The 144,179-nt window shown below is 41.2% G+C and overlaps 1 protein-coding gene, 1 long non-coding RNA gene and 1 pseudogene across 3 annotated transcripts; 2 read left to right on the top strand and 1 right to left on the bottom strand.

The window, feature by feature from the left end:
• Positions 1-46,765: 46,765 nt before the first annotated feature.
• WNT7B (Wnt family member 7B) lies at positions 46,766-142,330 on the top strand. 2 transcript variants are annotated; one of them, XM_068658090.1, is made up of 4 exons: positions 46,766-47,860; positions 102,083-102,309; positions 129,434-129,705; positions 141,591-142,330. In XM_068658090.1, the coding sequence occupies exons 1-4, from the start codon at positions 47,790-47,792 to the stop codon at positions 142,068-142,070; spliced, it is 1,050 nt and encodes a 349-aa protein (XP_068514191.1). In that variant the 5' UTR covers positions 46,766-47,789; the 3' UTR covers positions 142,071-142,330. The 2 variants fall into 2 exon arrangements, with proteins under 2 accessions (XP_068514191.1, XP_068514181.1); XM_068658080.1 differs by lacking the exon at positions 46,766-47,860 and adding an exon at positions 52,990-54,057.
• LOC137850244 (uncharacterized) lies at positions 57,485-64,433 on the bottom strand. Its single transcript, XR_011092398.1, has 4 exons — positions 63,935-64,433; positions 63,664-63,744; positions 63,433-63,581; positions 57,485-57,959 (listed from the first exon to the last, which is right to left on the bottom strand). It is a non-coding gene; the product is annotated as an uncharacterized lncRNA (long non-coding RNA).
• On the top strand, positions 78,756-78,902 carry LOC137850364 (U1 spliceosomal RNA; annotated as a pseudogene).
• Positions 142,331-144,179: the final 1,849 nt, after the last annotated feature.

Below are 144,179 nucleotides of genomic sequence, written 5' to 3'. Positions count from 1 at the left end.
AACCAAGGAACCATGGAAATCAGCAGCTATATGCAGACTAATAATTCACTGCTCGAGCTGTTCGTGGGTCCTGGAACAGGAACGACTGCACTGTTAGCATGTTCACTGGCACTAGCTGGCCTGTGCCAATAAAAACTCTTTGAAAGAATTTCTGGCCATAATTTGGCATCTGAAACATGCCATGGGCTGTTCCCAATAGGCTATTTGTATGCAAACACCCTGCTTTAGGGACCAGGAGTTTACTAAGGTAAATGTGGTCTGTTCCATGCCAACTGGCCCCAGAACCCAGAATGTTCCCAGGTGCACTTTGTCAGCTGTTACATATTGAGCCACTGCAAGCCTTTCCTCTGGTTCAACTCATTCAGATGTGACTGTCCTCTTCAACGCGTGACTCTTTCACTTATGAAGATTTCATAACTGAGAATCACTTGCATAATATGCAACTTTTCTGGGGGAATACTCATGCTAACCCAACCAAACCACATCAGTTAATACCTGTGTGTATTTGTGAACGTGAACATTATTCCACATTAATTTTCAAAGCAAGCATGTACAGAAGCTGGCTTGAATCTATTTTATCTCAAGCATGAATAAGCACCATCTCACAGCATTTCCTCCCTTATCTGAACAGTATCACTAAACTTATGATACCCAGGTCCATACAGAAAGTTAAATTCATCCCTCATCCATGAACATGCTGCCCTCATTGATGTTCCCACAGTGCTGAAAAGCATGAAATAACATGATGAGAGAACTGCTACTCTCTAATACAGAGAGAACAGGGACTTTCTCCAGTCAGGTCAGGGTGATATTTCAGAGTCACAAGAAACACCCAGGCCCCATTAAAGATCAATGAGGTCCACCTGACCCGATGTGGTGTCTTGCAGGCTTTAGAAAGTGGGATAGTGAGTCCATGCTAGTATGAAACATGGAGTGCAACACAGGGCTTAGAAGGTTGCCCATCCATTTACCTATTCACTAATTCCTGCAGGAACTAGTTCCTCCAGGACATGATCATACACAGACACCCCAGGTGTCTTCAGAAGACCAGTGCTCCTTTGCAGAAGATACACAAACAGGGAACAGCTTGGACCTGGATCCTGCCTTAAGGAATAATTGAAGCATACTAACCAAGATGGTGAAAGAAAGCCCTAATAAGATCAGACTTTTTGTATTGCATTAGATTTTTCAATAGCTAAACAGTCCCACAGATGTGCTGAACCATGAAACACAAGAGGAAAGACATATTTTGTCAGTAATCTTTATATAAATGTAACACTAATACAAAAACATCAGTAATGGGATATGGCTTAAGTGAAAACACGGTCAGTTTTCTGTGAACAAAACAGCTTGTTTGCTGAAATACTAGACTTTTTATTGAATGAGTAGTACTATTTATAACAATGAAACTTCTCTTTTGACAAACCTGGTGAAATATTTTCTTTATCAAGAAAAGAGGAAGAGGAAAAAATTACCAGCTTTCAGTCATAATCTGGTGTGCCACCAGGAGATGTGCAGTGAAATCATGCAGAGATCCTCCAGCTACCCCTGTCCAAGCGAGGAGCAGCATGGGACGCAGCCGAACCCAGCTGTGCCCACTGAATCACTACGTCTGTTCTTGCTCCACATAAATGTGCCAGTTGGTCATGCTTGATTTGCTTCTCATATATGCTCATATATATGAGCATATATATGCTGGCTTACCCTACAAAAACAATCAGGATCACAATAAAAAAAATAAAAGTGACAGCACTTTAGTGTAGATATGCCTTAAGCCTATGAATTGGACGAGGCTGTTATCAATCAAACACAGATCTCTTACGTACACAACCCATACTTCTTCCTGTATTCAAGAACTCCTCCAAATCTATCTGCCTGTCTCTTCAGCTTACAGTGATGACTCACTGATTACATTAATGAAAAATGAGAGGGCTCCATCCGTTTGTGAACAACTAAGAAACAACAACAGACTACATTTTCCACACCCCCACCCCCACCTTTTTTTTTTTTTGAACAGAGCAGTCAGGTTTGCATTATAGTACCTGTTTCCACAACAGAAAGCTCAGACTGGAAAGTGTCTGTCTTCCAGGTTTTCAATCAGTCTCCTTGTGATTCCATATATTTCTGGCTGTTCAAAGCAAACAAAACACACTTTGCATCAGCAAAGTCTAGGCAAATATATATATATACACACATATGCTTACTTGCAAATGTGTATAGAAAAATATGAGACAGAAGTGCCTTTGTCCTTCCATCAACTACAAAGGGAGATTAGATAGTGAGATCATCTGTCAACATCTATCCCATAAATGTTTAAATATGGACAGATGAGAGTGTCATTGATTTTCTGGTTCCTTTTTTCTGTAGATTCAAGACTAGATGAATAACCGTTTACCAGGAGGAGCATGAACCCAGCCACTGGAGAGACAGAAAACTGTCTTCATGCTTAGTCAGCAAGTAGCAGGGAAATTAGGGGTTGGTTTTCTTGGATTCAGCATCCTTCACATTTTATCCTGAACTATTGTATTGCACTGTCATCCTTGTATAGGCTTCCTAAATTCTTTGTGTGCTTTGAGTTCTCTGAACTTTTAAAACTATTGTATAAATAACAACTAAAATAATAAGTTTTTAAAAAAGTGCTCGGAAGCTCATAGAAGTCAATGTACAGATACCAGTGGCTGCAGAGGGCTTTACACCATGCCTCTTTACACAATTTTCTCTTCCCTGAATTCTGTTTGAAGAGAGAACAAAACCGAAATGTCTTACAAAAGAAATAACTTCTTATGCCAATGTAAGAAAACTCTTAACATGTGCCTGTTCAGGAAATTCAGCTCTTTGTGGAATCAAATTAAGAACTTTTATGCCTGAAAGATAAAATTGAACAGAAGCTCTTTGTGGAAGGCTTTCCAACTATTTATTAAAAGAGTGCAGGGCTGATATAATATTATCCTGCCTCAATTCTTTGTTTTCCAGACTACTGTGCTGTTTTATTGTGCCAATACATTTTCCAGGACTGGTCTTTCCACTGCGCTTTTCTCATGATAGCACCACCTGGAGGTCTGTTTCCTTCATGCTAAGCACTACACAGCTGCCCTCAGGAACATCAGATCTTGAAAATGCCATTCTAAACTCCATAGTAAGTGACACCTTCATGGACGTTAAGTTATCTGAAGACAGCATGAGCAAAGTGCTGGGCAATTCTGTGAAGGAAAATGAGGCTAGATGTCAGACTCATACCATGTTAATATAAAGTCAGTGATTGCTGGCTTTAGGTGATTTCTGAGTAACAGGACTACAAACGAATTGGCAGTATAACTGTGATCTCTCGGAGTTCTACAGTGGCATCATCCATGCATAAACCTACAGACTCAGGTGTACAAGTAAAAGTATTCAGGCTGCATCTGTGAAGGAAACAAGACTTTTCAAGTACAGAACTCCTAACCATAAAATAAGTTTTCCCTTTGTAAAAATATTTTTTCATATGTCCTCTGCCTTCTTGAACTCCCTCTATATAATAGTTTTTACCACATCAGAAAATATTTTTTTAAGGTTGACTTAAAAAAAAAATTAAAAATTGGTTTCAGTTCTTTTTGCCATCATAGAAAGAGCTATTTTTCTGTTAGTATTTCCCCTGCAACCCGCCTCCACCTCCAAAACCCACAGTGGGTTTAAATGTGGTCTAGCCTATAAAGCACAGACACAGAACAAGCAAGGACAAAGGAAAAGAGGGAGCAAGGACCTGTCTGAAGAAAGGGAGATCATAAAATCACTGGCACTGTAGCTTAAAAATGTAGCAAGAGAGCATCCCAAAACTCCAAGGAACATGGAGTACCTGAAGATATGTGGGGACTGATGATAGCAGAGTTTACCAGCAATTTTCTTGTTCCTGAAATGGATACAGCGCAGGAGTTACGTGCAACTACAAAGCTGAAGTTGTTGAAGAAGGTATCATGATGTGGTATAAATGTGTTGAATAAGCTTCCGTTTTAAACACTTACAAAGTCACAGGTTTTTCTAGAATGGAAAAATTATAAAAGAAGTTTTGAGGTTATTAAAAAATAAATAATAATAATAATAATAAAAAAAAATCAATAGAGAGAGCTGTAGGGTCTTCTTTGCTGTCTTTTTTCAGGTGTTAGATTGCACATACCCAACTTTCCTCAATTTGATTACAGAGGAATAATAATCAAAATATAAAAATATCATATAATAGTAAATATTTAATATAATAAAATATAACCAAGAAGGCTAGAATGGTTAAGTGATGAAAGCTGTGATTCTGCTTTCAGAACAAGGTTTCATAGGAGAAATGAGCAAATAAACCATGTAAGACCATCAAGGTGAGCAACACTGTGAGTGTTTTTGATTGCGTTTGTGTTGATTGTAGAGTTTTAATACTTTTTGTACTAGGTAACCTTGAAATGCAGGGGACAGTTGACCTGTACAGGGAAGTATGCAAGAATTACATAATTATGTACAGGGACCATGAGAGGGGAAAAGCAAACAAATCTTCTTCTCTGCAGTCATAATTTTGTTGAAAGTCAACCAAAGGAAAAATTCCAAATTCCAAATTACCATCTAATTTTGTCACTGCCTCTGAATTAGAATTAGATCAAGTACGTCTTGATGGGGAGAATATGAGGGAACAACTGTTCCCGCATGATATCCTAGTCTTTATATTGGAGAGACATGTACTGGATGGATGGACTACTCAGTGGGTAAAAAATTGGCTGGATAGCTGCACCCAAAGAAATATGGTCAACAGCTCAATGTCCAGGTGGAGATCAGTGACAAGTGGTGTTACTCAGTGGTCAGTATTGGTACCAACACTGTTTTACACCTTTGTCAGTGACATGGACATTGGAATTGAGTGCACGCTGAGCAAGTTTGATGATGACACCAAGCTGTGACATGCAGTCGACATGCTGGACGGAAGGGAACACCATCCAGAGAGACCTGGACAGGCTTCAGAGTTGGCCCTGTGTGATCCTCATGAAGTTCAACAAGACCAAGAGCAAGATCCTACACATGGGTTGGGGCAATCCCAAGTACAAATACTGTCTGGGTGGAGAATGGATTGAGGAAGACTTGGGGGTGTTGGTTGATGAGAAGCTCAACATGAGCCAGCAATGTGTGCTTGCAGCCCAGATAGCCAACCATATCCTGGGCTGCATTTAAATAAGGGTGGCCAGCAGGTCAAGGGAGGTGATTCTCCCCCTCTGCTCTGCACTCATGAGACCCCACCTGGAACACTGTGTTCAACTCTGGGGCTCCCAGCACAAGAAGGACATGAACCTATTAGAATGAGTCCAGAGGAGAGCCACAAGGATGATCAGAGGGCTGGAGCACCTCTCCTATGAAGACAAGCTGAGGGAGTTGGGATTTTTCAGCCTGGAGAAGAGAAGGCTTTGGGTAGACTTTATATCAACCTTCCATTACCTAAAGAAGGCCTACGAGAAAGCATGAGAGGGATTCTTTGTCAGAGAGTGTAGTGATAGGACAAAGGAGAATGGCTTTAAACCAAGAAAGGGTAAATTTAGATTAGATATGAGGAAGAAATTATTTATTATGAGGGTGGTGAAGCACCAGAACAGGTTGCCTGGAGAAGCTGCAGATGCCCCATCCCTGGAAGTGTTCAAGGCCAAGTTGGATGGGGCTTTGAGCAACCTGGAGGCATCTCTGCCCATGGCAGGGAGGTTGGAACTAGGTGGTCTTTAAGCACCCTTCCAACCTAAACCATTCTATGGTAGCAATAAATAATTTATGCTACTGTAATACAAACCAAAAGAGGCTAAAACCAGAGCAGCATGTGGCAATTGTGCTACTTGAAGTTTGTCTTGTTCATGCAGTCATGAGGTCTAAAAATGCTAATGGACCAGCTCAGGCAACTAAATCTAGTGCAAAGCATCCTCATCTATTGCTGCTTTTAGCCATTAACACTTTCCCAGCCGGGTGTGAAAGGTGGGATAATTTTACCTGCTCAGAATAAACAATCTTTCAATGTGCATGAGATTACACACTCATTGGCAGAATCTTGCAGTAAATCTTGGGTAATGAACTAAATGCTAATTGCCATGTATAAAGCATTAAAAAAATAAATTCCACATTTAGAAAAGCAAATATAATACTATGTGCTTAAAGTTAAGCATCGTCTAAGAAGAAAATAATCATGGCTTCAATTTTCCTGCCCATAAAATGGGGGTAATGTTACATAGCCATTTTCTGAATTACTAAAGGATGTTTAGATGGGAGTCTCTACATTAGGGCACGATAGTGTTATTTTCAATCTCTCTGCACACAGTATTAAGTGCAATCCTTCCAAGAACATAACCTGTCTATACCACAGAGTCAAGTCTGATTTAAAAAAATAAAGGATAGTGAGTGATCAAGCACACATTACAGCTGTACCACTGGGTCAGTAAGTGAGAAGTTAAAATAAGAAGTTCATTCAATAAAATATTGATTCTGGAAACGGATTACAGGAAATCATACTATACCACTAATTTAATTTATGAGTATTTATATTACAGGAATTATACCAATATATCAAACACAATGCCTTCAACCTTAGTTCAAAAGAAAATTTTATCTCTAAACTTTAACAACTGGGCTGCAAATAATTCAGATTATATGGGCAGCATTTTAGCAGCCCATTTTCATCTTCTTTAAAAGCAACACTCTAATGTATGATGGTTAAGGATCAAGTTGGGATTATGTGAAGAATGTTAAACATATACCAAATAGTACATCTGTTTTGAATAAAAGATGTTACATAGAGTTCCAGTTCATTTTTGTTCAATTCTGCTGTACGTGTTGTAGCTGCTAAATGAAACCACGCATAAGATAAATACATCACTTAAGCAACAGATTGCTCATCAATTGTCTGACATTTTCTGAAGTATGTGAGTTAAAAATACTTGGGGGCAAAGGCTTTTCTAGTCAGAAAAAACTGTTCCATGTTCTCTTGTGGCTCATTCTTCCACTTCTGGGCTGCTACCATTGTCTCTAGGCTGGTGCTAGATCATTTCCTCCATGGTGGGAAAGCAACAGAACTTACTGCAAATGCTCTGCTCATTTACAAAAAGCTAGTCTGACTCAGGACATGTTTGCTGACCTGTCAATCTCCAGTCAACAAACAGGTTGTTCCCAGTAAGACAACCACCAATGCATTCTATTTGATTTCTGTGTCTTACAACGTTAACATTGTTTTGAAGCAAACAGTTTTTCAGAAAATAGAATTTCTGTTCACTTCGAAATTCTGATACTTACACATACATATTTTTAAAAATCTTCAGTTGGAATAGGAAACTGAAAATTTTCTGTAGCATACCGATTGTCAAAGTCACTAAGCTTGACTCACTAATAATTTGATTTCAACAATGTCAAAACATTACACTATAACATAGTGATGTTAAGCATATAATTATAAAAACTGGGCAATAACGATATCAATACCAATATTCAAACAAAAATACTTTTAAACTTACTTACTGAAACAACTGTTCAACACTTCTGGTCCTTGTGGGGCACAAACAAAGAAGACCCCACTAAGCATCAGTGAGGGTGACTCACAGTGGGAGACCTCTTCCTCTTCTGCTCCCTTCCCTGAGTTGGTTGATCTTTGTGTCCAGACCTGCTACCCAGCTCCCTGGGCACATCCACGAGGAAGTGCAGACCTTTAAGTCCCTCATCTCAGGTGTAAATGAGATAGGTACAAATAACAGCCCCATGCTTGCTTCTCTTGCAGGAAGAGAGGCCCTCTACAGCTTCTGAGAAGGTCCCCAGCAGGCCTGTGGTCAATACTCTTCTGAGGACAGGCCAAAGGCCACAGGCAGCCCCAGTAGTGCAGGCTTCTGAGAGAGTTCTGCCACCACTTTCGTTCCCCTCAGTGAGCCCCTAACAGAGATAGTCTGTGGTCTGGTGGGACTGAATGGATCCCACACTGCTCACCCAGTACACTACATGAGCAACAACTTTACCCCCTACAGCTTATTCCAGAGAATGAGGACTGCTTTGAATTCCAGAGTCTTACGCAATGGGTGACTCCTGTAAAAGGGTAGCCCATGGCAGACCCTGCAGAGCTCCTCTACCTCCTGGGCCTCCCTGGTCACTTCCCACGGACCATTGTTGCAGGCCCTAGCGATACCTGGACAGTGTGCCTCCAGGCTGTGCCCAAAAGAATAATTATACAAGCTCTCACTCCCTTTCCCAGCAACTAGACCACCAAGTGGCTGCCTCTCTTACCATCGTCATCACTAGAGGCTGTACCTCTTATCATCACACAGTGGGTGAGAAGCCCCAGCTGGCCAACTTCCTTTCCAACTTCCAAGCTAATTCGTTGGTTCATCAGGCGCATTAAGTCTGAAAATTCTTTGTGGAGCAGGAGACATGGGTATATTCACAGGATTCCCTGACCCACAACACTTCCCAACATAACACAAACTGGGTACATGTGAAAGCTGTCTGCTCAGCTGCAGCCACTCTTCTGGCTCCTCCAGAACTTCTTGTTGAATTTCTGGCATCATTCCTCCCCTTTTCTCATTACTGATACCCTCCCCAGCTGCAGGCTCACCTCCTTACACTGGAGCTCTCTGTTGGCTTCCTCTGGGGACAGAAGAAGGTATTTAATCTTTTGAGGAAACAACTGTAGAAATGGCTGCTGTACAGAGGCCTAGAGAAGAGTCTAAGACCAGTGCATTATACAGACGTTTGCTTCAAGCCAGCTCCACTTAGGAAACAGAGAAATTTTCTACACTTTGAGTATTTTAAACTCTATTTGATGTCCTCTACTTCTAATGGTGGGGAAAAAAAAAAAAAAAAAAAAAAAAAAAAAAGTGAATGATCAATCCTTCTTCAGCTTCTTCACTCCACTCACCCCTCCTGTATCACTGTTCAATCACCTTTTTTTTTGCATGCCAAAGTGCTTAGGAAAATTGAGTGTGGTCAAAGAAAATCAAGCCACTTTTCTGTGTCTGCCAGCACTGCAACTAGTCAAGACTTTTCATGTTTATGTCAGAAAGAAAGAGTAACCGTATGAGTCCACATATACCAAAGGGTTCCATTCCTACATTAACAGGTATCAGAGACAGAAAGCTTAGTAAAAACACGGCCATCACCTGTCATCCAGACCGATCCTGGGCTGACCTTCAAATTTTTCCTCACTGGTGTAATTCTCCGTGGCTTTCTGGTAACCTAAGGCAGATGCATATGATAACAGAACAAGCACTTTGAACCTGATATACTGCTGTATTATTTTTGGGGCAGACTTTTATTATGATTTTGAAGTAGGCAGTGAGAATTAATACTCACTGTAGTATCCACTAAACATCATTTACAGCCCCAGTGTCATATGGCTGCAGACACAGCTCGTTTCTACTACAGGGAACAATCCTCCTAGGGTAGACTTTTTAGTATAATAAAGCTGCCAGTGCAGGGCATAAATACTCAGTGTTTCTGAGGCAAAGAAAACCTCATCACAGCAGATGTTCCTGCAGCCAGTGGAAACTGGCACACGCAAGAATGTAATTTCCAGAAGAAGAAGAAGAGAAAAAAAAGAGAGAGAGAGAGAGAAAGAGAGGGAAATTTATGGAGTGGGAAGTTTTCAAACGGGCTCTTCCAGTCCAAAGGGACACATACCATCAGCCCTGTCAACAACTCTTAATGTGTTCTCAGCGTCCTGTTCTCAGCATCTTTATCTCCTCACTGTCCTAACACAAGGTACATCTAAACTACTGGCCTAAGTAAGCTTCAGATACAGGATTTGTCTACAGTTACAGTTACTATGATGGTTACACCAGCACAGGACTGACAGCAGATCTCCACAGCATAGGTGCCAACCAAAGAAGATTTTGTGCTGTTGTAGTCACACCAGGTTCTGAACATAACAGGTTAATCTGACAGCAGCTTTCTCCTGGCAGCACAGCTGTGTCCACACCAGGAGCTTGCTGGCTAAACTCCACTGGGCAGGTTTATTTATTTTATTAATATTATTATTATTTATTTTTTCTGGAACCAGTCTAACATACTTACGTGAGCAAAACTTTCTACTGTAGTCCCTAGAAGGAACATCTCCAACACTGATCTAAAAGGCTCAGATACTTCCTCAAGTATAAATGAGCTCACTTGCACTTCAACTCCAACTATAATAAAATTAATGTATGTCCTCCAAAAAAGGAGGTGGAAAGACTGGTGACTGATGGATCACAGGAGCATCAAAACTGCTTCAGTAGTTTTCCTTCAAGCAGCATTTGATAGCTGCACTAACAAGGCAATCAATGAAACTTCTTATTAATGCTGCCACATGAGAAACACAGGATCATGATCATCATCAGAGCAGAATCACCTTCAGCTTTGAAAAGAAGACTAAAATCTCCCACTTTTTTAGAACTTGTAGGACTACTGCCATGCAGACTTTCTTTAAGAAAAAGGGGTTTAGTTAATTTGTTTAGTTGGTGGGCTTACAAATAACCTGCTTTCATTTCTAGTACAGGGCTGGGAAAGTAACACAAAATGTATACACGTTTAGAAATTAAACAACACATTGAATATTTGTGCCAGATTAACTGTTCACTTGTTCATGTCTAAGTATCTTTTTGCTATACGATCTCATTCATTTTGCCAGAAAAAAAAAAAAAAATCTCTCTGCATGAAGTCCCAGGGAAACATAATGTAAACTAGAGATCTTACACTGCTTGATAAATAGCTTTGAGTAGGAAATAAAGAGATGTGAGAGGGCTTTTTCATGTACCTCCTGCAAGAAGTGACAATTTTTTTCGTCCTTATTGTACATGCAGGTTAATTCAGTATTTTATTTTGAAAAGACATACTATATCCAGCATACCACACACAAGTCAGATGAAAGATTAGTCAACAAGAAGAGAAGAAAAGAATAAGCAAGGAATGTGTTATCCCTACATACAAGTCGGGCTCATACGACTTCACCCATCTCTGTTTTTAAGTGCTGTCACCAAGTGCATCCTCCACTACTGTTAAGTGTATTGTAGCCTTTTACAGATTTTTTTTTCTTCTGATTCACTTTATTTAAAAACACAACAATATTCACTGAAAGAAGTTCTGTAACTTGTATGACAGTTACCTTGAACCAGGACCAGTCTGAGATCTTAAATCATGCCAAATAAAAAAGAAAAATTGTGCCAATTAACACTTACTATTTTACATTTTATAAATTAAGAAAATGAACAAAATCTTGCAACATAAAATGAGACTCTTTGTATTCAGACAGTATATTACATGTCTTTGATTACTAAATGTATGCTATTTTAACCAAAAAAAAATGTTAAGTGTACAGGATATATATAGCATATGTAGCCACATGCCTGCAAAAAAAATATCTTCTGCATTTCCTGACTTTCAAAAAAAAAAAAAATTTTGAAACCTTTATAAAGTTTGCAATATCATGCATTAATAATAATAAGTGTCATGTAAAGTTAAATTCTGCTGTCAAACACTAAGGTTGTCAAGTCAGCATTAACTATCATTGTGGAGACTTTTTCTTGAATAATAATTTATTCACTGAAAGTGCAGTTTTCATAAATCAAAGCAATCCTTAACTCATGTCAAATCTGGCAAACAAATCTGAATACCTTTCTCTGTGATGAAAATCCTTTGGCTCTATTACTTCAGTAGATGAACAAGAGCATGACCTCACAGGGCAAAGGTTACGGCATTTGCCTTTGAGCTGGGATATCTATTTTGCACTTTCTGTTCAAAGTTCACTGAAGAGGAGAATTGAGCATTTTGTCCTTTAATTCTCCAAGTAACTACCCACTCGGCTACTAGTAGAAGGACAGAGGATAACAGGAAAAATGAGAAATACCATCTACTCCTGATCATCTGGATATATCATTCTGTCTCTTCATTTTCATTAAAAGTGGCCAGAAACATTTTGTATAGTATGCTATATATTAATGAAATGTTTGGTTTTAGTTCTACGAGAAACAGAATCTAGAAATTCAGGATGTTTGATGAAACCAAAATATAATCTGTTTACCTTCTTTAAATCAATACTGCATTTTCCACATCTCTGTTCCTTTACAAAAACATGTCCCACAGAATCCTGCCACATCCAGAGAAACAAAAAGTGATCAAATGCAGCCAGGATGGGAAAAAAAAAAAAAAAAGGCAACAACAACGACAAAAACTCCTTGCAAAAGGCATACGTGGGATCAGGAAGCAAAAACAACACTAACAATCAAAATGAAGAGAATAAATACTAACAGCACCTACATTTTTCCAAAAAGCATGGGTTACAGGTGTTATAGGTAACATATTCAGCACCTAAAAGAGCAGATTTTTATCAGTCGGAATGCTTCATTTAATATATAATGCAAAAAAATATGGTCAGCAGATGAACTACATGGACCAGGCACATGGTGATCTGTCGGACCATGGCCACCCATCTCTGCTGAAGTCAGCCTCTCCAGGTACTCCTTTTTTGGCTGTGTTTAGAACTAATCCTGGATGATCCATATTGGGGGGAGCTGAAACCCAGGTTAGGTGGCACTCCCATTTAAAATATACAAACTAGAAAATTCAGTTAGTTTTTTGGTTTTTACTGGTTTTCAAAATAGACAAATCCATTTAACTGATGAAAGAAGAGTAAAGGAATCACAACAAGCAACAAAGAAGGGACCTTGCTGGGAAGCTCTTTTTCCTGGGTTTGTGGATGTCTTACTCATTTCAGTATTCTCTTTTCTTTTACAAGTTTCCCATTTTAGACCTCTTATGAAAAAGCCGTCTTTAAGATGCAAAGAAAAAGCCTTCTCAAGAATCAGCAATACTCTCTAGGGGTTGTTTTAGGCAATTCTAATTTTACAGTTTCCTCTTCATATTGGATAAGGATCTTGGATAGTGTCAGAGATTTGGTATGTGCACAAGATCTTAGCCCTGGAACATTAAGTTGTCATAGCTACATAGCTGTGGATGGTTTCTAAACATGACCAAATCCACAGCAGTATCCCTCCCAACTTTAACGGGCTCTTTTGTGAAATCTGGTTCTGAGTGTTTCAAAACGAGTCTTGTTTTGCCTACATGTATATGTATCTTTATAGCTTATATAAAGAAAAATAGTCACTGAATCAATGATGAGGTGAGTTAATAGATAGGTAGATAGATAGATAGGTAGATGGATAGACAGACAGACAGTCAGATAAGCAAAAGGAGTCCATGACTGCTTAACAGCAGTTTTCCTGATATTTAAACTGTATTTTCATGCTCTTCAAAACCCAAGAGTCTGCAAAAGTCTGTGTATAACACTGTTTTTCAGGTAGAGAGTTAATCATCGTTCTTTAAAAAGTAAAAGTATCAGTGTTTTAAAATTATAAAATAGGAAGAGAGGGGGAAAAAAAAAACGGGGGGGGGGGGGGGGAGGAGGGGGGATCTTGTCTTCTGAAAACAGAAGGAGATGCCCCAGTTCTTTGATCCAGAGTATAAAATAACTTCTAGTTTGGTCATAGCAGGGCAAAACTGGAATAAACTCATCAAAACCAGAGGAGATAACTGGAACTATACCAGAACAGCTGAGACCAAAGCTGGGCCTTTGATTTTATATTTTGTTCAGCTCTCCTGTCACTTGAGCAGAATCATAGATCAGCAGCTCACTGCCTCTGGAAGTTGGTGGAAAGCTAGGATATTTTCATCTGGTGTAAAGATGGAAAAATGATTAAATTACTTTGAGCTTTGAAGCATTAATATTGATTTGAAGGTACTGCTATATGTGAGAATGTGGTGTTCGAGATCCTCTGCTGCAGGGGAAAGAAATATTTTCCAAATAGTATTTTACTTGAACTGTTAAAAGAAGAGCAGAGATTGTTGATTCCAAAGGTAACTACAGAGCAGATTAATTACAGAGAAGATAGAAAGGGAAATCTAGTAAGTGGAAATTGTTTTTTAACAAGCTGTTTAGCAAGAAACATTATTATAAAATGTTATTGAAATTTTATATATAGATATATATATATATATATATATAAAGCCCAGATTAGGTCTTCTTTGAGCGGGAGGTCAGATCAGATCACTTCCAAAGCTCCCTTACAACCTACCTCATTCCACAATTCTAAACAAACTGGAATTCTTTGTAATATACTTGCTCAAGAGATTAAAAGAGATTTCAAAATATATATTAACTGAATAGATAATTACTACTCTGGCAAAATAACTTACAAGTAGTTGCAAATACTGAAAGTAATACTTCCTCAGTAATGCAAAAAATAATAATGTTACGGTATGATCATTCAAGTAAAGCCTGGTCAGAGAAAAATATAATGAATGAGTCCTTTAAAACATTTTCCCTAAGCTTTCACACTGAAAAAAGAACTTTTTGGTCATGTCTGTCACTGCTTCCCTCACAGTTACAGTCCTCTCTTTGCATTCCAAAAGACCCAAGGAAACAATGTTGTTAAATACAAAATTTTATAAATGTTATACAGTAAAGGCCCATTGAAAAATGTTTCAGTATATAACTTCTAGGAAATTTAGACATAATGTAGAATATGCATCACTCGTGAACAGAGCAATTAATTTTTACTGCCTTATTGGTTAAGTTAATCACATTATAACTGCTAGCAATTTTTCATCAAAACAGGAGACTATTTTACCATATTTTTTCCTCTTGCTCTACTGGAGTGCACTGGAAAGTATCACAAATGCAGACAAAGGAACATTAATAGGTGGTTTTGGTTCTCATAAATTCACTCTAAAGTTGATGTAAACCAACAGTAAACTGGAATACCAAGCTGATATTAAGGTGAATGTGTGGAGTTTGCTACAGTGAAATAACAAAAGGAGGAATACTTTGGCAACTTTCAGATGTATATTAGGTGGTAGAAGTAATATGTAAAGTTTTTTGCGCTAATTCTCCTATTGTGCTTGTGTTTCCTGATGTTTCTTAGGGTTTCCAGTGGCAGATATGAGCACAGTTAGGTGCAGTACTAAACAAATGCAACATTGAAAAAGTCATGAAGACTATTCTTATGCCACTGCATGTGCACAGGCCCAGCCTTGCATTGCCTACCCACCTGAAAATACCACTGAGGATACTATACTCACTCCCATCCTGCTCAATCTAATACCCACAGAGAGAATCTCTTTTTCTTTCAGGGAAAAAGGTTTGAGTCAAAATAGACTAGGTTGCACTAATTTGAACAATATTTCTTCCTAATGCAGTTAGAAAATGTCCATAGAGCTTGGTTAGGAAAAATCTGGTTATTTTTACACTTCTGTTTATGTGCGGATACATAATCTTGGCCTTGGATTTGATGGGTTATTTTGGCTTTCATCACACCCATCTTTGTGTTTTTCCAGTGTTGTGAGTGAAACTTGGTTTCATATCTTCATGCAAGTCTCTGAATCAGCAGCAGCTCAAGATACAGAAGGCACAACTGGCTGCAATCACTAGCTGTAAATATTTATGCCCACTCCTCTCCCAAAGAGGGACTGAATGGCTTTCAGTGATTAAAGGTGGGTATCAGTAAAGACATTCAGGAAGCAATTACAGACCATTTACACTCTTCTTACTGGAGGAAGTATGCTGCTATTGACTTAGAGAGTTTTGAGCTTCTGCAGAGAGCAATCCGCCAATAGTTGGGATGGCTTTTGACCCACAATACATGAAATGATAATCTGTATGGTACCACCATGATCTGAAGAGATATCTGCTTAAGATATTCTTAAACATCAGGCCCAAAGTACAAGGAAATGTTACTCAAATATTTTAAAACATACAAGTACCACTGTGTACTTATTTTCTGTTTCCCTATGCTTTTATCAAGACTTTCTTCGTATTTTTTCTTTGGAAATGCCAGTTTAACCCTTCTCACAGAAAGATATCTTCCCTTCATGTGGCCTTGTGGATTGAAATTGTTGGCTTTGATTTTCCTTATAGCATATCTTTAACCATTTTTAGGACATGCATTTATTTAAAAGGGAGCAGCAGATATATTTCTTGAGACAACAAAAGGGTGGAGACAATGAAAGTCTCTTTTCTCACTAAGAGTATACTGCTCCTCTCACTCTCTTGGTTTTAATTGGTGTTTGCATTTTTTATTTGTTTGTTTTGGGACAAACAACAGATAACAATTGTTGTTCTGTAATCATCATCTACTTGGAAATGTGGTTTAGAGGGGTTGGTCTGTCTTTCTTCAAATGATGGCAGTTTATCACCAATACTTGTAATTATGGACCACTACAGAAGAAGCTGTGAAGACACCAGCCAGAAGTGTCAAGTGACATTGGTCATGCCAGCCAGCCAGCCAAACACACACACACACACACACACGCACGCACGCACGCACGCACGCAAAGAGAGAGACCTACAACAGTATTTGGCAAGACATATGTAAATTGTCACTTGGACAATACTCCCCCATTAACGATGAGACCTAAATGAGCACTCAAGATGCCTAAATGCCTATAGGAATGTTGTGCTTTCCCAGTTGTGCTTTGCAAGCCAAGCTAACTCCAGGGAAACAGCAACCTTTTCTACAGAAATGGTATTTCCTTCAACCCTTCTGTGGTCGATAAGGTAGGGTGCTGGCAGGATGTCATAGCAGCTCTGGAGCATAGAGGTTTTGAAGCCTGACATCCTAGAGTACCTGGAGATGGAAACTCCCCTCACCTTCCAAGAGCACCATAATTTGAGTGCTTTTTTCTGCTACCCTTCTCTTACATAAAACTCTTTAAAGCCCCTGTTAAAGAGGGAAGATCTATATATGAGAAGTTCCAGTTCTAAGATCCCACAGGTGGAAGTCTTTGCACAGCCAGAGAAGGAAATTGTTACTTCCTGCCATTTCCCTCTTTCTACCCTGCCTTTCCATATAGTGCCCTGCTACTCTAAGAGTAGCAGGGCACTATATGTCCACCATACAGCTAAATAAAAACATCATACGATGGGTAAGCAATTGGCTAACGGGCAGGGCCAAAGGGTTATGGTAAACGGGGCTGCGGTCAGGCGTGGCGGAGGCGGTCACCAGTGGGGTCCCTCAAGGCTCCATTTTAGGGCCGGTACTTTTCAATATTTTTATAAATGATCTGGATATAGGAATAGAAGGTATTTTGAGCAAGTTTGCTGATGGCACCAAACTTGGAGGAGTTGTGGACTCGGATGAGGGTGGAAAGGCCTTGCAGAGGGATCTGGATAGGTTGGAGAGCTGGGCGATCACCAACCGCATGAAGTTCAATAAGAACAAGTGCCGGGTCCTGCACCTGGAGGAAACCCTGGCTGCACGTACAGACTGGGCGATGAGACGCTGGAGAGCAGCCTAGAAGAGAGGGATCTGGGGGGGGTCGTGGTAGACAGCAAGTTGAATATGAGCCAGCAGTGTGCCCTGGCAGCCAGGAGGGCCCAACCGTGTCCTCGGGGTGCATCAAGCACGGCATCGCTAGTAGGTCAAGGGAGGTGATTGTCCCACTCTACTCTGCGCTGGTGCGGCCCTCACCTCGAGTACTGTGTGCAGTTCTGGGCACCACAGTATAAAAAGGACATGAAAACTGTTGGAGAGTGTCCAGAGGAGGGCTACGAAGATGGTGAAAGGCCTGGAGGGGAAGACGTACGAGGATGGCTGAGGGCACTGGGCCTGTTCAGCCTGGAGAAGAGGAGGCTGAGGGAAGACCTCATCGCAGTCTACAACTTCCTCGTAAGGGGGTGTCGAGAGGCAGGAGACCTTTTCTCCATTAACACCAGTGACAGGACCCGCGGGACGGGTGGTTAAGCTGAGGCAGGGGAAATTTAGGCTTGACATCAGGAGGGGGTTCTTCACAGAGAGGGTGGTTGCACACTGGAACAGGCTCCCCAGGGAAGTGGTCACTGCACGAGCCTGTCTGAATTAAGAAGAGATTGGACTGTGCACTTAGTCACATGGTCTGAACTTTTGGGTAGACCTGTGCGGTGTCAAGAGTTGGACATGATGATCCTTAAGGGTCCCTCTCAACTCAGGATATTCTATGATTCTATGATTCTATTCTCATTTTAGCTTAACTGTAACCAAACTCTGTGCTACACTCCAGCAATGTTAAGCTAAATGCTTGATGAGGAAACACTGGTGGAAAACATCTGTACTTTGTTTTATGCAACAGAAGAGTTAAAATTATTTTCATAAATACCATAATGTATAAAAGCTGTGAACACCCAACTGTAGTGTTAGACTTCTAAATTGTATAAATATATTTGTCTCTCATATAGTAAATGCTATTTGAACAGAAATAGCACATTGTAACAGCCTAACAAGAAGCAGTCTTTCTGGTGACGTTGAGACTTCTTTGCTCCACTGTATGGAAATATTTAAGACTTAAAAGATATACATTACAACACAGAATTTAAAATGGTCCAGCCCTGTTCCCAGTGAAGTCAAAAAGACTTTTGACTTTCCATCAACTTCAATGGAAATGGTATAAGAGCCAAGATGCATTTTAATGTCTTTTTTTTCTCCAATGCTCCTCCCCCCCCCCAAAAAAAAAAAAAAAAAAGGGGAAAGGAATGGGAAAGGGAAAGGGAAAGGGAAGGGAAAGGGAAAGGAAAGGGAAAGGGAAAGGGAAAGGGAAAGGGAAAGGGAAAGGGAAAGGGAAAGGGAAAGAAGGGGAAAGAAGGGGAAAGAAGGGGAAAGGAAGGGAAAGAAGGGGAAAGGAAAGAAGGGAAAGAAGGGGAAAGAAGGGGAAAGAAGGGGAAAGAAGGGGAAGAAGGGGAAGGGGAAGGGGGAAGGGGAAGGGGAAGGGGAAGGGGAAGGGGAAGGGAAGGGGAAGGGAAGGGGAAGGGGAAGGGGAAGGAAGGGAAAGGAAAGGGAAAGGGAAAGGGAAAGGGAAAGGGAAGGGAAAGGGAAAGGGAAAGGGAAAGGGAAAGGGAAAGGGAAAGGGAAAGGGAAAGGGAAAGGGAAAGGGAAAGGGAAAGAAGAAGGGGAAGGGGAAGGGAAAGGGAAAGAAGGGGAAGGGGAATGGGAAGGAAAGGGGGAGGGAAAGGGGAAGGGGAAGGGAAGGGGAAGGGAAGGGGAAGGGGAAGGGGAAGGGGAAGGGGAAGGGGAAGGGGGAAGGGGAAGGGAAGGGGAAGGGGAAGGGGAAGGGGAAGGGGAAGGAGAAGGAAAAGGAGAAGGAAAAGGGAAGGAGAAGGAAAGGAAAAGGAAAAGGAAAAAGGAAAAGGAAAAAGGAAAAGGAAAGGAAAAGGAAAAGGAAAGGAAAAGGAAAAGGAAAAGAAAAGGAAAAGGAAAAGGAAAAGGAAAAGGAAAAGGAAAAGGAAAAGGAAAAGGAAAAGGAAAAAAGTTTTCAAGCATCAGTCTGTCATGGCCAGACACTGACATCAATTGAGACTTCTGTGCAGATAACAGTAAGTGGTCTCTGAGTATCAGATTTCTATGCACAGCTACTAGCACTGAGAAACACTGTGTAGTTCTACATTTATTACTGGAAAGCTTCGATTACATTTAGCAGCCTTTTCTAAAATATGCAACATACTGTCTTTTTGTTCTGAAACAAAAATTCTTACCTTAAGCACTGCACTCACTTTGAAGATAAAATTCAACATTAACTAGAAAGTAATAAAAGCTGATCCTCTGAAGGTGTATGAGTATGACTTAACAGTCCTTGATCCCTTTTCTTTTTTTATGATTGATAGATGCCAAATGAAATGAGATAAACTATGACTATAAATTCTAAAATCCATTTTTAAATTTAAATAATGTAAAGACAAATGCCATTTCTCTTCAACTTTTTCCATGAACCACCAGTGTTTAAATTGTTTTGTTTGATAGCTTTTATGTTTTCTAATTTTTAATAAAGTTTTATATTGTACTTTTGCATTTCTATTGAGCATATATGTGAATTTTAAAAGCATATTTAGCTCCTCACAAAGGTTTCAGGCAACATGGAAATGATGACATGTCCTAATATTTAGTTCCTTCTTCTTCTTCTGTTTTTTTTTTTTTTTTTTTTTTTTTCTTTCCTCTACTGTGTCTTAGCTATTCCTTCTACTATAGTGCCCTAAGAATTAATGTAATAGCAGAAGGTTTTTCCTGAAGTATTCTCCACTGCATTTTAGTGTATTTTCCAATAAGCTTGTCTGACATCCCTTGAAATATCAGGTACATCAGGACACCAACCTCCATGAAGCGAACGACTATCACCCACATAGACCGCTCAGTTGTCCATCTTCCTAACCGCATCTGCTGGATGTATCTGAGCACAGACATTTATCTCATACTTCTGCTTTTCTGTTATTTATATTGGCACCTCTAAAAGCTGAAGGAAAAAAACAAAAAACGGGCAAAAAATGATGGCATTTCTCAGTTTGCTGTATAGTTTCATGTATTTAAAGGGAACTAAAGGAAAACTAAACTTGTAATGAAGTCACTGAGCTGGGAGAAAGGTGATTTTTTTCAGTTGCTGGCTAGTATGATTTTCATTTTCCTCCAATTTCCAAGTAGGAATATTAATACCTTATTTCTCTTCCTTTTTCTTCTGACTATTTAGAATTGCAAGCTCAGTTGGAAACTACCTACAGTGCATATGTATGGTGCCTATGTTGATGGGTTCTTGATCTAGTTCAGTGCTGCTAAATGAAGCACATATATATTGGTCATGAATGAAGAAACGACATTTATGTGCTTCCTAAAGTTTGTACTTAAAAAAAAAAAAAAAGGCTTAACATTTTTTTAATGTAGTAGTATACATTTTATTGAAACACTAGTCACCTGATACTGACCTTCAGGCCTGCATATTCTTTTATCTTTAGCATATAAGCAGTGAGTAGTTTCTGAAATGCTTCCATTGTAGTTTTCAGCTAAGCATATTTCAGAGAGTAGGGGAAAGGCTTACAGGATAACCAGCTAAATCACTTCCTAAATATTTCAAGCAGGACTGAGTATTCTAGGAATCAACATCTCATCTGAATCTGGATTATGTTGTTTGGAAATGAACTGCTAAAACAAATAAATAAGGCATTGATAAAGATTTTCCCACCTGCTCTTTCTTGTCATTTCTGTCCTGTTCTTATGTATATACACATACCATGTATGCAAAGAACAAGTTACACTAAAGAAAAAAAATCCAGATTGCTTTCCTGATTTTTTTTCAGTGAATAATCAACCTAAATTGACATGAAAACTGTCTCTCAGTGGGTGAGCAGCAATATTTACATATGCAGATAAACACAAGAAATGCTCTTGCTGTAGCTTAGGGTTTATAAACCCCTGTTAAACTCTCCCATGATCTCTTGAAGTATTCACTGGTCGGTCTGAAGTCACTCATTCTCACCCTACTGCTCGAACTCAGGCAAATTCCCTTGACATGGTGCTGCCCTTTGCTTCCAGAGGTGTAAGGCAGGCAAAAGGCACAAAATACAAGGCACCAGGCAGTGCTACTGGCATGCAGCTGCATGCACACCAGCCGATGGGGCTGATGATGAAGGAGCTAACACCAGCATCAGAGACAGTACTTAAGGCATGGAAACAACATCAGGCACAAATATGATGTGCTCGCCCCTGTTACAGTTACCATGGGAAACCTAACTTTGAATTTCTTTGTGTCTCAGGGTAGAAAAAGCTTGGAGCATGCAGCCTTCGTAGAGAGGGGCTGGCTTTACACTCTTTGGGTGCAAACATAAACAATACAGGTGTTCAAGTGAAATGGTTTTCAACGTTTTGCTTGCTTATTCCTTCGGTGTCGTGCTTCAGTGTTGCTCTGTTTGAAGAGCCCTATGTGACCCTTTAAGCTTAAACACAGACAAACTTTTATCCCAGACAATTACAAGGGAAAACATGGTATTGCCACGCAAACGTGATCCAGTGACTTAATTAGAACCAAGTTCAGAGAGACAGAGAGGAGCTGTAAATCTCCTGAGAGTCTTTGGGGGGCTGTTGCAGGAGGGTGAAGCCTTTGCAACACTGTGAAAGCCTGCAATAGGAGAAGAAAAAAAAAATAGGAGAGAGAAGGGAAAAAAATGTATTTCAGATAGAAAAACAAATGTTAGAATATGGCAGTATTTTTTAAAGGAGAAGGTGAAAGCCGGCTCGGTGAAAAAGCCGGCAGGGCGGGAGTTAATTTGCAGCAACACTGGAAAGGAAGACCGAGCCGGGTCAGGAGCCCGGCGCCCTCTGGTGCGGGAGAGCAGCAGCAGTGGAAATTTCCTTTGGAAAGCAGCTTTGTTTCAAAGTTCAGACAGATTAAAATGACTCTAAAGCATGCCAGCAGGACGGGTGCAGACTTGGCCGAGCCCCCCGTAGCACCCGGACGAGGAGCCCTGCTGGGGGGAAGCTCAGTTTGGGGGTGATGTTGGGGTGGGGTGGGGGTGGGGGGCATGATTTCTTTTCTATTTTTTATTAGTATTTTGCCTTAGTATCTGCTCCGGTGCCGAGTGTGACGCAGAGCCATGAGACGAGGGAAGGAGGCTTGAGGAACCGGGCAGGGATGCCAAGGCTCGCAGCCGCCTGCCGCGACATGGTGGTGGCGCGAGAAGCGCAGGGGCTGCCGAGGGAGGAGAGAGGGCGAGACGAAAGGAGCTCCCAGTAGAGATGCCGACTTCATGCATGACCTTAATCCCAAACGGGATGGTCCGCAGCCAGGCGTCCGTGCTCTCCAGCGGCTCCCCGTTCCGTTGGGGGCAATGTGCCGGAACCCAACACCCTTGTTGGAAGCGCCAGGACAGCGAGGAGAGCTCTGCGCTGCCAGGCTGCGAATTCCCATTTTTCACGTTTGCAATGAAAGCTGGAGCAAATAAAAGCAAGCCAGTTGCGCCTCATATTGAGAAACAGCACACACACAAAAGCCTACCTACGAAGGACCAAAACGGAAAAGCGAACCGGGCTATGCCTTTAGGTACCAACTCGGAAAACGCACTCCGTTTTTTAACTTCCCCCCACCCAAAAGAGGGGGGTGGCAGCGTGGAGGCAGCTTCCCAGCTCATCTCCCCCTGCCGCCTCTCGCTCCTTCCTATTGCGTCCCGCAGTGGCCCATCCTCCAGCAAAGCAAAATCTCCGAGAGAGCCGACGGGGCGCGAGGGTCGCTCCTCGTCGGCACCTGGCTGCCGGGATTCCCCCTCGGCTAACAACAAATTTGCCCTTAAAAATAATAATTAAAAATAAAAAGAAAGAGTAAATATATATATAACAAACAAACAAACAAAAAAAAGAGTGTATATATATATATAACAAACAAAAAAAAAGCGAGTGGATTTTGAAACGGGCGTTTTCACCTCTCCCCTGATTGCACTTGAGAAAGTTTGGGAAAATAAGCGGCAAAGTCCCCGACGTCCGCTTTGCTTTTGCGTATCAACCTAAGCGCTGAGACTTCTTCCAGAGACACATTTTTCAGGGAAAAAAAAAAAAAAAAAAAAAAAAAAGGAAAAAAAGAAACCACAGTCCCCCACGATTTCTCCAAAAAGATCCAGCAGATTTCTGCTGTCACCATGCGGGGGGCTCCACACCTTGCCCGCGTTGTAGACAGCCACATGCGACTCTTCCACCCCATCGAGCTGCCTTAAACGGGAAAAGTTTTTTGTTAGAAAAAAACTACAAAATAAAATCAAGAACCCATTTTGCAGCCAGTCAAAGCAAACTGTCGCCGAATATATGTGGGAAGGGTCATGTGCAGGCGGATTTGTCCTATTAATAAGGCACGGGAAGAGACAGAGGAGCGAACGCGTGCCGTGAAGCCGACGTGGGATGTTATTTGGGGTAATAGATTAAGGACAGACATCGGAAATCAGCCCCTGGGGTTTGCGCAAACGTGTCGCTATTTCGCGTTAAATCTCATTTCCGAAGAGAGCTTCCCCGGCTCCGCTGCACGTCCCTTCCCGCTGGAGGGAAGCGGGATTATTTGGAAGCAGCAGTAGGACGGGGGGGAAATGAAGAGACGACAGCTCCCTGTCGGGAAGCTAATCAACATTATAGATTGGAAACCTTCAGCTACCAAGGGCTGCTTTTCCGCTAATGGTTTTAAATCATGCACGTAGAAATACGGAGACTAATTACGAGACCGCATCGGAGCTTATCTGAAAACGGCTGGGAAGTTGCAGACCGTGCTCGGAAACCGCACGCACCTTGCAGGGAAGCCTGTTGATGCCGAGGAACTGACAGCCGGCTGCCAAAACAGGGCGGGAGGGGAGACCAACCGAACCCTGCAACGCAAAGCAACCTTGTAAATGCGATTTTGTAAAAATCCCCATCTTTTTTTTTTTTTTTTAAATTATTCTTATTTTTATAGTTAAATAATGCAAAATTTTGTTTGCAGCCGGAGATGTTAAAGATCCGCTAGTAACACGCTGTTCTAGATGGAGGGAATATTTAAAATTTGACCGTAACAGTTTAAGAAGTAAGTGTTTTAGGTAACAAGTCTACGATAGTTATTCATTTTCCTTAACTATAAATAATTGATTTTAATGAACTCTTAATAACAAAGATTGCACAAAATAAGGTTTCGGTATTTTTGCTTACAAGATTTTTATTCTATTCTATTCTATTCTATTCTATTCTATTCTATTCTATTCTATTCTATTCTATTCTATTCTATTCTATTCTATTCTATTCTATTTTTATTCGGGCTTTTACTTTTTTTATCCCTTTATTGCCCACTTTGTAGCTACGTTTATTACCGTCAATAAGGGTTTCCAGAAGGGAAAAAAAAATGCCCAAGGTGAGGAGGGCCTGTTTTCTTTGCTGAAGCGAAGGACAAACCTGTTGGCTTACAGGAGAACAAGATGAGGCCCCAGCTATCGCTGAGTGTCCCCCATAAAGGATCCCCGTTTATTTCCTTTATGTCCCGCTTCATCCCCTGGAGGACAGGTTGCCGCCGGGGCGAGGCAGGCTCTGTTCCTCCCGTGCAGTGATTTCTGCTCGGAGGCTTCCCCGGGAACGGGTCACCTCAGCGGGCCACCTGCAGGCTCGGCTACGAAGGCTGCCCCTCCTCTTCCTCGGCCTTCCCCCGACACACGTGGAGTGTGCGAGCGGGGAGCGGCGGCAGAGGGGCGAGGAAAGGAAGGAGGCTGTCAGGCACTCCGAAATATTCCGCTGTCACTGGTGGCTCGGAGAAATTCTATTAACGAGCCATTAGCTGCGGTAATGACCCATGTTATTTAATCACCAGCGCTATGAAAATTATTATTTATTTGAGACTTCATTGCAATAGCCAGTCGGCCACCACTTACTGAGGATATAATATGTGCTATTATAGGGTGAGCGAGGGGGCTCTCAGATAGGAAAACACGGAGCTAGGCAAATGTACTGACAGCCGACCGCTATGCTTAGGGTGCTAGCTCTCTTCTCAGCACAAATAGAAGCAATTTCCCCCTTGCTCAGCACTCACTCTTCCTGCAGATCTCCCTGCAAGGTGCTCATCACAAGAGCCTCAGGGTCAAGCAGGCCACCTCCCCATAAAGGCCTACCACTGGATTTCAGCATGGATTTCAGCCCAGTCCAAAGCACCTACGCTAACCAACAAGAGCCCATGGCTCTGCTCCCGACCCCGATCCCTGCGCCGTGCCCCGAAGCTGACTGAACCAGATGTCAGCAGCGGAGAAACCGCGCAAAGGTCAAGGCACGCCAACCAAATCCTAAATGAAAACCAATTTCAGGGGATTTCAGTGCAAAGCCCCCGACCCTGGGACCGTAGGATTGGGTCCACACCCCTTGCCCCCTGCTTGCCTGGCAGCCAGGAGAGTGAGTGACCAGGACCACCGCCGGCCCCAAAAGCTGTGAGATCGCAGCAAGGTGACGTCAAAATAAATAAATAAATACATTAAGGGGAAGAAAAAAAAAAAAGGAAAAAAAAAAGCAAAATAAAAGCCGAGAAGGGGAGTGCAGCCTCCCAGCGCTGCGGGCTGCCAGTTGCTGCGCCGAACTGTTGCTCAGGTCTTCCTCCATGACGCCCACACCACGGAGGGGACAGAGGTTTTGAAGGTTTTGTTTTGCTTTCCTGCAATGCCTATTGTCTTTTCCGCACAAGGCAGAGATCACATTCCTCCATACTAGGCCTTGTAAAACATTTCAGTGTTAAATAAGGGGTGTGCCAAAGGCTGAGATGTTCTGACTGACATTTATTTTATATAAAAATGCATCCAAAAATGCATATACAAAAACACATCAGGGACAAATTAGACCTGAGCTAATGCAAAGTCGGTAGAAGCAGCAGTTTTTCTAGTCAGGCATTGGCTTTATGCCTGGTTTATACAGTGCTTAGCAAAATGGATTAAGTGCGATGATCCCTCGGTGAATCTAAGCAGTATGATGAACTGCAGTGATAAAATATGACTGTACCATTCTTCGCATGATACCTCCAGATTATTTTCTAATGGTACATTCCCCAGTTATTACTTCTGTTCATGACTAACTACGACAGGGCTGCCAGAATCAAAACACGTGGTCGCACCCAGGCAAAAAAAAAAAAAAAACAACAAACAAACAAAAAGTTTCTTATCCCACTACTGTCCTACCTCTTCAGAATAAAAAATGTAGCATTCAGGAGTCTGAACGTGCAGCTCCTCTACCACTAAGCTCATTGCAGATTGTGACATGCAAGCAATGCCCTTATTTTTAAGTAATTGGTCTGATTTCAGCTACCTTGCCTTTAAAATAGCCTATTGTGTATTAGGCCACTGAATAGGACTTTTTTTTTTTTTTTTTTACTTAGGCAAAGAGCAGGCAGCAGTCTCCCAACTTTATAGTTTTATAATTTCTTAGAATTATCTTAGAATTAACAAAGCACGAAACGGTAAGAGAAACAGGAAAAGCCGTTTGCTCTATGGAAGCCTGCCTCACAAGCAGTTGCCGCGTAGCCCCCGCTTCTCGCGCAGTACAGGAATGAATAAATGAACAAACTAAGGGGCAAAGCAGGAGGGTACGGTGACAATGAGCATATCTCGGGGACCTCGACGGGGCCACGCGGGTGCCGTGAGGGCAGGCGGCTGTTGACACGGACAGCACGCCGTGACTAGCCCTCAGGAGGGGCGCACACGCACCCAGGGGCTCCCGCTGCCCTCCGCGGCCGCAGCGCCGGAGCTGAGGGCGGGCTGGGCGCGGCTGCCTCCCGTCAGGCCGGCGGCCATCTGCCGGCAGGCTGCAGCGCGCAGCGAGCGGGAGGGGCGCGGTGGGAAGCTCGGAGCGGCGAAGGGGGGAGGAAGGAAATGGAGGAAGACGAGGGGAAGGCGGGCTCGGGGCGGCCGCTGGGCAGAGCTGAGGCTGCGCCAGCGCTCTGCGTGGCGGCAGCCTCGGAGCAGGGCAGAACGCCGGCAGCGCCCGGTGGTGGTTTTGGCGATAGGGGGTGGGCACCCCTGGGTGCCCTCCGGCTTTCTCACTGTGCGGAGCTCCCTGGGGCCAGTGCGGTCCCCGCGGGTCCCCAAGGGAGGGCAGCGTAAGCAGGGGCGGGAAGCGCCAGCAGCGCCTTCCAGAAGGTTCCCCGCTCCCTGACTGACTGACAGGGCGGCGCAGGGCGCCCTCTGCCGCCGCCCCGTGTCTTTGGGGCCGGGGAGCCGCACACGGGATTTCACTGCTTTCTCTGTGGGGGAAAAAGTCTTTTAAAGCCGAGTCCTCATCCCGCAGTATATCCCCCCCCCCAGCCCCACACCTGCTGTTTGTGCAGTTTTTGTCGAGATGAAAGCAGGCCATGTCCCTTCTGTGTATAGCTTTAGCACTTCACGATGAAAGTGCTGAGTAGAACTAAAAGTCGACTTAAAAGATGAGCACGGCCCGCATAGCATTTTTTGCTCTTTTTCAAAGTGCATGCTCATTCAATAAAACCTTTATGCTGGTTTACAGTTCCATTAAAATGGATCTGGCTATCAGATCACAAATACCGAAAATGTAAATTCAGCTTGTCTAATCCATAGTTTAAAATATTCTTGTGATGTCATGAAATGTCAGCTCATAAAATATTTTCATTTAATTAGGAAGCACTAAGAGGATTTCTAGAGAAAAAAAAAAAAAAAGAGGAAGCTCACTCTGAATTATTTATGTGCTGTGAACTACCATTGTTGCTTCTGAAGCTTTTTAAGTACAAAAATGCAGGCTTTATTTGCTTTTCATTTTTAGGCCCTAATTCTTTAATTATTCAGGCATGCAAATGCTTGTGAACAGGGATTAATTATGCAGGTAATCAAGGTTTTATTCCAAGTTTACTCTTCAAAAGCAAAGATTATTTGTTATTACATATACTCTGCCTGACACCATTCACATTCATGCACCAAAGTAAGGTTTTAAGGGTATATTAATGTTTTGGAATTTCATAAATGGAAAAAAGTGCACAGATGAATTAGTGCCATGCATAAACTGAAGAACACATTTTGTTGCAGCATCACTACGGTCAGTTAGCAGGACTCACTCATCTACAAGAGATGAGAGCATCCTCTGTCAGGATCTTTGTTCATTATCCTCTTCCTTTTGCAATAAAGATGAACCACATTATATACAGCAAAGAATTTGGGACATCAGAGGCTGTTTTAAGCTGGGAAGATTTAGTTCAGAGCAAGAGTTAAAAGGAAGACCCTTATGTCCAGTAAGGTTGAGCTGACCTCTGCCAAGGAAGCCATCCGGAGCTTTCAGAACTCTGCCTCCCCCAGAAAAGTATTGTGTTTATTACACAGCATTCTGACACTTTATTTAGCTGCCCTGTTCCCACCTACTTTTCCAGCATTCAGACACTGATATGACATTAAGAATCTCAGTTTAGGTGCCAAAGCACACAAGTTTGGTGGCGGGAGACCTTATCATGGAGAAACTTAGGTACATGAGTGCAGCAATGTATAATTTAATAAACTATGCTGTCAGAAGTACCACAGAATACCAACACTGAGAGACATTTACATCTCAAAAAATTTTGCAGTTGTAATCCTACTTACTTCAGTTAGTAAGTCCCTTACTTAAAGCTGACAGTTATACTAGTATAGTTTCAATTTACAGAAGTGTCATAGTGTATGTAGTATGTCTTGTTCCATAAAACAATAATTCCTTAAAAAAGACCTTCTCCTGATCCTCAGATTAAGATATTTTAATTGAGAGCTGAGCTTAAGACCCTGAAAATAGTGAGAATTAAAACAGTAAGCGGTGGAAAACTGACAGCTTCCAGTGTGAGCTGCACAGCTGTCCCAAATCCTCCCTGCGGGTAGTCTGCAGCGCCATCTTGTGTAAAGCGATGGGAATGTTCTTACGGCATGTGATGCTAGTTGTCTGGTGTACTTGCAAACTGCCCATCACCCGAGTGCTTCTGGCTTTAAGATACTGTACGTTGTAAAATGAGAATGTACTTTGAATGCGGTTTAATCACGAGTCCCTTCAATAAGTTAAAGAAGTAAAAGCATACTCGAAAAAATGCCTTTTTGTAGTAGGAGAGATATGTATGCCTTTATCAAAAGAACCGAAGAGTAAGGAGTATTGTTCCTTTATGCATAGCCCAAAGAGAAGAAAAACATTTTTTTTTTTAATACCAGAGGATTATTTTAAAATGTTAAGACAAGAGCTAGAGGTCCATGTAATGGTTAGTCCGAGACCTTTGGAGGCTTAGTGAATTTTTTGTTTTCTTCCCCCCACTGAACTCTAGTTCCACTCCAATTGTTAAAGACACCCTCTAGGCAATAGGGAGTGATCCTCGGCATTAAAAAGCTATTTTATTTCGGACGATCACAAATGTATTACATCTTGTGTCTCATGCATGTACAAAAACTAAAAAAAAAAAAAAAAAAAGTCTTTTAGCTTCTTCATACCAAAGTAGCTTCCTCAAGCCCTCCACAATATCCACATATCCACATACCCACTCCTTAGTGCAGGAAAAACAAAACAAAACAAAACAAAAAGCCACTAAACTCAAAACACCCTTACAACACCAACTAATGCTGGCAGATATTCAGGAGAAATGGACCTTCTACTTTAATTGAACTCTTGTTTTCTTAACTCACTGACGAGACTGGTGATTAGGCAGCATTTACAGTGTGTCAGTTCTGACAAGGTTAGAAGGAAAAGACAGCTTGGGGGATACTGGTACAGCAGGGAAATAGTCTATACTTTTTATAACCAGCCAAATACAGTTAGATGAACACCATAATGCAATTAATCATATAGAAAATATATATTCAACATATTTACAGTAAAGATTTGTAGGGGCCTTTTAAAAGAATAGAAATAGTAGTGAACTAATCATTAGCATTAGTATTAGCATAGTATTTTTCATCCAGCTTGAAGCAAGACATCCTGTTACGATCAGAACATCCAAGTCCAACCTCATTCTTTGTTCTGAAGATAACTTCTTCAATCTGAGAAAAACTACTTAGAAAAGGAACATGATTAAAAGAAATCACATGTAGAGTACCTGCATGCTTTCATCTTCTGGTGGCATTTACTTCAGATAGCAAAGGACTAGAGAAAGAGAGAAATTAAGGTCTCACTCAACCTCTTATTTTGTTGAAACATGATGAAATAAAAATAAATAAATAAGTAAAAGACCATCACAAAAATGCACAAAAAGGAGAAAAACATCAGCACTTAGTAACAAAATTATGACATTCTGTTTACTTCACTAGTAGGGTGTCATATATTGGCCTGTTTCTGTGACAGCTTGCAGACAGTTTACAGAATGTCTACTGTCTGGCCTTGCAAGCCACAGGGTTGCATGCTGCTCTGTAGCTGCATCAACATTGCCATCGTGCTGCAAGTTCCCAGTGTAGATACCGGAGTATTGGTGTGACTTCCAAAGAAACTTTCTAGCTTGGGAGAAAAAGGGAGGAGGATCAGACATTTCCTCTTTTCCCTTCTGTTGCATTCAGTTTGTCAAAGCATTGTGTCTCTTGCCACAGGCGTGGAAGCCACTTCCAGTTTTGGGTGGCTAGAAGAAGAAAGGACAAGGAGCTGAGTTTCATTTATATGGAGTGAACAGCAACAGATGGAGAAGCAAGAGACAAATGCATTGTCCCTTCCCTTCCCTTCCCTTCCCTTCCCTTCCCTTCCCTTCCCTTCCCTTCCCTTCCCTTCCCTTCCCTTCCCTTCCCTTCCCTTCCCTTCCCTTCCCTTCCCTTCCCTTCCCTTCCCTTCCCTTCCCTTCCCTTCCCTTCCCTTCCCTTCCCTTCCCTTCCCTTCCCTTCCCTTCCCTTCCCTTCCCTTCCCTTCCCTTCCCTTCCCTTCCCTTCCCTTCCCTTCCCTTCCCTTCCCTTCCCTTCCCTTCCCTTCCCTTCCCTTCCCTTCCCTTCCCTTCCCGGATCTTTCTCTGGATTTAATTATCCAGTGATTTTGTAGCTGTCAACTGATAGATGTGCACTCTACCAGTGCCTGCTGGCTAATCCACTTTTGGGCTGTATAAGATTCACAGAATCACAGAATCACAGAATCACAGAATTTCTAGGTTGGAAGAGACCTCAAGATCATTGAGTCCAACCTCTGACCTAATACTAACAGTCCTCCACTAAACCATATCCTTAAGCTCTACATCTAAATGTCTTTTAAAGACCTCCAGGGATGGTGACTCCACCACTTCCCTGGGCAGCCCATTCCAATGTCTAACAACCCTTTCAGTAAAGAAGTTCTTCCTAACATCCAACCTAAAACTCCCCTGGCGCAACTTTAGCCCATTCCCCCGCGTCCTGTCACCAGGCACATGGGAGAACAGACCAACCCCCAACTGGCTACAGCCTCCTTTAAGGTACCTGTAGAGAGCAATAAGGTTGCCCCTGAGCCTCCTTTTCTCCAGGCTGAACAAGCCCAGCTCCCTCAGCCGCTCCTCGTAGGACTTGTTCTCTAGACCCCTCACCAGCTTGGTCGCCCTTCTCTGGACCCGCTCAAGCACCTTGATGTCCTTCTTGTAGCGAGGGGCCCAAAACTGAACACAGTACTCGAGGTGCGGCCTCACCAGAGCCGAGTACAGGGGGACAATCACTTCCCTAGACCTGCTGGCCACACTGCTTCTTATACAAGCCAGGATGCACCTGAGCACACTGCTGGCTCATATTCAGCTGACCATCAACCAATACTCCCAGGTCCTTCTCCGCCAGGCAGCTTTCCAACCATTCCTCTTCCAGTCTGTATCTCTGCTTGGGGTTATTGCACCCCAGGTGCAGGACCTGGCACTTGGCCTTGTTGAACTTCATGCAGTTGGCCTCAGCCCATCGGTGCAGCCTTTCCAGATCCTCCTGCAGAGCCTTCCTACCCTCAAGCAGATCGACACACGCACCTAGCTTGGTGTCATCTGCAAACTTACTGAGGGTGCACTCAATGCCCTCGTCCAGATCATCGATGAAGATATTAAAGAGGACCGGCCCCAGTACTGAGCCCTGGGGAATGCCACTAGTGACCGGCCTCCAACTGGATTTGACTCCATTCACCACAACTCTTTGGGCCCGGCTATCCAGCCAGTTTCTAACCCAACAAAGCGTGCGCCAGTCCAAGCCAAGAGCAGCCAGTTTCTTGAGGAGAATGCTGTGGGAGACAGTGTCAAAAGCCTTGCTGAAGTCAAAGTAGACCACATCCACAGCCTTTCCCTCATCCACCCAGTGCGTCACTTTGTCATAGAAGGAGATCAGGTTCGTCAAGCAGGATCTGCCTTTCATAAACCCATGCTGACTGGGCCTGATTGCCTGCTTGCCCTGCAAGTGCTGCGTGATGACTCTCAAGAGAATCTGCTCCATGAGCTTCCCTGGCACTGAGGTCAAACTGACAGGCCTGTAGTTTCCCGGGTCTGCCCTCCGGCCCTTCTTGTAGATGGGCGTCATGTTTGCTAGCCGCCCATTGACTGGGACCTCCCCCGATAGCCAGGACTGCTGATAAATGATGGTAAGTGGCTTGGCCAGCTCCTCTGCCAGTTTTCTCAGTACCCTCGGGTGGATCCCATCTGGCCCCATTGACTTGCGTACATCCAAGTTCTGTAGCAGGTCGCCAACCATTTCTTCATGGATAGTGAGGGCAACATTCTGCTCCCCATCCCCTTCTGCCAGCTCAGGGTACTGGGTATCCAGAGAACAACCGGTATTGCCACTAAAGACTGAGGCAAAGAAGGCATTAAGCACCTCTGCCTTTTCCTCGTCTTTTGTAACAAGGTTTCCCCCCGCATCCAGTAAAGGATGGTGATTCTCCTTAGTCCTCCGTTTTGTGTTGATGTATTTGTAAAAAGATTTTTTGTTGTCTTTAACGGTAGTAGCCAGATTGAGCTCCAGATGAGCTTTGGCCTTCCTAATTTTGTCTCTGCACAGCCTCGTAACATCCTTATAGTCCTCCTCAGTGGCCCGCCCTTTTTTTCCAAAGATTATAAACCCTCTTTTTTCTCCTAAGCTCAAGCTGCAACTCTCTGTTGAGCCAGGCTGGTCTTCTTCCACGCTACAACATAGAACAATAAATTCTGCTGCAACATAGAACAATAGGGGGAGAATGAGGAAGTCTATGGAAAAGAAGTAGTATTGGTATCAACAGAAGAAACTGTGTTTCAATTTCTAAGGGGAAAATCTGAGTTTCAGTTATATTAGTGCAGCATTACAGTTTTAAGAGATACATAAAGAGTTGGGCTTGTTCTCAAAAGACTCAAAATTACATAAAATAAAAGAGGAGAGACAGAAAAAAAAATTAACAAAACAAATAATAGTATATGTGGTCTTGTGGTTTGGTAGGATTCCAAATAAAGTATATTACATTTGTTTTGTGTGGTCAGTAGCATATTGTAAACCCAGATGCAGAACATGGAGAATGGTAGAACAATAACAACTGAAGAAAAAGAAATGGAAAGTGGTAGACCTATCAAAAGAAATACAAGAGGGCTCCTTTAAATGAGTGCTTGAGGTTTTACATATCTGTTTTATATAGCTGGAGATTTGTCTTATGTATACCATGAGAATTGCATTTGTATGTGTTATTTTTCAATGAATCATGCTCAAATAAAAACAGAATGCTGCATAGACCAGAGTGTTTTTGGTACTGTATATCCATGCTCTTACCTCTTACCAATGAGTAATGGTTTACTAATAATGCAATGATTTGGAGTGGGGTAAAATGAAGGACTCTCTGTGTATCTTAAAGTTCAAGGAAACTTGTTTAGTATATAGGGGGGTTGTTTGTTTTTAATATTTTGTGCTCAGTGCAACAAATACTTTGTCATTTGGCAGAACTGTGAAAATTATTACTGTATCAACAGTAAGCCTTTATCATCCTAAATTTTTGTTCTTAGATCTATCTACATACTGGTATTGCTGTTATCTTGGTTGAATTGATTCTGACCCATTCTAGTCTTCCCTTTTCTCTGAGTAAATGGAAAAGGAAAGTATTTTTTTCATACATAATTTTTGCATATTGAGAAGTAATAGTATAGTGTATTTGGAAAACTCAGTGCTTTTAGGAAAGACAGGTAAATCATTATTTTAGTATGCAATGTTTACAAAGGGAGCAGAAATGGTCACTGAAAGCAGAGGCCACAAAATGCCCCCAAAAAGGCAATAGTGATTCAGGAGATACCAGTATATCTCAAAATTCACATGGCATCTTCAACTGAATAAGCCTGACCTCTTTACTAGTTTCTGTCTCTAGGAAGAAATGGTATTTTTTCCCCATTTCACCCATACCAGTAATCAAACAGGTAAATAAAGAAGGTCAGTATGTGAGAATACTATGAGCAGTATTCCCTATAAAGAGCAACAACTGCTGCAGTCACTAGTATGTAGGGATGACTTCATCCTTAGATGAAATGCCTTCATTACAAATTGTCTTAGACTGGACATCTATTCAAGAAATCTTGAATCTTGTAATCTTGAATCTAGTAATCTTGTCAGTAATCACATCAAAACATCCCTGTTGCTCTTTGCAAGCCATAAAGACAAAGGTCTAGCTCACAGTTTTGGAATTTCCTATTCAGCAAAGCTGGTGCAAACATCCAAAAAAGATGGTCTATTTGTGTCCTTTGGCTTGATTATTGCCTCTTATGTGTAAACCCAATCTGTGGGGATACATTTAGATTTTTCATTGCTACTAATATCACCAATGTCTTTCATAGCACTATCTATGAGCAGACAGCAAAGCAAGTAAAGATGGAACTAACATGGATATCCCCATTTCCTAGCTGGGGAAGGAGGCACAGTGACGGAAATGACTCATACAAAGTCATTTGGTAGGCCAGTAATTCAGTGAAGACTAGCACTAGGCATGTCAAATTGAGTATAGTCAAATTTCATTACCATCATGAAAAAAGACATAAACAGAGATTAGCTGAGGTGACCTGTGACAAAGAATAAGGAGCTAGAAGGTGTCCACTTGCCAGTTGTTTGATTTCAATGGGTAAAGGTTGTATTATTTCAAAACATTATCAGCAGAATGCCTTGATGGACAGTGTTTTGTGCTTAAAACACCTGGAACTGAGTTGGTCTATCAGCAAAAAAAAAAACAAAAAAAACAACCAAGTCACACCAGTCTGAAGGAGTGGTGACAAATTCTAATTTCAGAAAGAAAGCTATAACCATGGACAATTATTACTGGAAATAGGAAGCTGTGGGCCTACATTTGCTGTATTATTACATTCCTGAAAACAAATTTTTCTCCCCTCCCCTCCCCTCCCCTCCCCTCCCCTCCCCTCCCCTCCCCTCCCCTCCCCTCCCCTCCCCTCCCCTCCCCTCCCCTCCCCTCCCCTCCCCTCCCCTCCCCTCCCCTCCCCTCCCCTCCCCTCCCCTCCCCTCCCCTCCCCTCCCCTCCCCTCCCCTCCCCTCCCCTCCCCTCCCCTCCCCTCCCCTCCCCTCCCCTCCCCTCCCCTCTCCTCTCCTCTCCTCTCCTCTCCTCTCCTCTCCTCTCCTCTCCTCTCCTCTCCTCTCCTCTCCTCTCCTCTCCTCTCCTCTCCTCTCCTCTCCTCTCCTCTCCTCTCCTCTCCTCTCCTCTCCTCTCCTCTCCTCTCCTCTCCTCTCCTCTCCTCTCCTCTCCTCTCCTCTCCTCTCCTCTCCTCTCCTCTCCTCTCCTCTCCTCTCCTCTCCTCTCTCTTTTTTCTTTTCTTTTAATTTAGCTGTTGAGTTACAAATAGATTCTTAGAAATACCAAAGAAATGCCTTATCTCCTGTATATTTTAACACAGTGTTTCATTTTACCAATGCTCCTCTTTCATTTGGTTCCAAAGTCTTTCTTTCCTTCATTCCTATTCACAACTAACACTCTTTTCATTGTTGGATCACTCTTTTCTGCATATCCGTTTTTCTCCTCTTCACTGTTCTGTTCCCAGTTTTTTCTGAAAATTACCTTGCTTTTTCTGTTCTTAGGGTTTTTTGTTTTGTTTTGTTTCATTATCATTTTTAAATATGTAAGTAGCTATAACAGCCACCCTTAAAGTCCTTTGAATACTTATTGTCCTGCATCAAATTCTTCCAAAGGATATACTTATGCTGCATATAGAAAACAGATTGCTGTGCATTATGGTACCAGAGAGTAAGACTTACTAACAATGCAGTCTTTGCAAGAGCTGACACAATGTACATCTAAGGAATAACAATTAAGATTTGGCTTCCATGTTACAAAAGAAAAGTACCCATACAAGCATAGAGAAATTTAAAAGAAACTTACAGAAAATTGCACTTTTTTTTTTTTTTTAAATTGCTAGAAGTAAATGGACACATGGACACCTGCAGCTACCAGCCAAATGAGGATTCCTCCTGCCTACCCCCTCCCTACCCTCGTTCCCTTACCTCTATGCCTCATTGAATGTAAGAGGCATTGTCCGTACAGACAGTGGAACATTACCTTTAGAATCAAACCAATTTATGACTTTCTAAAAGAATAAAAAAGAGTGAAGAAAAAAAAAAAAAAAGAAAGATTTAGCAAATAGATTGTATTTGGTAAAAGAAATACATTCTCAGTTTATGGTTCATAGCATGTCAGTAGACAATAGCATAACAATAAATGGTAGTACGAACTATCCGTATTACACCAATTAAAGAGCAGAAGACAAAACACTGTATTAGTTCTGCCATGCATACAGACAAAAAAGACTGCAATGATCTTGTGAATAAAGCTTTACATTACTTTAGAGGGACTAATTTACTGAGCCTAAAACTCCCCTTCATCCGAAGGCCCAGCAGAAAAAAATGCAAAGGGGTGAGGAGTGTCCTACAGGGTGGTACTAGACTTCAGGGCTCTACTCTGGATCTGGAATTGTGGTGGGGACTAATCATTTCAGCTTGGGAATCAGCAGCTCTGTGTTTTGATGCCAACACGATGATTCTGTGTTGGGGAGGAGGAGGATGTCTAATCCAGATGATAATGTCCCACCATTTTCTGCTAGCACAGGCAGCATTCTTAATATGTACGTAATGATGTTGCATTAAGGTCACAAAGCTAGTCTCCAATTGCTAACCCTTGTTGGGACGTACAGAAAAAAAAGTTGTGTGCAACCAAAGAGGAGTGAAAGAATTTCATTTACACTATGGTGTGAAACCAATCCATCCTACAGAAACAGTTTATGCTTTCTCCAAAGATCCCACAATTTCTCACTCTTTTGGAGGCATGGGTACAGATGCACATTACAAACACAGTGGCACCCATACTGCCCATCTTCTGTTGGAAAATCAGAAAGATGCATTGTTTCTAGAAGCTGAAGAGAATTGAAGAGTGTACTAAGGCAGAGTCACGTAGAGAGGTGTCTGCTAGAGTTACTAAATTAGTGGTTTCTGCTCAGTGCTTTAAAGGTTTTGCTGCCGTGGGTGGAATCATAGGACCCCATTCTGAGGGCAAGTCTCCACAACAAATAAATGTTTCCCTGAGTACTGGCAGCTCACTGTATTACAGGATTTATTTTGTGTGCTTCCCTAGGTAAGCTGTCCTCATGCTTTGCAGCTTTCAGGGCATACTCTGTTTGAGGGGGAGAGGCAGGGGCTATGGTGGCCACACCATGAATTTGAATAATGCAGAAGTTCAGATGTCATGCCAGGAGGGTGTAATGGATGAGTTGTTGCCCTTTAGAGCCTTGCCCAGTAAGACTGTGCTTGATTTGAAAGTAAGATTAACACACACACAGACACATAAACACACACACACAGGTATGTTAGGGCTGCATCAGATAAATAAATAAATAAAAGTGCTGAGACCCTTCAGCTTCAATGAAAGTGATGACAGAGCAGAAGCAGTCAACACTTAGGTGTAGACCCTGGTTTCTACAGAGATCTTGTGTTGAGATTACCAGACACTGAATTTAAGCAAAGAGTTAAGTCTGAAAACAAAAGCATACACTTCTAAGCGTCTCATAAATTGCTTTTAACTGCACAAAGTACGGCAGGGTGCATATGAGCACCCCCACATTAAGTTGAATAGCAGCCAGATAAAATATCCTGCAGCTTTTGCTGGTAATCCTGATGAAAGGAGGCTTATTGTAATAGAGGGAAAATGTAGGAAAGATTTGTAGATAAATGATCATTATAATTCAGTGACCTGGGTGGGGACATGACACAAACAACATTATTTGATGAATCATAGAAAACTGTAACAGGAAGAGTAGCAATCCTTTCTAGCTTGTTTCCAAACTGGTCATTTCTGTAAGCTAATACAGGCAGCAAAATTTACTATAGAACTGCAGTGTGACAATATAGCTAGGTTAGTCAAAACCTGCTACAGAGGCAAAGATGAAAATATCAGTGTAAATGCAACAACTGTTTTGGAAAACAGTTCTTTTATTTTCTTGACATAGTTCCTGGGAAGAGGGGGGAAATCCCATTTAGGAGTTTTTCTCAGTATCTCACATGTATGGAAAAAAAAATCCACAGGTTCGCAGCTCATCTGTTATTTAAAAACATCAATCATTAGAAGGTGTGCAATTAACTTTTGAAATCTGGCAACTATGTACTGTCAAGTGTGTATAAATATGAGTCAACAGAGTCATTTTTGAAAATAGCCCACACAAAATTGAGATATGATACTTCTATGCCTGACAGGAGGGCACACATTCATACAGATTTACATTAAGATTGTAAGCCATATACAATAAAGCAAATTAATAAATTCAACATGAATAAAGCTGATAAAATCCTGTTTTTTAAAGCAGATATGGTTATCAAGTCCTTTAATGAGTTACTCTGGGAGAAAAAAAGAAAATGTTTAAAAGTTCAGTTAAAAGATAGAGGCCCAAACATATGGCTGATGTTACAAAGTTTCCTACTGGTTGTTGAAATCTGTTGAATATTTTCTTGATATTGTTATAAATGGCTCAGGATTCAAATTAGGATTAAATAAAAAAATAGGATTTATTAAAAGAATATAAAGGAATAGAGGTAAGCAAACAGCGCTGGGTGCACCGGGAGTCTCCGCTCCACTGGGACGCACACCAGTTACATCAAGCAGCTGATTTTTATGCACCTAGACTAATACATATTCATTACTACTTCTAAAAAAATAGATTATTATAATTAGCATCCGGGGTCCAGTTCCTCCTACTGGAGCATGCGCATCAGTCTCCTCTGGGGGTCTCTAGGGGTCTTTCATGCTGAAGGCTTGTAGTCTTCCTCTCACCTTTGTACTCACTCGGCACTATTCCAAGTTTATGGAACACTCTCTGTACACTCTCTGCAGGTCTTGTCACCCAACCGTCCTCCAGCTTCTTTTTTCTTCCTCTTAATCTCTTGCCCCCCCTGGCCAGATACCAAGGATCCTCATAATATCCCATAACAGTCACTAGTTGTTATCAGTTGTTCTGAAACTCCCAGACATCAAACACAAACAGCTTTCTTATTTGATGCTTCACGAGTAATTAAAACATTCTTCCCCAGCCATTCACAGACATATCTATAGCAGTGTTAAGTTAATCTCGAAGAAGACAGGAAAAAAGGCTGTAACTGTTAGAAATAGAAGTCTGGAATAACAAAAGCAAACAGGTTCATAAATTTAAGGAGTGTTTTCTGAAGACGTGATAAATTGACTAGAATGAGGGGGAGACTGGGACACACTGCATCTGTGGTTCAAGAATTAAATTGCCAGTGCAGGACCCAGAGGCAGACAGGATTCAAACAGAATTGTTCTTTATGGACACGAATTGTTAACACATTCCTCACAATATGAGGGAGAAAAAAAAAAAAAGCTATTGAATTCCCATGCTTACTGTTCTCCTTTCAGGATGTTTTCCTAATATGAGACTGCATCAGGTAGCTACAGCTGTGCACTCTATGTAGGAATGTGCACTTTGACCCTAAATCTGAGTTTTCTGGGAAATGTAGTTTAGAAATCAGAAAGAGAAAAGGACGGTTTTTGATAGACTTATTTGCAATTGATGAAATTAGTGGTTTATCTGAGATATTATGAATAATACCTCTGAAACCAATAAGATGAATGGCTAAAGAAGATTCACTTGATTAAGCTGTAGCACCAGTGATACACTGATAAATGAAAGAAGAGTTGTTTACCATTTTATCTATCATTATTGCTTTCTTTCACCCGCTATATTTCTCCCACTTCATATTTAATGAGTATACCTACTATATAACTTTGATGAGTCTCAGCACAATGACTCATCTTCTTACAATGAAAAGTACCTTTGCAGAGGGTTATCCAAAGAAGGGATCAAAAAGATCTGCAATTTTACATGCACAACTTAGCTGCATCACTGGTATGGATGAAGTTAACACTGAGCAGAGGGACAGCTGCAGTGGCAGAAAGAATATAATAAAGTCTGCCAGAATTTCCTACTTGGTAACTTGAGGGTAGGAGTATCTCTCATATTTTTCTAAGAAAGTAATCACTCCCTAGCATTGGTAGAATAAAGCCATGCTCTACAATCTCCTCCCATGATTTGGCACGCAGGCCTCACTGGCCTTACTTACACTGAGATGCTGCCCCAGCGACAGACACTGTGTCAGTTTCACTGTATCTGCACAACAGCAAAGATTTGCCTTAATGAGATTTCAAGTGTTGTACCTGTGATGCAAACAGTAATTTCCATGACATATTTGGAATCTACAGATATGCCATTTCATTTGGATTTTTGTCAGGCTGAACGCAAAGTGTAGGTATGGTTTTAGTCTTCACAGGATGATCATCAAGACATATTTGTATATTACTCATAGAAGCCAAAAAGAATTCTGCATCAGATGGAGTAACGTTACAACAGTAGATCAGTTAGGAAAAATGACTCCCTCCTGTGGTGGGACAGAACAGGCATGAACCTGTGGATAACATAAATCACAAAAGAGAAAATTGCTCCTCAGCCCTGACTTTCTTTTGTTGTATCATAGGTAGTTGTTGACTAAGACACCTGCAGTGGATCCTAGAAAAATAAAAGAGAAAGGGATTCTCTTTAAATAACAAAAAAAACAACAGTAGAAGTTTGTACCAATTACAGATTAAATTACTGGAGTATAAATATATTTCTTTTTGATTCCAGTATAAGCCTTGCTAAACTCAATACTTGGTTTGCATTCATTTGGGCTACCCCAGTGTGGCTACCTTAGACAGACAGCAGACTTTGATTCACTTAGGTGCTCTTACTCTTTATATTACCTGAAGCAAGGAATTAAAGCTATGTACTATAAAGCTATGTACTATAAAGCTATGTACTATGAAGCTAGCTTCAAACTCTATGCCTCTGAATTGCTGACCTAAGTAGAAACGTGCAGACTCGCTTTATTAGATGCAAGCATTATGCCTAAAAGGGACCTTGATGCGTGAAGCCTGAGGCAGAATCCTGTACTAGTAAAGAATTTATTGTAGTTTTTTACCTAACCTGATCTTAAATCTTGTGAAGATTTTTCCTGATTTTTAAACTAATTGTATTTAAATTCTGCTCAGATCCATTTATCCCCTGTGTGTGTGTACAACAATTTACTACCTTGCTGTATTTTCAATGTGCGTTTGCACCTTTGGTGACTACTATCCTCTCTCTTTTCAGTCCATGTTTCTGTAAAATAAACAAGCACAGATGGTTTAACTTTTCTTCATGAATCATATCTTCTACACATCTTCCTGTTGCTCACCTGTAGGTTACCTCCAGTTGATCTACATCCTTCTTGAAGTGTGCTGTGCAGGAGACACAATTCATCCATCACTCTAGCCTTGATGCTGCTTCAGAGAATGACAGGATTGGTTCACATATAACATGCACATCTAACAAGTCAGTTTATTCAGAGAAGTTCTATTTAACATTTTTGCAGTTATATTACATTGCTGGCTTATGTTCCTTTTTAGCTGCTGAATCTTCTTCTGCAGACAGTGTTTTAAGCTAATATAATTGCTGCAGATAAGAAGCCAGTTCATGAAGTACAGACGAAAGGATCTAGAATTATGACCAGTGCAACAAAGCCAGTTAATACCCACTCAGCAGGGGAGGAGTTAATGAGAGGGTCTGTTAAATCCGTTTTGTGCTGGCATGTCATACACATAATGCATTCCAATCAGACATTTCTGTGGTTTGAACAATTCCTCTCAGCTTTGATGAAAAAAAGTTAAAAAAAATAAAAATTCAAATCAGGATTAACCTGAAAATGTGAAATGTGAAGCAACCAAACATGGACACCTCTGCTGCTTATTAATCTAATTTGGTATGTGCTAAAGTGATGAAATGTTGGCAGGCTTGGGAAGACAGACACCTTGAGAGGCAGAACATATTCCAGGCAAGAAGATGTAAAAGAGAAAACAGGAAAAAAAAGGGAGAGGAACAGGGAATAAAAAATGGGGAAGGAAAATAAACAAAAAACAGTGGTAACTAACGGTATGGAAAAAACTGTTTAGTGTAATACCAAGTGAGAGAACAACTTATGGTACAATGGGAAGTTTAGTCACTGCATAAGACCAGACTCAACCTTTGACCTTGGAGCAAACTTTTTATCACCAGTAATGAGTATTATGCCAGACACTGTGCCAAATGTGTGCCCCAAGAGCATAAACAGGTTGTAATTTGCATGCCTCTATCAGATGAGTATCATAACCTCATGCTGAACTGAAGCTCAAAGTTCAAATGATTGGAACAAGCTTGGCATCAGAACCTCACTGAAGGACATACTGAATCTTAAAACCAGCTCTAGAGATAGATAGTGGGTTCAGTAGTCAGTAGTTTACTTAACACCTAAGAAGCAGTTAAGTAAATGAGGGAAGGAGCCAAGAAAAGACTTAATGAGCAAAATATTAAGGACTGTTAGTAAATGTGTATAGTTAACACATACTTGTTAAGAATACTTGCCAACTGTATGGCATAAGATCCTTGTCAGAAATGATAACTCTCTCCTTGTCTGTTTCTTATGCTCATTTTTATTCTTTTAGTTCCTTTGCTCTCTTTCAGCCACGTCCTCTTCGTGTTTTCCCTGAGGAAGACTTTCACATGTCTGTGTATCTTAGGTGGGCCTTCATCTCCAACAGAGTGGAGCAACACTGCCAGCCAGTGGCTGGCTGGGATAAACGCGGGCAGATTTCCCTGTGGTTAGCCTTAGGGACCTGGGACAAGCATGCCTGTGATTGATCTGAGCAGTAAGGAAGAGAAAGGTGTGTAAAGAAACGTGTCGCAGAGGCATTATGCCTGCTGCCTGTATTCCCGAGAAATTTCACAAGATTTATTCTGATTTTGAACACCGTGCTTGTAAATGAGCTCCAGGGAAAATGATGTGAAGTGTGACAGACAGCTCAAAATTCCTTTATCTGGCCACACTGCTCCATTTATAAAGCTTTATATGTGAGCTGGTGTGCAGGTTTTTGCCCCTTAATCCCCTGAGGATTGCTCCCTCATCCTGGGACAGTCTGTTCTCTGTCTGTAAGGCCCTACAGTCACAGTCACAGTGGTCCAAGTCAGACTAACAGCACCATTTCCCTTCTGGCACAGATTGGGCAGATTGGGCAATGGAAAATAATGAGACATATGCCCTGGCAAGTGAATCTTGTTCCTGTTGCCTCCTTTTTTTTTTTTTTTTTTTCCGATACTTGCCCTTGGGTAACAGCATGCCTGGTAGTTACTGCTGATTTATTAAGCTCTGGGACAAATCCACTGCTGACCACGGAAGGTTGCCCAGGTTCTCCTCCTTACATGCAGGAAAAGCCTTTCCTGTCGAAGGAGTGCGGGTAAACGTGTCTGTGATGGATTGTGAAAACTGATGTCCAATAGACCTTTGAAACATTTTACCACGAGCCATTTCATTAAAAGGCTCTGGGGAGGGCTGGCATCAGGCAGCAGTGTGTTACAGGTGACCTTTCCTTCTGCAGGTTTGTAGGAGTGAACGTTACACTTTATCAACATGCGGCAAACGAGCAGAAAAAATGAATTACTGAATTTTTCAGTCCCCTGTAGGAAGCAACCTTCCACAGCAATTATTTTGGATGAGTGATAATGATAACGATAATCATTTGCTAATGCCTGTGCACTAAAAGAGCATTCAGCAAATGGTTTCAATCCACACCTACCAATGCTTCTGTATTTGTGAATATTACCTTACTTTAAAGAAATATTTATCGTTACTAAGTTGATATTTATTTAATATAGTTCAACAAGCTTCACATATTTTGCCTATAAACTATTTGAATTTCTGAATACTGTGAGAACTACCTGCTTTAATATTCTACAGTGCCGTTGTTCTTCCTTTTTTTTTTCTTTTTTAAATCTCAGAATTATTAATCTCCATGAATTCTTATTGTTAGCCTAAGATTTCAGCAATAGTTAAACTGATATTTGGAGGAAAGAAAATCTACCATTTATCCCCAGTCCAATTAGCTGATAATAACATTGAAGTAAGTGTCAAAAATATAAAAACATTTTGTTCTGAAATTGTAACTATATCCAAGGTCGTTTAGACAAAATCTAGCTTGGTTGCTTCTATTGAAACTTCACGGAAACATGACAAAGACTCACCAGTTCAAAGAAGCAGGTGGGATGGGTGACAGGGGAAGAGGTAAGGGAAGGGAAGGGAAGGGAAGGGAAGGGAAGGAAGGGAAGGGAAGGAAGGGAAGGGAAGGGAAGAGGGAAGGGAAGGGAAGGGAAGGGGAGGGAAGGGAAGGGAAGGGAAGGGAAGGGAAGGAGGAAGGAGGAAAGGGAAGGGAAGGGAAGGGAAGGGAAGGGGAAGGGAAGGGAAGGAAGGGAAGGGAAGGGAAGGGAAGGGAAGGGAAGGGAAGGGAAGGGAGGAAGGGAAGGGAAGGGAAGGGAAGGGAAGGGACCACCAGATGTAATGTATAAGTAATCTTTAGAGAAGAAAGGAAACAATTAATCGTTCTGCCCCTGAGACCCTCTTCCTGATCTCCCTGGCGCCGTGATCGTCCAGCTCCGACGTCAAAGGGGAGCGGGGAGCAGCGCGTGTGGGGAGACTGAGGAGCAAAGCAGCTTCTACCGTGCAAAACCCGGCATTTAGGCAGAGGTTTGGGAATGCAGACGGCGACCTGCAGGGGGGCGGGGGCTCGGGGGCGGTGGCTTCTTCCCGCTGCACCGCCGCCTCCTCCGGATCCCCCGGGTCCCCCAGGCGGCCTGTGCTGTGCTGACAGCGGCCCTGGCTGCCCGGGAACCCAGTGGAGCCCCCCGCAGGCTCTTTGGCCCGGCCCGGCCCTGGCATAGGCAGGGCCTCCCGCCGCCCCTGGGTGGCGGTGTTACCCCGTGGGACGCGGTCCCGCACCCGTCCTGCTCCGCGCCCCCGGGGGGCTCGTCCCTTCCTGGCGGGGTGTCGGGGGGTGGGGGCACGTCGTCTAACACCGGGAAAAAAAGGGGGGAGAGGTACCGGGGAGCAAGAGGAGGGTGAGCATCGTCAGTGCCCCGGGGGGATGTCTGGATTAAGTTACGGGGCTGGAGAAATGGTTTTACAAGGGGAAAATATGGCTTCATCATCTCACTTAAAAAAAAAAAAAAAAAAAAAAAAAAAAGGTCTGGGAGGAAAAATAAAGGATATTTAAACAGAAAGAACGGGGAGGAATAACTCAGAGTTTTAAAAAGACGAATTATAAACAGCTAAGAGTTAGGAATAAGGGAGCAGAGGTGGTGGGGAGGATGGCTGGGGATGGGGGGGGTGCAAAAAGAAGTCGAGCTGCAGCGACAGTCAGCGGCGGAGTAGGACGGGATCGCCCGCCTCTGTGTCACTCCGGGGTGGCACCAGGGGCCCCAGATGAGGCCGCTCTCTCTTCCCCTCAGCTTCTGCTTCCCTCGCCCGGAGACCCGCTGGACATCCTTGAGTGCTGCCCCAAGCAGAGCCAGTTTGGGGGAGCGGGGTCGCTATGGGAGGCATCCGATGATGACCTCCAGTTTCACACTGTGTCACTTCAACCACGACAGCCTGTCTGGGCTTTAAAAAAATCCTTTGTTCTCTCCATCAGGATAGATGAAGTTCTGTGTTCAGTCTCTTTTGCTTGCTTGTCACTGCCTGCTTGCCTTTCAGCCCTCACTGGTGTGCGTTTAGCTGTTTCTCTTGAAGAGATGCCTAGAGCTATCAGTGTTTATTGTTACTACATGTATATGTACGCTTGTGTGCAAGTGGGCATAGGTGCACAGGTTTATCCATATCTCTATAATTTACCGCAGCCCACAAGCGTGTATTGAGTGCTATTTAGACATGCGTATGCATGCAGATGTATGCCTCCGGACAGACACACTTTGTGTAGTAGACTGGAATAGGTCACAGAATGCAGGAATAAACTGAACAGCTCTGAAATGAGTGAGAAAAAAAGAAAGAAAGGAAAGGAAAGGAAAGGAAAGGAAAGGAAAGGAAAGGAAAGGAAAGGAAAGGAAAGGAAAGGAAAGGAAAGGAAAGGAAAGGAAAGGAAAGGAAAGGAAAGGAAAGGAAAGGAAAGGAAAGGAAAGGAAAGGAAAGGAAAGAAAGGGAAAGGAAAGGAAAGGAAGGAAAGGAAAGGAAAGGAAGGAAGGAAGGAAGGAAGGAAGGAAGGAGGAAGGAAGGAAGGAAGGAAGGAAGGAAGGAAGGAAGAAAGAAAGAAAGAAAGAAGAAAGAAAAGAGAAAAGCCTTGCTTGACTGTGTCTGAACACAGTAATTTCACGAAGAGCAGTTAACTTAATATCCCAAACTTATACTAAAATCCAACTATATCCATTTTTAAAGGACGGGAATGTTTACTTGCTTCGGAAAATGAAATCAAATTTACTGACAGGCGTTTTTAAGTGCACAGCAGGGTTGAACGGCCAAAGAGAAATAGCCTGAACACACACACACTACGTTTTAGGATACAGAGCGATAAGCAACCTGGGATTAACGCCTGCCCTCTTTATGATTAAAAAGGAAAATAATAATAATAAATTAACAATATATTTCGGGAAGCCAATATATTACAAATGCAGCCTCATTACCATACTAGAGGAAATTAAAAAAAAATAATGCTGCAGCTTGAGACGAGTCTTTTAGTTCCCTTTTGGGATACATTTTATGTGTTTTCCCAAACACTCAGGCTTAGGGACATGCCTACCGAAACATAAATACGCACAGAACACGCACACGCACATACGCATGGACAGATAAGATATGTATTAGATTCTGACACATACAGGGTGGGGGGAAGAGCAGGAGAGAGAGAGAGGGAGAGAGAGAGAGAGAGAGAGATCCTCCTACCTGGAGCCATAGATTGCAAGATACGTAGTGTTACCTGGGGAAGTCAGAACAAGTAAAAACACATTGAACTTCAGGGCTCTATGAGGCAGTTGATCAAGATCAGTGCTTGCTCATTTTCTTCCTCAGACTGTCTGTCTTGGGTTTTTGTTTTACCGTTTTGAACAGCTCTTTCTATTTCCTCCCTCTTTACGTAGCTTTACTATCGAGTCGGACGCTTTGGTCACCATGGCTCTGGAAGAGCTGATTATCTGCACGTTGTTGATTTTTTGCAGTTTGGCCGGCTTTGCTTTGGGGCAGCTTCAGAAATGCTCTTGACTGGGATTTAATCGACAAGATCAGTTCGACTTTTTGTGCAGTTTTTATGGCTCAGTCCATTCCCTAGATCATGCACAGAAACTTTCGCAAGTGGATTTTCTACGTGTTTCTATGCTTTGGAGTCATCTATGTCAAACTAGGGTAAGTCCTTTTGCACCACAAACCTTGTCTTTTGGGTCACGTTAGCACGGAACAAGCGCAGCCGAAAGAAGAGAAGCGACCGAGCGACAAAAGGACGGGAAGCGATCGTGTCTCGCCGCCGGGACCCCGGGGCAGGGTCGCGGTGCGGGGCCCGGTGGCGGCGGGGTCGCTCCGGTGTCGCGGAGCCTGGAGGGAGCCGCTCACCGGGGAACGCCAGATCCTCGTGTTTTGCACCGCTCTGCCGGGCTTCGGTATTAGCTCTGGCTCACGGTACCCTCGGAGCCAAAAAAAAAAAAAAAAAAGCCTGACAGAGTTAACTCAGCCGCTGCTGATGAGACAATAGAGCGGAGCTTAAGTGTTAAAAAGGAGAAAGGGGCGGGAGGAGGGGATTTGTTTTATGCAGGCCTAGACACAATTTGCGCTCCTAACCATCACGCCGACGTGGTGAAATTAACTTGACAACTGCTCCGGCTGCCTCCGCATCCCGGCGGCCGGCCGGATGGGATGGGGGCGGGGGGTGGGGGGGGGGGGAGGGCGCCGGCAGGGGCGTCTCGGAGGAACCGGGGGGGACCGGAGGACCGGGGGGGCCCGGCCAGCGCTGCCGGGGATCTCGGCGGTGTCTCCGCGTTGCTGGATGGCAGCTGCCGATTCGGCTCTGTGATTTCAGTCGCTAGGTTTCTCCCTCTGCCTCTCCCCCTTTACCTGGGTGCCCTTATTAATATTGCTCGTCGCAGTAGGCTGACTTGAGTTGAATTTCCACATTCCTGAGCCCCAGCCGAGTCCTTACCTGTCGAGCTACAACCTCTTTAAAGATCCTGTCTTTGCATAGCTGTGGGATTTTTTTTTTTTTTTAATGATCAAGAATGCATAAGGTGAGTTGCAATCCGAAAACGCTTGCTTCCCCGCCTTGAAACCAACACGGGAAAGAAGGGGCAGCTCGCGCGCGCGTGTGTGTGTGTGTGTGTGTGTGAAGGGGGAGCACGTCCCCGGGGAGTCAGGACAGAAGCACGGAAAGGGCCGGCAGGGACAAGCACGGAGCCGGCCGCCAGGACCCTCCGGGGTCGCGCAAACCTGTCGCCCGCCTGCCACCCCCCGTCCCCTCCTCAGAGGCCACCTCACCCCCCCCCCCCCCCGAGCAAAACGGGCGGCGGCGGGAGGAGGGGGCGGGCGGGGCAAAAGAGAGGCGGTCTGCAGCGGGGGGAGCGCGGGAGCCGGTTGCACGATTTGGGATGGGGGTGGGGGGCCCGCTGAACCAGGCTGCAAACGGGATCAGAAGGAAAGCGGTGCCCCCGCCGCCCGCTGCTCCTGCCCGCTCCCTCCCGGCCCGGCCCTGCCCAGAGGGTCCTCAGCAGGTTGCATTCACCTTCGCTCGCCCATCTGGCTAGCCACCTAATTCGTGGCCCGGGCAGTGCGGCAGGGCTCCCAGCCAGCCCTCACGGCTGCAGGTGCCCCGGAGGGGCCCCCCGCGGAGCCTCGGGGGGGGGGGCCGGGCCGGGTACCTGCACCGCCGTCCTCCTGATCCTTCTGAATCCACCCAGACGGGGCGCCCCGTCTGCCCCGGTAGCTGACCGGTAGATTCGGTGCAAAGGCGTCCCTCGCGGAGGGGCAGACGGGCTGAAAGAAAAGGGTTTGCAGAAGGAGGTGTAGTGCTAGCGCTGTTCGCTTTCACTGCGGTTTTAGTCGTAAAGGAAACAGAAGATTGGGCACGTGTTACAGTCTGGAAGGCAGATTTCTTTTCGAAATTGGTTGTGGCTGTTTTAGAAGGGGATTCGTGAGGGAAAAAAATCGCAAGAATGCTGTCGAACGGAGCCTGGAAATAAAATTGAGTGGAGGGCAGGAACAGTAAAAGCCCTTACATAAACCCCATCAGATCCATCACCATGCCTGTAAGGCGATGAGAATACTTCATTTTCCCTGAACAATGGGAGAGAAATTTGCTCTGAGATCCAGGGCTACTTCTAGGCTAGGCATGTGGGATGCAATTATTTCCTCTTTCATCAGCCACTGGAACTACCATTTTGTTGAAACCATATCCTCTAAGCGTAATGATACCTTTCCTAGTGAACTCTGTGCGTAGCAAAGGCGGGGGGGGGGTGGGGGGGCGATGAACTGAGATAAAACACGGTTTGCTTCCCCGTGCCTTAGGTTTAGTTTGCAGGGTGAAGGAGAGATGGAGGTAGCAAAGAGCTTGGCTCATGAAGTTACGTTATTTTCCACCGAGCACGTGTTCTTGTCTTAATAAAACGTGATCAGAACTGGCTTTCTGGCTGGACAGGGGCGAAGGGGAGCACGAGGGGAGGGAAAACAAGATAATGCCTAGCTGCTGAGCTGCGGGGCTGCTGCTGCGGCACGGCAGGGTCCCAGCGGCGGCTTGGAGTGGAGAAGCCGCTGTCCCAGTACGGAGGAAGGAGCGAGACCCCACTCAGGTGGTCCTCCCTTCCGCCATCCCTCCCTCCATCCCTCCTCCATCACTCCCTCACACGGAATTCCCGTTCTTCCCACTTCCATTTTGCATTCCCCAGTATGCTTCTGGCCGAGTCGAGCCTTGCTCCCGCACCGGCCGGCACAGGTGAGGGGAGTGAAGCCGCGGTGACCAGCAACCCCCCTGCCCCCCGGTGCGGCGGGGGTCGCTTCTCTCCGTTGCACCGTGCAGTCCCCCTGGCTCCAAGCATCTAGCGGCGAAAACAGAGGCAATCAAACGGAGACCTCGGCTGGCAACTGGATTGAAACAGACATGTTTCCTGCTAAGATCGCAGAGCAGCCAGCTCCAGTTTAATTAATAAACGCGTCGGAAGTTCAAAATCGCAGCTGTGCCACAGATGCAAGTTGCAGCGGATGCCCTGGGGATGAATGCTGGGACCCTCTGGAAAGACGGAGCCGCAGGCAGTGCTCAGATCGGGGCTCGGGGGGCAAGCTCCCCGTGTTCCCCGTCGTCTTTCCTGGACGGATAGAAGGGGGGCAGCCAGGGGGAGCGGAGAGGATGCCCGCGGGGAGGAGGCCGAGGTGCGGCTCAGGGTGTGCAGCAGGAGGGAGGCAGGAGCTGGCCCTGCCCGGGGAGCAACGGAAAGCTTGACCCGGTGGCTCCTGCCCCAAACGCCAACGAAATCCCGCTCCCCTCTGAGCCTCCCCGCCCCTGGGCGCAGCCTCGACGGCGGCCACCATGAGGGAGGCAGCACCTGAAGTCCCGGAGAGGTCTCGGGAGGAGACGAGAGGGCTTCAAACGTGGTCCCCGGCCCCTCTCCCCGATGCCTTTGGCTATGCTGCCACAGCCAGCCCGCCGTCGGGGCGCGTCAAGGGACTCATCTTTGACCCCCTTCTTTTCCCCTGCAATAGACTTGCAGCTCTGTGAAGTACAAGAAATACCTGGTTCCGACCTGAAAGAAGTCCAGTGCGTTGCCTGCTGGACGTGCGATCAAAGCTCTTTCCGTCTTCCGACGTGCTCTTCTGCCGGACACTGCAGGTTTTGGTGTAAGATAGAAACCGCAGCTGGGAATACATAAAAGGAAGAAAAGGGAAATACTTTATTCATGCCTGCTCTGCTTCATCTGCCTTCTATCGCACCGTGCCGGCAACCATTTCGGTGCCGTCCTGCTCTTATTTTGTCCAGAAAACACATGTTTGAGGGAGAAGAAATGACAGATGCTGAAATGCCCATATTAGGGGCTACCACCAGTACCAGCTCCTAGAGTGCCACACCATTTTATGTGGATTATATTCGGCTTAACAAGTCGGTTTATTCGACAAAACAAGTGCACTTCTCACTATTCCAGACTGCCATACATATAGATACAATTTGCAGAGAATTTAACGCGTTGTTGTTATCACCGGCATCATTGCTATTAATTTTCCGACGTAATAATCGGCCCGCGTTTTTAGCGAAAAGAATTATCTTCCCAAAATGAATCGGCACGATTTGGTTGATTTTATAAGACTTTCCTCCCTCTACACGACAAAGCTAGCTTCCTCCCAAAGCTGTGCAGAAGGGCAAAGCGTCTTCGTTTCATCCGGGCTGGCTCAGCCCCTGCCAGCCTCACTTCGAAGTTTTCCAGCGTTTACTTTTCATTTTTAGAATTCACTTTCTTCCCTTCCTTCCCCCGCCAGGCACATATTTAAAAGCAAATTTTAAAATATATCTGAAGCCGAAAAAATGCTAGAAATAACCCATCAAAAATCTCTCCCCGTTCTCCCAGCTCGCGCTCAGCTCTGCTGCCCCAGCCACTTCTTACGTCTGAGAGGGGCAACGGGCATCACGGGAGATACACAGCTATATGTCTCTCTCTTTCTATATGTGTCGACAGATGCACACACGCACTTAAAGAAATAAATACGACAACTTCAGAATCTTAAAGAATTACAAATAAATAAGAGGATTCTCGGATGTAAGTAATTGAGAGGCTTAAACTTATGTCCCTCATTAATCGAGAGTAGCGTCCTCCAAATGACGCTCACTGTACCAGCGCATGCATTATTCAACTTGTAGATGAAAGTCGTTAAATGAAACAAACCCCCGAGGAGACTCTTATCGGATATTCGGCGGGAAACACCGTTTTAACACCAATTCTACACTCGCGGTTCCATCTGAAGGCTTATTTCGTTGTGCCGCAGGGACAGCTGCGCCCATGTGCCAGGACTGGTTAACTCGAGGAGGTGTATCCGGGGTGTCTGGGGTAGCTCTCGGCAAAGAAAGCTCCTTCGGTCGTTAGGCAATTAACCCGAGACGAACATTACAAACGCTACAGACCAAGAAGACTTAGGAGCCCAATTCTTTTTCGCTCCGGCTGCACTTCAGCTAAACTCGCCGCGGCGCACATTTCTCTTCGGGGCTTCGTTTGGAGACCCGAAGCCCACGTCCCTCCAGCAGGCTCCCATCAGCGGGACTTTGTTTCCTTACCCGAAAACTAGATGAATCCAGGGCTCCGTGGGGCGAGGGGCTCCCGCTGGTGGCAGCAGGGTCGGGGCGAGCTGCCCCGGCCCGGGGCCCGAGGGGCACGCAGGGGAGAGGGGGCTGATCCGCCGGCAAAGCGCCTAGCCCGCCCTGCATCCTCTGGGAAAGAAGGAGGGAAGGGGAGAGGAGGCAGCTCTGCCCCCAGGGGCTGCGGAAGAGGTTCCCGGCCGGCCGGGCGCTGCGGCCCCCGCTCGCCCCCGTCCCCTCGGCTGCTGCCCACCCATCCTTTTCCCCCTTCTCTCACGCCAAAGCCAGCCCCGCCAGGAAGCTACGAGTGTGCATGTCTTTATTTCTCACTCAGGCGGGCTACGACAACGTGCATTTTTTTTTTTTTTCAGAGGTCCTCCCAAAATCGGAGCTTGATTTGCAACAGCAGGGGCAACAAGAGCCAAGAGCGCTCCGGGGCTGGAGGGGACGGCGGAGCCCTTCGGGGGAGCTGGGGCAGCCACCCATCATAAAGCAATTAACCGGGAGCTGCCGGCTCCTCCAGGACGTCTCCGAGCCAGAGCCCAAGAGCTGCCTTCCCCGAGGCACGAAGCGAGCCGCCCCAAAATGCAGCGCTTAGCGGGTGGGGACCGCTCCGAGAGCTGGGCGTACGGACAGGGCTGGCCCGGGGAGAGAGGGTGCATTGCAGTCCGGGCGACATCCGTGTCTCTCCATTGTCATCCTCTCCTTTAAAAAAAAAAAAAAAAAGAGGGAGAGAGAGAGGGAGAGAAAAAAAAAGTAGGCGGATTGCAGTGACTGACTGCCCAATGGCAGCCCCGAGTCTCAGGAGAGTTGCAGAGAGAGGGAGAGAGAGAGAGAGAGAGGCACTTTCTGCCATCCAAATCCCTTAAACCATCCTCATTCCAACACGAGAACCCACTGTAACAACTTCCAACCACTGAGACATGACAGGCAGGAGCCCAGAGGCAGCAGCAGCAGCGAGAGCAGCAGCAGCAGCACATACTCTGCACAGAGAGCAGCATTAGCACCAGGGGAATACTAGACACAACAATACAAACAAACAAACAAACAAACAGACAAAGCCCCCCCAAGCCCAAGGGACTGGATTCCAACTCAGATTCAAGCCACAGCTGACACCATAAAGGGTGGGGAGTTACGACCAGGGGGGGCCAGAAAGGAATAACCAAGGAAGCGAACTCCAAGAGTGTAAACGGGATTCAGCCATGATCCTTTTTTCATCTCGCAGTGTGTTACTCTCAGTGTATTACCCTCAGATTTTCCTCATCCTTACCAGTGGGAGTTACCTGTAAGTGATCCAGATTTTTTTTTGTTATTTTTTCCAAATACCGTTTGAAATGCCCCCGCTAGCTACCTAGGGGCAATGCAAGCAGAGGGAGCCGGGACAAGCCAGCCAGCCCGGGCGGCGGCAGCTCCGCGCAGAGCGTGGTGGTGAGGATGATGATTGATGATGATGGTGGTGGTGGTGGTGATGGCGGCGGAGCTGCTGGCGGTCGGGCTCCGGCAGGGGAAGGTGCACCGCCAGGTAGCTCCCGGGGCTGTCCCGGCGGGGCCGGGACCCTGCGCGCCCCTCCGCGGGGCAGTGGCACCGGGAGGGCGGCGGGCACGGGGCGCGGAGCGGAGAGGAGCCGAGCGGCGTCTCCCCGGGGCCTTCGAGCCCGACTCCTCCTCCTCCTGCCGTAGAGGAGACGGCCACGGCTCCGTGCTCGCCAGGGGAGACCCAGCCCGCAGCCCGAGGGGAGTTGAGGCCGCGCTGCGCGGAGGCGCAGGCTGGCCGGGTGATCTTGCTCAGGAGGGATCTGCAGTCCCGCAGTTAGAGCTGGCTCCAGGACCTTTTCCTTGTGAGGAAGGGGGTGGAGGTAGGGGTGGGGGAAATGAGAGTCGGTGGGTGGGACTGCAAGGAGTTTCGGGCTCGGTTTTTTAATATCTATATCTGTATCTAACTTTGCGGGGGAGAAGTAGCGTACAGGCAGCTCCGTGCGGGCTGCGGGGAGCGGCGGCCGCCGCGCTGCTGCGGGTCCCGGGCAGGTCCGGGACGCCGGCCGGGGGGTCCGGGGCTGCGGGCCAGGGGTCCCCGCACCGACTCGCCGCCGTGCCCGGGAGCCCGGCCGGGGCTGCGCTCCAGAGCCCCGAGGGGCTGCTGGAGGGGCTGCCGAGAGCCCTCAGCCGAGGCGCGCCCACGTTTTGGGGCAGCAGCGCGGACAGGAGGGCGCGGGGGGCTGGAGTAGCTGGTGTAGCGCCTGGACCCGCTCCCTCCCTTGAGCATCCCTCCGGGACCCGGCGCGGCCCTCCGTGCGGGGCGCCGGGCTCGGGGGGGGCCCAGGGCTAGCTCTGAGGCGGGCAGGTCGCCGGCTGTGCCCGGGGAGTCGCCTCGGCTCCCGCCTGCACTCGGAAGAGGCTGCTTCGGTGTCACCTCCTCAAATCCCCCCGGCTGCAGGGGCCGGGAGGATTTCTCTTCTATCCCACCCCCGCGGCGAGCACAGATCTCTGTTTCACGGCGGGTGCAAAATTGGAGCTCCTACCCCTGAGGTGCATGTGGTTTTCTTTCTTTCTCTTTCTTTCTTTCTTTCTTTCTTTCTTTCTTTCTTTCTTTCTTTCTTTCTTTCTTTCTTTCTTTCTGTCCGTCCGTCCGTCCGTCCGTCTATCCTATCCATCCATCCCTCTGACTATTTTTCTTTCTGTGCACGCAGGCGAGCAACACACATGCACATAAACTAGCACGTGTGCGTGTGTTCTTCCGTGTGCGTATTTTTTTTTTTTTTTTTTGTGGGCTATAGAAAAATATAGCCCACCGCTAGGCAAAAAAAAAAAAAAAAAAAAAAAAAAAAAGTAGGAATAAACACAGACATAAAAAGAAACTAAACGCCTATTTCTGCATTCTTAATTCTTAATGAAATGCACATGCCTTGGCTACCGATTTTTAAAGGCGCTTGATTTATGGAGCCACGTTAGGTTTAATTCGGTGGGATGCTACTGATTAGACCAAACAGCCGGGGCTGCCTGCTTCTCTTTCCAGGCGGGACGAGTCTGCTGGTAGGTGATCCAACAGCCCGTGAAAAAATTGCAATGCCATCTTCTTTTTTCAAACAGGAGGAAGGAGTCGTGATAAATAAATAAATATACCCATTTAATATAAACGTAGCCATATTTTTCTCAAAACCGTAGGAAATTACTATCCTACAAAGTTTGCCTTCTATAAATAGTTCAAATCTTAAAACAAAAGTTTTAAACCGCACACCAGATGCTGGGATGCTAGTGGTTTCCCTTGCTGTGTGACATAATTATAAGGTCCGAAAGCAAAAGCTATAGAAGTATAATAATAATACTAAGGCGACTGCTGAGGGGAAATACAAGGGGAGCAATGCCTGCTTTATTTAGAGCGAATCGCTCGGGGATCTTTTGAGCGCTGCCCTGCGACAAAGCGAACTTGTTGCGGGGAAATAATGCTGCCTCGGTTCATCCCGCCGGCGGCAGGTCACTGGGAGCTGGACCCGCGGAGCCGGAGCCGCAGGGACTATTGCAGTCCAGCAGAGCAGAAGGGAAAGGGATCAGGAGGTGAAAGCCAACAAAGCGCAGCCCCAAACCAGCGCGGACGTCCCTCCGGCCATCCATCACCCCGCGGGGACGCAGCCGCCGCCTCCCACGGGCCCCGCTCCCCTCAGCCCCGCTTCCCCCGGGTCGCCCCATCCCCAGCCCTTCTCCCTTCATACCCTTTCCCCTCGGCCCCCCTCCCCTAGACCCCTCTCTACCCGGCCCCGATGCTAACCCCCAGCAGCCCGGAGCGAGCTGGGCACGCTGCGATGCTTCGCCTCGCTCCCGCTTGGAAGTGAAAAGAAAGAGGAGTTATTTCAGTGCTTAATGGATAGTAGCCTAGAGAACTTGCGGTGTTTATTTTGTGGGTAAATATACTCCTCAGGCTTACTAATGGTAGCTTTTGAAGATTAAAGCATAGTAGAGCCTGTTCGAGCATTATCTTCTGGTGTCTGGTTCTGCTACCCTCGCTCTCTGGAAGGGAGGATGCTTCCCAGGCTGCTATTTACTAAACTCCCATGGACTGTCAATGATTATGTTAATTGTGCGCGAGATCTCTGTCATCTCTTGGCCGTGCGAGCAACAAATCGTCTTCTGAGCTGCTGGTACTCAGGGGATAAAGGCAAAATTCACGAGGGCAATTTGCAGCAGACGAGCAGAGGGAGAGCAGAGCGTCTGTGCCGCGTCTGTCCCGCTGCCTGCGAGCCGGCCACGGCACGGGTCGGCACGGCTCGCGTGTTTTGCCAGCACGGCTGTAACACACAGGCCGTCCTGGTCAAATGCAATTTTGAAAAGCGCGCAAGCAGAAAGGCACCCAAGGCCTCGGTGCTAAGCGTGCAATGTCCGGGAGAAGACACTCAGATTTAAAGAACAAACTTCTTTATAAAGTCGATTTCTGTACTGTGAGCATGCTATCTGCTAAAGCAATCTTTTCCGGCGTGCTCACCTACTAACCTCTGGCCCTCTGAGACACTGTAAACATTTTTACAACCAGAAGCAATTAGTGTCTGACTTTTCAGAAAATAAAACCGACTTCAGGTAGAGCGGCTGGTAGTAGGGTGACTGATACGTGTTAATGCACTGGACATACGCTGGTAATCCAATTACATATTTAAAGTATACAACTGACATTTAATAATATCGATGTAATTAGTATAAATGTCTTAAAACAGGATTAGATATAACACGGTTTGGCACCGTTTCTCACAGTGAGTGTTTAAGTGCACATGTGTCTGTATGCATACATGTAATTAGCTTCTGAAAAAGACGGGGCTGTTCTGGCTTTCCATTTGTGTATCGCCTTCACTGTTCATCTTCTTCAGGGCTGGGTGCATTCACTAGCAACATGAGAGTGTTCTTAATAAGCTTATTTTGGGGATTATCTGCTGGTACATAGAGTTAATTCAGTTATTTGCTAAAAAGTGATTGGGAATAACTTGTAAGAGAGTGTGTATGTACAAGGTAATAGCAGCATAAACCTTCAGAGCAGCTAAGCATTCTGACACCACAGTATAGCAAATAATTTTTATTAGCCAGTAGGTATTACTAGCAGATTATGAAATATAGGAGAAAAATACCTTTGTATGTGTTGCGTCTGTTCTGCTGATGCTGTCACATCCTTATAATTCCACTTTCCTTTACAACAGGGCTTCTCCGTGCCTGTGGGAAGTGGGTTAGGAGCATGTATTTTTCACACGCTTACAGGAAAGTACTCATGCCTAATCCCTAAAGATTAGGATTGCTGGAGATGGTCCCTGAAATTTTTCTCTTAATCTGGGCAGTGTAGGAGGGAGCTACACAAACATAGAAGAGCAAGCCCGCTCTGTGTTGCAGCTTCTTCAAGAGGAGCCCACTCTTCCCATCCCAGTGAGATCAGAGCTATGTTGACCTCTGTGATAAAACTTGTTATTGGAATGGGATTGTCTCTGGCCCAGTCACTGGACTGTGGTGTTAATCTGTTTTTTCACTGCTCTCGTGCCTTGTTCATCTTTTTGCTGAGGCTGTGTATACTTTGGGGCAAGCTCGTTCCCTCAGCCTCTATTTGTGCAGCATCCAGTGTGCAGAGAGAGTTCTGGTGGGATCCTTAGATTCTCCTGTTCCATAGAACTTCATAATACTCATTTATAAGAGGATTTGGAATAGGACTACAACTTTATTTTGCCTCCACAGATGTGTTGGCTTAGATACAGAAGAGGTGAACTCCCAAATTATATTGACTATTTTTTAGGATCACCTAAACCACCTTTTCTTTTGCTTAGGAGAAACAAGAAAAATAAAGATTTGCATGCTGTGCTGCCGTAATCACTGTAAGATTGGTTTACCTGTCTGATAGAGGCTATTTCCATCTGTTGAAGCTGCCACACAAAGACAGAAAAGTGACTGTGATATAACTTCCTAGTAGCTTTAGAAGATCAAGTCTACCATTTCTCCAAGACACCCAAACTAAAATTCCCTGTCTAAAACTATAGGACTCTGGTAAACATGCCACCCTTCTCCCTGTTTTGTCTAGGCCAAACAATGGATACCCCTGAATTTAAATGCAGATGGATGTAGCCCCCATTCTCAATAGTTTGTGGCAAGCAGGTTCTGGGGATTAGATTTCTAGCACCCTTTAAATTTTAAAAACTCGTGAAAAATAATTATAAGGAAAGGTGGTAGCATCTAGAATTTGTAGAATGACAGCCTGCAATTATTACGTGTTGCATTACTAACACAATATTACCATTGGATATAAAGCATCATTAAATATGCAGATGAGCAGGTCAGGTTTAAAGAAGATATGCTAGCATATTAAAGAACAAGGCTAATCCCTCAGAAAACAATCTTTCAAAGGAGGTGTTAAAGAGCCAGACAAAGAAAGCTGCAATTATACTGCTAGACCGACAAACACATTTTATGCAATGGAAAAAATACACCATGTGGACCTGGCAATATGGCACGGTAAAGGTAGAATGGTGCCAAGTGTTTTCTTGGTGCATGCAGCTGTATAATTTGGGCTGAAATACTGTCAAAGGGATTCCCCAAAACACACCTTAATGCTGTTATCCTCCCAGGTTGCTACAAACAGCAGGAAGCTGGGACCAGCTCTAGATTAAAGGTGTTCTGCAGACATGCTGACACCAAGCATTACAGAACTGTTGCAAGGGTGATTTCTTCAGCCCATAACCTTTGCACATCATTTAACCCAAAGTGGATTCTCACCAGTGTTTTTCACATACGTTGGCAAAACACATCTACCTGCTTGCTACCTGACAGCTGGCTTTTCGCAGCTCTAGGTCATATGCTTGACTCTTCTCATTATTTTTGTTCCTCCCTCCTTAATGCTTCATTGCCGTCCTGTACAGCATTGCCCCAACCTGTCCCAGTTCAGGCACACAACTTTTATAGTATGGCAGTAGTACCTACACGGAAGAGTTGTGTGGGAACCAGCCAGGCCTCTGGCCATGAGAACCATGACCAAAATATCAGTGCATGAAAGCAAAATATCCTTGACTTCTGGAATTTTTCTGTGTATGCAGGCAAAGAGCTGAATGAGCTTGTCACTGAAAGTTGTGGATTTACAAGCCCAGAATTACTTGGGAAGCTAAGAAAGATCAGGAACTCAGGCACGCTCTGGAAGAAAAGTCAGGGAAAGAAGGTTCTTCAAGACTATCCATCAGTCCTTTAAGGATTATTAGCACCTTCTCAATCTCTTTTACTTTCCCTTCTGTCTTGCCCCAAATGTAACATTTTCCTGACATGACACATTTTCCCTCCTTTGTGGAAAAAAATGCATAGGACTTGGTAGCTGCTTCAAGATAGCTCCTATATATTTGTCCTTGCTAAAATACATGCATAAGGAGCTCTGCAAATACTTCAGCTGGTGCAAATGTGACAAAATTTTAGCTACAGAGATACAAAGGATTTTCTTAGTAGAGTTCTCTATCTACATGCGATGTATTTTTGTGACTTCTCTCTTCTGCTACTGCCTGAATGCTCTTAGGACAAACCTTTATCCAAAGCACTGAACTGCTTTTTTACACATTTCTCTTAGGCTTTGTTTCCCCTTTAAAGACAGTTTTCTCAACAGTCTGAGGAAGCTGCAAGATAGCTATCTTTTTCAGTACTAGCAGAGTATAGACAGTTTCTGCAAAGTTAAGATAGCTATGGCCAATGTCATCGCTTTCATAAAATAAATAAATAATAATAATAATAATAATAATAAATCTTTCTTCCACTAGGATTTGACAGCAAGATAATTATCACCTGTTAAATATTTTATGGCCAATCACACCTTCTTTAGAAAGTCTGATGGCAGGCTAGATTAGAGAGCTATTGCATCTTTTTCTGGAAATAATTTTAAAAGTGGATACAATTCGTACCCACGTTGTAGCTACAGTTTTGCACATCTATTTTCTTCTCATCCTATACCTGTGTATCAGATCTCCCTCATGGAAAAAACCCACAAAGGACAAAATTCACATTTATGCAAAAATCCCACTTAATCATCATTGTGACATAGTCTTTGCTCTAGCTCTTTGTCCAAAGTCAGATTTCATCCTGAGTTCCTAACTAATTAGGAAAAAGGACATCCAGTGGTATAGCAAGTGTGCAACTGTGGGCAAATCTAGCCTCAGACATTTAACACGTGGCAGAATAATTTTCCCCAGTGAAGTGGCAGCAAGTCCACTGGTACTGTGTCCCAGATTGCTTGCCTGAGGTAGAGCCACTCTGCTGCTAGGTGGACTTTACTGGCAGATTTGTGGTTTCGGTACAAAGCATAAATATAATGCTGATGATTTGCCTCTTCCTCCAGAACATACCTAGAACGCACAACAAAAGTGTTTTCTTCTGGATGGCCACCACCAGAGGTTTGTGTAGCATTTTTGGAAGCTCCTATATCTTGTCTTTTCAGCATGAAGGCCTACGGCTTCTCTCCCCTGGGGTTGCATCTGCAATCTAGTAGCTTAACAAAGCAGAAGCAGCTGTGCTGAAGCTGTGGTGCAAGTGAGAGGAGAACCAAACCCAAAGTCAGCACGAGGCTTGTTCTCCCAGCACCCTTTCTTCTGCAGCCTTGGCACAGGCATGCAGTATTTCACAATTTGAAGGGAATGTGGCCATACTCCCCAAGAACATACAGCAAAAGCAATATTAATAGGAGGCTATTCCTCTATATCAGACAAAATCCAAAATCAGTTCTATGGACTATTGAAGGAATCATTATGGCCTCTGGTGCCAGTAAGAGCTGACATAAAAACATTATTTATTTTTTTTTTAGGGGAGAAGCACTTCAGAAATACTGCGGCATTTGCTTGTTGTGCGCAAGGCACTGTGGGGCAGCCCAGCTTTCAAATCTGGAAGTAAGAATAACTCATAAAGATATAAACCACTGTCTGCCTGCAAGTAGGACCTGGAAAACAATTTGAGGTGTATTTAATTTAAAACTATTTAAGTGTGGCTGTTCTGGGCCTGGATATCATATCCACCCTCCTAATCTGGCTGAAGTGAGACATAATTATAAAACGTGACTACTATTTAGTAATAGTTGCTTTCATACAAGGGTTGTAAGTGAATTAATCCTCCCAGTACTCAAGTGAACTGGGCAAGGATCATTTCACTCACAGCTGGGGCAGAACGTGGCAGCTGCCGGGCAGCACATGTCAGAACTGTGAGCACATGGGGGCCAGCACTGTTCCTAACATCCCCCACAGCAATGCAGGAAAGCATCTGCAAAAGCCCAAGTGCATCTCTAATTGACCTAGACCCTGGCCAGGGCAGTGGGGTAGCCCCGCTAAAGATGAGGCTTTTCTGTGGTGGGATTTGCTCTGTGGTGATGACAGAGGAGGTCTGAGACTGGAGGAAAACCTCAGATGCTGAATGGCCTGACTTCTGTCAGTTTCTGCCTCAGTTTCTCATAGCTTTAACAGGGCAATGACAGTGCTGGCATGGCATGGAGGGAGGGGAGGAAAGCAAAAGCTGCCACAGCACTTTGGAAATGGAAAATGCAGTGTAAGTGCCATGTCATTACTTTCAGTGACTCTTCTCTGACTGCAAAGAGGAGAGTCAGCGTGACCGTGTCTCCTCAGAAAGACGGCATCGCGCTCACCTGCTTCACCACCATGTCCAGTGTGGCCACTTCCCAGGGTCAAGAGCATCACTTCTGACTGTTTTTCCCCATCCTGGGAGGCTGGCCAGACACCCATGGGCACAGCCAAGCAAGGCTTGGCCACGGAGAGCTGCTGGGCACGAGGCGGTGGCTGGTGGCAGCCTGGGCAGCAGGCAGGACATGGTTAAGGGAGCTCTAGGGGCAGCATCTCTCATGACTCCTTTGGCTGCTGGCCAGGAAGCCATGTGACTCGTTGGTTAAAAGAGTCCTCTCAACCATGAGACACTTTTTTTCCCCCCTCTGGTTGTACCTTTTCTTTTCTGAAGTTAAAACAAAACGTACCCACAAAACTTTCCACATTAAAGTTGTACTGTAGTCTGATGACTCAGGGTGAGAAATTCAAGGGGAATGAAGAGCAAGTAACATTTCTGAATCAGATCTGTTGTGCTGAGCCTTAAAGGAAAGGAGGATTTTGCTGGATCGAGAAGAGCACTTCTGTAAAGCACAGTGAGCAAGAAGCAGAAAATAGGACTTACATCGATTCCCTACTGCTGTGGGCTACAGCTAAATCAGTTGGAGTAGCTTCATATACAGTGGACTTTGATGCTATCAAAAGGGCCAAGGGTGAGGGTGAAAATACATATGGCTTCATCTGATTCACAGTAAATTCCTTTTTCTCCACTCCCATGGCTTTAAGGGGTACAGAATTTAGCTTTACAGTTTTTGGTTGTTTTCCTTTATTGGCAACTGTCCTCACAGTATCTGAGCACTGCCCACAACTATTAGATTGGCACATCCCTCCTAGACTTCCTGGAGTCTTTTGTTCTTCTCCTTTCTATGTCCCTAGGGAGGTCTGCCCAGGGTAGGTGCTTCTGAGGGCTGGGATGGGGTCAGGTTATTGTTGTCAATGTCACTCTGGTTATGTTGTAAAAGATATATCAAAGAGGAAGCTCTTGCACTGTGACCCAAAGGTCATTACACTCTGGATTAGTCTAATCTCTGAAGGTTTGTTCCCCAGACAGATCCTTTCGACTGAGAGTAACTTACCTCTGGGCTCAGAGATTTGTCTTGAATTTTATGATCTTCGTTGTTTCACAGGAGCTCAATAGGCCTGGCAGAGCCCAAAGTTTGGTCAGTCTTCTGTTGCTGGGCCATAATCCACTAATTGCTGTAGGGGTTAGGCTTTACACCTTGAACTGGGGATGAAAGAGAACAGGAGGGATGAGAAAGACATGCATGCAAAGACAATATGCAGAGCACAACCTCCCCTGGTCATACTTTGAAGTCGATATGCTGTTTTCATGGTCAGAACATGTTGGAAGTCATAAAGCGTGTGTCTCTCTTCGGCTTTGTCTTCTTCTAGGAGAAAAGGGCAAAACGTTTTGAAACCCCCTAGCAGGGAGCTTACCCATCTCTTTTGGTCTCATGTAGGCCACACTGTGTGGCTGGAAAGCAGCAAGTTCAGGGCTGTCCATTAACCAGTAACACAATACAACCCATGCTAAGGATGTGAGTGGGTGCAGGGCAGACTTTAGAAACAACACCTTACTCCTTTGTAGACCCAAAACACAGAAGTACTTCTGAGCAGAACCAATCCATCATCTCAGTGTAAATACTCAATTTATGAGAATGGACTGGGACGAGCACTTATGCCTGCTGCCCCATCTGCTCTTTTTTTCTCCTTCCCCTAGCCCGGTGTGCTAATGCCTGCTTCTCAGCAACAAGACTTGGCAGGTGGTACCTGATGAGATAATTGTGCCCCAGGGGCAGAAGGAGGCATAAGGTGCAGCCAGGTGCTCCTAATCTGTCCATGGGTGTGATTTTCTGTGGTAACCACACCCTCAAGTGTTGTCTTACTGCAATTAGGAAATTTGTTTAGTTTAGGTCAAGTACTTTTATGAAGGTGCTCTTCACATCTAGTATGTGTTGGCATGGCAGGAGTGTGTAGATGTCCAGGATCAGGTGCTGTGCTGAGTGGTATCCCTGCCACTATGAGCTCATACTTCTCGTCACTTTGTGCTTATTTTCAATCCTCGACCTTCCCTTTCTGCTTCAGGTGCAAATAAAAACAAATGGAAATGCTTCCCCTGGGACTAGGCACAAGTTATATCACAGGCAAGGACCCTTTTAAGAATTCACCACTTTTCCTTTCTGGAGTTTCCATTTTACAGAAAGGGCGTTGAAAGCCAAAATATATGAGGGCTGTACTGCAACAAAGATCAAATGGCAGCTCCTTCCAGAAGGTAGCAAATGCTTTGCTTTTGCAGGCTGACTTGCATTTCAGTCATGCTGCAGGCAGGTATGGCAGCTAGGTTCTAAATCAGTCAGGTTATGAAGAATACCTGACAGGTACACATCTTTCTACTGTTTTATTAAAGACTTGGTGTAATAACATCTGACAGGCAATAAGGTTCTCTGGCTGCCACCGAGGTGAACAGGAAAGGGAGGCCTAATGCTGCTCACAGCATTTGTTCCTTATGTCTTTACTTGGGCCGAACTGCCGTTGCTTGCCACAAACTACACTGTGGTTCCTGTTCCAGCCTTGCCTGCTTAGGCTGCAGGAAAGGAAGAAGTCTCCATGCCTTCACTCAGGGAAGTGCGTGCAAAATTTTTCCTGTTTGCCCTTCATGTAAGCTTAAATTTTGGTTCCATCTAAACTTTGTCTGAGTTACTACAGGATTTATCTCACAGTATTTTGTTAGGACAGTGCTGTTTATTGTAAAGATGTAGCAAAATACATCAACTCAGAAGAAGATCTCATATGCTGGGTAAGGGTAAATCAGGGGCCTGGTATATTTTACCTCTCTGAAAGTGGAAAACACATTCCGTGCTAACAAAGGTCTCGTTTGCTTTTCTTCATATTGCACAGATTATTTTTTTTTTTTTTTTGAGGTTTATCAGATCTTTGCTTACATGATAGTTGCTATTGTATACCCAATTAGAAATCAGCATTAGCTTGCTGACAGTAGCTGGCATGGTTTGAGTTCCCCCTAAGACATCTTGTGAGATAATTAAAGCGATGACTGACAACATAGCATAGCAAAAGTAATGTTTCTCAAAATGACGCCACTTCCAGGTTGCTTGTACACATTCTGTTAAATGCAACCCCATTATATCTACCCTTGTTAATGAATTCCCTGAAAATTAGACTGCCCTCCCCCCCCCCTTTTTTTTTGAGAGCTAATCCTGTAAGTCTCTCAATTTCTGACTCCTTTCATGTTTAAATGTATGCCCAAGAATAGTGTTTACAAAGGGTGCCTGAATCAGAGCCCTGGAAAATGAATTCCTCTCCTTACCCACAAAACCAGTACAGCACAAGCAGAGGGTGTGTGAGCTTCCCCACTCCACCCCATCCTTGTGTCTCATCCATGACCTAGAGGGGCAACCTCTAGCTAGGCATAAGCGGGTGGCTCAGTCTCTGTACTTATTTAATCCTTGGCCAACCTGCTAAGGCTGCCAATAAGGGTGCCAATTGTGGTGGTGGTTTCTGTGATGTGGATAGTTGTCCACTGGGAACTGGATTAAGACCATCAACTCATTTCAAATACTCTAGGCCACAAAGCATCTGCCAAACAGTAACCATTTTTTTTGGTCACTACTGACTTGGGTCATGTTTGGATCAGTGATGAAAGGCTCCATATCCCAGTACCAATCCTCTGAGCAATACAGTTTCCCGGAATAATTTTTTTAAAGAAGGAAAACATTATTTATTGTCCTAAATTCTCCTTTGATCTGCTGTTTTTAGTGTGCATAATGGCTCTTTAAGGTGCCTAATTTTAATTGCCTCACTGTAGAGGATTCAGAGACTGGGAGAGGTTTTGGAAGATGGCAGGTAGCAGATCATGGGGTGTGATCCAGTGAGCTCTCAGGAAGAATGGATACACACCCCAGCACCTCAGCTGGCATTGCATTTGGACCTAAAACTTATACCTTCTTAAAACTTATCTTATACATACTTCTTACAGTCTCTCAGTAGGGAAACTACCATTAAATTGAAGATCACATTGCTTTTGTGTTTGCTCTTGTTCTTTCTAATATATCTAGATATCTATATCAGATAAATGCAGCCAACCAGCTTTTCTGGTAGCTCTTCCAGAAGCTGATTATATTGTCAGATATCTTTGTTACCACAGTCTCTGAGCCCTCCACAACCTTTTGTATATGCCTGTTAACATATAATTTTTTGGGGAAATGCCCTATTTCACATGTATTGAACTGAAGGATGCAGGGACTAAATAATTTCACTCAAACCACACAGTCCAGCAGGGTGAGGAAATGAAAGGGAACTTTCCTGATCTCAGTGTAGACCCCAAACCATTAACAGTTCTTCTCTTCAGCATACCTGAAAGTGGAGCTAGGGTCTGCTGAAATTCATAGTGTAGTTGGCAATTAATAATATTGCCTTCAGTAGCTTTGTGTGTTGTGCAGAAAGGACCCCATCTCAGAAAATGCCTGGGTAGGAAGCATGTTGTCAGTATGCTGAAGGAATGTCATTGTGGCTTTTCTTGGATAGTACAAAGCTGTGCAATATTCCCTATTCCCACCAGTTCTCCCTTGAACTGAGCAAAATACTAAGAGGTTACTTTTATCCTACCTTCCTTCCTCCCTCCCTCCCTCCCTTTCTTGTAAATTCCTTGGGGTAATTTACATTTGTGCTACTATGAAGACACCTTGCTTGCATTAGTTCCTTAGAACAATGACAAATCTACCTTCTTATTCTCTGTTACACCTGGAAATGACGCATGTTATGATATCAAGAAAGTGGCTGTTAAGACAGAAAATTCTCGGCAGATCTATTACAGAAATCGATGGTCAGATGCAACAGATATGGGTAAACAACAATGATATTGAATTAATTGTGAGGCTGTGATAGTATCTGCTTTCTATCACACAAGCAAAGTGTCAGGATCATCATATCAGTAGATATCTCATGGAGGTTTATTGATACTAGGCTGCAAAACAGATATACTGGATTTCCTTATATTTTGTTTAAAATAATAAACAAAAAATATGTTATCCCATGTATCCTTTCAGTGTGAAAAGTTGTTTCTATTAAGAGAAATAGAAGAAAATGGAAAAAGTAGGGAAATTATTGTGTTTGTAAGACTATATGCAGAGATATAGATATATATATAGAATTCATAATTCTTTAGTTCTTAAAAATAAATGTATCACTATAAAGCTTTCTTTTTTTTTCTCTCTTTCTCTCTTTTTTTTTTTTTAATTTAAAGTTTCTTGGCTTATTTGAAGTCCTTTTATCTTGAGTTTCTATTTCCAGAGTAGAAGTTTCCCTTTTAATAGCAGCTGAGGCTTAAATCAAGAAAACATGGAAAAAATTAAGTATACTGGCTTAAGAGAACTTGTAGTTACATGCATATGTTTAAGTAGACCATGACCTAAACCTAGAAAACATGGGACATACACAGGGCCTACCACCCTCCTATGTTCCCAGAATACAAAGGGATTTCAACACAATTAACTCTTTTCTAAATCAGGTTATTAAGTTGAGGGATAGCTCTCAATTTTACTTTCTTATTAGTATCTAACACACAAAAAGTGAGCTGAAAACATAAAGTGCCAGTGAAATCTCAGCTTGGGGCATGACTCAGGTTTTTCCTTTCAGCCTGATGGCTGTGTACAAGGGCTAGACTTGCTGCCTCAGGAGCTTCGGGACATAAGGTGGGGGAGAGTGAGGGGTAGCAAGGGAGGGACAGCAAGGACAGGGGCTGCATATACCCCATGGAAGAGAGAACGGAGAGATGTAGGGGGTGGAAAACCCAACAGGAGGGAGAATGAGTGAACTGGGAAGAGAAAAGGGGAAGGAAGCAGCAGAAAGGAAGAAAATCAGAGGTCAGGAAAGCATGAAAAACAGAAGAGATGGAGCTGGAGGGTGAAGCAGACTTTAGGATCATTGCCAGAGGAAGAGTTCTTGGGAGGTTCAGCACTTAGCTGAATCATGGTTTAACCTTTCTTGTTGATCAAACCTCCATCAGCTGATAATAAATGTAACCACCTGAGAGCACATTTTTTGCAACTCAACATGAGGACCAGAGCTGGGAGAGGAGAATAGTCTGGAACCGGGAGGTAAGTGTGGAGTTAGGAGAGGTGATCAGAAAGCAGGAGCAAAGCAGCACAGGAAACCACTCTCAGGCAAGTGACACTCTACTGTGCCTCTGAGGCTTAGTTGTCCCCCATAGAGGATGTGACTCAACATCATTGGTCAGGAAGAGACAACAAAGAGTAGAGCAGGAGATGTTGATGGCTAATTTCAGCAGGCAAAGGATGATCCCCCTTTTGAGGAGAGGGTAGGGGGAGAGATGCAGGAGAGGGCATGTAAAAGGAGTAAGAAACAAAGCAGAGTTTACATCAATAAGAGAATTTGGCTTTGGAAGAAGATTTTCTGCATGGCTGCTCCACATAAATTGTGTTTAGCTCTACAGATTTTGGGATTTCTGACAAGGCTCTTGAATGTAAACTCCTAAGGACAATTTTACCATTTAGCATCCAAATATGCTGTCATCCACTGAACCTAAAGCCTTGTGAGGGTGCACTTTTAAGTTTAGAAATTTGGTGATATTCTAATAATAATGGTTAATAAGCACATAGATTAAAGGCTGTCTTTATGGGATTTCATTTGTGAGTATTGGGGTACTAGGGAGAAAAGGCCTGTCTGGCCTGTGATTCCATAACTGTAGTGTGTAATATATATATTAGTAACATAATATCGCATTTCTTCAATGATAGCAAATGCTGTGTAATACCAGCATGCAGGAGTGAGTTGGGACAGTCACTTGGAGGGGACGCTCAGCTTTTCCTTCCTCTAGAGCATGAGTTCATTTCGAAAAACAGGCTTTCAGGGAGCGTAACATTGTGTGTAGCCAAACCATGAAGGATTTTCTTCTCAAAATATATTCAGCTTCTTTCTTCCCATCTCAATAACTAACTCTCTTCAATCTTTCAGCAGACTAGAATGTTGTTTTTGAATATATATATAGGAGCTATTGCTTGGCACAGAATAGAGATTGTGGCTTCCATACTCTATCAGGGTCCAGTGTATTACACTGTATTTTGGAATGTGTCTTTATATATATATATATATATATATATATATATATAAAGCTACCAGACATATTTCACATCTCTTCTGTTGTCTTCTTCATGAACACAGATATATAAAGGGTTGAGAAACTATAGAGAGACTCGAAGACTTCAAGTGATTTTTGGATCTTACTTTTAGCCCTGTTTAGAGTTCTCTTTCTAAAGTTTCCCCCAATTTTAATTGAAATTATTGCCTCATACACACATACATGATTTCAGTGTAAGTCACACAAAGTGGTCCCTAAAGTTTCACTCAACAGTTCTTACTGAACTCATGTATAAGTAGATCTAAGACAAGGCAAATGTTAATGTGCACTGGCTATTTTATCTCATCCTTCTAAGGAATTTAAACTCATGGAGAGGAACAGAGTGAGATTGTCATCTGAAGTAAACTATTTTATCAAATCTTAATCTCAGTGCAGCTATGCTGGTTTGAATCTTGTCTCTGGTCTCACAGTCACAGACCTGCATTTTTCTTTTTCTGACTCTCTTCTATTCCCTTCATTACTGTTTTTCCTAAAATATTTTATTTTAGGATTAAGGAAGGAGATAACTGATAGAGAAACACAGCACTGAAACAAGGCTCTGAAGCCATTGATGGTCCTCTTGGTGCATTCTGCTCCTTGGAACAAACCTGGCATCACCTGCTTTCCATGAGATGTGAAGGTAGAGAGATGCTACCCAGAGAGTAGGAAGCACAGTGTAAATACCTGGAGGAAGGTTCACTCACAGGCTTAGCGACACATGTTCACACACATGTCACCCAGGCAGAACAGTAAATGCTAGCTGCAGTGCTTCTAAGCTGAGAACACATATCTGGGCAAACATAGGTTATTATAACTCTGGACAGCAAACCACAAAGGCATTCAAAGAATCACCACCACAACATTTTACAGAATATTATTACAACTGTCACCAGCAGTTCTGTCAGAAATCTGAAAATTGCAAAGGACAAAATTTAGCTACTGAGGAGCAGAGAATTCTCAAAAATTCTCTGGCAGTATGCTGGCACAGTTTGGACCAGAGAGAAAAATGCTGGGCTTTGCTGCTAAGCATCCTGAAGAGAGCAGGGAGGAAAATAATATCAGAATGATATTACATTATCATCTACACCTCTTCCTTTACAATCCTCCATGCATTCTTGTGAGCATCTTTATGCGTGTTCTCTCTCTCCTGAACTGCAACACCCCTGGAGCTGCATTAGCTCCGTGGACCAACTGGAAGGCAGTTCTTCATCAAAACCTCTGACCTCACCATAGTTGTCAATTTGGAAATGGGTTTGAATTTTATGAGAGAGAAAGTAAAATGGAGTTCTGCTCATCTGTTCTATATCTGTAGCAGGAGAATGTGTCACAGTATTAGTGGCACACTAGTTAAATCATACCTTTGATGTCACATAAAGCACCCAGTTGGGCATGGTCTCTCTTGTTGTTAAAAGACTTATTTTGTGCATTTATATATTCTGATATAAAATACCTGATATTGTGTGTTGCTCAAGAACTTCATTATACATTATTGATTGTCAGAGGAGAAGTAGAGATTCGAACACAAGGATCTGGGAGCTGGAGCTTCTGGAACTTGGGAAGCTTCCACAGGGGGGAATTTTGGGGGCTGGAGCCTTTGGGGTATCTTGATAGGAGGTGGAGCAGGGCGGCTGTTGAAGAAGTGGAGAACTTGAATTTCTGCTTTCAGTCCTATGACTGACAATGGCTCTAAAGAACCCTCTCCACTCTGTGTCCTTTTCAGCTGCTCCTTCAACCAGAAGTGCCCCACCAGTGCATTTCCTAAAGGCTTTAGTTAAATTATTAGAAGTGAAATGGTTAAGCACACTGCCATTTTCACCAGATTTCAGTAAAAGCAGATTTGTAACATAAACCATGCAGCTTGAATTTCTACCAGAGCTATAGTTCCAGACTCCTTGCAGACTGAAGGGAATGGCAGAGTTACAGTAGTTTGTATGTTGAAGGGCTAAGGGAATTTTTAATATATTCATTTTTTAATATATTCAGTGTCCTGGTAATGGGAGGCACCAAGAAGGTGGAGATACTGAATGCTTTCTTTGCTTCAAGGATTCCCCCCCAGGACTCCTTGACCCTGGAGGGAGGAGAAAGAGTCTGGGAAGCGAAGATCTCCGCCCCGGTTGACAAGAGAGTGGTTCGGGAGCATCTGAGTAGGCTCAACACACACAAATCCATGGGTCCCTATGGGATGCATCCACGTGTGCTAAGGGAGTTGGCAGAGGTGATTGCTGAACTGCTCTCTACCATCTTTGAAAGGTCCTGGAGAACAGGAGAGGTGCCTGAAGACTGGAGGATAGCCAATGTCACTCTGGTCCTCAAGAAGGGCAAGAAGGAGGATCCAGGAAACTACAGGCCAGTCAGTCTCACCTCTGTCCCTGGAAAGGTGTTGGAACAGTTTGTTCTGGATGCCATCTCCAAGCAATTGGAAGAGAAGAATGTTATGAGGAGTAGTCAGCATGGATTCACCAAGGGGAAGTCATGCTCAACCAACCTTGCTGCCTTCTATGATGTCATCACCAGCTGAGTAGACTAGGGGAGAGAGCAGTGGATGTCACCTACCTTGACTTTAGCAAGGCTTTTGATACCATCTCCCATGACATCCTACTAGCAAAGCTGAGAAAGTGTGGGATAGAGTAGTAGACAGTCAGGTGGGTTGAGAACTGGCTGACTGGCTGAGCTCAGAGGGTGGTGATGGGCGGCACAGAGTCTGGCTGGAGACCTGTGACTAGCAGTGTTCCCCAGGGGTCAGTGCTGGGTCCGGTCTTGTTCAACATCTTCATCGCCGACCTTAATGAGGGAATAGTGTCTGCCCTCAGCAAGTACACCAGTGACACAAAGCTGGGAGGAGTGGCTGACATGCCAGAAGGCTGTGCTGCCATTCAGCGAGACCTGGACAGACTGGAGAGGTGGGCAGGAGGAAACCAAATGAGGTTTAGTAAGAGCAAGAGTAGAGTCCTGCACCTAGGAAGGAACAACCACATGTATCACTACAGGCTGGGGGGCGACCTGCTGGAGAGGAACTCTGAGGAGAAGGACCTGGGGGTCCTGGTGGACGACAGGTTGACCATGAGCCAGCAGTGTGCCCTGGTGGCCAAGAGGGCCAATGGGATCCTGGCATACATTAAAAAGAGCATGGCCAGCAGGTCAAGGGAGGTGATCCTCCCCCTCTACTCTGCCCTGGTCAGGCCTCACCTGGTGTACTGTGTCCAGTTCTGGGCTCCCCGGTACAAAAAGACAGGGATCTCCTGGAAAGAGTCCAGCGGAGGGCCACAAAGCTGATTCAGGGCCTGGAGCATCTTCCGTATGAGGAAAGGCTGAGAGACCTGGGTCTGTTCATCCTGGAGAAAAGAGGACTGAGAGGGGATCTCATCAATGTGTATAAATACCCAAGGTGTGGGAGACCGAGGGATTTGGCCAACCTCTTTTCAGTGGTTTGTGGGGATAGGACAAGGGGCAATGGCCACAAGATGGAGCACAGGAAGTTCTGCACCAACATGCGAAAGAACTTCTTCGCAGTGAGGGTGACGGAGCACTGGAACAGGCTGTCCAGGGAGGTTGTGGAGTCTCCTTCTCTGAAGATATTCAAGGCCTGTCTGGATGCCTACCTGGGCAGCCTGCTCTAAGGAACCTGCTTTGGCGGGGGGTTGGATCCGACGATCTTTCAAGGTCCCTTCCAACCTCTACAATTCTGTAATTCTGTGATTCTGTGATCAAGATATTGCTGTAGTTTCCAAACCATAAACAAGGACATGTCAATGCAGTTGGCCCCAACTAGTATCTGTGTGAAAGCCTGCCAATATATGTGCGAAGTGTTGCTGAGCATGTGCAAACCTGTGCCAGCCAAGCCTTGTTGCCTCTGTCATCATGTATTCCAGCAATAGCTCTTCTGGAGCTCCACACACATGAGCACATCCTGTATGCTCCTCTATGCTGGGGTGTGAGCACTGCCAGGGTGGTGTTCAATGGTACGTGCTTTCTGTGCTCCTGTGTGATGTCCTGTACAGGAGAGGATATAAACAGTTCAGAGAGGTATAAAACATATCATTTTTGCTACATGCCATGTCTGTCTCTCTCTAAAGCCATTTGTTTTATCATTGAGAATTGGATGACTTGTCTGTAATACAGCACTGACATGGTGGAGTTGTCACAGTGTCCAGTTGTGAAATCATCCCATTGTGGAAAAATCCCTTCAAATGTCACTTCCCTAATGACGTGGCAATTGGTGTCGATCTGGAAAGTGAATTTCAGCATCATGTCATCTCACTTGGGCCCCAGCCATGCAATGCTGGATGGGATATTTTGTTACTTGGTGTGGTTGTTTGCTACCATGATAAAATACAATTTTATTGTAAAGGTAAAAAGACTTCTACTTCACAGGCCAGAGGGAAAATGACAACATATCAGAACAGGAGTACTTTTGAAGCAACCTGAGGCTGCTATCCTTATAAAAATGCAGATTGCCTCAGGGTCAATGAGTATAGTTGTATAAAGTCTACAAATGGTCAGAAAGTCCTAGCTTCTCTGTTGTACAGCACACTCATTGCCGGTGGCAATGACTTATAAGATATTTCACATTAAGCCTGTCAATCTACCAAGACTAACTGTTGCATCTCTGATATGAGAAGTACTGTTTTTGGGGGAAATATGTTTATTTATGTGCTACTGTTTCTATAAGTTCTCCTTAGGTTTGGAGCTTCAGAAGTGGCTCTGGCATGCCCAGGTTAAGGTGCTGGATAAATTATTAGGCATTTCTGCAGCTTACCAGCTGATATCACCACAATGTAATAGATATCAATGTACGTGCTGAACAAAGCAATCTGTTGTATCAGGTTCCCACCTACCTCACTTCAGCGAGAGGTTGATGTTTTGTGGCCTAATTTCACTGAAGTGCGTAATCCTGGGAGTATCCCATTGTCTCTGATCTGAACTCAGTGGGAACATATACAGACTTAAAACTTTCCACACGCTCTTAGAAACATGCCTAAAGCCCATGCCTGGTGTACTCCATGGAACAAACACCGGAAGGTTGAGTGTCTTCTGCAGCCACTGGTGACAAGTGTGCTTCGGTCACAGCGTACTCCCTAGGGTGGGTGATTGCTTCACCAGGCTGTTTACAGTTACATTTTTTTCTGACCAGGGCTGTTTAGTTTGCCCCTTTGCTCTCAGACCTTTGCTTGGACAGTCTGGGTCACTTTTTAAGAGCTGCATTTAAAACACAAGTTCAGATCTCTTTGGGAAATCTGCCTGCAATCATCAAAATTGAATGGGACAAATCTATATATGTAACATTCTGAATATACATTGTCACTCAGTTGCCTAAAGGAGATATGAGATCTTGAGGAAATTGGGCTGCTTCTGTGCTGGAAATCCGTCTTTCAACTCCTTGGAAATCCAAGTGATGGACAGATGTCCTTTCAATAATCTGGCTTCCCAGCACTGTTACAAGCTGTACTGAAAGCCTGGAGAATATAGTATGTACTGACTCACACACGTGTGTCACTGACCATGCATCCAGCTGAAGATGTGTGCCTTGTCCAGCGACCTGTATAGTGCTGCCTTTCTTCTCACAGAGCTGCATCCCTGGCTGCATCACCACCCCATCTGGTGATCTAGAAGGGAAGGAGAGGGAAAAACATGGACACAGGCAAGGTCCTGAGCAGAATGGAAATACTAAGATAGCAATAATGAGAACTGATACTGCTCCTGCCTTCCTGTGTACATATTGCCAGGCAACTTCTACAGTGAGGACAGTCATTTCTCTGGAGTCCTCAGAGACTCCTGTGGACTTAAGCAGTCTTTAGCACAGGCCACATTTGTTTGCTCCAATCATTTGCTTTAACAGGGTGAGTCAAATAGCTCCAGTTCCCTCCCAGTTTGAGACATGGTTGATTGAAGGGGAGGGTGTGGAGGTTGCAGCAGGAGGGAGAAAGAAGGAATAGTCTCCTTTGAAAGTGAATAAATGCTACCACTTCTGCTAATTGCATAAAAGTCAAAAGCTAAGCCATAAATGGTAGTGCAAGTCTGAGATTACTCGACAGTCCTGTTATTCAAATGCAGAATGCTGTATGAGGCAAATATAGAAGAGCTTAGTGTTAGAAAAGGCTCTTATCTTCACTTCTTAAACCACTCATGTGTTATGACAAGTCATCCCCAGCCTAACAAATGAAGCTTAGAGCACCCACCAGCAGCATTAAAAAGTACAGATGCTGAGAACGCTAACAGTGGACCCAAATGGCCCCCAATATTTGAAGAACTGACACCTCAGTTCAGCCTTCACTCATATCCCTTTCTCATGAAAGGTCTGAAACTCACCTGTCTGACACCTGCAGATGACCATGCAAAATACTCTTTTTGATAGGAGAATTGACTTCCCTGTCACATTAATCTAGTAATAGACTCTTATGGATTTCAATAGTCTTTGGATCAAGCTCAGGAGTGACCGATAATGCACACAGAGCATTAACATGTGGCCCTGAAGGATGGCAGACATCACAGCTTCTGCTTGTATTTGGCAGCTCCTATTAAAGCCAGGGCATACCAGAATGGCTCCCTGAGATGACTTGCTGTGGAGTGGCAGAAAACTGGCCTTGGTGTTAATATCTAGAGTTGTTTTCAAAGTGAACTGGATTACATATTTGTGCATGGGATCTTTCCTTTGAAAATTTCAGTATATGGAAACCACAATTGCTCCATGATAAGAGGTAAACAAAGAACAAAAGGAACTATCGTGTTGCAATCCATTTGGATGTTTATCTGTAGCAACACATAGAGGTGGATTCACACGACCAAATTTAGGCAACTAAGAGAGTCAAGTTAGGCGTCTAGTCTCCCTGCATGCTTTGTATAGTTAATGGAGAAACAGGCCGGTCCATGGCATTGTTCAATCCACCTCCATTGTGAATCATCCTGGGACTCAGCTAGCTCTTTCCTTGATGGTAGAAGGAATTTAGGGTGCCCTGTTGCCTAACTCAGGCACCTTTGGCAACATTATGAATGGTACAGAAAATGGGCCCAATGAAGAACACTACCAAATATCACCATTGAATTCCTATTAAAATGAATCAGACCTAACTTTGAGTAAGAATGCTGAGATTCAGGAGAGTTTGAAGGGAGCAAATGTTATGCTAAATAGGCAGGGGACCAAAAACTCTGTGCCTATATCACACCTTGGATCCCAAGTAACATAGGGAAAATGCAGTCCTGGCAGTCTTTCTGCTGCATGAATTTTCAGATTGATGAATGGGAGCTGTAATAGTCCCACATAAATTAAAATAGTCTTGCTACATTGCAGCAGCAGCATCCTTCTTTATGCTGGTGGACTGAATGACAGCACTGTTACATGACAGCATCTCTATGGAGGTGGGATAGTGAGGGCCCACTTACAGGGGTCCACTTACCCACCGAAACAAAACAGTTCCACAGCCTTTTGTATAAGTTATCAGCACCATGCTCAATGTACAGCTGAGGAGGAAGGAGAACAAACCTCTTTCTAATTCAGGTAAGGAGTTCAGCAGCAGTACAAGCAGAGGTAACACAATCCCTATTGCTGCTGAAACATGTTTGGGACTTCCAAGCAGTGTGAATGAGTCACAGGGAGGGACAGAGAGAGAGAGAAAGAAAAGCAAGCTCAAATCTGGGAAGGTAGGAAGTGTGGGTGGAAGGCAAATACCATAGAAGAGCAAAGGGCTGCTGTGTGAGTTAATTGAATCCTATACTAATACTTATCATAAATACCAAAGAGGTTTTAGCAACCGCAAGCTTTCAGAAAACAGTAAATGAAAACTGTTTCCTGTGGCCAGAAGTACCAGAGAGGAAGATGTGAGTGGAGGAAAAAGAGATAGCAGGACTGTGAACACAAGGGAAAGAGTACTGCGGAATATGACATAATGGAACATGGATTAGCAGTGATTATGTGGCATGGATAACAAGATCAGATGATTAGCTTTTCCAGAAAGATGCTGTTTTTTTTTTCTTGTTTTTTTTTTTTTTTTTTTTTTTTTTTTCCCAGTTATCTCTTCTTAACAGGGTGCTAGAATGCAAGAACAATACAAGAAAAACTCTTCTTATTCTAGTGGCTTTTCTTCTCATAACTCTGTACATTTTGCACATAAAGCATTGCAGGATACTTTTTTTTTTTTTTTTTTTTGAGCTACTTAATTTTAGTATTATGTTGCTTGCTTGCTTTGGTTTTCAGACAGCAATGAAAGCAAGTCTTATTTTTAACTATCAAAGCTGCTTTTCGGGAGCTATGTCAATGTGGACATCACCATTTATTACTTTATACTCCACAACATTATCTTCAACAAGGGCCTGCCCCACGGGGTGCAAAATGCATCTTAGAAAGTAAGGAAGAAATGCAATGCAGAGGAGAGTACAAAGAGATTTCTTTGACCCTTTCATGAGAATGTTATAAAATAAACCCTAAACTTTAGGCATTGCCAACATGCGGAAGTGATATAGATATATATATATATAAAAATTTCCAGGAGGACAGAATGCAGTGAGTTTCAAATATAATTGCCAGTGTTGGTCTGTTGGTCTCCAAACCTTCCCAGGTAACTCCATCCACATGTTAAGTAGAACAGTATTCAGAATGGATATAATGGTGAGAATCTGGGCCACAGCTGTTGTAAGTTAGCATTATACATACAAGCCAAAACAGAGAGGGAGGTTTTTTCTTGAAATTGTAGGAATGATTGCTGTGCATTTAGTTTGGTGTTGAAACTTTTCCTGTTCTGTGACTGCCACAGTAATTTCAGATGAGGCAGTTCTAAAGGCTCTCAGGAAGAGGCTACAGAAAGGATACTGCCCTGACCTTCGTGACTGTTTTTCTCATAATCTCTAGAGTGCTCTTGAGCAGGAATTTGCAACTGACATCAGAGTTGCTGCTCAAAGTTGGCATTTAAAATCTCCAAGTTTGTGTTGAAATTTCAGCTTATTTATTTATCTATCTATCTATCTATCTATCTATCTATCTATTTATTTATTTATTTCTTCTGGAGAACTGCCAATGAATCATGTGTGTGGCTTGTGTGCCTAAGTGTGCATGGTGTCTTTAACTTCATGGTCACATTTTCCTATGGGATGCCCACATCAGGAGTGCATACCCTAGTATATTTGCTGAAATTGACTGAGGGTCTGCAGGCTTGCTACTTGTGGCTGTGAATGAACACAGGCTGTCTGGACAAGAGAAGGAAGGTCCTGTGGATCAGATGTTTGCGTGTTGCTATCAGGAGCTACATTCTCTTTCCTGTCCTATCCTGGCAGGGGAGGCACCATGATCAGGCAGGTGGTTTTCCCTTACACTCCGGGTATGCTGATCCCTACGATTTCCCCAAATGTAGGAAACTTGAATGTATAATTTGTGGTAGTGGGGGACTGCATTTGTGCTCTCCCCTGGTAAAGGAATTGGAACTAGATGATATTTAAGGTCCCTTCCAACCCGAACCATTTTATGATTCTATACCATTTACCTGTGTATTGCTAGCAAAGTCATTCAAACTTCTTTTTCATTTTTTTTTTTTTTTTAATTATTTTTAATTTAGTAGTAGTTGTTCCCCATGTTTGATTGCTTACTTTGGGTTCCCAGCATATGGCTTTCTGAAGTGGTGAACAACCACAGTTGCAGAAAAGCACCAAAAGTCAGAGGGATCAGTGTTTAAAACCAAAAAGTACTCTGAAGGCTGGTGTCTTAAGACCCATCAAACTGAATTGGTCATACCAGCAAATACTTCATAGTTACATCTTACTAAAATGTTAAGGTGGGAGGAATCATATCTCCTTACCTCAAGTGGATAAATTGTTAAATTATTTTTTTCTGTGATTCTCTCACACTTCACATTGGTTGGTACTATACAAAAGCTAAGGTGAAGCTCAGAGTTAACCTATAAAATGGAATAAAATAAATAAATAAATAAAAATAAAATAAAGAAAGAATAAAGTCTGGAGTGTGCATTGAGCAAGAAGAAAGTAAAACAGAGCAATTGCTCATCAAGAGAGTGCATCCATCCTGCACACTAAGTGGAGGAGAGGGTCCTGTGGAATAAAAGGTTATGTTACCATAAGCATGGAAGATAGCTGAATTAAAGTTTCACTGTCAGTCCTCATTCTGTCACTTCCTAAATTTTAAGTACTTGAACTTATGACCTTGAAATGTTAGTTTAGAAATGCTTTCTCTCCATTAATGTTATGCATGCTTACAGTGGTTAGTATGGAAAGATTGATGGAATGACCCTTGACATGAAAGCCTGATGTAGATTTTTATCCCCTCCATTTTACGGCAACAGCACTTTCCATACTTGATTTTCTGAGGCTTCCTCTATGACTTAATATATTGGCTCACTCACTTTTAAATTAACAAGTTACTTGAAACCTGTTAAATCCTAGAATTTAACAGTTTGGAATTCTAGAGGCATTTACCAAATTCATCCCTCATACTACTTTAATGACTTTGGTATTTGGCTTATTGCACCCATTTTCTTTTGGAAGATTAATCCTGCTAGCCTTACAATGAAGAGATGCATAGACTTGGCCTATTACACTGGACTTCTTTGTATCAACAACTCAGTAAACGAAAAGACATATTTGGATACCTTTGCAGGGCAAAAAAGAACTACTCTGTGTTTTGCAGAAGAAACAGAAGCATTCACAGGGCAAATTACAACTTTGCCACATAGTTGATAGGAAACTGCTAAGTGATGATTTCTTGCAGCAGTTTGCTGAAGATCTCAGTTTGCTTATAAGCTCTTTGTTAAATACATTCTAACTCTTGAACTCTAGCTCCTATTAAAAGAAGGTGCATTTATAGATAAAGGTGTTAGAACACGCTGTATTTTCTACAGCTGATTATGCTGCTGAGAAAGTATAATCCAAACCCTGCCTTTTGCAGAAGGAAAGCAAAGTGTTTGGCTGTGTGTTAGCACATAGGTGCATGTGCACATGTGCATGGGTGTGCAGGTGCCTGTAACAAAGGAGGAGTTAACTACTCTTTGAAAAAAAAAAAATCAACCCTGGCAATTTCTGGTTTTGCTTCATTTCTTTTGAAGAAAAAATGTGTGAAAGGTGAAGCCTGCAAAACAACTTGGCTACATTAGGCTAGGGAGCATGAAGAAGGACGACAGCAGAAGAGAGGTATCATGGAATACATCTGGACATAAGCAGCATTGGTTGGAAGACATCATCATGCCATGGCTGTTTGGTGGCTAAGGATAAGATGGATGTTGTAGGCTCCCCAGGGGCCTCACCAAGTCCCTTCTGTAACAGGCAGATTTACCATCCCTGTTGCCAGTGTTGGCTCCAAGTCCAAGAGGTAGGTCTGAGAATGTGACTTTTTCCTCTGAGAGTCCCCAAGGTTATGGATAAACTTGCAGTGAGTATGGCAGTACCCTCCAGCCTTTCAAAACCCAAAGACAATGGACAGCTGGGAAGAGCCTAAGCCATGGGAAGCAATGGGTTAAATTTACTATCTCACCATTCAGCTACTCAGAGAAAAAAATAAAGAGATTGGCTTGTGAAGAAAGAGAAATCAACTCAATCTTCAGTTGCTACTGTCAGTGTCTTAGAGCAGAATTAAATTTCATACTGCACAAGTTTCAGTTTTCTCTTTGACTGTCAGTGGCATACATAATTGCCTGAATCAGTGATGGGAAGCTGAAAACAGAATCATTCAGATATTTAGAACAGCAAACGTTATAGCAGGAGTCATAAGAGCAAACCACTAAGGGGAGGAATGGACCATTCACCTTTGAAAGTGCTCATAGAAAGCCTGGATCCTTTCTGGCATGGGCAATGGTCTTTGGTTTCTTAAATTAGTAGTTCATGGCCTCTTTAGAGGTCCAGTAAGGGTTCAGATGGTATTACAAAGTTTTAGGTAGCAGCATGCAGCCACTTGGTTCCTCCAAGGTGGAGGAGTGAGGGGCAGCTGTGGTTACTGACTGACTGTGGTTGCACCAGCCAAAGCACTGTGCAGCAGCTTCAATTTGCTGACAGGAGATTGGCTTCTATAAACTGAGGTGCCTTGCAGCCAGCTAGGAGAGTAAAGACGGTGGAGCAGAGAAGAGGTATGTTACTGCCAGGTGAGGAATCAACATAGTTGACATTAACAAATCCACAAAATTTGTGTTGTAGTTATACACAGGCTGCATCTATGATGAGAAGTTGAGATATAATTTATCTACTATGTCCTCCTTGTCTTTAGAAGGAGATAATCAATGCATGTGATAATACTTATTTTAATGTTAATATTAGTCTGTTTAAGATAGTTGAATTTAAAAATGGTCCTTAAGATGGTACTGCTGAGCAACATGAAATGAGACATTTAAGATTTGCTATACCTACAGTCATATGCCTTCTTTGGGACTGGGAAACATTGACGTATCTTTGGAAAAAGTGAAGAGGATGGTTTGTTTTGTAATTACTAAGTGCTGGACTCAGCACCTGGGATGGGGCATCCCTGGCTGTATATGTACAGACTGAGGGACAAGAGGCTGGAGAGCTGCCCTGCAGAAAGGGATCTGGGGGTTTTAGTTGACGTCAAATTGAACATGAGCCAGCAGTGTATCCTGGATGCCAAACAGGCCAACTCTACCCTGGGGTGCATCAAGCATGATATTGGTAGCCAAGGTCAAGGGAAGTGATTGTCCTGCTCTGCTCTCCTCTGGTACAGCCTCACTGCAAGTACTGTGTGCAGTTTTGGGCGCCAAAGTATAAGAAGGACATAAAACTCTTAGACAGTGTCCAAAGGAGGCATACAAAGATTGTGAAGGGTCTAGAGGGAAAGATGTATGGAGAGTGGCTGAAAGCACTTTGTTCAGCCCAGAGACTGAGGGGAGGCCTCATGGTGGCCTGCAGCTCCCTCAGGAGGGGAGCAGAAGGGCAGGCACTGAGCTTTGTTCTCTGGGGACAGCGACAGGACCTGAGGGAATGGCATGGAGCTGGGACAGGGGAGGGTCAGGCTGGGGGTTAGGGAAAGGCTCTTCACTGAGGGGTGTTCGGGCACTGGAACAGGCTCCCCAAGGAAGTGGTCATGTCACCAAGCTGCCAGAGTTTAAGAAGCATTTGAACAGTGCTCTCAGACACACAATCTGATTTTTTGGTTGTCATGTATGGAGTGAGGGGTTGGACGCAATGATCCTTGTGGGTCCCTTCCACCTCAGGATATTCTGCAATTCTATAATTCTGCAATACGACTTCGATAAAAACTTCAACTAATCTAGGAAAAAGCTATGGACAGCTAGAAAGACAAAACAAACCCACAATGCAACATCTTTCTCTTGAACAAGTGAATAACAGCAACTACAACGACAAAGATCAGGATTATTACGAAGTGTGAAAAGGATCATCTGGATGGCAGAGGAAAGCGCTAAGCATGATGCTATTGTCAAATTTTTTAGTGCCTCTCTTTGCTGTCAGCTTGTTCATTACTGGTGGTACATATGTAGTCAGTTGGTATGTGCCTTCTAATTAATTTTTCAAGTAAATTAACACCTAGCACTGAGTCCTTATCATGAGAGAGATCACAGTAATGGGCAAGTTACTATCCTGACCCACGTACCCTCTGTGAAGGTAAAATGAATGCAAGGAAGCAGGAAGGAAGCACAAGACAATGAAGTGGCTTGTCCAAAAATACACAGGGACCAGAATAGGACCAGATCTTGTTATTTTGAGCTGGTATCCAAGCCACTAGAGAAATGACTCTCCAGTCTTGCCTGTGGGCTTTCTGGGAGTGTAGGTTAGCAAGGAAAGCATGCCCAGGATGCTCTTCAGGACCAGAAGACTTGCAATATCCTGCCTCTCTCTGATGCCACCCTCACATAGTTGGACTCAGAGCTCAGGCTGCTCTGTTCACACCTAGGTATCAGTTCACTTCCCATGTTCACTTGCTTTAAGGAAGTCTCCTGTTATGACCCATCCTGTTTAAAGTGCATTTCATAGTAGGGCAAATAGCCAAATATTTTATGAGTCTATGACTCCAGAGGAGAATCTCCCAGATTTGCATTTCAAATGTGAAACATATAGGATACTTGGCCTATCCTCTTCTTGATTTGACTTTATAATGGTAAGGTCTCTCATTCAGAAAGACAATAGGAAGGTAAATGTGGTAAAACAGTGCACTAAGTATACACCAGGGAGGATTTCCTTGCCGTTTAGCATCTGACATACAGCCAAACAACCAAAACCAGCAAAACTTAAATGAGTGTCCAGCAGCTGCTTGGTTTTGGTCTTATATAAAGGAGTACTTCTATTCAAAAATTTATCTCACAGTTTTCTTCAAACTCATGTGTGGGGTTTTGATCCCTTCTTTTACTTTGTACTATAATAGTAGGACTCAATCACTCCAAAAAGGGAAAGAGTATTTCTGTAAATCTCAATAAGCACTGAGAAGCTGTATAAGAGTTTGCTTGGCAAAGATGCTACATGTGAAAAATTTCACTGTGCTAAGATGGTAGGGAGCCATGTAAAATATTCTCCAGTGACAGAAGAAAAGCTTTTCCACTAAGGTTCATTACAAGCTTTGTGAAGTAAGAGATGTTTTGGATTAATTGTCACATTCAAATTCAAAACATATATATATATATTATTATTATTTTTTGCATAATTCTGTGCCTCAGTATTTACATTTCTAACAGTACCACTTCTCATTTCTTGTTATTGCTAGGAATTTCCAATCCCTGATTTTTAAGACCCTAGGCTTTTCTCTGCTTCACATAAGAGATGTTTGGAAATTATTTGGTTTGCTTGTACAGTGTCTCACTGCTAGATCATACTGACAGCCCATGTCAATCATGAAAGAAGTTGTGGATGTTAGTGGGCTGCAATATTTTATGATCTTACATTACAGACTATCTTATTTCTCTTTTCTGTTCTGAATGACTGATTTTCTGTGTCACAGGAAACATATTCTTGATGGATTTTTCTTTGTTTTCATTTTATGTAGTGACATTTTGTGGAGATAGAGGATACACTGCTGAACATAGGGCAGAACTGAGAATAACGCCTTCACCAAGAAACTTACTGTCTATGTCTTCCACTGAAATAATGCAGGTGTGTTTTTGGCTACATAAACAAACTGGCTAGAGAACTCATCATGACATTTATGGTGCAGAGCAGATCTATGGTATACAAATGGTTATAATGTCAAGCTTTCTGCTTGAGGTCTCCAAGTCTGATAATCACATTTTTTTTTTCCCTCTATTAGCAACACAAGAAGGGTCATAATCCTCTTCTATGCAGTGTGGATTTCTTCATGTCCTTTTCTAGAAAGCCCTGAGATCCTTAGAATACAAAATGTAAGTGCAAAAGCAGTAAGCCTATTTCACAAATCTGGCCATACTTACTGTAAGCCAGCTGTTTTGCTATCCACAATTCCTCTGTGGTAGGTTATGTCCAAAATCCATCCTGGCATGACTTCACTTCTCCAGTCAAAGGGCATCCTAAAAAATACACAAAATCATACACCCTTTAATTCTGTGTAAGAGATGCATCCATATACCTTGTATATGTGCCTGTATATAAGGAAGTCATGAATGAACAGTATTTTGTTCCATCCTGAAAGAGTCCCAAAACAGTTGCAGGCCTCTGACATGCGTACTCAATTTCACAATCACAGGGCTGTCCCACTGGGCCATGGATTTAAATGGCAAATTATGTCTAAATTTCTAAGTAGAATCATTTAATTCTGAACTAGAAAATGGCCATTTATCAGCAAGCTCTATTCAATTTACTCAAGTAATCAGCTGGTTTCTTGCCCCCAGTTTTGCCAGAAACAAACAAACAAACAAACCTATATTTTTCATTATTCAAGTCAAATGCAGAAAGTGTTAAGGCAAAACCAGAATGCAATATATATTAATGCTTGCAAGAATTTTACCCAGACAATTATAATTAACTTATTTTTCATCAGTTCTCTGATTCCAAAAAACACCAGAGAATTTTTAACACAACAAGAGATCAGGCCCTCTGTTTTATCTCTGGGAGGCAACATCAAAATGTAGTACATGGATCATCATCTATCACCATCTATTTTCACTGTGAGTTAGACATTTGGTATCTCCAGAGGTACTGTCTTTTGGGTTAGTATGAGATTACGTTGTTTTGTTCTACAACAAAGATGTTGATTCTTGTTAGCATTTGGGAGTTGGTTTGTGATGCTTGGATTGTATTATCAGATACTGCGCTGTATGTGTTAGTTATCAAATCCGTCGTGAAGTTACAGTTTTCCCTACACAAAACAAAACAAAACAGAAAAAATGGGGTGAAGGTGGTGATTTTCTTATTCTTGTGCTTATGTAAGGCAGAAACAATGTTGTTGATCTTTCTTTTTCTTTTTTTTTTTTCTTCTTTTTTTTTTTCTTTTTTTTCCCCTTACGTGACAGGAAGTTTTCAAGCATAACAAGCAAGAGAGGTCTAAAGTATACTTTAAGACATGGCATTAAGGTATTATTTTACAATATCTTTTGTTGTTGTTGTGAAAATATTCACAACATTCCCTTTGGTTTGTTGAAGTTAACTTGCTGAACAAACATATGATGTTCACCCGTTGCAACTGTTTTTTCCTTTAAAATTAAGACTAATACATCATTCTGTAAGTACTTTTTTAGAACACACGAGAAGTCAGAACAAAAGCAACCAGCTTGGAAAACACTAGCCACTCTAGGAAAAGCCTTGGGAGGATGGATTTTAAATAGCATGAACTGTGATTTTTTTCTGGGCACCTGTGGGGTGGGCTTCCCCACACAGAAGGGCAGTTTGTGTCTCATGGTCAAATTTTCAAAATAAGTGAGATTTCTGTTGACCCTCCAAATGGGTGGCCAACTCATCAGAAAGAATTGTCTGTCAACTGAGTAGATTTGTGACAGGGGTGAGTGGTCCTACTTACGGACTGAACCCATGACCTCCTAATCCTATCTCATGTATAGTGCCTGCTAGACTGTTCAACGGTCATTAGACCTGGGTGAACTATTTGGACAAAAATTGAGCCATTCTGGGATTAAGGAGCCATAGAAACCAAAACCAGCTCTTAAAGTTTTGGCTTTCAGTTTCCACATAATTGTGTATTTCATTGATGTCTTGCCTGTGCTATGTGTTTGTTTTGCCATGACAGTAAACTTTCATGCTGGATTCTATAGGCTAAGCTTGGAAAGCTCAAGCATATGGAACGAGTCCTTTGTGTGTGAGCCAGAGAAACTAGAGTTTAAGGATTCACTTTGATGGAATAACGTGATGGTAATCCAATAAAATCAGGCAGTTTGAATTTTACTCGGGATGAAATGCTCAGAAGTTCAATTAAGAAATGTAAACACTGGTTTAAACCTAGAGTTGTTTATTTTAAGTGGTATTGGATAGAAAGTTTTATACCACGTTCTATAAAAATCCATGAATTATAGCAAATTCAGAAGCATCTAATAATTTGGACTCTTAACTCCTATGCTCAAGGGCCCCTTGAGCATACAGACTGACCTAGAAATTAAACAGAGAGAGACTGTTTTTCTGTCCGGAATTGAAAGACACTTTTTCACCAGCATGTGTCCTTCCTTACTAAAACAAAACAAAACAAACTAAAACAAAAACAGACAGACTTTTCTTTCACTCTGTTTTGAGATAGAAGAGAATAACCCAGTAAGGCTGGAAGTGATGCTACCTCTTTTACCTTTACTGTGCACAAATCTCTGATTACAGCAATTCACGTGCACAGTTGTTCTAAGTCTCTAAAGTGCAATGAAACCAAAACAAGTCAAGTCTACTTCAGCTATGACTTACTGTGAGCTCTTTTTGTCTGCTGTAATTTATGCACCAAACATTCTTTAGATTTATCTGGAAGCCAATATATGCACTATTTCTAAGACTCTTAAAATTGGTGTTTTAAAGAATGACTTTTTTGTATATTAAGTATTTAGTAAGGATATTTTTAATTGCCGGAGTTTTTTTTCTGTCTCAAACACTAGAAGTTTTATTGCAAATTTTGAGACTAAACTATTAAAATTGTTTCTGCACCTTTTACTACAATTCTTCTCCATCTGCCCCAAATTTTCAGTCAGAAGCTGCAACTCGTTTTAGACACAAATGAAAGAGGTGCTGATACTGACAACATTGTACAATGCTGCTGTTCCATCGGTGGGGGCTGAGACACAAGTTCAAAGACTCAAAATATTTTTGCAGGGCTGATTTTACACAGTGCAAGATAGCTTTAACAGTGGGTCCATGCAAGAACTGAAGAAGTCAGAAGAAATGAAAGATCATTTTAAGATGTGTATATAAGTGTAAATAGTCACTTTACTTCAGATCTCCACTCTCTCTGCCTTGCCTGTGTACCTGTTTTCAGATTTGGCGGTGTTTTGTTTTTACATGGCTATGAAGGATATAAGTGAAGACCCCAGTGCTGAGTCAATGTTGGTTTTGATATGCTTCATATATAAATTTTCACTCTCAATATACCAGTACCAATGATTCCTCAGATGAGCTTATTCCCTGTCACCTACAGCTTTCTCAGAAACTGACAGTTAATCTAACATGGGCAGGCAGGGTTGCTCAGTATGGCAAATGGCTTGAGGTCTCTGGTCCTTAAAGTCAGTTGAGCTGGTTGTTTGCCTCCTACAGGGCAGCACTACACTGGATCAAACCTGAAAAGAGCAGTGCTTCTTTTTTCAGGCTGTGATATGAAGAAAGGAGGAACACCTTGGCATTTGGCTTGGGGGAAAACATAGGCAAACAGAGGAAGTTAAGAGTGCTATCTGTAAGAAACCCACAGATTGCAACTGTATTGGGGTATAGGGTATAAAGTCACTGCCCAAATCAAAGCTGCGGGCAGCCCAGGATCACTGGGAGCAGGCAGCATCCAGAATGGCACTACATGTATGCTTTATGTAAAGCCTTATTCTTTCATCCTCGAGAGGAGGAGAGGGGAGAGTATATTTCCTTCAGTGCCAGTCATGATAATCAGTTTAACTTTTTGTGCAGAAAAACATTGACCAATGTGGGGAGGTCTAAAATAGGTCTAGGAAATACGCCTAGGAAGAAAAGCTGCTTTGGAGGGCTGGTTTGCTCTAGAGAAGACTTATCAACAACGTAAAAGATGGTGCAATACTCCCAGGGACAAAATATTCTGTTTCCATGCATCAGAGAAGAAGTGCTGAACTTTAGTTATATAAATTAGGTTAGAGCATAAGGGAAAATAGGTTTTTTAACGGACAATAAAGTCCTGGAACAGATTGTTTTGGGACATTTGGCATCTCCATTACTGGTGCTTCTTATACATAAAGAACTAAGTGCATTAGGAATGAAAAAGATGTAGCTGATCTTGCCTCAGGATAGGTGGATGGACTACTGCCTCCTTATGGTCACTTTCTGTCCTGTTTACGTGTTTCCATTCTTAATACTGTGCTGCCCTACCACCATTCAGACAGAAGTGATTACCACATCGCTGTCTTACAAAACTTTCTATAGGGAATGCAGCTCCTTTAGTCTCCAGCATCTGTGGTCCTGTAGTATCCTAATGGGAGCCTTTTAATGTGCACATACAGTGGCCAGCTCTGCACACTGCCGTGCATAAATATCTCAGTCCAACAGAATGCTCTGGCACTTACAGATGCTTTGATGCATGGGTTCTTCTGATATGCCTAAAGACAAGCATACACTTTTTTTTTGGCAAGGCATGTCACATCAACTTAATGCCCACTGTAAGAAACTATGAATGCAGGTTGCAGATTTCACATCTTAGAGCACATCCTGACTTCCCCTGGCTGTAATCACAACACTGTTAAACTGACCTCCCCTTTGACTAGTGGGTAAGTTCCATAGGGCTTAATGATATTTAACTTGTGAGATTTTAGAAAAATGTTTCACAAACTTTAATATAGCCTATGGTATTATTGCTAGTTGAAGTATTTCTGTTCTAGAATGGTTAAATGTAATGTAGAAAGAAAGGTTATATTACTCTATCAATTTCCATTGCACTTAAGGGTAAAATGTTTTTTTGAAAATCAGTAGCAAAAGAATGCCAGCACTGGGGAAAAAAAAAAAAAAAGGCAGAGTAAATATTTGTTAGCAGAGAAGACTCTTCCAAGAACACAAGGTTGGCTGAAGACAAAGACTGGAGTGCAGCGCGGAGGTAGCTGTTACACAATGCCCAGTCCTCCCAGGGAATTTTCAGCTTTGCTGAGCCTGCCCTAGGCTCTTGCTGACCAATGCTGCATGTGCTGTGCTGTCTGCCTATACACTCTGCAGACTGCATACGCTGCATTTTTATGTAGCTGTTGTAGTACAGCCTCTGCTGGCTCAGCTGTGAATCCCAAATTATTATTTTCACTCACCTCCTTAAATAGGTTCACTTGGGAATGCATGGTAATAAAAGGACTCAAATAATTAGATTTAGAAAGAAAACTGGAGGAAAAGTAGCATGCAAAATACAGTGGAAAAAGGCAGACCCAAAGAGCATCTGTATTTTGAAGGCAGGAAAAAGCTGAAATGGAGTCAATAAACACAGCAAAAATAAATAAATTAAAAAAATCACACATATTCCAGGTGTGAGTACTGGAATATGTATGATTTTTTGAGAGATCTTAGAAGGAGAAGTATTTCATCTGGTTGCTTTCACAAGCTCATAGTGATTTGCAAAAAGCCAGTCCCTAGGGACACACCCAACACAGGCCACTGGGATAATAACACAGATGCACAATGTTTACAGCTCTATACCAAATTTAGAAGCTAACCCTAGAAAAACAACTCAAAATGTCTTTTACTAATCCTTCTGAACACCTGGAATAAGTGCAACAAGCCAGGGACCTAGAAAAGATACCATGTGCTTTCCTAATGCTCTTAGATCAGTCAAACTTAAAATTTTGAAATAAGCAGCTAAAAGGAATCTTAGAAATTCATGGGCAGCCTGTTGGGTGTTAATATTGTTCTGTGCAGTGTTGACAGTTTAGATTATACATGTAAAGCACCGTATTTCTGGTCACAGAAAGTCCTGAATATAATATTTTGAATGCTACGAAATATGTATAGGATCTCTCTCTATATTTTATATTCTACAGTTTTCAAGGGGTTGCACACATTTTTACCCTCACTTTCTCAGGCTGCAGCCATTTTATAGTAATGGCTAACTTCTGGAAATAGATCTAAATGTTCGATGAGTCTCACAGCGTGCTAGCAACTAAGCCCTGCTTACAAAGACTTACAAGGGCCCTGCTTAACCCTGTTGTACACAAACTGCCTCACAACCTCATGCCAGTACTTTAAGGATAAACGATCCGGTGGATCAGAATTTCTGTTTATGTGATTATTGTGGAGAGTGTACAGAGAGTGTTCCATAAACTTGGAATAGTGCCGAGTAAGTACAAAGGGTGAGAGGAAGACTACGAGCCTTCAGCATGAAAGACCCCTAGAGACCCCCAGAGGAGACTGATGCGCATGCTCCAGTAGGAGGAACTGGACCCCGGAAGCTAATTATAATAATCTACTTTTTTAGAAGTAGTAATGAATATGTATTAGTCTAGGTGCATAAAAATCAGCTGCTTGATGTAACTGGTGTGCGTCCTGGTGGAGCAGAGACTCCCAGTGCACCCAGCGCTGTTTGCTTACCTCTATTCCTTTATATTCTTTTAATAAATCCTATTTTTTTATTTAATCCTAATTTGAATCCTGAGCCATTTATAACAATTATCAGTGAGAGCTCAATGTAGAAGGCACAGGCCTGCTCCGTAAAAGTGGTTTTGCATGCAGTTAGTTATGATAATGTAGAAGGCTGCAAATAATTTTGTCACTGGAAAATAAGGGTCAACAAACAGACTTTGAAGAGAAAAAGCAAGATTAATTAATGCATTCATAGGCTATTTTTTTAGAAGAGCAATTCAGTTTGACATTTCCTCAAAAATATGTTACAATCCTTTTTGTTTGTTTGTTTGTTTGTTTTTAGACAGGTATTTATTAGAAACTTACAAAACCTACCTAATGCAGTGTTTCCGTACCATTTTACTTAGGCATCTGCCTTAATGCAAAACTTCTACCTCTTAGATTCATTTTGGGATTTGGTGTTTCCTCTGAAGTCTACATGCATATATTCTACATGCTATATTCTGGTACTTCAGCTGACTTGCAGTTTAATAGCAAATTTTCAGTGCAATAAATGCAACAAAATGACAAGCATGAATTGAAAGCAAATATTGAAATCAGTGGTAGATGTCTTGCATTTAAAGGGCTGGTCCTAACAGCACTCTCCTTCTTTAACTCAAAGCTCTGCAAGATCTTACCTGAGCTGTGCAGGCTAAAAGGGACTTCTATGGCACTTCTGTTTTGGAAGCATGCTTACGTTGCAGCCAGCCAAGTGAAGTCATTTAAAGCTACCCGTCTGGCCGCAGCAAAATCTCCTGGTTGCCAAACCTGTCCAGGGAGCAAGACAAGTACCCGGGCAATCAACTCATGCTGGCCTCTGTGTTGTGGTGGTTATGCCGCAACTTCTGCCAGGTCATCTAAAGCCAGTCTGTATATGTCTGCATGGGGCTGAGCTCACAGCCAGGTGATGGTGCAGGGCTAGCCTGGTCTGGGAGGAGGGTTAGCTGTGTAACCCTGCATCTCCAGCAGCAGGAACAGGAGGGAGGCTGTATCTAAATTCTCATCCATAAATGAACAGATGTCACTCTGCTGTTTCCATTAGTTTGTGCCTGTGTAATTTTCTGTGTTCTCTTTTCTGGTTGTGCTGACCTGCCATTAACATGCCTTGGTATTTTGGTTACTGGTAGTGACATGACAGTACCAACCACAGAATATGTTGGGGCTCTTAATCAATAGAAAAATACCCAAAGGGGGCAAAATATCTTGATTCTAAAAGGAGACTTCCAAGTAGGAGCTGTGATGTAATTTGTTGCTCTGAAAAAGGGCAAAGCATGCCTTCGTGCCAGACCTGGTGAGATCAATGATTTCTGTTTCTGGGATGTCATGTTTCTTTCATATTTTTTTCTACATCCTGGAAACAACATAAGTGCATTCACAGTAAGAGAGCGTACACCAACTAATGTAATCTGAGGGAAAGAGAACTGTTGAAAGTGGATCTAGGGATGAAGGCTTTGTGAGCAGATTGGGTATATGTCAAAAAGTCAATGATCTGCCTGGTATATTTGGGCTCTTGTTAAGAGACCCAGTCCTCACAATTGCTTTCTACATGCTGCATACCTATGCAGGAGAGGCTGTGTTCCACTGACCATGCTATCATCTCAGAGGTTAATCAGTTGAACAGAAAAACTGAGAGACCTTATGATCTTCAACCCCTCCATTGGCAGATAACTGTCTTGCTTTAAGTAAGATGCAGCAAGCATATGGGATTTTGGTTTTAATTTTGTCTGTAGATGTTTTTCAATTTGATATTCTGATATCTCATGGCTGTAGCAAAGATTTACCACCATGATTTACCACCACTTCAGTGGTGAGGAAAGGAAACAAGAGAAATCTTGAATCAAATTATGTTGGTGTATTCAGTGTACAAAAATGTAATGTCAATGACAAAGTGAATTTAATTTTTTCTGTTCTGCTGTTAATTCAAGACCAGTTAGACAGCTAGATTTGTGGTCATATGTCAGTGCAGAAATAGCAACCTCCAGTGGTCATTTAGTCCAAGTTACACATTTTGCATGGGGTCAGTATGGCCTCTTTACTTTCATTTCTTGAAAAGACCTCCAAGCTACGTTGTATGGCTTTTCGGTTATAGCTAAAAGCCACATACATGCTTTCACTTTCATGCTTAACAACCAGTTTTAAAATTAACATAAAAGACTAAATACTCTGATAGAATGATGTATTAGTAAATTCTCAGAGTTTATTCTCATTGGCTAGCAGAAAAGAGTTCCTACCTGCACTACCTGCACTAAAGCTTATTTCTTTCTGGGAAGCAGATATTTTCCTTTCTTGTAGATCCATTATTACATGTTTTCCTCTTTCAATTTCCTCTTTCAATTTGTGTGTCATGTTCATGGAAGTCCTGTGCATGCGAAGCCAAAAAAAATAAAAAAAAAAAAGATGATATATCATATACTTAAATGCTAAATGTAAATACGAGAGAGCCTGTATTTTAAAATAGATTTCACCAACAGTCCATCTTCAACATTTAAAAAACACAACCGCATATCTGCTATTAACTAAATGACAATTTAGAGTGAGCTAGCAAAGTGGAATATATGTTTGTATGCATCAGAGCCATTCTACCAGGATTTCAGAGCCACACCATATCTGACACACATCATCAGATTTCACAAACTAAACAGGATATGGTCTTGCCAAATTTTGGACTTTACCCGAATGACTTCATTTTTCTCCTACTCTTATAACTTTTTCACAGGGAAGAGCAGTCTGCTGAACTTTGGACAAAACCAAAACATACACTTCAGTTAGACTTATTTAAGGCTCAGAGTTGATAAAGTTTGGAAAATTTCAATAGCTATGTGTCATCTGTGATGGAGACAATTTATTCATTCTTATTTGCTATATGAACAAAAATCATATAATGAAAGCTTGGGATTTTGCATCTTGAAGTGTGACATTTTCATTTGTCTATAACATTGAAACATTTTAGTGTAGACACATAAATTGTGTGGCTTATCTCTTCCAGCCATTTTGGTATTTCAGAGTTCTATTCCCCCACAGAGAAACTGCAATATCCCATCACAGTTATGGTTCAAGGTAATTTTTTTCCTCTGTAGTGAATAACTATTTAGCAAAAAAATGTAACTTTGTTAGGTATCAGCATGATTCTTTCTTGTGCTAAAGGAAAACAGAAATAGGGTGGAAGGCAAATAATAGCATTTGACATCCATACCAACTGCAAATACTCAGCAGGCATTCAGGACTGGACATGTTGTTATTGATAGCAGATGTTGCCTGGTTCTTTGCTGGGCATAACACAGGTGTGTGGATGCTTGCAGGACTGAAATGGTAGGTTCTGTTAACAATGTGCTTATATAGCCATAAGACAAAAAAATAAGTATTTCAGTGTGATTTCTACATCTGGCATGAAATCAAATCACTTTATATCAACACCATTTTTTATTAAACTTACTCAGATAGTTACATCTTGTGTACCACCACCATCATCACTGGGAAGACCAAAGCAGTCATATTGTAGTCTCTCACAAATGACCCCTCACATGCCAGGAGAACCATGGCCTGCCTGCAACTTGCTCAGGCCTATCAGCTTACTCTGTTTTAGCAAATAAAATGCTTTTTGAAACCCAAATTGTTTTGCAATCAATGTTTCCCACACTTCAGGTATTTTGACATCCTATTTTAATTTCATTGTTTATAGGTATGCAAAAATGTTTTTCTCCATCTGACAAGATGCCTCTAGAAAAAAAACTAGTGTAGACCAAAAATGAAAATGCTTGTTGCACAGTCGTTTACCTTTGAAATACGGTATGCCTACTTTAAGAGATTATGCAAATGTCCAGTTTGGCAGTGTGATTTATCTGATAGAAGCTATATTTACAGAATCACAGAATTTCTAGGTTGGAAGAGACCTCAAGATCATCGAGTCCAACCTCTGACCTAACTCTAACAGTCCCCACTAAACCATATCCCTAAGCTCTACCTGTGAGGCATTTCTGTTTTTCATGAGCCTTCTCTTGGTGTGAACATTTTCCCACAAAGATCAATGTGGAGAAATGGCTCCTAGATTAGTACGTGGTCACTAAAGATTGTCACATCCTAGACATCATCAGGACTTTATATCAGAAAGGCCTGATTTTGATCAAATATTTATGTTGTTCTGTTTTAAACATAACATAATGGGAAATAAACTCATTACTTTTTTAGAATTCTAAGTTCTTTTGGAAAAGATATTTGCTCTTAGATAAGGCCTCCTGGCTCTTGAAAATGAAATCTGTGGGTAATGCACAGATTTCAGAAAAAAAAAACCAACAAACCACCATAAAGTAGCCTTATATATAGTGGAGTAATAGTCTTGAATAAATTGAATACAAGTAAACTAGAGGTGTAACATGTCTTCAGGATATCCTGTTACATATCAAGAGTTGCCTCACTAACTGATGAGTAAGTGATGATTACAGTGGACCATCCATGCACCAATCAGATTGGAATGTCATTGTGGGTATAAATCTCAAGAGATATCAGACCAGAAATACTTGTCAGTCATAGTTGCTTATGCTTTCTCTTGCTCTTGAGTGACCAGAAATAACTAACAAAAGGCTTGTACCAAGCACTAGTGGAATCTGTGAAAACAAGTGAGTAGTGGGTGAGTCATTTTTTTTTTTTTCTTTAATCACTCCCAGCCCTCCTACCCTGGCATAACACTATTTAGATGAGGGGTAGCTCCTGGGCCTTCAAATTGAGCTTCAGCTATCTTGCATTAGAAAGCAAAGTGAGCACCACGCCCCAGCTATCCTCCATTCAGGCTCAGGACCACTCGTATTTGTATGATTCTGTACAGCAAGCTGGGGACGCCATGAACCCAAAGCTTTGCATAAGCTTTCCCCCATCACTCTTGTGTACAAGGATCTAATGTGGATCCTCGTTTCCACTCCTCTCTAAAGCAAGCATTTTGTCTAAGGCACACCCTGCCCTTGTGAGAGCTGTGCCCTCAGGTTTATCTATCTTACCACATTCATTCTGGACCATGCCACCAATCACACTGTATGATCCAGAAGGCTCTTTTTTGAGTGATCTCAGAGAAGTCACTGCCTTTCATTTAACATGAATGACCATGTTGCCACCAATGGCCCACAAGTCCAAAAACTTGGCTTGGAGCTCCAGTGGAGATGAGCGCACCATGGGACAGTATCAAACAGTCCTGTTTGATTTCAATTTCAATAACAGATACACTGAACAATGATTTCTTAAGGCCTGCTGTGGAAAACAAAATTGAAAGCATAAACATATGCAGACGGAATTCAGAGCCCATGATGCTTCCGCCAATTCGTGCAACTTATGCATGCTCAAAATATTTACGTAGGAATTCCTAATTAAGTAAACTATTCAGTAGTGGTGTACTATTTCAGATATGTTACAGTGTCACCACAAAATATGCTAGTGCCTCCTTCCAACAAAGATCCCATTATGGAGCTTTTTATCAGGCACAGTGGGGTAGGTTTTCAGTACAGTAAGCTGTGCAGCTCCTCTTCTGTTAATGGGATTCGTGTGGCTAAATCCCTTCATTCCTTGCTGAAAGGGATCTCCAACAGCAAGTGAAGGTGAATATCGAGTAGCGCAGTCAGGGCTGACATCAGGGTAACCTTAAGCATGCCTGTTCAAAGGACTTGCAACAAGGCTGTCGATGGCTTGTGGGGAAATGTGTACTGCACCACTGTGCAGCCAGGAATACAAATGAGTAAGGGTGTTAGAGGAGATGGTACAGCTTCTGAAGCCACTCCTGGCCTATAATAAAGTGTTAGTTGCACAGGGAGCAAGGACTGATGGAAGAGAGTTTTGAGTGCAGACTCAAATTTCAAACTAAAAGGTTAAAATCAGCTTGGTTAAGTGCTTTGTTAGTATGAAATGTGTTGGTAGTTTTATATTTCTTTTTCTATTTTGCCTTTCATTTGTTGGAACAAAATTCTAAGCTCTTTGGAGAAATCTCAGTGCATGTTTGTGCCTGTACTGGAACTTGGTGAGAACTCTGGTTACTGACTCCTATTTATCTATAAACAGCTAGCTCTATTTATCACTTTGCTAAAAAGCAGATTCTTCTAACAACAGTAAAAACTAGATTTATTTTTTTTTTCTCATGTGGTTGTACAACTGCCCATTATAAGGATTTATTTTATATTTGTGTATTTGCCACTTGTGCAAAAAAAAAAAGCCCCTCTATATAATAGAACTCTGGTGATGACGTTCTTATGCAGGACATTCATGAAGTTGCAAGAACATAATAACATTTGATATCAATGAAATAACTAATGTGCTAAAGTTAAGGAAATGCCTGCATTTGCAAATATAAAATAGAGACTCTAGAAAAATTGTTAATGAAAAGTGCATTTTTATTCTGAAAAGCAATATGGCATTCAATATGTGCTTGTTAATTGCTCACATGATTTTAGGGATTAATATTTAATTTCTGAAGTATTTTCAAAGACCTATCATTTTAATGAACTGCTGAATTGCTTGCAATATACAATAATTTTCATGGTTCTGATCCTTACATTTTTCCCTATAATGCTGTGAAAAGGAAGGTTCTGAGACACCACTCCTCAGGTTTAGCTTGTTAACTTTGAACTGCAAAGTCCTATCCAAGCCCAGATTTTTATTTTATTTTATTTTATTTTATTTTATTTTATTTTATTTTATTTTATTTTATTTTATTTTATTTTATTTATTTGAAAATTACTCTGTTTAGAGCTCAATTTCAGTTCTGGTGTTTCCCTTGCATTAATGATTAGTGATGGAGAACAGTGATGACTATTCATATGCCAGCCACTACCATTAATTGCTTCGATGTGCAATGTTTTCCCACTAACACGGTTCAATTGGATAACCCATGTGGATGGCCCAACATCACACTTTGAATTGTGCATAGGCTATTGCACTGTGGTATGGTTACAATTATAGCAAACTGCACCCAAAATCTTATCAAAACATTTTATTCAGGATTTCCTTGTGATAAGAATCATGAGAGTTTGTACCACAGAGAAAGATTAGATGGGAAAAGATGCCAAAATGTGGTGTGTGAATCTGTCTTTTGACAGTTATAAAGCAAAACATTCTCCATCAAGTAAAAAATGTGTGGTCTTCAACCTGCCAAGGTACAGGAGTAAAGCACAGTCCTCCTCAATGTGTGACAGACGCACAAACTGAGGGACACCACAAGAAATAGCGGAGAGGAAGCTTGAAGTGCTGCTGGATGCATTTCTTTATTATAAATAAAGTTTTCCAAAACCTCAGATTCATGATTCAGCATTTCTTTTGCCACTAAAATTGTAGTAACAATTTAAAGTAGGCTAAACAAGTCTGAGGGAATATGCTGGTAAATTCAGGCCAAAGAGGGGGAAGTCCCTGGAAGTAGTAATTAAAAAATGAAGGGTCTCCTCCCCCTCTCCCTCCTTCCCCAGTAACTGAAGTTTGATCCTTTTGATAAGGAAGGTCTTAAATCTCTCTTCAAGCACACAGTAATTATCAATATCCTCACAATACTTCCTGAGGCAGATATGATGGTACTTATTTTCTGGATGAATAAGCTGTCCCACTTTGACCAAGGACTGCTCCAAAAACAATGGGAGACCATAGAATACTCTCTTAAACCTAATTATGAGACAGTAGCAATGTGTATGGAGGAAGCAACTAAACTGTAAATTATACATGGAGTAGATACTGTAGCCAAACCTTTCTTACATTTCTTTGTTTTGAAAGTCATAAGTTTTTGCTGCTCAAGTTGAGATAATTGTTAGTGGAAGCTGTGGGGGAAGCTTTCTTTTCCAAAAAAGATGCCAGAAAGTTATCTCATAACTTTTATCAGTATTTTAATGTAAAAATATATTTATATTATACAGTAAATATATATATGTTATTTACCAGTTAACTGGTCATGTAGCCTCAGCTAGTCAATGACCACTGGGTACCCAGTGGACCAGAACAGTGTGTCTTGTGTACATATGTTGAACGTCATATTAAATTTTGAAGTCTTGTGTGTGTCCACATCTATGACTTAACCCCACATTCCTTCAGGATTAGGAATTTTCCTCAGCTGGCCCGTTGCCTGTGCTTCCTGACAGCATGGCTGACCTGTGTGCCTTTCAGCCTCCCTTACGCGGAAGAGCCATTGACCAAGCTGTAATTTCAGGTCCCCTGTTGGGCATATTCATGTTACGCCTAGATTTATAAGAACACTGTCAAGTAAACATGGTGAGACTGCTCCTGAATCATTTGAGACCCATGTAGCTCCAGGGGTGAAACCTGCCATGGGGAGAAGGGGACAGTACCAGTTATTTCTGGTGTTGGTGGTATGCAAGCCCAGAGAACACAGCTTTACATCAGAGCCCAACAATGAAATTGCAGAGCAAATGTTCAAAAGCCTACTAATTTTTGTAAACTCTTTGCACCTGTCTTTGCAATTTGCTCTCTCCTCTGCCTCAGTGTACAGTGAAGCTTCTCTGCAAGCTCTTCTGCAGTTTGCCTGTCATCCATCACTTACCAATTTAGTTTGCTTAGAATTGGAACTACAATGTTTTCTTTGTCGCTTGGAGAGGCACCCAACTACTATCCTTTATACAACATAAACAGTGTAATGCTATATGATATCATGTGGCTGGATATATACATACTCTGAACAAGATACAGTTCTCTTGCTGTAACTTTGAAAATACTCAGACTAGATACTAAGATGGTTTGGGAAAAGATTCTGGTATTTTAAAGTGATCAAAGTGATACTTTTCCTTAAAATTTGAAATGACTCCTTCACGTGTTACTATCTAAGTACTATGTTAGTTACATGTTAGATGGTCTAAAACCATCGTGGAAGTCAGAGAATCGTATTATCTCTACACAACATTCATTTTTTATTTATTTTTTTTTAACATTATTGTATCTCTTAGAAAGTTTTGGTTTAAAGGCATGTTCATTTAAATATTTTATTGATTTTTTTTAAGTAGAGAGGCCAGAAACAAAATCTCAGCTCAAAACCTGCCTGAATCTTGGGGAGTTGTGGATTCCAGATGCTCCAGCTTTGTTGCTTAGTACTCAGAGAAACAAGAATGAAAGCAACAGGTCTGAGCACTCATGCCCCAAACGCTGTGAGTGGTCAGAGCTGCAACTACATTTTCTTCTTATTTTCGTTTAGTAGGTAGTACCACATGGCATGCATGTTCTGTATTTGCAATACCTTTTTTTCCGTATCTATAAAGCCCCAAGCCATAAATAAAAATACAATGGAGAAATTTCTCATGGATTGTTAACTTTGGAAAAGATGCACAAATACCTATTAAAGGCAGAATGAATCATCATGGAATTTCCATCCCACAGTAAAACTTGTATTTTATTTTGACCAGCGAAGAGTTCTGCATTTCACCCTTTTTGCTCTAGTTTTTACTGTAGTTTATTGAAATGGCAAAATGAAACACTCTGATTTTGTTTAAATGCAACATTTATGTAATTTTTTGATTACCTTTGAGGTGAAGTTGATAAGTTCCTACAAAATGCTTCAATTTTATTTAGTCAGCATTTTCCAAAATGAGCACTTCCAATGGGAATTTTTTAACACTAAGAAGAGAGGCATAAGTGAGTGTTCAAGATGGAGAGAAAAGGAATGGGGAACTTATTCTGTATCCTGTAACTAACAGGATGGGAAAACAAAACTATCTGTATGATCCAATACTGGGCTGGGAAAAGCTAAAGAGGGGAAAAAGTTTGCAGAGGTACTTCCTTGGAGCTGTCAATAAACAGGATGCTGTCTGCCGAGCACAAAAGCCAGCTAGTCCATGCAGCAGGGGCTTTTGCAGGCTTCAGAAGGTCTATATAACTAGTCAGGGATGTGGATCAGTAATAATGACCACATACATCGTTATGGGGTAGTATGCCTCAAGCTCTTCCCTTTTGGTGGTGTATGTTTTTTTTGAAGACATTTTCCAAAGTGTTTCATTGACTTGGGTGCTGAAGAGTGTTTTCTGAAAATGGACTGAAGGCTCCTAAGTTGTGTAGCTGTCTCAGGGTCCAACACATTGGGATGAGAAAGGACTGTTTTGCTAACAAAACTATATTGATTTCCTTGCTCTTTCTGGCTTACCCAGAGTCAGTTGAAGTGTCCCTGCTGGTACTTGACAGATGTGACCTGAGGCATACCTGAATGTGTACCCACGTTGTCTTATTTTTTCAAAATATGACTGCTTAAAATGTAGCTTGTACTGATGTTGAAAAATGAGCCTGTAATGATGCTGAAAAATAAAAAATAAATGCACTAAAGTGAAAACACATGGCAGGTGCAAGTTATATGTAAGCTTTACAAATAATGCTGAAAATATACTTGAAGAATGAGAAATACAAATGTTTCTGGTCTGGATATCCCATATGAAGGATCACTCATATGTGCTCCATGATATTTGCCAGGTCTCGAAGTGCAGTTATGCTGGTGAACTTTCATTAATCACCCAGTACAAGAGTGTAATAACAGGCAAGAAAGTTGGTACTGTCAAGTCATCCTCTAAATTGTGTTCAATGGTTTCAAATGAGTAATGGATGGATGGGCTGCAGTAATTAAAACACTGAGCCTGAATCTGTGTAGGCCATTCAAAGCAGACATTAACTTCAGAGATTCACATACAATCAGTTATCACTATTTCCTTTTTTTTTTTTTTTTTTTTTTTTAAATATGACTTACTTTCCACATCTAAACATCTGATGGCAGTGTGTAGGACTGGAAGCAGAAGTGGCAAAATTCCACTTTTGTGGTGTTTCTGGCACAAATCAGACCAAGAATTACTGCAAAATTTCCAAATCCTCGTACCAGATCAAAAAAGTTGGGATAAATCTGCAGAATTATAGGAACTAAACTCCCAATCCTTCCTCATTTACTTAGCGCCTTGCCTGCCACATGGCAACATACAGCAAAAGCAATTAATAGCCTCATCCTGGTTCTAATGTGTCTTTTTGCTTTTCTTCAGAGCTTTGTCATCTGTGGTGGCTTTAGGAGCTAATATCATCTGCAACAAAATCCCAGGCTTGGCCCCTCGGCAGCGAGCGATCTGTCAGAGCCGCCCTGATGCCATCATTGTGATCGGAGAAGGGGCACAAATGGGAATCAATGAGTGCCAGTATCAGTTTCGGTATGGGAGGTGGAACTGCTCTGCGCTGGGAGAGAAAACAGTCTTTGGACAAGAGCTTCGAGTAGGTAAGGGAGTCTCTAATACAGTGCTAACGTGGTATGTTGGGGCTATATGTCTTTTAGCTTTCTCACTATGGTTCTGCAATGTTCTAGCTCCCTCTAAGGTATTTGCTTCCTGCAGTTGAACAGTGATGCTCCCAGAGCAACTGTGGTCTGTATTTTTCAATCATCAAATAGTAATTGGCAAGAGACAAGAAATCTCTAATGAACTCTAGACGAAGTCACTCATATCTGTGCAACTTCATACCTAGCAATGACCCAGATCCCTGCACAGGCATCCCAGGGCATAGTCATCACAGCCCATGAAAAACTATTTCCAATTGTTATCCTGTTAGAGGCTGCCATGGTAACTGTGGTGCCTGCTAAGGCCAATCAAAAGGGAACTACAATGAAATCCAAAGAACACCTCCGCAGATTTCCCAAGAGCTTAAGTAAAAGGAGACTCCCTACTAACTGATGGAAGTGTAGCACATACAACACTGGCCTTCCAATAAAAAATAGCGATACATATCCATTTTAATGTTTCTATCATATTTTTAATAAAATACTGCAATTGATTTGAGGCAGGAAACCTATTTGAAGAAAATAATACTGGATCTTGGCCTGACAAAGCATTAGCTGGCAGAAGTTAAGTGATCGCTTTCCATTTACCATATGTATGCTATTATTTCATAGGGAGGATTATGCAAATTTGCACTGAGATCATTATTTTCCTCATCAACTAGCTCAGTATCCTAATCCTTTTCTTGTCCTTTCCTCTCTCCCCCAAGGGCTGTCCACTTACCATATCTCACACTTACAGTGCTCAATGTTGGGATAACATTTTGTGGTGTGTGGCTCTCACAAGAGTGCTCAGAATGAAATCATCCAGCTTCTCTGTGTGGTTGTAGCACATTCTTGTTGTGTCACATTCTTCTCTAGGTGACACCTCTTTCTTGAATTCAGTAGTTCAAGTGAGTTTTGTAACACAATTGAATATAGCCAGACACAAGATATCTTTAAAACTGTGTAAAAAAATAGCATAACAATTATTCCCATCTGTGCAAAGAAGAGGAAACTTACATAGTGCTTTGGTTGTTAATAGAGATCAAGGCACTTTTTTTTTTTTTTTTTTCCCCCAACATACTTGTGCAATAAATGCCAAAAGCTGAGGTGCACTTAAGTCAATGACAAAACTGAATACTTTTTTCAAAGCACATGCAAGACTTAGAGTCTGATTGAGGTCTGGGCTTTTTAAGAGCACAGTGGACTAGTTATAACGACTTGTAACTGAATAAGTACATTGATGTCAGGAGAACTGACTTATACTAGCAGAGAATTCATCATACTCTGGCATTACTCCACACAAAATCACAGAAGTGAAAAGACCTAGAAAGCCAAAGTAATGGCTAAAGAAAAGTCTGAATTTTTTGAACTTTAGAAAAATTTTTGGTAGAATTGATGCTGAAAAGATGTTAGTGAGAAATTTGATTTTCAATGTCTCTTCCCACATTTGACTGAGGAAATTTCTAATTCCTCTTAGAAAATACATCACACCTAACCTTTGTTTCTTAAAAGGAAGTGGAAGGCATTAAACATCCTCGAGACACCATATACAGGAAATAAACTAACACTTGACATTTGCCTTCATCTTAAAATGAATCAGAAAACCATCTAGTCACCTGTATTGACCATTAGAAGCACAGGTCTAGTCTTCCTTGGTTGGTCTTAAACTTATTTGTCATAAGATGATATCCAAAATGATGTTGCTACTAGAAAATATATAGATGCTAAGCATACTACTGTTGTACTTCTTTATGCTCCTCGTCTTGACCTTGTAAAGCCTGCAGGCATGCTCTGAACCTTAGACAAGTAAGTCCTCTTAACATCTGTGAGATCATCTATATCCTTGGAAAGAGACACTTGGTAGTATTGTAACCAAGTCAGTGTCACTGCTAAACTTTCAGTTGAAAATGTTTTCATGACCTCTGCTTTCCTCTTCAAGCTCAGAATCTTGTGACACCTCATCAGCTTAGGTAGGATTGTATTAATACCTAACAATCTATACCACTGACAGAAATTGTGCAAGTGAGCACAGTGAAAACACTTAAAGAGAATAACAAGTCATGGTTGTGCTTTCTTTCTGAAATAAGAGGTATAGGGAACAGAAATTGTTTGGCATCAGGATGGACCAGCTATCAGGATGGTCAGACTATACAAGTTCTGAAAAAACAAGGTTTTCTTGAGCCACTGATCAGGTCATTTTTGCCAAAATGTTCACCAAATTCTTGACCTCTTCACCAAACCTGGGTGGTTTCCTTCAGCTCTGAAATGACTGATGTGGAATTTGGTGGGTTCTTTTATGGCTTAACCCAAACACAGACAAAACTTGGCAGTTGCAGCTGCGTTCTGCTTTGACATTTGTTGGGTGTGAAACCACACAAACTGTAACGGATGGAGAAAGTTTACACGACCTCTGCCAGCTGAGCCAGATGAGTTTCATGCAGGTCTATAAAGAATCCCATAATCCACATCTTTATTTGTTTTATTAGTGGAGTAGCACCCAGAGATGATGTGATCAGTATCTAGGGAAAGGACAAGGTTTAGGAAGTGGTGTTATTACCCTAGTGACGGGAAAACAAGTGAAAAAAAAGGACAAAGTTAAAAAATAAAATAAAATAAAATAAAATAAAATAAAATAAAATAAAATAAAATAAAATAAAATAAAATAAAATAAAATAAAATAAAATAAAATAAAATAAAATACTTAAAAGGTACAAAAGACTTGTGAACATAAATATTCACATGTGTAACAGAACATCTGTATCTGACACACACAGAAACACTAAACCAGACATTTGGTTCCGTCTTGAACAGACTGAAGGAAGAATTAAGACAAAAAAAGACAGATGTTATTCATTTCATCCTCAATAAGCTATGTTGAACTGATGCTGAACTATCTTTTCAAACACTTACTTCAGTGAATGGGTCCTCTATCACCACCTATGTAATACACAGGGGTCACCTGTGTATTAAAAACAATGCAAATAATTTGTTCAGAGGTCAGAATAACAACTGTAGCAACCGTGTTATGTGTAGGGCATTCATACTTGTGTGAAAGATTTATAGCAACCATTGATAAAAAGTGATAAGGAGATCCAAATTAGTAGCATGAACAAAGGATGTGGCATGGAAAGAATTAGGCAAGCCTTGTGTATAGCTCCCTTTTTTTTTTTTTAATTGTCTTTATATATATATATATTTATAGCTGAGAACTTTTCCAGTCATGCTAACCCCATAGAAAAATATCACTACTACACTTACTTTACTCATCCTGTCCCTGCACATACTCATAATTGTCACCTTCCTGTACTCATCCTTAGTTTTCACACCAGCTTCTCACATAATGTCATCTTTTGCACTCTACTCATTCCTCTTGTTAGAAGCCATAAGTTTACCTCTTTAACAAATGGATTCACAAATTAATTGGTTAATGATAGATAAATTGGTATTATACATCCGATAATCATTGTTGAAAATCCATTGTCCTTCTAACTTTTTGAAGGCAAGGGCCCTGATTTGGAAATGTATAGCCTCTGGTCCTACCAAGCTACTGATGCAAAAGAGTGGATTGGTGTTAATTGCCCTAAATGATGGTTTAAACAATCTGTATGAAGGTACCTCTAAAAGTTATAGATTATTAATAGCAATCGGAAGCAAATAACTCTAAGCAAATAAGTAGCCAGTGCAGCCTTTAAAGTAGGGAGTTAGAATCAATATCAGAATTGAAACCTACCATGGTTCTTTGAAAGTAGATTGTTCTGGCTAATTATTTGAGCATTAACCATTTCCACTGAAATTCTCCCAGCTGAAGTGCTTATAAACAGACTGCTCTTATAGTGTTAAATCCAGGGCAAAAATGAGGTACAGCGGACAAAAGTCTTAGAAATGTATAGCTGTAAATATATAAAGATATCAAAATAATCTGTAGAAGATTCCTTTGTCAGACCCATATAGAAAAGTGTCATGAATTAGTAGTATTCATCTGGCTGTCTCTCTACTCATCAGAATGTCTCAAAGATAACTTTAGATATGGGTTATATGGAAAAACTTATTTGAACTGAACACTTTACAGGGAAGAAGCAACAAATTGGCAAAAAACAAGGGAGTTCTGAAGATTTTTTTTTTATTACTTTTTTTTTTTTTTTAATTTCTGACCTTTTTTGCGGATTTGTAGATTTCTGGTATGTTGAAAAGATGCTTCTGAAGTGAGGCTAAGCTTTGATTGCTGTGAGAGATTTAGGAAAAGACCAATATCTTAAGAAGTTTCCAGTCACCATGCATTTACCCAAATTTTATTCCACTCTCCAGGCTGAAAGGGAGAGGGATGGAAGAGAAAACTGCATTTTTAAAGACTACTGAAGTATGTGGATGGATTTTATTAACTCACAGGTGAAGAAGACCTTACAGGTTATTTTGAGAAACAGTCAGAAAATAAAGTTGATTGTCAAGGTTATATACAAGCTTTCACTTGTATATATGCACACATAAAATGCTAGGAAGACAGCATAATTTCAAACAGAAAGTGAAGAAATGAAGGGAAATACCTTCCAGAAGAAAGACACTCATAAAAATGTGATTCTTTATATATTTGCACTGGAAATAGATAACTAAATCCATGTTGAATCCCGCTATTTTAGCTGCAGGCCTAAAAGAACATGGGAATCGGGCATGAAAGATTTGCAAGTGATGGCATTGTGGAGAAATGGTTGGCATTTTATCATGCATAATTAAGTATGTCAGTAAATTATTCTTGGTTCGGGCCATATATAGGCTTAATTAACTTCGGATTCACATATGAATCCAGTCATTTTTATTCTGGGCTACAATGGTGGATTGACCGAGATGCCAAATGTTCATAAAAACTTCCTACCAAAAATGGGAGGAGTAGAGAGGTTCATTATTCTCCAAAAATGGAAAATCACATCCAGGGCGATACATTAATCTAGTACAATAGTGTCTAGTATGGTATGAGTTGGCCAACTTGGAAAGCTTGACTTGCAGTATGAGCAGAAAATTTTCAATACATGAAGACAGGCGGCATTCTTAGGCATGCTTTACAACCATACATGTGTTTTAATGCTATCAGCAAATCAATAAAGGGAACCATAAACGAATCCAGATAGTTTGCCTAAAGTAAGTACACTTCTACCTCTTTATTTCCCTTTCTTTCCTCTTGTCATTTTTTTTCTTTCAGTTTCTTTATGTTCTCATTTTCCAATTTTTAATCAATATATGTTGTTAGTTAATACTTACTAATATTCATGTATCAGGTTGACTGTATGTTTATTATTCAAATATCTGTGTATTTATTATGGGAAAATCTATATTTATGGAGTTGTGTTATATCCAATAAAAACAATATGGGGAAAAGAAAGGAATTGTGCAGCTGGAAACAATTTAGAGGGGGAAAATGAGTTGGAATTAGATTATTTTAAATGTGATACAGAGAACAGTATACACTTCACCAACGGAAAGGCAGTAATTATCTTTGTCATAGCAGTAGGTGCTATGATTGGTTTAGGCATTTGCCAGTTACTGTCAACCGCAATTGCACAGTGGCCTTTGGATATAATGTGGATTTTTTTTTTCTGTTGTTGTCATATAGCATGGTTCCAGATAACAAAGTCTTTTTAGCATTCAAGCAACTGATCAGAAAGGAACTTGTTTGTAATTTGAGCTGGATGTCTGCATTGGTGCTAGGATATGGCAAAAGACATTCCAATGTAGAAGTGGCATCTTGGGGGATGGCAGCAGCTTCCAACTCATAGTGCAGCAGGTTATCTGGGGTTTCAGGACATAGGTACACACAATATGTTCAGTCAGCCAAGACTGTGTGTGAAACTTAGAGAAGCCTGCCTAATACCAATACAAATTGGGTCCTTGCTACTCACATGGCTAACTTGGATTGACTGCTGATGTCCATTTCACAAAATGTCATGTGGAGGCATTGCATTTGCTTGTGTGATTTAGTTAAATGAGTATATGCTATTAAATGCCATGGCAAATTTAATGAACCATAGTTTATGCAAGAATAGTTTTTAATAGAAACACAGCGTGTATTACAAGATGCGCAATCCTTAGTTATTTAAAGAAAGAGATTTCCAATTATTAGGCTGAATTAAAAAATAAAAAATAAAACAGTGCACAGTGAACTGCCACCGGTACTGTTTGAGTAACTGTCTGGGAGACAGGCAGAGGCAGCAGTAAAGAGAAGAAAATACAAGCTCTGAGGACCTCCTCAGAATGTTCATTTTGCTGGAAAGATTTATCTTAGTGCAAATACCCATTGAAAGCCTTATATTAAATAGCTCAAACAAACCGTGTATTTCTTTTCACAACTGACAAGTTGTTGTTGGAAGGAGAAATAAAAATATTCTTAACTTGAAGAATATCCAGTATATTTGTACTATCTTATTAGATATATATTGCAGAAAGATTTCAGTTATACCAGAGATAGAACAAAGATAGAAAGTCCATGTTAGAACAAATTTGGGCAAATCTACCTAATGTCCCTCATACCTATATTAGTTATCCTGTAGGCAATAAGGTAACTAAAAAAAAGGCATGCAAGCTGCCTTATGAGGACAGTTTTTACAAGGCAATTCATTTTGATGGTGACCTAAAGAGTAGAAAAAAACCTGTGAAAATCTAGTGGCTACAAGGCAAAGTGAGAGGGCTATTTTAGTTTGCATCACCGACTTTGAAGGAAATTGAAGAAAAAATTTGAACAGTTCATACTTTGTGACTGTAGAAGGGTGGATAAGCTTTTGCTATCACAAGAAACAAAGCAAGACAGTAACCCAAACCAGAATAAGAAAATAAACCTCCCAGCTGGCAGCAGCTGATGTTGGGAAGGGTTAGTAAAAAACTTATGAAATAACTACCGTGCTAAGAATTGATATTATTCTAGCTGAGGAGACCTTTTGTGAGAGTGATAGGTTGAGATTTTTCCTAATTTTAGTAGGATTCTGTCATCTGGAGGTTTTTAGAAAAATAAAAATGTATTTCTGTTCTAAGGAATTACTTTTGTATTAAACAAACTTCCTATTTTGAGAGGGTGGAGGATTCCAATCTTAGTGAATCTACTCAAAAATATGTGGATAATAATTTTTCTGTTCTTTAAATATTTCTTCAGGTGTCAGAGTCCCGTAATCACCCAGCGAGCCTTAATTAATGTTTTCAAAACAGACTGCAAGTCATAGGTGAAAAGATAAATGTGAATGGACAATACCCTTTGTAAATTATTAATTGATAATAATACATTTTGTTTGACTTTACTAGAAACAACATCATTTTTCTACATTAATTTAGTCATTTCTCTCTCTTTTTCTTTGTCTCCCTATAAAAGAAACTTGTCTAGCATATGTAATTTGTGATATAGATAATCACCTTTTTGTAAAGTATGACTGTCTAGTGCAGTGTAGCTCAATTATGGTTTTTTTTTGTTTGTTTCTTTTTTTCTCAAGGATCATATGCTTGAAGTACAAGTTCTCTTAGATTAAAATATTATCACTGCCATTTAAATATTTACCTCTTTGGCAGAATGGTTGCTTTTAAAAGGCAGACATCCTTATTCTAAACGCAGCACTAATATGTTAATACAATTACTTCATGAACTCTGTGTGGCTTGCAGCTGGATGCTGAATGGTAGACGCTGAACTGAATGAAATCTGGAATTCCCATTCTGAGAGGAGTGCTAACTCCTTAAACTTTTATTTCATTTGTCATATAAAGATTAAGTTTTCCTTGGAATACATTTTTTTCTTCAGACACCTTCAAACTAAAATACCTGACTCTGAACAACTTCATTTTGGTTTACTAATGCACTGCCTTTCAAACTAATTAAGGATTAATGCGCATTGATGTAAATCGATGCAGGGATCTGTAACTGGGGAGGCTCAAGTATCTGCATCTCATGAGCTTTGTTCTCACCTGCTTCCATATGCATCTAAAGTTATATGGCTCTGTGACACATCTTGCAGCTTGGTAACTGAAATCGCAGAGCAAGACACACTGCCTTCCTGTGACATTAAACCTCAGGTTACAAAAGGGCCATTGTTTTCTCAGAAAACAACAGGTTGATGTGGGGAAGCAGTTTAATACTTTGTTTTAATGGTCCAAAACTAAATGGACCACTTTTTTCTTAAGTGGAATAGCTCCTTTTAAGTGTTGATATAGAAAATAACTTTTTTTTTTTTTTGGTGGATAGGTACTCGTGGTTTTTAGTATTCTGTGATTGTCCTAATAAATCTATAATTAGCTGTAGTGGCAAAGGATGCTGTTATGTGCAATGTGACCTTATAGGCAGAGTCTGTAACAACCCGTAACTCATATCATGCTCAGCACTGACCAGAACAAAATCCTCATTTTCTGTTGCTTTTAACTTTGATTTTAGCTGCTCAGAATAAAATTTTCCGTGTTACTGGTCTGCCTTGGGATGAGTGAGTCAGAGGTCCTATGGAAAAGATAGTATGCAAATTCTAGTCTATTATTTAATTAAATGTAGTACAACAATTTGGACACAACAGGGCTAAATTTGCACAGCAACATTAAGTATGGCATTTCTTTACATCTAAGTGCCTTGCTTGGAACATTAAGGTTCCTTTATTGTCATTTTATTCATGTCATTTTGTAATAAAATTGCTGGCTACAAATGATCCTTAGTATGTTGACTAAATTAGTTCTAGCCTCCCAGTCCTATTGGTTAGTGACTTTCTACATTACGCACACTTAAAAAGGAAGGCAACTAATATTTAAAATTAAATAAATTCTGGTTCTGGACCTAGCCCAAAATCACAGATGCCAAATTCTAGTCCTTTTACAGTCAGTAAAATTTTAGCTTTTGCTTTTGCCAAAGCCAGGATTTTACAGCCACTAAAAAGGCACTTGCCTTTTGGGTATGAGCGGAAGTTCAAATGGGAGCTGAGTTTCATAGCAGGTACTCTGCTAATGCCTAAATAGTTAAATGGAGATAACTGTGCAACATTTGATTTTTAAGGTACAGAATGACTTTGGAAACTGACAGGTGCTGCTAAATCTTCCCACTGAAAGAAAAGTTCTTTATGTAAAACAAAAGGTAGTGCAGGACAGCAGCTAACCTGAACCTGCTGGTATCTGATCCTGTAATAACTTAGGCTTCTAGTGACTTTGAAGATTCCCTGAGCTTTACTAGTGTGGTTAACTATGTTGTCAAAATCTCTTCCCAAGAATTACAGATGATAGGTTTGGTCATCGAGCTCAACCTCTACATCAGGCAGGACAGACTAAACATAACATTAGACTTTGGAGTTACATGTGTAACAGCATCCCTCCCTTTTCTGCCCTGTTCCTTGGGATGCATTCTGTTTGGTAAACCATCTGTTTCTAAATTGAAGAGCTTGAAATGCACAGAGAGGCATGTACAAACATTACAAAAAACACAGCATTTGTTGATCTGTACATTTTGGTTTGCAAGTGAATGTTACTGCATTCATGCTCAGATCGCTGATCCATGCAGTTTGCTATCCTGCCTCTAGTCATGAGCAATTTCTTTTTCTAATGAAGTGGCTGGCATAGTCCAAAATATTATGACTGACAAATATCTTATTTTCTAATTGACAAAACTTCCTTCCTTAGTATTATGCATGACATTTTAGCATTGGATTAAAATACCAATGACTGTAGTTTTTTTCTTACCGATTGTGGAGTGCAATATTACTGTTAATGGTATGAGTTGAATTAAAATGAAAGCATGTAAGCAAGCAAGCAAGAAGACAGTATTATCTGTTGTTTAAAGGTTTGTAAAAATGAATCTAACACAGTAGTACTAAGGTAGCTCTTCTCTCAATCTTCAAATTGGCCAAGAACTTTAGTTTTGCACTGTTTACCCAATATGTGCTTAACTTTAAGCACTATGTTTTAAGTCCTATTAAAGCAAAAACGGGTTTGAAAGTGCTTCACTTTAAATGCATGCCCAAATGGTATGCAGAGTACAAAAGTCACAGTGAAAGCCAGCATGCAAATCAAGCTGGGGATGGGTCTTTCAGATAGTTAAAAGTGTAGCACTTTTTCAATTTTGACCTAATTTGGTTTTAGGATTTAGGTAATCCTAGGTGAAAACTTGCAGTCGCAATTTTAATTTGTTACTCTGTCCACTACAGAGGCTCAATCTCAGATTTCTGGGACTGATAAAGAAAGATGATTCATAAGACTTAACCAATGTTGGTGTAAGTGGGCTTGGATAGCTAAGGCATATTTAAGAAAACTGCTCTAACCCCAGAAATCCAAACTGTGTGCTGGGAGAAGACACCTGTATCTCTAGATGTAAGCTCAACAGATGTGGATTGGCTTTGAAGAAAATAGTTAAAGACAAATTGCTGTAGACCGGAAAGCTCTGTTCAAGTTGCTAAAACGAATGAAGCTTACTCATGGATCATTATTTATTTTTACTTGTTTAATGATTTCTTCATGACAACATGGAACCTGGTTTTCTGTCTGACTCAGCATCCACCCATCCTGTTCAGAAAAGATGTCCATACAATGTCCCATTGACAGGGTTAATTCAACTTTGCAGTTTCTGCGGGAAAAGACATGAGAAGTAGTGATGGTTTCTGTCTCTGTTGCTGAACTTAAGGGCTTCAGACAACAGAGGCAGAAAAATTGGGAGTCCCTTCCTCACTTCTTTCTTTTGGCCCAGTTTCATACCACATAGCTCCAGGCATTTGGTTGAGATGTCTAAGATACGAACCTAGCCAGCCTGTATTCCTTGTATGGAAAGGAATACAGAGAGAAGCACTTTCAGAGGGTGATTTGGATCTTAATTTGACTGCATGACTGTGTGGAGGTCTCTTGACTATCCTGGGAGTTTAGACTCCCTAATTAGGTATCAAGCCCCTTAATGTCCAATTTTGGTCTGTCCGTGAAACTTTTCCTCCTCTCTACATGTTTCTCAGGGGAAAATGTGGTCTATAAAGTCATACCTGCTTGCCTGACATAGCAGAAATGAAAACATGACCTTCCTTTAAACTCTTGGCTATTCTTGGTACTCATTTACTCATTCACCATTAGTACCTGCAAAAGTCATCTTAGCTGATGGCTTTCAGTCAGATACTGGCAAAGAAAAAAAAAAAAAAGCTGTAACCACAGGCATACGCTCCACCACTGCTATTTGGAAATTTAAGAACAAGTGGGAGTCCAAAATTACCACCAGATGGTGCACCTATTTAGCAAGTGACAGAGACATGTTCCACAAGAAAGGGTAGCCACAGCCTCTAGCAACCCATCAAGTTGCTTCCCCTGCTGTTTATTCTCAGCTGTGATATGAACTGAATGTGTTTGAAACGTGGACCTGCTGGTCATACTATTCTGTTACATTTAATATGGAGTATGTTTTCAATCTCTGCAGTGAAAACCTTTCAACTGCCTGGACAGGGGAATGAGGAAGTGAGAAAGTGTGTAGCAGATCTATGAGTGTGTGTAAAGGGAGGAGAAAAGAAAAAGAGATGGGCTGGGAACAGGAAAAATTGGTGATGGTGAATGGTGATGAGCAGGTTCCAAAATCAGAAATGGTGAGAAAAAAAGCATATCTGCACTACTGTTTTCTTAAGTGGGAATAATTCTGGCTATTTTTGGTAAGTAGCTGGGAGAAGGTTGAAGTCAGGGCATTTCTAAAGTACAGCCTTGATGCATAATTTAATATTTTGGAAAACTGTCAGTGCCAGTATCCCAGGTGAAAACATGTGGGATAGTTTAATTACTGCATAACAAAGGTGGTGAACTTTCCTAGACAGTAGTGTTTGACTACTGCTCATTCTTAAGCATTTGTGGTACTCCATACTCAAATATTAGCACCAGTTAATATACATATATTTTCTGCCATAATTTTGACAACACAAGACCATGCAAGCCTTCAACTTGATTTGCTCTAGATCAATACACTATAAAAGTGTAGGACATAAGTAGGTCTTTTTTCTCCTCATACTTTTCCTTCTTGCTTTCCTTCTTGCATGAAGTAGTATGTAGGTTACTGGCAATCCTCTTTCAAGAACATTAGAAAATTAATCTAGAAGAAAACATTGTGAGTCTTGTTTTGGTGTGTTTTAAAAGATGCTATAAATAGAATTTACTATATTGCTAGAGAATGACTAATTAGAAAAGTTGTTTTTTTTTGATTACAGTTTGACCAGTACAGAAATGTCTGATCAGAAAATTTCCTCTGAGCAAAGTATGAAAACATTTGAATATTCTTCTACCTGAGCAGAACTCATTCTGAACAGATAAAATATTTCTTCATTCTCTTTGTCCAAGCTGAGAGGAAGGCATCTTCTAAAGAAGCTCAATAAAATTTCCTTTCTATCATTTTTCACATATCCTGTGGCTCCTAGTCCAATGTGAGAATTATCATTATATGGTTAGAGCATGGACCAGGAGATAATGGACTTGGACAGTTCCCAGCTGTGCCATATACTTTTCTTGTGACCTAGGGCAAGTCACTTCATACCTCTCTCTGAAGACTAAAGATGACTAATTTCAGTGGGGAATTGAAAGGCTTAATTAATGTGGACTAACCTCACTGGGACTTAAACTTTTGTGAAGTACCCTGCGATCCTCAACCAGAAATGGCCACTCTTAAAGACTTCTTATCCAAACAGGAAGCAAAGCACAGATGTGTCACGAAGGGATTTGTTCTTACAGAACATGGGTCCAGGCCTGAAACAAAGGCCATGTTGAAAAATCTTGACAGGCCTGGTAAGATTATTTAGTATGCATAAGAAGGAAGTATGGAAGCTTTGGTTTGTTGTCCACAAACAGTCTAAATTCCAATTTCTCAAAGATAAAATATTGTCCAGTACTTATATGTAATATTATAGAGAAAGAAAATAAAGCCCATGTGAACTGCTAGTTACTTACTGTATGCTCACTGTATGTGTGCTGTGATTCTTTGAGTAAATCTTCCTGTCCAAGAGCTTCTTTTTATAGCTATTGGTGCACAGTGACGTCCTGACACCAGCAATGGGGCTTGAACACATTTTCCCCTCCCTCCCTTTCTTTTTCTTCTAGTTGTCCCCCTTTTTCTTCTCGTTGTCCCCCTTTTTCTTTTACTTCAGCAGTTTGGCGATGCTGAAACTGAGTTCCCTTCTTTTGTTTGCCCATTGATCAACCATGTTGCTTTATTTCAGATACTGTAGTTTTAAGTACAATATAAACAGAAGTTCTTAGCAGGAGGGTTAACTGGGATTTCCCTGCCCTCTTACACAACTAAAGTTTCTGCAGCACTGCTCTCTTGTTTGTTTTCAGGGATTAGTGGCAATATTCCACATACTACTGTCAAAATGAGGCACAAGTTTGTTCAAAGAAGGCAAAACATTGTATTTTAAAGGACTCTAGACTACAGTGCAACTAGGGATGACCATGGAAAGCTTGAAAGGCAGCAGTCTACCCTCCAATGTGAGTGATAGTAAGAGTGATGATGGGTTTTTACACAGCACAAATTATTTCCATGAATACTGTGTCCTAATCAAAGTTAAATTAAGTGTCTGCTCTGAATATCTCATATAGCAGCATGTGTGTGCTGTCGTTCTGTATTAGCCAGGGGAACATTACATCATGTGATAGGCAAAAGCACGACATGGTACAATACAGACTAATCCAAGACTTTTCACGTGAAACATTTGTTTTGTTTTGGTTTTCAGATATTTGCCTTTCAAACTGGACTGTTTTAATTACAGCTCAACCTGAACCACAAAAAAACATAGATTTGAACTTTCCCAGAATTCAGTGGTGTTTAGATCTGGCTTTTGGTTTGGCCCATCACAGAGATAGGGGTCAGCTTCAAAGTTCAGATCTTCAAACAAGTTTCTACAAAGCATGGGGCTGTGAAGATTATTTAATGTGACCAGTATCCTGTTTTAATGGTAGATTTGCAGTAGAGACACTTGCTAGTGTTTTTTTTTTTTTTTAATAATATTTTTTATAGTGTCTGGAAGACTGATATTAATACCAATCTATTTAAATACTCTTGTATTCATACTCCTGGAAGGGAGTCGTGTCTCCTTTCTAGGTCACAAAGCCTAGATCCTGTACTGAAGCTGGAGTACTTTAAAAACCTACAGATTTTGCTTCTGATCTCTGTTTAAACTCATCCTTCAGTTCTGGGATATCACATCTAAAAACAATCAAAGTTCCTTGTGGGTAAGAAATTTGATCTTTTTATCCTTTCAAATTTTCAGCTAAAAGGGCAGTTAACTCACAAGGCAGGCATCTACCCATTTGCCAAATCCTTCTGTGCAAAGTCTTGCAGGTATGGACCAGCATCTTAAAGTGAACTTGTGCAGTATTTGGCAAAATGCTGGCTTATCTCCCTGATTTTAGCACAACACAAATAATAAATAAGTTACTAATCTCATAGATAAGATAGCCTGACTGGTAGCCAGACAGATTCAGATTAAACAGTAATTCAGTATCTTTCATGAGGTCTAAGAAGATTAGAGTAATTGCTCCTTATTTTTGTGAATCTTGTCACTTCCTAACTCCTGTCAGGACCAGAAACTCCAGAACTGAAAAAAAGACTTTGCTCTTGTGATGTTTCCAGACTCATTTCGCAAACCAGAGAGGTTTGGACAAGCATCTGAACTCTGTATATTTATCCAAAACCCTCTGAGCTCTTTAGACTTTTAAATCTCTTTCATATGTGTGATTAGTACTGCGTCTCATTCACTGATGTTACAAACGAGTAGCAGGCAAAGACTCTAGGAAGGAGGGCAGACATCATCACTTGAATCTTAGCTCTCCCCTCAGAAAGATTGTCAGGCAAGCCAAATCAACTAGAAATGTGAATTCAGCCATACAAGCATTGTAAAAGCATTTGTAAGATCTTTAAGTAAATTTGAAAGCAACTCTCAGTTCATCCCTTTTCATCAGAACTTTCTCATTTGCCTTCCACAAAATCTGAGCTCTGGCAGGGAGCAGCAGTAATTTCTGGGGTTGCTGTCCAGCTATTTGCCCTACACCTGGAAGATGTGATCTCTACAGCAGAATTAGCAGAGCAGAAGGCAGGCTTATTCTGATGATCTGCAAACCCAGACTCTCCTCTGCCACCTCCCAGGAAGGGCTAGTTTGGGATGGACTGTAAGCTAAATCCAATAAGGCATGGTTCTTCTGCTACCGTGGGTGATATCAGCACAGTGGTAATATCCTAAACAGTAGTACTGAGACTCACTGCATCTCACTTGTGAAACCTTGCCTTGCCAAGAATGCACCAGAGAAACACTATAAAGACTGCAAGACTAAGATTGTTGAGTCACCAGTGATAGGGCTCATGGTAGAGCTTTGCTTGTGAAATTTAGATATTGAGTTGGTCCTCTAGGTTGTCCTGTCAGGCATCAGAAACTGTGCCAGGAATTTAAGTAAACAACAGAACAATCAACATGCAGAATTACCTTCCAGAAAACTGGCAGAACTTCCCTGCAAACACAAGAGCCTCTCTGTTATGTTTCTGTGGGTGCATTTATATAAAAAAAGCAACATTCCAGTACATTATTTGATATGAATTATTTTTCTTTCTTTATCAAGCATAAGAAATGGTCTTTTGTCTATGTCTACCACTACTATGTCTTCAGTTCTTTGAAGAGTATCTTGAAAATACCATTATTTGAAGAATATCTAGAAAACCAGAGTCTATGATGTTTGGACAAGATGACAGCATAACAATTTATCTATCCTAGGCATATAGGAAGAGTTTATCCATGACCAGCAGTCTAAAATTCTTCTTGGAGCCCCAGGAGGGGCTATCACCTTTTTTGAGGATGGGCAGTACTTACTCCACCTTCATTGCTATTACCACAAAAAGTATGCAGATGTCATATACCTATGAGGTATATGACAGTAATCCTACATTGCTAGTGCACTGAAAGCTACAGTATTACAGGTGGCTATGCCATTTTATGATATTTCTGTAATTTATACTGGAAATCTGAGAAATACTTTATATAAATACTTATTTATTAGATCCTGGCTAGACAAAGTATATTCCCTGTCTATGCTCTTCAGTTTAATAAAGGATACTGACACTCTTCGTAAACCTTACTTTATAAATGTCATGTCTAGGTAGAATGAATACTTTATTTCATATAAGAACATTCTAATTCCATACTTGATATAATGAAGTTTAATGATACTCCAAAAACTAGAAAAATACATTAGAAGAATTTATATTGTGTTCAGTTTTATTGTTATTTATATATTAGTTTATATATAGAATAGTATATATATGCACCATATATGTGGTTTTATTGCTTAATTTATATTGTGTATCCTAATCAATGATACTAGCAAAGTAATCTTCTAGCTTTTAATCTAATTAAATCTTTCTTTCCCCAGATAGAATACAAAACAAGATAATGGGCTGAAAGTAGGATATTATAAGTATGGGATCCCCTTTACCAAAATCACCATATAACCTCAGAAATTACACTTAGATGCCCACTGCCAGCATAGATTGAAAAACTTTCTGTCCAGGGAAATGTGGCTTATCTCTGACAGGATGAGTTTAGGCCTCTGACAGGATGAGTTTAGACTCTTTGAATTTTCTACACACTGTTTTGGGGGTTTCCCATCCAGCTTGATCACTTCTGGAAGTCTGGCTTTGTGGCATCTAACTCTCTCAATACTTGATAAGGCTCAATTCCTATCCTTAACACATGGAAAATACTAGGAGGCAGAACATCTAAGAGACAGGCTTTAGAGCCAACATCCTGTGAGAGATTTATCTTTAGGTGTCTAGCTTTTGTCCTGTAGATGCGATTAATTTTGTATACACTGGCATTAATTTTGTAAACACTGTCATCTAATCTGAAAACAGTATCTCATCTCTGCAAAAATAAAGGTCTATTTTGACACCTATAAAACACCAGCTTAAAGTTGCAGGTATCTTACTTCTTACTGGTAGTGAAGAAATATCATCAACTCCAAATGGAACATAAAAACATTTAGGATCTCTGAAATTCATGGTGGTTTTTGTTTGTTTGTTTGTTTGTTTTCCAAGTGAAAATTAAAGGAAAGGTATGTGTCTAACTCTCTGCAGGTATGACGTGAGGAGGTGTGAGTACAGGGTGTTAGGAGCAGGCTTTGCTGTGTACTTCTTCTACATCACAGGTAGGCATGGTGATGCTAAGCATTGCTGTGTCCAAATCCCCTTAGGGTTCTGGCAGGAGATGGACTGTTTCAATACCATGCTGGAACAATATGTAGAGGTGCAGAGCAGAGAAGCCTCAGTCCAAGGGAACACTTCTGCAATCATGTTGTCTCCTGCCACACTATGCATTTGCATGGACATCCTCCTTGCAAATGGTTGAATTTGTGTTGGATGAGAAGTCCACAGCTGCCTTTCTCCATAGACTCCCCACAAAGAGAACTCAACAGGAGGACAGCTCATTTTCTTGCAAGTCCTTCTGCCATGTGGATAAATGCCTGAACATCCTCATGTCCCTATGAAACAGAGGTATATAGTATCTGTTGTCCTCTCCAGTTGAAAGTCACATTCCATTTTAAGTCACAATCTACCTCTCGCATAAACAGATTTTATCTAACATGAATTTCAGCTGGGCATCATATGGTATATCTGTAATTCAATAATTATGGCAAAGTGGTACTTGCCCACTAATAGACTGCACAATATATTTGAGTAAATGATTTAAGTAAAACATCTCAAGAAATTCTGAAGTGAGAGATAAAATTTCATCTGTAATGTACACAGATACTCACACCCACAGATACACACCCACAGACACTCTGGCATTCCCAGGTATAGGAGTTTAGTGTTGACTTCTACTTATAATTTAGCAAACCCTTTAAGAGGTATTATTATTTAACATGTTTCTACAGCAAAGCACAGGTGTGCACAGTGATTTACAAGACAATACAGACATGACCACTGCCCTCAGGGATTTGTTATCTATGTTTGAAGTGACAGAATATAATACAGGAAGAGATGACTTCATGCAAAAGATAGTGCAGACTTATTTTTGAAGAAATGTTCTTCAACATTTATAAGTCAGGCCACTGAAGCAATTCAAACAAGTTAATTCAAATACTAACCCAGTACAGAGTCCACTTAGAAGGTCTGATTCTGCAAAGTGATAATTTCTTAATATTTATAGGCATGGCAATGGGGATCACAGAGTATTTGTGAAATTGGGTCCATAGCAAAGTCAAATACAACCACAGAATAATTTAGGTTATAAGGATCCTATATTGGCAGCCATGTAGAACATCCCTTCTAAACTGTTTCATTCACTATGAGCTCGAGTTTATTAAATCCAAACACATGAAAATCTGAGTGGTAGCAACATACTCAGCTGTTGTATACTACTAAATTGGAGCACAGTTAACTTCAAAATAAATCTCCTTTAAAAATGTGATAGTACTGTCCTCCATTTCTCTGACTGGTTCAGAGTGGATTTTTTTCCTGGTTTGTTTGTATGTTTTGTTTTGTTTTTAATGTAATTAAATTAAATTAATGATTATTTTTATGACTATTGAAAGCATGTTTTCTATTTCTTAAATTGAAGCAGGCAACATAGCAAAGGTTTCTCTCAGAAACCTTTAACAGGCCATATTGTGGTGCAAGAGCATGATCAAAAGCAAACCAAAAAAAAAAACCCAACACATATGTCCACATATAGCTACAGTGTCCCTTCCCTTTTTCTTAATTACCATTTTTATTTCTCCCTGGGAAATGTTCTTCAAAAAAAGGGAGCATAATGGACAGGCAAACCCTATGCATAAGAACTGTTATCATGAATAGACTGACATGATTATATTTTTATAGCAACACCTGGTTTCTCATAGACCCATCTCCTTCAAGGACATTAGCACAGTTTAGGACCTAGTTTCTATGAGCAGTCTTCAGGAGTCCATGCTTTATGATAGTGGGTGCAAACAACTTAAAACCAAAAAACAGTATGCTTCAAGATGCTTCCAGCTGAGCTTTTACATATTACAATATGTTAAACCACTAGTCATCACTGAAAAGCAAAAACACCAAACATTCAACAGGGAATCATTAAGTCCCACAATGAAACTTCAGTAGGTCCAGAACAGAACACAGGCAGGAGACAATCCCTCTGCTCCAGCTATTGCTTCCCACATACTACTTTGACAGTATTAGCAGTAGTATTGTGAAAACACATCCAGCTGTGACACTGCACAGGCTTTTCTCAATGGTACAGTGCATGTGGGAACTACCCCCTCATGCTTTGTACACTATGTATTTTTCAAGCAATGGTCTTGTACATTTTTTCAAGGAGAGCTTAACACCATGTTTTGATTAAAACTTGACAAAAACAAGCAGTAGTGCTTTTGGATCCAAACTTGATTTCCCCATTTTCTCTAAGAACGAGATACAGATTTCTTCTTAGAGCTGAGTTAGTAAGAAATACTTGCTGCAACAAGTATAGCTTTACAAGGGAGAGCTTAAAAAAATCCTGTTTCCCTAGGTACTTTTAAACATCACCAACATGAACATCAGAGCAAACTTACTGAATTCACAGCTGTCCCAGAAAACTCCAAATGATATGCCACCAAAAGACAGTCAAATACGAAACAGAATACAAAACAGAACGCTCAATTTAGAACGGGAATACTGACTATTGTTTATAGTTGTCAGGAGCTAATCGAATATGTTTAGGGGGCAAATTAAGAAAAAAATCTTGTAAAATGTTGGAAGCCTCATTAGAGAGACCACTGTGGAAAATACCACCAAGCCTTTAGAAAATAACTGAAACTGGAGACATGTTTGAAAAAATATGAAAAGTGGAGGCGTGTTAAATATATATATATATCTATTTTAATAGACATGCTTCCAAAACTATATAAATAGTGAGAGCAAGGAGTTACAAAAAGCAAGGGTGAAATAAATCTGGCTCATGTGCAGCCCATTCTAAAAGAAAATCTGACAAACCCACATGAGCAACAGAAAACAATCCAGTTAACAGAGTGATTTTAGTCTGATGGCCAAAATTCTGGCACTTCCACCCATAAAATCTTAGTGGGATTATAGAGATGAAAATTACTGAATAACAGAAGAATCTGTAAACAAAACATTATGTCACAGCACTGCACAATCTCAGCTTTGAATATGCATCATTCATTCTCTATCCCATCCAAGTGTAATTGAAAATAGACATTATGAGCAGTCTACAAAGAAGCTGCTGAAATAATTTGCAACTCCTGCTTTACTTCTAGTTTAGCTAAACAGGCCTATATGGATGAAATATTATTAAAAAAAAAAAAAAAAAGACAATTTTAATTAGATTGTAGTAGAAAATAAAGATTTTAGGCAGGACAAAGAGAACATTATCCAATATGACCATCAAAAGACTCCATCAGATTTGATCAGAAAGCCCTGCCAGAGTAGCAGATATTCAGTCTGCAACAGGTTCCTCTTTCAGGAGGACTTCTGAGTGCAGGTGTTGCAACTTGAACCTCATGAACATGGGTGACTCTTTTTTGTTGTTGGTGGTGGTTTTGTTTATTTGATTGTTTGTTTTGACAATACACTTGCATACAATCACACAAAAATGATTCAGTCAGTACTTTGTCAGTGAGTGGAAGATGTATAAAAAAGTACTACTACCATAGCAAGTGTAAACCAAGGATAATGTCAAGAAGGTCAAGAACTTATTGCATCAGCCTTCACTAAGAGAGTGAGTGGTGAGCAGATGGTTATAGAACTAACATACTCTACAGAGGAACATCATCTCAGTGTTAGCTTGGGGGAAGTATCTCTCCAGGTTGTGTGCATTCTAATTAGCTGTCCCTCATATCAGAACATTTAATGAAGCTGCTTTAGAGCCATTAGTCCTGGCAGCCATTAGAGCTGAAAACTTGTGGAGAACTCTCATTAAGAAAAATTGAAAAGACAAATGTACATGTATTGCCTTTGTCTAAATGAAACAGCAGAATTATAGGACCAATCATCCTAAATTCAGTAAATTAAAATAATAATGGGAACAAACACCCATTTGAGCTCATAACTGAAAACAAGGAGATGAGTAACAGTAACAGTCAACAAAGGTCTGTCAAGAACAAATCATGTTAAATCAATCTGATTTCCTTATTTTGCCACCAAAGGCCTCAGAGGCAGAGAAGAATGATTTCATACCATATATTTAGGATTTAAATTAACCTTTTGACATTACTTTATATGACATTCTTGTATAGTTTTTTCACAAGAAAACTAAGGAAACTCTAACCAAATGGGTATATACTTTCAATAAATTTATTTGGAGGATAGTTATCAAAATGGAGGGAGGTAATAACTAACTTGACTTTGTGATCTATGCTGGTTCTGGTACTGGTTAATCTTACAGTCTTGATTTGACTGAAGGCATAAACTGAGCTCATTGAATTTACAAATGAAGTCAGGCTGGGGAGGACTGCAATGAAATTGGAGGAAGTTTCAGTCAAAATTGAAAATGATCATGGAAAAACTGTCTGAAAAGGAAGAAAAAGGAAAAAAAAAAAAAAAAAGAGAAAGAAAAAGGAGGTAAATCAGAAAGACAAAGATCTGTATGTGGTAATAATCAGCCTCACAAATGCAATATGGGAAACATCTGTTGTGATAGCAGCAACATAGAAGAAGACCACAAACTGATTAAGAGTCAAAAATGTCTTGCTGAAAACACCATACTGGCATGAGTAAACAGGAGTGTAGCATGAAAGATGTGTGAAATGCTACCTCTGCTCTAACCCCAAATGAGCAAGGCCTTAGCTGGAGCAGCCTGTTCCATCTCTGGCATGGATCTGCAAGGCACAGGACAGCTAGTTGAGAGAGCCCAGGGAGAACAGGAATGGTCAGAGCCAATGAAACTGCTCTAGAAGGACTGATAGACCACATCTAGAAAGGGGGTGGAAGCCTTTAAATGTTTAAAGGCTGCTGCTATAAGAAGGGAACAATCAGGTTCTTAATATCTGTACAGTAAGAATTAGTAGGCTTATATTCAAAAAGGCAGTTTCAGGTTAATACTAGTAAAACATATATAACAACATGGATCCTGAAGCAATGGAATAGACTGTGGAATCTCCACCATGAAGAACTTTAAGAAAGGATATATAAAAAACTATTTTGCAGTATACCTGCATTATTAGCCAGATTAAGGTCGAGGGATGGACTAGAAACCCCCTTGAGGATCCTGCCAGCCCTACTTTCTCATAGCTTTTCTTGTACAATCTGATTTCAGTGTTCTCTCACATGCCTCACTGTAAATTGGTAGTAAATTATAGTAAATTAGAAGGCTATTCCAACCCCTGCTTTTAGATTATAAACCAAGAAGTACAAAATTAGTTAACTGAAAATGCAAATAGAGAAAGGATCTGCTCCAGACAGTGAGAAAACGCTCACTGACTTGTATTACCCTTGGATTGAACCCAAGGAGAAGAGCCTGTACTGTTTTCTTTGAGAACTGCTAATGAGTGTGTTGAATAAAATACAAGATTACAAAGGAACTAAACTTTTCTGCAAAAGACTTCAGCCAGCCCTACTTGGGGGGCTATTGTCTGAGTTTCAGTTTACTCATCTAGATGTATCTCTTTTGTCCATAAAAAATGACTTAATGTGTGCTCAGCTTTCATTTGCAAAAGAGTTGTCAAAAATAACAAGTTTGGCAAAAATAATCTAACTTCTGCTATAGATCATTTTTCTTATCACCAACCTTTATTGAATTGTGTCATATAATTCAAGATCCACTGTCTACAGATTGTAAGCATATAAGGAATTTGTTTTGTTTAATAGCAGTGTGTACATTTTTTCTATCATTGTTAATCCAAGATTTAGCAAAATACTGGCTAAACAGTGTATATTCCATAGTCTACTCTTTCAATTTAAATTAGAGTTCTACTAGCTGACATTTGATGATGCTCTTTTTCATTTAACTGCTGAGAAAATACATTTCTGAATGACGTGTGGAATAGTAATATTCTCATCTAGTTACTCTGAAAAACAGATGCCTTACTAATAACTATGAAAAAGTTAAATCTGTAACCCTGCACTCACAGACAAATGATCAAAATATATATTTAGCATGCACGATTCTCAGCTGATTGTGGTTACATGCTGAAAATATGCTGCTGAATATATGCATATTAGAATGCAAGTAAACTACAGCAATTATGGAACTTGTAATAATTTCCACATCAGCATGCTAAGTTTAGGGCAGTTAGCAGTCTAAAAGTTAGTCAGAGATGACATCTAAATTAGGGCTAAAGTATAGGCTGTTCCAATATTCCAACAACAAATAGACTCCTCTCACCCTTTCTGCCAGAAATTGTTCATTGTAGGAAGCAATGATCCAATATCTGACTGTCTGAGCAGAAAATATCTACATTACTGGGTAGTAGGCCACTTTTAAAATACAACCCACCGCGAGAAAAGAAGTGAACTCAAGCAAATGGCAGCAACTCAGACTGGCAGACCACAGGCAAGACTTCTCTCATGGCCTAGCAGATTGCAAGAAGTGACTCTCAGCACCTTTACCAAAAAATAAAAATAAAAAATAGGCTACATTTCAGTCAGTACTGACTGTCATCTTCTATTGGAGTTACTAGATCAGACAATTTCTCTGTACCATTCTATGTTTGGGGAATTAAATCAGAACTGTCTTCTTTGACATGAAAGTAGGCATTTCTAACGTAGGAAATGTAGGGATCCAAGGTCTGCAATAAAAGCTAAAATAGTGTCTTTTCCACTAAATTCAAATCTTGACAGAATTATTCTTGTCTACATAAAAGAAAACTTTGAAAAGTCAAACAATAAATTTTTGTTCTGAGACACGGGTAGTGTGCACTTATACTGCCAAATAACTAGGTGACCAAGATATTCACAGAAAAACAAAACAAAACAAACAAACAAAAAATTCTAGCTTCCAGGTTGAGTCATATCCCAAATGTTCTGATATTTGTTTTTCCATTTAATGAAAATTTTTTGAAAGATCTGTCTCTTTCTTTCATTGCAGAATAAGAATATTTTTGAAATCTCAAAAAAATGCGTAAAATGAGATTATTGTTCTTCATGCAGTTATCAGAGCAATCATTGCTTAAATTGTTTTAGCTGCCTAACAAGGACTTGCTTAGGACTGACTCCAAACGATGACATGCTAACGGAAAGCTTTGTGTACAGCAGACTTATTATTCAAGCACAGAGATTCCTATCCCTCCTCCATCAGCATTTTTTGATAGACTCTCTTTATCCTAGGACTTTAGAGAACTGTTGAGGTAATGCTTGCCCTGAAGGTCAAAGAAAGCTTCAGAACATTCTTTAGATAAAAACTAAACTAAACTAACTAACTAACTAAATAAAATGAAAAGAAAAAAATATTATTGGCAGGACACCTTAAGTTACAAAAGCAATCTGATTTTCAAGCCATTTATTGTTTTTGATCCTTTCTTATTTTAGAGTTGCATTGAAACAGAAGAATAATATCTTCAGAGAGTCAATGTGATTTCCATTAAGAATTACTCCATGACTTGAGATAATTCCTTTACTGGTATAACTGTCAAGTGGGTGAGAGAAAGATATTTTCCTCTATTCCCAAATGTAACCAGGGGTATAATGGGAACAAAGAGGAGAAAAAGGAATACAAAGCCAGAATATTCTTTGGTTTTACAAAACTGATTAAGGGAAGTGATGTGTGAAAACTCATGAGCAAGACATAGACAGTGCCATTACAAAATGTCACTTTCTACTCTGGATACATGTGGAATACATTGAATTGAAAAAATAAAACATCAGCAACCTCTCTCTAGCTAATCTCCTGATAAATCTACTGAACTGTAGCTCACAGCTGTGGTATTCCCTGACAGGAATATGTTTCTGCTTGGTTACAAGTTTTTCTACATGTGTTTACTCCCTGTCATCCTGGAGAGGAAGCAAAACTTATCTCTATATGTCATTTCTGTTATATCTCATATTTCTAGTCTTTCAATTTAAGAATAAAGAATCCAAATTAAGAATAGATTTTTTTTTTTTTTTTGAAAGGAGATGAAGAAGGAAATCCTGCAAGTCAACAGGTTATGTTTTAAAGGACGTCTCAGTTTTGACTTCAGCTGGGGACTGAAAGAGAGAGGAGTGAATATTGATATACATTTTAGAGAACATACTAGGAATAGAAGTTCCAAAACTTTTTTTGGATTGCTATAAACCCTCAGAATTTCTTGTGGACCACCAGGCATCATTATCATCAAACTTTTAATTGAAAACACTATTAAAAACAGTGTTTAATATGGCTCTACAGATTAGCTGCAAACCCTTTACTGTGGCCTCATGGACCACCAATGTTCTGTGGACCATGGTTTGGGAAACACTGAACCAGACTACACACATCGTACACCTCAGCAAAACACTTGTGTGTCTGAAAGCAGAGTCAAGCCTTCTGGTGGGTGATATACTCAAATACTCTAGAAGTCAGTTTAACCTTCCTGGTACCTGAATAAAAACAGACCCTTTTATTTTTCTCTTACCTTAAGTTACTTTTTTTATTGCTTTGGAGAAAAATGAAATGGTGCCAAAAAAGAGTTTATGATTGCTTCTTGTAGGATCTCTCTTGTATCCTGCAAAGGTGTAACTTTTCAGAAAGCTATATATGCAAATAAGACACATAAAATATAAAAAACCCCACACTGTACACAGGTCATTCCAGAATAGTTATGATATCTGTGAATACTAAAATAAAAATTTAAAAATAGATTCTAAGGTTTTTTGTTTGTTTGTTTGTTTTTCTCCTCTGGAAGATCTGTTATTTTTTTTTTTTTCTTCCCAAATCCATTAACCAAGTTAAAGCTTTGTGTGTGGTCATTAAAGCATTTCAGCAACTTTCTGCAAAACTTTCAGCAAAATTCTTTGCAATTGTTCTTTGGCAGTGGTATTACAAGATTGTCTGTTTACCACCAAATAAGCACACAGAGGAAAATAATGATAGCACTGAGAGGGGAATTTGTAGGGAAATGTTGTAAATAAGAACAGCAAAATGAAAAGGGCCATACTCTACCCCTACATGAAGTCAGTAACAGTGTAGACTCACATGAGAGCAGGCAGAGGTTGTAACATCCTTTTAAACTGCTCAGCCTCTGTATCTCCTTGCTTATGTGCATCCCAAAAGTAACCCATCCTATCAATGTCTAGTCAAGAAACGGCATTTATTTGTCCCTTACATACTCAATATCAATACCTATAACAAGGAGTAGGGAATGAGTAGTGGCATAAATAATAATAATAGTAATAATAACAATAATAACAATAACAGTAATAATAGTAATAATAAAAACAAGGCTTTGCCTTCACAGCAGCATCTCATTTGTTCCAGAGAGGAAACAATGCTTCCTTAGCACTTCCATCACTCTCTAGACCCACTAGACAAGATAAAGCAGAAATCAGAGTCAGGGTGGGAGTGGAAAAGTTCACAGCAAAACACACACATGAGAAAAGTCAGCAAAAGAGGTCATCTCTATTTCACCTTGAAAGAAAAAAAAACTACCTAGTTCTTGTCCCTGTGAGCAACTCTTGCCATAGCTGACCATCAGCATCACTAATAGGCCCTACTGGTCCATAAAGGAGCAATAATAACCTCCCCCATTTGTGCCCAACCCTCTTGTGCACCCCAAAGGATATGGTATTTCTTAAGCTGTCTGTACACTTTTTCCAGGCAGTACCAACTGTTAGAGCAAACAACTGTTTTCCAGTGAGCATTGCCTTTGGTGACTCACCTATTATTCACCCAAAATACATACCGTTCAGCTTGGAAACCTGACGAGACAATATAAAAACAAATCATATTGCCTCACCTCACCGCTGCCCAGACTCATTGCTGAATTCCCTTCTGGTTCAGAGAGTTAGACAGGACTGTCATGTAGCTGGTGCTATGAGACCCTGGGGCAATGAGACCCAGACGAACCAAACATTTAAAATACATGTGTAATTCCGCCAGAATGCAAAGCACATGCTAGAAGTAATGCCTGCCTCACATTCCTACCTCACACCATTGCTGTACATAATGTGTGTACTTTCTTTAGCAAGTGCTACCTTTCTGCAAACCCATCAGCTTTTGGCTTCTCTCCACAGGAAGCAGGGAAGCTGCGTTCACCTATGCCATTACTGCTGCCGGGGTTGCACACGCTGTCACAGCTGCCTGCAGCCAGGGCAACCTCAGCAATTGTGGCTGTGACCGAGAGAAACAGGGCTACTACAACCAGGAGGAGGGCTGGAAGTGGGGAGGCTGCTCTGCGGATATCAGATACGGCATTGAGTTCTCCCGGAGGTTTGTTGATGCCCGAGAAATCAAAAAGAATGCACGGAGGCTGATGAACTTGCACAACAATGAGGCTGGAAGAAAGGTATTTGAGCGAGCAAGAGGGATGGATGGGGAAGTGTATGCACTGGAGGAAGGGGGGAGGCTGGCTTGGTCACAGGAGGCATTCCCCAAGAAAGTACCCATCTCTGTACTGTTATCTCGCACTCACACCATTACCTGATGGCATTTAATATTTATGGTTTGTTGCTGTTTCTTTGTTCATAGTTGACTGTATATTACAGCCCCCATAGCTGTTCTTCACAATGTTTCTGCTCCCTAAGCCACCTTTTGAATTCCCCCAGTAACAGAGAGGACTTTGCTAGAGCTGTTTGGAATAAAGCTAAATCTTTGCCTTTCATCTCCTTTGCAAAAGTCTAGCAAGAGATGACAGGGCTTGTGATGGCACAGGACTGAGTTTCTGCATTTCTGAACTCCCACAGCACTTGCAGCTATTTATTCCATCCAAAACCAAAACACTTCCTAGACCGCAGCTCTAATGAAATACATACTTCATAGCAAATGCACAATTGTCTGTTCCTCACTAGCAGGCTACAGGCGGCTGCATGATAAGTGCCACTTTGGAAGAAGAAACAGCTTCTTGTCTACAACCACGATTGAGTTGCTTGCAATCAAAACAATAAACATCATGGAGTTACACCGATTTATGTCCGTTGAATATCAATCCTCACAGATTTCAAAGATTGCCCTGCAAAAAGTTAAATAAATCTTTGTACATAACACATACCAACCTCAAGAGAGATTTTACTGTATCTTTCAAGGTGTTTTCATCCAGGTTAAAAAATGCTGTTTCTACCCTCCAGTGTGAATATATTTTGTTGCAGGTGACACCAATATTCTGCTCCTCCCACCTAGCCTCAAATTTTCTTCTCCAAACCAACATAAGCTGTTATTCTACACCAAGTACTAGCAATCCATCTGTCTGGATTGGTGGTGGCAGAAGCAATGCACTTTTCTTTCTGCCTGTATTCTGGAGAATTCTTCTTAATGCTCAGAGCATGCAGCAAAATCTCCAGGGAAGAGCAGTCAGTTGTTCACTGAAATGGAAGGTGTCATGTAGGCAATTGTTCACTGAGATGAAAGTGTTGCATAAATTCCAAGTGATGACAGAGATGAGTCATGGGGCATAATTGCAACCATAGAGACAGAGTTGATACTCAATTGGTGCTTGATACAGAGGTCTCCAGAGTCTGACAGAAAGCATCCTTAACAGTAGCACTATCTTTTCCCAAAAACTTGTTCTGCCAAGGTGGGTAGGAGCACCCCATACTGCTATGCAGTGTCATGGAGGACTGGCTCCAGGCTTGACTGTTTCTCTTAGCCAAGGTGTTTCACTTTGGTGTCATGCATTGCATTTAGATGCAAAAGAAGCTGAAAGTCACACGTTAAACATGTAACAGAGCATTTTTTACTATTATCTGCACTATGGTCCCTGCTTTAACTGGCAACCCTCCGTGGTGGGCACTGTGCCACCCCCACAGAGATGCAGATGTATGTCCTGTTTTGGACATGTTACAGCCTACATGTGAAAATGTGACAAAAGAGCAAAAGTGGATGCATAGATTGAGAACAGTGATGTCCCTTGCACAGGCGCAGAAGGCAGCTCAGCATCTGAGCTAGGCACTGATTCCAGGTCCCCCAGTTCTAAATTTAGTCCAGTAACCACTAGACCACATTGCTGATTCTTATTAAGCAAATTGCATTTTTACTGTTCATCAGAATTTCATAAGCAGGAGGACATTAGCAAATCAAAGAAGTGTGTGCTTTTACAAATATTACTGGTAGCAGCATTCATGCAATTGCATTTCTTTCAGCTTCTCTAAAAACTTTTTCTGCAAATGTTCTTGCAAAAACAAATGATAATGCTCACATTTTGTGTTTTCTTTTTTGAGATAGGAATAAAAAGGCTTGCCAATAATGACCACATTCTTCCCCCCCTCTCCCTCCCCCCCCAAAAAAATACACTTTCTTCATAAATGGTGTTTTGGAATTAACCCATTTTGTTGTTGGTGATATTTTTCAGTAGTCATTTATAACTATATATTTTCATTGTAATCTTTAATGCATCATATAGTTTTGAACAGCTAAGGCTGCCTGAAAGAATTTGATGCAGCCTTTTGCTTTTGTTTTTAAGTACAATCTATAAAATCCTGAGGAATGTGCTCATATAAAAGATGGTTTGGGATCCATGCTTAGAAATAATGTTGGTGTTATGACATACATTCCCATGAAATGAATATGCAAAGTTTTACAGTGTATAATACTTAGTGATTTTGGTTCATCTGAGATCATCTGCTATTTGTACAAATTAGACATTCTGAACTTAAGGACTGACTGAAATTCAAGGCTAGAACAAAACTCTGGAAATCAGGATAGGTTTTCTTTGTTTTCTGAGCTGGACCTTTAAGAAAGCAGCCACAGAGTTTTGTGCAATTTCAGCCTGAAATCAGAAGTCCCTTCTGAGAATCCAGACAAGCTTGAAATTGTTGCTACATTTCCTAGCAATGTGGCAGTTTTGGATATTCTGGGTAACCTTAGATTGGATTGTGAGCCAGAAACAAAATCCCAAAACAGGAAATTTTGTTTACATGTGGATGTTATTCTGACATGCTCCATGTGTTCCTTATTCAAAGTCAAGTCAGAAATATTGCATTTATGGCTGGACACTTGCTGAAGTACCACACTGGATCTCCATCTTTCTTCTTTCCCCTTCCAAAATCTCCTCCAAAGACTGGGAAAAGTTCATACCTCTTTGCTTGTTCTGTCAGTACCATTCTGCTGATCTGAATGCAGCTTGTCTTAGAATTTGTAAACATTCTGGAATCAAGCTTTGTATTCCTGTCCAAGATTACTAAAGGATCAAAGTAAGGATATTTTCCCTTGTTCTGAATACGAATGAAAGGTAAGAAGGAGACCAAAGTAAACTCAGGTTTTGTTACTCCTTTGTTGCTTCAGACATTGTCAAATAATCTTTTCAAGTTCAGGGTGGGAATGCTGAGAAAGTAGAGGAAATGTATGCTTTTGTATCTTCCTACAGAGATTCCATCAGCCATTGAAATATTTCTTAGTTACAATTCAATCTTATCAAAACTGGTAGAAGAAAAAACAAACAAACAAACAATATATTGTTTATATGAACATCAGTCCATTTGCCGAAGTTTTATATTTCGTGGGACTTTCATTATTTTAAAAAACATGTTAAAAAACATGTTAACATTAACATTAAGGCTCTTAAGCCTCACAGTTCTTAGTCAGTTCATACTGTATTGGCTTTTTGAGTTGCATAAGACTGACAATATTTAGGCAATAAATTTGCTATCTTCATTTTAGTATTGTTTTTAAATTCCAGAGCCTCCCAATACAGAAAAGTCAGCAAAAAAATGTTGCAGAGATCCCAACCTCACCTACAGTTATTCCTAGGTTGCTCCAAAATCAGTGGAAGGCCCTTGACCTCAGTAGACCTCTACTAAGTGCCCAGAAAATCATTTCTAGAAGCATTATTCACGATGCTAATCAGCAGTTTTGCCCACAGAGCAATTATCTGAATGCCCCTTATATGCCTGCATGGGATTTTTCATGCACTGAGGCAGGATTTTTGCCTATTTCCAGTCTTTCCCAGCACTTGTCCCAGAGTTGTCATATCTTCCCTCAGACATGCCTGGTGGTCAGAGACATTTGTAGCTGTAGCAGTGACAGTAATGTTTTGCTCTCATAGGGATGTTCTCTAAAGCTGGCCTGCTGGCATTTTGCTCTTGTTAAAAATAGAGTACCGAGGAATTTTTCTTTGAGGAAAAGACAGCATGTTGCATAACTGCATGAACTTTGTAAGAAGATGAGGGGGAAAATAGTTCTGGGGGACTCATTAATGTGACTTTGCAGCTGAGATGCTCAGCACAACACTCAGAAACAGTACTGCCTTGAAAATGCAGATATTTAGGCTTTTCAGGGAATTTTTGATAACTGTGGAAAGAATGAATCTCCTAATTGCTCCACTAATTGCATCTCCTGATTTCTCTGCATTGCATTTCTGAAAATTGTTTCATCTAATGGCAAGCTTGTGAAGTTTCTAATACGTTTGCAATAAATAGCACCAGTGACAAAATCATAAACTTGCCATTGGCATCATTTGGAAGAAATAAATGCTTAGAGATTCCTGATGACATGAGATGCTACTGATGGAAGATTTTTGCTTTGCAGAAAAATAGTGCCACACAGTGTAAAAGAACAAAGCAGCTAACTTCACAATCATTATTTAAAGGTCTGCTGTGATTCAGAATGGAAAGTACAAGTGTGGTAAATGAAAACAATCCCCCAAAGGAAGCCTAGCATAAGCCTAATGCAAACATTACTGTGAAAAGGGGAAAGAATGGTTTGTTGTAAATCTGAATGATTACAGAGAGATCTGTGGGCAAAACTTTGATAGAGTAATGAAAAATTAAATAGCAACAAAACCAAGTGAGCTTTGATGCTGTTTTATGAGACAGCTTTCTACCACGTATTTTTAGAAACAAGTGTCTTTACTCTGAGATAAATGAACTTAGAAAGAGTAACATCTGGGAACACATGCCATTAATCTTAACGTTTTGTTGAAAGGTTCAAAACAATGACTAGCACTCATGGTGAATATCAATGATAAAAATGTGTTTATTTGTTTGTTTTTAAGGAAGGGGAGGGGGAGGAGAGAACTAAAAGAACAAGCTGACAAATTGGTAGCAGATCACAGTTTTTACCAAATAGAAGACAAGAAATATTTCTAACAGTTTATGAATCAATTAAGCTCTTATAACAGACAATGTCTGTGGCTACATGGAGAAAAATCTGGCCTATTTCTTTCCCTTCCATGGACACACCCATAATACTGACTGCCAGAAACTCAGACTGGTACCATCCCAATATTTATTTCTTTGCAATGTCAATGGGTTTTGCCTGTTGTTTTTCTGGAATGCCTGGAAGATGACGTCTTATTTTACATTTGAAACAAGAAGAGAGTGGGGACAAAAAAAAAAAAAAATAATCAGACCCTCTTTAAAAGAGATTATTCATTTACATGTGACAATATTTCCATCTAAGCCATGACTAGTTCTCACAGTTCCTGGTGCCACAGAACTGTGGTACTGGGAAGGATTTTCTGCTGACATGCTTTGGCAGTAGAACAGCAAATAAGGTGATTTGTTGGTCACCATTATGTATATACATATATATATATACACATATATAAATATGTAGAGAGTGTGTGTAGGCACGTCATTGTATATATTTATATTTAAATCTATATGTGCTGTTTGTGCATAAAATATGTAAGAAAGTGTTAGCTCAGTTCACCCCACCTGAAATATTTAAATTAATAAGCTCATTTTTGCAAGATGCTCCATATGCCTTAATATATTGCAAACTGCCTTCACAGTTACCTAGCAGGACATGAAGTTTAGAAATAATCCTCAAATTCTGGATGACATGCTCTGAAGTTGCAACAGAGCCTGAATCCCAGTTTCAAATTTGAAAGCCAATGAATTTTCTTCTTCTATAAGCCTAAAATATTCTTCAAAATGTGACTCTGTTTCCTAAGTCATTTCAGTGATTTAAAGAACGTGACTTTCCAGGTTTTACAGCCCTGAGCCCATTATTTGCTGAATATTTTTTTCTCTAAAAAAGACACACTATTTCACTGCAATTCCATTGTAAGAATATTCATGAAATAAAAGCTTTTGATATTTGTGCTTGATGGCATACTTTTCACTTTCCCGCTTAAATTGATTTGCAGACAGTTATAAATCCAACTTCAAAAAGTTTGGTGTTACAGCTTCGGTGGGTTATATGGATAACTAATGCTTATCCATATGTCCTGAGTATGCAAGCTTTGGCTCAAAATCTCATGAGGATAGTTCTCCCGCTTCCAGTTGGGCTGGATTTACTAGCCTATTTTTTTTCTTCCAGAAACACACCCTTAATGTTGACTGCCAGAAGCTACATCTGGTACTATCCTACATTTTGAACATTTTGCTTTAAAATTAGAGGGGGGAAATAGCCAAATATTTTAGAACTTGTTAAACAGTTTTATTTTAGAAATGGACATTTATTTTAGAAATGGACTTGCCAATGCAACCTGTGTGTAAATAAGATGTACATATCATTCATCTAGTAAAATATTACTTCACACCCCCTAAACCTGACATCTCTATTGTCTGATATGGTAAAAATGACAATGAAGTATTTTCATCTATTTACGATGATATTTAAATAATTATCTGCAAGCTTCACATCAATTTCCATTAGAAAAAAATAGTGAAATAACACATTTGCACTTGTTTTGGGGATGTTTTAAGGCATGCATCTGGAGATTTTTGCTTTTTTCAACATTTCACTGTGAAAATACATTTCAGAAATTTTAACTGGTTGCAGCAGTTTGCTGCCCAGACTTAGAAGCTATTTTCTATTCTTCTAGAAGGGCAGGAAGAGGCCCAGATGTGTCTATAACACATCCTCATAATAGTATCTATAGAAGTCTCTATAGCCCTTATAACAGTAGTCCTTATAACAGTAGGGACTTTCATCTGATCGGCAGGAGGTCTAAAATTCCCAGGCTTGTATTCCTGCTAGCCAGGAGGAGAACATGGGTAAAGAAAGCAACAACCTTCTTCCATTTTTTAATGCATTCAGTGGGATTGGAGACAGATGAAGGACAGACGGAAGTGAATTAATGTCCCTGGTCCTGCTGAGCTGTGGCCAGTGCCAGGGAAAAGCCATCTTGCATTGCAGCTGGACACTGATCCACTGCCAAACAGAGGGTCCTACTCCCATCAAACTAAACAATAATAAAAAAAAAAATAGGGATGCAATAAAAGAGGGAGTAAACAGTTAAGTTAATTCCTCACCTTCCCTCATAGAGTAGAAATACTGGTTTGATGCTTGATGGAGTAACCTTAAGCAGGAACACAAGGTAAAATACGCAACTGAATCACCAGTATTGCTTTCTTGCTGGCTCCAGTACACCTTCTCTTCACAGGGCTGGACACAATCTGATGCAATATGACATAAACTGCTCTATTTTTAGCTCTCTGAATTACTGTTAATGAAGAATATTTTGAGGATATTTTTATTAGAGGAGTAGTATTACATTCTAGTAATATTAGAACCCCTGTCTGTCAGAGGTTTTTTTTTCTTTTTTTTTTTTTTTTTTAAATAAAGGGGGGTGGGGAAGGGAAAGGGAAAGGGAAAGGGAAAGGGAAAGGGAAAGGGAAAGGGAAAGGGAAAGGGAAAGGGAAAGGGAAAGGGAAAGGGAAAGGGAAAGGGAAAGGGAAAGGGAAAGGGAAAGGGAAAGGGAAAGGGAAAGGGAAAGGGAAAGGGAAAGGGAAAGGGAAAGGAAACAACCCCAAACCCAAATTTGTTTCCCAGATGGGTCCATGAGGTCACATTTTGCCAGCAGTGCTGGACACCAGATTGCACTGGGACTAAGATTTGCTGGTACCCAGACATAAGTTCTCATGGCTGCAGCCGCTCAAGTATACAAGGGGATGGTGACATCTCATGACCACAGTATGTCTCTTTGGGTACTGGTATTACCCAAGGCAAAAGCTGATCACTTGCATATTTGATGGGGGAAAACTTTTAAAGTCTTCAATTTCTTTTTGATACTGCAGTCAAAAACTAATATGGATTTTGTTCCATTCAACATCTGGTCCAAAAATGTGCATTTCCACTAAGGAAAACACAAACCAGAAAAGGCAAGCCAAAACAAACACACACAAAATGTTACTATTGTTTTTACATATTTTATCCAGATAGGATTTTTAATATGTACAGAAACTGTATCTGATATGCAGTTGGGTCTAGATATGGAACTTGAAAAAATGAGTTTCTTTTCATGCATATCATTTTGTTTTATTTCAGTCTTTGCTAGGTTTTTCTACTTTACTGGCAGCACAAAACCCTCAAATTGTATTTTCAGTATATGATTTATATAGGTATAAAAATATGTGGAATAAGAAAGCTTTAATGTTATATTTCACAATTCATTTAACAAAGTAGCAGCAGTTAGAAAATTTTACTTGGCAAGATCCTACTGGGGTGGGAGTGGGCCTGTATGTGGAAAATGGACCTAAAGAATGTTCCTACTATTAGTCTGAGGCAGCACGGTCCAGCAATGGGAATTTGCTTTGGGAAGTAGATCTTGCTGTAAACTATTTGAGATTAGATACGAGGTGCTGACATATGACAAATGAAACTGCTGAATGACTGGGTCATACAAGCTAATGATTTTCAGTCTTTAATCAGGCACCTACCTTGGCATAATGTATCAGACTTGAGTAAATAAGTACCTTTAAGGCTCAGGGTCGAAGCTCTGATGGGAATTTTGCTGAGGAAAAATAAGTTGGAGGGACATTTGGGAAGAAAATGCTAGTCATTCTTTGTTCACAGTACTGCGTGGAGAGGGCCAAATACTACTACTTTTGCCAGGCCCAGTAGCACCTTGCAAGTGGGAAGCTCCTAGAGATACCAAGTGAAAAGGTGCAGCTGTCCATGTAAATGGCAAGCTGCAAAGCAGCAGGGCCTGCTCCGGGATCTCCACACTGCGCCTTGTGGGGCTTCACAACCACACCTCTGGAAAAGCCTGACTGTGCTGGCTTGCTAACAAAGAGGAATGCTCAGCAGCATCTGTGTAGAAAAGGGAAAAAATATAAAAAAATCTTACTTTGAATCTGCTTAGCTTGGGCCTTGTATTCCCTGACCTCCAAGTTTTTGGGCACAATTTTATACCCACAGCTGACTGTGGGCACACAAATTATAGCATTCAGGAATTTAACTACCTGATGATTGGGCCTGTGCTCAGTGTTGTAACCCCAAGCATTCCACATTCATGAGAGAAGTCTCAAAACAAAACAAAACAAAACAAAACAAAAAAAAAAAACCTGCAAGATTGGCTTCAGGATCATGAATTAATACATTTTGAAACTTTTTTTTTTCTTCTTGTGGCTTGCATATTCAAGTTCTTTCACAATTGTAGATGTCAGGAATATCTGAAAAAATACAATGATGGAATCTGATTCCTGTACACCAAAATGACTCATGGAACTGCACCTTCAGAAAGACAAAAAAGAAAAAAACAAAGCAAAAGTTAGGATAAAGTTGCTGCAGATGGTACTACAAAGTGTGTCTGGCAGTGCTGTATATAAAAAACAGTGTCTCAACCAAATACACAGAGATAAAGATATATACACATGCACATATAAATATAAATATACATATATGAAGATATCACCAATGGCACCTGAGTGGGTAATATCTTGTTTTGCAAGAACAACAACACTCTCTGTTGTAGGAGGTAAGCATTTCAACAAGAGAGAGCAAGGCTCCTCAAAACAGTGTCCCGAGTGTTAAGTCCACAGATAACCAGGAGCCTCACAAGCTTCACCTCCTCCCACTCTCTGGGCCAGTTACTGATTTGGCCTTTCCAAACTAAAAATCAGACATCACACGCTCACAGAACCTGATAAAACGTATGCTAAACCACAAACCTCTGCCCTTCACCAAGGACTGTTACTTAGGGAGAAGAGGAACACAAATCAGGCATGGTGGATCAGTCCCATTGCTAATGCTTTCCTTACATCTTGAAGTCCTTACATCCTGTAGTGCTTGGTGAAGTTGCTGTATAGAAGGGTACCTCCATTCAGCTTCTGTTATGAATTTTGCTGCAGTGCTTGTGTCTGCAACTGTATGGTGACCACCAGTCAAAAGAGAGAGCTGTAGAAACAGCTTGGTTTAAAATAATGTATTTCAGCAATGTCAGTGAAACAAGCAATTAAAGAAAAAAGAAGTATATATATACATAATGCACATCTAAATACCAATAGATTATTTCAACAGAAATTTGTGGAACAGGATTGTATTATTTTTTTTTAGGGGGATGAGGAAGGAAGGTCTTTGAAAAAAAATCACATTCTTGTACAGATGAGTAGAAGAGTACTCTACTCACAAAGTAGAGTCAGAGGAATCCTGACAGACTCTAGAGTATTTCATAAGGCATCCCTCTACTTGCAGCTACTGAGCTACTGTAACATTGCTGCCATTGCAGAAGGTGGCACTATTTTATTTATTTATTTATTTATTTATTTTTTACTATGGAGAAGACAGGTGGGTGATACAGTTCATTAGAGAGCAGTGGCTGTTCCAGTGTCCATAGAAAGCAGCTCATGCTAGCCTTGCTGATTTTACTTTTAGAGTATTGCAACTGCAGGAGCTTCTTCCTTAACCCAGTAACCCTTGCTGCAAGCCACCTTTTCTTCCTCTGAGCACTGAAAGGCAAACTGGACACTGACATTGGAAAAGCCTGTGGTTCCAGAAAGTCTAAGGTATTTTTGACTTGGATGCTTAGCTGTCTTGTACTTGCTACTGTATGTTGGCAAGTCCGAATAAAAACCAAATATTCTCTTTAATATTGAAACCCCAAAAATTTGGGAAAAAAAAACAAAACGTACAATTTAACTGAAACTTGAACAACTCAGGAGGGTGCCCTCTATTTGCAGGGACAACCAGATCTGTACAGCTTTTATTTTAAGGCCAGTTTCTTAAGCAGTAAGCATTTTTTACTTCCCTTCTGCTTCATTATGCCATTGTACTCAGATTTCGTCCCTTTTATCCTTTGCCCACTTCAGTCATGTTCTGGGATATGCAATGAAACCACTATTGGAGATGGTCCGCAGCATCAGTAATGCTTCAAGACAAGCCTGGTAGCTCATATTTCTTTGTTAGCATCCCATCGTGAAAGAGAAAGATCAGTTTGCTTTGTTCTTAGGCCTTGATTTTCATAAGCTAATGATGACTGTGGGTGCAGTTGTGGCCAGGCTTAAGTGGCAGCCCAAGGGCAGAAAAACAGAGAGGCACTTCCCTGAGGCCAGTGTCCTCTTCCCACATATACAAGAGGCAGGAGGGCATCTCCCTGCCTTGCCCAGGGCTGTGTCAGTGCCCAGGGAAGGAGGGATGAGCCAGCTGTGGTGTGGCTGAACCACAGATGAGGCTAAAGATGAGGAGTGGAGCATGAGCATGAATGTCCTCTAGTGTTGGAATTCTTCTTAGGGTCCACCTGATTCTGGGTTAGCCTCTTCCAGAGGCTGGTGGCAAGACCATCACTGATCCCTGAATGCACATCCATGATGGGAGGGAGGCATACTTAGGTATTACACAGCCATAGCAATAATAAATAATCCCATTTCTCTTTAGCTCACAGCTCAGCAGAGCCCTTTGGTGGTTTTTATTTTCTCTAATATTGCACAACGATTGCCCCAGGGTGAAAAATATACTTATGTATTTGCATGATATGGGGCGAGGTGCAAGAAGTACTGCTTTTAAGGGTGATGATGTGCTCTGTGGGTTAAATAGTTAATAGGAATGCTGCTATTACCACTGCCAGTGTAGGCAAAATTTTGATTATGCAGTGAACATGCACCCAAAAAGTATAGTTCCGTGAATTTTAAAGCTGTTCAAAATTTTAAAATATTTTTTAAATATTACTTAAAGCAATTAAGATTAAATACTCTGAATCTTAAAACACTGTTTGAAAACTTTTCTATTTTCTTCTGCTTTCAAAATGAAGATGATATGATTTTATTTTTTTTAAGTCATTGTAGTCTTGTTTTGTCTCTAAAGGCATCTTCTGAAATTTCATTAAATATTTTCCAATATTTGGAAATAGAATGAAAATATTTTTTAATGAAATGACAAACCACTGTGTTTCTCATCATGTAAAACAAAATGTGTTACAAGCATTCTGCTGGGAGGCAAGAAGATTCATAGGCATGCATTTGAAAAAATTTCAGCCAGCATTAATGAATATTAATATAAACTAGACAGACAGTTTTAGGTAAGCTTGCAATGTCATTTTCCTCAGTAACAATATGTAAATGTCTATACACATAGGTGCTTGAAGAGAGAATGAAATTGGAGTGCAAGTGTCATGGAGTTTCAGGTTCCTGCACAACCAAGACCTGCTGGACCACACTTCCTAAATTCAGAGAGATAGGATATATTTTGAAAGAGAAATACAATGCTGCAGTGCAAGTGGAGGTGGTACGAGCCAGTAGACTAAGACAGCCAACTTTCCTGAAGATTAAGCAGATCAAGAGTTACCAGAAACCAATGGAAACAGATTTAGTGTATATCGAAAAGTCACCCAACTACTGTGAGGAAGATGCTTCCACGGGGAGCGTTGGTACCCAGGGACGACTCTGTAACCGAACCTCTCCCAATGCAGATGGGTGTGACATGATGTGCTGTGGAAGAGGTTACAACACACACCAGTACACCAAGGTGTGGCAGTGTAATTGCAAATTCCACTGGTGCTGCTTTGTGAAGTGCAACACATGTAGCGAGCGGACAGAGGTGTTCACCTGCAAATAATGGCATAATGCGCAAATGAACAGAGCAAATCACCACAAGTGAAGATAGTGGAGTACAACGAATGATGACAGCATCATTTTGCACATCTAATGTTCTTTGGGAAAAAAATAAACCAACACAACGACCAATCTCTCCCCACTACTTACACCTCACAGATGGTGCATTTTGGCTGGCAGGCTGTTGTGACTGCTTTGGAAACAAGGGCAACAGGATTAAGGTGATGTTGACAACTACATGACAACCTTTTCTCTCTCTCTCTCTTTTTTTTTTTAAAAAAAACAAACAAACAAACAACCTACAACCTGTTGTAGAGTTCTCCTAGTAAGTGTTTTAAGTTATACATATCAGAGAAGCTGATTGCATTACAGCTCCCATGAAATTTTAAAGAAAAAGACACATTCTCATATTTTACGACAACAAAAGCACAAAGCCCTGTGCAAATAAAGACATTTTTTAGGAAATGAAATCTTCACTGACTAGAACAAAGCAGTCTTGCTGCAAAAAAATTAATTGCTAAGAAAGCAGGTAGAGAGAAAACTACAGCTGGTAGGGAGACAAAATCTGTGGCGGAAGTACTCCACTATTACAGCTTGAAAAAATAAAGTTCACAAAATTACATCAGCTGCCAGTGACACTGGAACTCTTTGAATGAACATTAAAATAATTATTTATGTTTTTAATAGTATCAAAATTTATAAGCACTAACGGGTAGCTATGTCTTAATTCTGTACTAAATGTAAACTGATTGGAACTCTAACTTTATGATTTTTGTATTTGGTTCTCCCTAAGTTCTTCAATGCTACTGATCTGTTGTCACTCCACTAATAGAGAGTTTGATTACTGTAGGCCTTAAGCAATGACCAGAACTGAACAAAAAGATCATGTGAAGCTGTGGTTACAAATGCTTGATGAAGACTTTCCCCACTTGCCTCCTGAATGACTCTTCTAGATTCAGGCTTCAGGTGTGGATCACCTACCCTCAGCTCCTTGTAGGGAGATTCAGGATACAATGTCATGCTCTGCTGCAACCTGTGAGCTGCCGTGGCTTCATGACCATAAGAAAGCCAAAATTTGGGTTAGTCTGTGTCACCATTATTCTAAGGTTGGCCCAGTAAATGCATGAATGTTAAGAAAGAAGTGGACTTTTAATACCACCATTCAATTCTAATTTACACACCTTCTCCCTATGAGAGATTTTTTAAAAAACCCTCAGACATTTTACTACTGTAGAACATAGTGGTTTAAACTCCAAGTGCCAGATACTTCCAGGTACAATACAGCATATTTAATCACATTAATTTGCTTGCATCAGGGATCCTTAGCTGAATTTCAGAAAAGTTGGATTTAAAATTTCCTAATGTCTGTGTATCTGCATTTCTAGCTTTTGTTTCATCCTGTTACCTTTTGTGAGGGGCTGCACAGCCATGAGGCCTCCTCATCCAACACGGAAGCCCATGCTACACCACATTGTGCTCTTGGGGCAAGGGGCCGGTGGAGCTGCCATGCCACCAGCTCCCATGCTGAGTATGTAGATGATCCAGGATTACCTCCCAAATTTGTGGTCCTGTGTTATCTAAGGTAACCAGCCACTTGGGCACCTTGGTTTGAATGCTCATGAGGGCCTGCCTTTCTGACCACAAGCCTTTCTTACACTCTGAAAATCATACCCTTTTGATGGGTGTTCCAAGGATCAACCCAAACTCAAATCACTCATGCCTTTTTGTTGTTGCTACTGGTTTCTAAGTGACAACTAGAGGTTCAAACTCAGCCTTGGCATAAATGAATGCAACCCCACAGAAGTAAGCAGGGGTCCCCAAAATGCTAGAGTCAATTGATATAATTTAAAGTTCCCTAGATTTATGGGTACTGTTGTTGAACAATAGTGGTATACTGTACTTTCACTACATTCTTGACAGGAAGCAAATAAAGCTCCCAAGCACAGTAATGCACAGTCTTATGGTACTAGATACTGTAAATATATTAGGATAGTATTTGTTAAGTACAATTGAGGAATCCAATTAAGTTATATTATTGTATATCGTTTAAATGTCTATAGAGTATTTTAAATTATTGTGAACTACACTGCATTAAGAAATGAAAAAAGGTTAT

The sequence above is a fragment of the Anas acuta genome, chromosome 1, assembly GCF_963932015.1.
Source record: "Anas acuta chromosome 1, bAnaAcu1.1, whole genome shotgun sequence".
In the NCBI taxonomy this organism is placed as follows: domain Eukaryota; kingdom Metazoa; phylum Chordata; class Aves; order Anseriformes; family Anatidae; genus Anas; species Anas acuta.
The sequence above is the reverse complement of the archived record's forward strand: the minus strand, read 5'-3'. Positions and strand labels throughout refer to the sequence as shown.

Coding starts and splice junctions, on each gene's coding strand:
- WNT7B (XM_068658080.1), top strand. CDS start 53,975: ATGATCCTTTTTTCATCTCGCAGTGTGTTACTCTCAGTGTATTACCCT. Junction 54,058..102,082: donor CTTACCAGTGGGAGTTACCT/GTAAGTGATCCA, acceptor GCTTTTCTTCAG/AGCTTTGTCATCTGTGGTGG. Junction 129,706..141,590: donor ACAATGAGGCTGGAAGAAAG/GTATTTGAGCGA, acceptor CTATACACATAG/GTGCTTGAAGAGAGAATGAA.